Genomic DNA, 139,888 nt, shown 5'->3' on the forward strand with positions numbered 1-139,888 from the left:
ACTAGAAGTAACTTCATTAACATCTCATCGAAAAAAGTAACTTTATTAATCATTAACACCTACGTTAATTTATCATGCATTACCGCTTATTAACTTTAAAGAGTGAACGTATAACCTGTTTCGTTAGAACTAAACACCACAATTAATTCCATCACAGTTACTGGCACCGAATTAACTACACCCTACCTATAAAATTTACCTTTGCCTCCGGTTCCAACACCAAGAAGCCATTTCGACCCATCATTTCTCACATCTAGGCAACTTTGCTCACTAAGTCCTTCGGGAAAGAAAAAAAAAACTTTGCTCACGAAGCACTACCATCGCCAAAAACCGTGAAAAAGGCATATGCTAATGATCAGGTGCTTGTTTTCTTGAATTTTTTTCAGTCGATGTTCTTGGACTGTCGGATTCGAATCCAATGGTGAATCTTCTTTCTTCAACCTTCATCTCTAGTATTCAGCTCCCCCGTGCCGCCTGCCTACATTTGTCCTCAGTGGCACTGTCCCATCTTCACGCCCGGCCAGCTTGTTTCCCTAGACATCCCTCTAAGTCTGAGAAGCACACTAACGACCCTAAAATTCTCCTTCATAAACCCTAAAACTCACCAGCCATTACATACACATGCGGCAAGCGTCGCATGACCGCCTCCTGCGCCGCGTGCGTGAAAAGTGACCAAGCAACCGATTGTGACTACTATAAGGTGTGTGTTGTTAAGTTGTCTCAACTATGTAAACGGTATTCAAATAATGAGTACTTCTACACAAATGTATGAATGTGATACTACTAATTATTTTGTATATAAAAAGAAAAAATTAGAAATTCTCTCATTAATTGAGAGAAGGAAAAGAATCTACACCGCTTATTTTGGCGGGACCAGACTATAACGGTGTGGATAGATTAGCCGTTACTCCCTCAGTTTATGAATGTAAGTTGTATTTGTTTCAAAAAAAGTCAAACTTTATCAATTTTGATCGATAATTAGTTAAATTGTATGCATGATTAGTATAAAAAATTGTTTTAATAAATTTATATTTCAAAGTAGTTTTAATATGATGTTGATTTTATAGCAATAGACAATATATTATAAAGTGCAAGAATTCAACAGTGAAAGTTTAGTTTTGATGACTTTTTCAAAACAAAATATGTATTACATTCTTGAACAGATGGAGTACATGATAATGGAAGTAGTGTTATTAAACCTGCCATGCATGCAAGATTCTTTCTCCAACGAAGTTATTTCCTCATGTTGCTATGTTCCTCCCGCCAATCCAACGGTGAGAAAAATAGGCTTTGAGTTTACAAAAATTCAGTCGCGTGTTGATTTAGCAAAGGAAAATGCTTCACGCACAGCCAAGTGATCTCAACCATTCAATCCTGAATTGTACTCAAGTTGTAAGAAAATGGTTGTGTCGCGGATGACTATGCTGTAGGGGGCCAGGGGCCATGCATTTACGCGGTACCAAATCCATCAGATGTAAACATGAACGAAAGGTGTGCTCTGTTTGATCGATGCTCCATCAATCACTGATCCTCCCATATCTACCGTACTGGCAAGAGAACTTCATCTCAGTCCGTACTCCGTATGCTTTCGGCCTTGCATGTACCAGGACTCTCGGTTATTGTGATTCATTGCACACTGACATAATCACATAAACTTCCTTGCTATCTTAACCGGTGACGCTCTCGTCTACGCATCTTTCTTCTTCTCACTCCTGCACACACACACGTACGTACGGTTCATTAGCCACCAAAATTCTAAGTATACATCTACGACGTGACAACATGAAGTCAAACCCCAAAGGCAACAACTCATCACATTCGCTTTCCTTTTTCTCTCATCTAGCGGTACCGTTGGACTAGACACCGGCTGGCAATTCAGCGTGTTCTTGTACGCTATGCTCGTACAGGTAGCTTAATTACAAGAACGCTTGGCGCATGCATGTGTGCAGCTCCGGACTCCAAGCGGCCAACAAACAAGCTGATCGACCGGCGCCGTGTTCCTTTGCGATTAACTTTTGGCATCGACATCTGCGACGCCGGATGCCTGCTCACTACGCGTACGGAGCATCTGCGTAAGATTCAGTTTCCCTGGCTGTGAAAGCGACGTCTGATCGGCGATGGACATGGACTTGTTCTCGGCCCTTGGAGAGGGATTTCATGCAGGCAGGCATGCAGCTGGGTCCTGAACTCTCTTGTCACCTGTCATCAACAGCCACCTTGGCTGCGCAGTGTAGCATGATAGCGTCCTCTCGGTTCATGCTGAAGACCTTGTTCAGAGTGGCTCAGCAGCCAGTGATAGTGTGTGAGTAACACTGCGGCAAAGCATGATCGCAGGGGTGTCAGCATGCGGGCATGTTGTGGTATTATCTCGCTTATCAGATTCAGAGCAACTTGCTGTCCAGCAACATGTAGAACAGCAGGGTAGAAACAGCAGGAACAATAGTTTTAAGTCGTACGCATTCATATTTTTGTATCAGATGGATCAGGACAGCCGAATTTCTCGCCAATCTAATGCTTGCATAAATTATGGTGATACAAAGCTATATGTACATCTGTCATAAGAAGGGCAGCCACTTCCGAATGTACAAACTTACAATGCATCATCTGCAAACAAAATCCAAAAGCTTGCAAACTGCATCCACGATAAATAGGGGGATCATTAATCCTAAAACGAGGCCAAAACCGCAGACAGCCCTAGAAAACTATAACTTTCTCTGGAAACAAACTGAGAATATCATCAAGACATACTTGGAGCTGTGCCAACTGGCTGCAGAGCAGCAGGGCAGCACCAAGGCACAAGCTGCTGCAGAACGCAAGACTTGACTGCCTACATGATTTATCTACTTGTGCCCTCTAACAAAACAAGGATCTCTTCATCATCTATTGTTCCACTGTCAATTGCATACTGCAATGCTGTTCTACCATCTTGGTCCGTGGCTTGAGAATCAGCCCCCCTGCACAGAAAGTTGAGCTGGTAACTTAGAATCTCCACAAATTTGTAGTTTCTTAAACTTTCCAATTTTCTGATAATCTACAGCCAACATGATAACATCTGTATACCTGGAAAGTAGCAGCTTGGCGTACAAATGTCTTCCTTTCATGATGCTGTGATGAAGTGGTGTCCGCCCTCTTGAATTTGTAGAATTTATATTGGCGCCATACTGCAAGAGTAGCTCAACCATGCCCAGGTCTGCAACGCGGCATGCTAGATGAAGCAAAGACAATCCCTCAACACAGTCATCCAGTTCGTCTATACGAGCACTTGTGCTGGCAGGAGAAATAGAGTCGTCGGGAGAATCCTTCACAAGCGGATTGCGATCAAAATATCTAGAACTTCCATTTGATGGCGAAGCTGGTTGCTCTTGTAGAAGGAGAGCTTTTCCAAGAGTCAAAGCCGAATTAAATGATGTCTGTCCGTAAGTAAAATTTACATCGGCATTTGACCCCACAATCAGACTGTACATCCCCTTCTTGTTGTTTGAACTTACATTATCCCACATCTGTTGTGCTAGCTGAATCTCATCCAAATTATGCTTCCGCACAAAATCTTTTTCAGCATACTGGAATATTTAAGAAAACAATAATCAACAGTTAATAGCAAAGAAAAAATATCTATCAGCTTTCTTCTTTTTTCAGCAAAGACAGTTGATGAGGCATTATACATCATGGCCAATACAATGCACTTCAGGTTTCATGGCCATTTCCTACGAACATATATAATCAACTGATGTTGTTTATACCACATCATTTGCTATTCATGAATTCGCAATCTCATTGCTGATCAGTGATTGATAATTGTTTGTTGAAAAAATAGAATAGACAGAAGCAACAGACAAACTATGAAGTACCTTGGCATGAATAAATTTCTCTTTCACTGCAATAGGATCAGATTGTTTAGGCTTGCTGACTGCAAAGGTATGTGATTTATTTTCTAATTCATCAGCCCTGCATACCAGTGGAATTTGCAAGTTAAATGCATGATAATAAAAGGATAGTAATTCTACAACTTTTGTACCCCTAGCTGTTACAAACAGCACCAATGCTACCTTGAAATATCACCATGGTCAGTACAGCTTGACGAAGATAACAATTCTTCCCAGACAGTGTTGGCGAATGTGTTGCCTAATGACTGAAAGAGATTTATTACAGATGGCTCCCAAACCCTGACATCAAGTGTCAGGGATCTTACCTGCCAATACAAGGTAAAGTTCAGTCCACTAGTCATATTAATGATGACATCAATCACAACATACCAAATCCACAGTAGAGAGCTAGAAATGTAACTATTGCCACCTACAGTGTCTGGTTTGCACAAAGCACAAGGGTCATGCACAGATACACAAGGGTCATGCACAGATACACAAGTATCATCCAAGACCCCAACAAATTATGAATGAAGAACCAGCAATATATCTGAATTCTACAGTTGTGCGGTGGAACTTCTGCACATGTAAATTGCAGAGAAAATTTCTTGTTTACCTTAGATATATGCACACCAAGATTTCTGTGTACCCCAGAACACTCTATGCATAAAAGGACTCCAAGGTTCAGGGATGCCCAATCAGGCTCTGCAGCACCACAATCAGCACAGTTATTATTGCCAACCACTTTCCTAAGCAAGTCGATTGGCTTATCAGATTTCATCATGCTGGTTCGGTGATGCTGCGTAACTCTAGCAGAATGCTCGTAATAACCACTTCCTGAGTTCTTTTCCAGCATGCAATCTTCACTAATTGAGTGTTCAAGTTCTGTTGAGCTGCTGAAAGAACTGCTTTCACTGGCAGTTCGATGATGGCCGCTGACCTTAGGGCTCGGCAGAAGACGCTGTAAACAAAGTATAGGTGCCATATAAATCAAATTCGGATATGTAAATAAATCAATGTGCGTCATTCATCACTAACCCGTTCAGGGGATTGGGAGCTCAGCAAAGAAGCAATGACACCAGTAATTTTTTCTATCCAATCCATCTGATCCATTGCACTCTCTGCCTGCCCAATTATAGGTGCATGTCACTAGATAGAAAGCAATATGGCAACTATGTCTATTAAACAGCTACATAGAACATCATTCTGCCTAAAGAAAAACATAAATAAAAATGGCTGCTTAAGCTTCATACCTGCAATGTGTAGTTCTTTGTGGGAGAAATTATTCTGAAGCAGAACCGTAGATCTGATTGGTCTGCGTCAACTTTAATGGTCGATGTTAACAAGTTTACTGTATGGCGTGCAACAGATTTCTCGTCATGTACGCCTCCATGATAATGAGAAGAGAACCATCTGCTGAGCAGCCCAGAACCATGTTCGGTGGGAGTGGTACTTCTTTGGTTAGGATAACCACTCTACAAAATCAAAATAGAAAAAAATGATGAAATAGTATTAACTAAAACACGCCTTAAGTATGAAAAATATAATGTCAGATCAGTATTATTATAAAGTGTTGGGGGTGGGGGACCTACAGATGATCTACAGTTCTGCTTGCGATAATAATACAACATTCCTCGACTGTCAAGGACAAAGAACCTCCTTTTCCAGTCACCTCTCAAGTTTGAAGATCTCTTAGAAAGATAGCCTTGCCGAATAGTCTGAACCTGAAAATAGGTACTTACTTTTCAGTATAACATGCTTTTCCTAGTTGAAAGTTGAAACTACACCATCGTGCATGCATGAATATCAGCATCAGATTCAACCAGTATGTGTTACCTTGCCCTTTGAAGCTGATTGCATCACTGCCTCAATCATCTTATGTGAACTTCTACCAATTGCTTGTATTCCATCCCCGTTAGGGGAGTCATGCATGCCATTTGGTGACCATCGACTTTCCCGATCAATTTGCTGTTTGAACTCTTGCATTCTCTCAATAAGAGCAACTTGCTCATAGTTAGACCTTTCTCTTGATTGCTGTGCATAAGCAAGAACCTGCAAAAAAAAGGTGATGCGTTAACAGAAACAGCCTTTGTCAGCCTCAGAATGAAGGAGGGTTTTTTTTTTCTTTGGAGGGGGGGTTACAGCTACATGAACAATTAGAGATTTCAGTAACCAAGGGTGCCGCTTTGTACTTCATGGAGTCATAAACAAACAAAAAGTTCTGAAGGTGATTCCCAAAAGGATCAGCAATGTAGCAAATGGACCAGAACCCCCTAACAGCTAAATTACAGGGATTAAAAGGTCTAAAGAAGTCAATATCTTGAAGCTGAACACCAACAGAAGTTATGTGTGATATAAAGGTAAGGCTAATTGATGGTGCATCATTGGCAGGACGTGTTGGAGCATCAATTAAGCGGGACATTTGTGATATCAACAAAGCAAATCACTATAAGAAACATTCAACTAGAACACTAGAAACAATATGAAAAGAATTGTCATGGGTAAAAGAGTTACTTGATTGATATATGGTTCCATCTGATGTAGTAGTTCGTATCCCTGAAGAAATAGCAACAGAGGAAGCTTGAATCACTTCTGTACATAACCTAGAAATGTCAATATGAAAACAATGACAAGACTGTACTTGTTTGAAATAACGAAGATGCGCATCCATTGTCCCACTAACAGACTCCAAAAATTCAAATCTTTTCTTTGCCTCGATATTTGAAAGTGCGGTCACCTGAGTATAAACACAGATAAGACAAACAAAGGAATGGCAACCGTGTAAATAAGAATCCTGAACAGTGACAAGGATCAGTGCATGTACCAGATTGAAACGAGCTTGCTCAAATGAAGATCTGGCGCTGTGGAGCTCCTGATTATGTTGCAAACAAGTTAGTGGCAGGAAGTAACCCTACCTTTGGGAAGATGCTCAATAAGGTCAAGGTAAACTTACATCCTCTACTGCAGTTGCTACATCAGTCCGTGTACCTTTCTTCAAGGATAAGTACTTCTCACGAGCCTGGGTGAGAAGAAAAACAAATAAAAGTCCGTAACAGACTTGCTAAAAACCAACTTGATTTTTGTTAAAAATGCACCATCAAGTGAAATGCTAAGCATAATGGCACATAGCAGAAAGAAAATAAAGAAGCTACAAATTAGCCCCATGAAACAAATAGCAGAGTCTGCTCACCCTAGATTACTTCACTTATCGGTTAGAAGTCAGAAGCTGGAGGGCAATAAAAATAACACATATACATAATTGGCCAACAGATCCTTCCGGTGCAAGTGGGATATTATGTTGGCCGGTAAAGCAAATGGAACAATCGATCATTTCTACCACAATAAGCCATTAAACAGGTTTTGGAATCTGTTTGTATGGCCATTTTGAAATAGCATCAAAACAGTATTACCTGGTCATAAAGAAGGCTAGCCTTGTCAAAACGCTTCCGAGCATCCTGCACAAGTGTAATCAAATTAGCACCATATTCCAAGTATGCATTTTGCATATTCAATGTTAATAAAAAAATATACCAATACCTTCATTTCATGCAAATCAATGTCTACAAACTGGAGCAACTTGTCATTTAGCATATGCTCAACCTATCAGAACAGTCAGAACAGTGTATAATCAGTTATACCACCTAAAGTGGAAGTGTAAGCGCAAGTTTGTAACACCTAATAAAATAGGATTAGTTCCATTCTCGGTGATGAATGCACAGAGCTATGATCAGAGTATCACCGATACGTCAAGGAGGCCACCGTACCTGTATCTGATACGGCGGGATACAGCGATACGGCGCGATACAGGTATTGGAAAGTATCAGCAAATTGCTATTTAAAAACAAATTCAATAATTCGTGATACGTTTGTGATACGGCGCGATACTTCCAGCCGATACGTTTGGCCAGACAGCTCATTTCAAAGCCCAATACATCGGCACATTGCTCTTCCAACCCTAAAACACCTCACCACAGTTCTGTTTCTCTCTCTCCTGCAGTGCTGGGAGCACGCACGCCGCCGGGAGCGAGCGTGGCGGCCTGGAGCCGAAGCCGCCACATCACGAATCCGTCAACACGTGAGATCCAAATCGCTGGCCATGGTGAGTTCCTTGCCTTCTCATTCCTCTAGATCCTCTCCTTCTTGGTGGAAGGAAACAGGTCAGAAGTCACCGTTCGTCAATCTCCAGTGGACAAGACCCTAAGTCTTTTTCATGTTTTGCTTTTCGTTGTAGATGGCAAGAGAAAGCTCAGCATCCTCTAGTGCGCAAGCTGCTGCTAGTGACAGTAATGTTGTTGATGAAGAAAGATTGCGCAAAACTCCTTTGTGGAGGCATGTTAAAGTGCTTCAGAAGAATGGTGCTTCCGGTGGTAATGCAAGATCTGAATGCCTATATTGTGGTCACATTATCCCTGGGAGTTATTCTAGAGTGAGAGTACATCTGTTCAAGGTGCCGAACCAAGGCACATCAATATGTTCTGTTGCGACACCAGAGATGGTTGAGCAATTTCGTAGGGAAGAAGGTGCAGCTAAAGCAACGACTGAAGCGAGCACACAGAGGAGTGCTCCCATGCCGGTGCAGCTCCCATTGTCGACGAAGGCATCCAAGAAGAAGAAGCAAACATGTATTCTGGAAAGTTTCCACCTTGAACTTCGACAAATGGCTGATGCTATTATTGCAAGAATGTTCTACACTGGAGGTTCGCCGCTCTACTGTTTTTTCTCACTCTCAAGTCTCAAGTTCCAATTCTAATTACAATTTGATTATTAGCTGCTAACATGATTCGTCTCTTTGGATTTGTAGGTATTCCTTTCAACATGGCGAGAAACCCAAACTATCGAGCTGCATTCAATTTTGTTGCAACCCACGACATGGGTGGGTATGTGCCTCCAGGAATCAACAAGCTGAGGACAACTCTTCTGCAGCAAGAGAAGGCCAATGTGGATAGGCTGCTTGAACCCATCAAGAGCACATGGTCCTCAAAAGGGGTGAGTATTGCAGCTGATGGCTGGACTGATTCACAGAGGCAGCCCCTGATAAACTTCTTAGCTATAACAGAGAGTGGTCCGATGTTCTTGAAATGCGAAAACACTGAAGGAAAGGTGAAGACCAAGGAGTACATTGCTGGTCTATTGATTGAGATCATTGAAAAGGTTGGGTCAAAGAATGTGGTCCAGGTGATTACAGACAATGCTGCAAATTGCAAGGGTGCTGGTTTGATTATTGAAGCGAAGTACAATAACATCTTCTGGACTCCCTGTGTTGTTCACACCCTGAACTTGGCATTGAAGAACATATGTGCTCCAAAGAGCGGTGAAGATCCGGAACTTCAATGGATAAGTGATGTTGCAGCTGATGCTGTCCAGATTAAGAATTTTATCATGAATCATGGCATGAGATTGTCAATGTTCAATTCATTTAGTAAGATTAAGTTCCTTGCTATAGCTGACACAAGATTTGCATCTGTCATTGTCATGTTGAAGAGGTTTCTTCTTCTCAAGGATTCACTAGTGCAAATGGTAATCAGTGACAGGTGGACTGCATATAGGGAAGATGATCAAGATAAGGCTGGTTTTGTGAGAGGGAAGTTACTTGATGAAACTTGGTGGGATAATGTGAAATACATCATTGCTTTCACTGAGCCCATTTACTCAATGCTGCGGGCAGCTGACACTGACAAGCCGTGCCTCCACTTGATATATGAGATGTGGGACAGCATGATAGAGAAGGTGAAAGTTTTTATTTACCGGAAAGAAGGAAAGGGTTTATATGAAGAATCTGCCTTCTATGAGATTGTCAATCGCATATTACAGGATCGGTGGCTCAAAAGCAATACTCCTCTCCATTGTTTGGCACACTCCCTTAATCCAAGGTACAGACTAAATCTGTCTTCTTGGCTTCTATTTCTTGAACTCATCTTTTTACCTTGCTATTTAATTCTTTCTTCTCTTACTGGTTGGTTATTTGTAATTATAGGTACTATACTGATCAGTGGCTTGCTGAAGATCCTAACCGTGAAGCCCCCCATACAGATCCTGAAATTTCAGAAGAGAGGAACAACTGCTTTAGAAAGTTTTTTCCCATTGCAGAGGACTTGAGAAAAATTAAGCAACAATTTGCTGATTATTCTCAAAAAAGAGGCATCTTTGGTGTTCCTGATTCAATCGAGGACAGAGCCCATTTTGATCCACAACAATGGTGGGGCACTTATGGTTCTAGAACTCCAGAGCTGAAAGCATTAGCTTTTAAGCTGCTTGGACAGCCATCCTCTTCTTCTTGCTGTGAAAGAAATTGGAGCACCTACAATTTTATCCATAGCCTGAGAAGAAATAGGCTCACTCCTGAACGTGCTGAGGATTTAGTGTTCGTGCATAACAATTTGCGTCTTCTTTCAAGGAGCTCTGATGAGTATATAACTGGGCCATCCCAAATGTGGGATGTTGGGGGAGATGGCTTCGAGACATTTGATGGTGTCGGTATTCTTCAAGCTGCCAATCTCAGTTTGGATGAGCCTGAATTTGAGGTGATGATAACTGAAGATGAAGGATCTTCAGTGTGAAGAGGTGGTCTTCATGGAACAGCCCCCATATTTAGCTCTTGTGGAGTAATTATATTTGGCTTTTGTACCTTGTATCCTTATGTAATGTGATGCACTAACGTCGTAATGTTTTAGCCTTTGAACTTTGAACTATTTTATTATGTTATGTTGCTGCCTCTCAACACCTGCAGTTTTATATCAATCTTATTCTCGCAGAATTCAATTATTTACATTTTTGCCAAAAAAATATATATATATTTATATATACTCGCCGTATCGGCGTATCCTTATTTTTGGGCGATCGCCGTATCCGTATCGACGTATCGCGTATCGGTGAAACTTAGGCTATGATTTAGATACAAATACATGAATGAATTTAATCATGTAATTGTCAAACAACATTATTAAATGTAGTATTGCAGAGCCAAGTGGATGAGACATAATCTAGCGCCAATATCTGAAAGATCGGTGACTGATAAAAACATTCTTGATGAAAGAATGTTTCCACAGCAATGTACATACGAATGTTCTACCTGGGAGCGCAATACTTCCTTGTATGTTCCGATTTCCCTCAAGGCAATTGTAAATTTGGTCATAACAGGCCCTGAAAAGGAGGTAAATGTCGTAATTTACATGAGAACCAACCAATTTGGAAATCGGAAAGGACAACATTGCTGACAAAGAAATTTAGAAAAGGTGACGCAAGCAAATTATTCAGTTTCAACAAGCATGAAAACTAAAGGAACTTGCCATGCTTATATCACAAAATAAAAGAGAACATAACTAAAACAACGCTCAATACATATATTTGAATGAGAATTACATCACTAACCTCCAAAAGCAACACTGATTGGATCATTATGACCCCCTCCAAACGATTCAAGTGAACTTGCGAAAGCAATATCTCCATCATATGCTTCCCCTAGTCCTTCCCTGAAACAAAAGGACAAAATACGGAGAAGAGAAGGGCTTAGAGAAACACTGTTAATTAGAGCCCAGCCCCTACTGTCCGATGGAATCCACAAATCAGCGGTGGAACTATCAGGTTTAGTAAGTCCAAAAAGGCCACTTAAATAAGACACAAATGGCCACTTACGTGTATTTCCGGCAACCTTTGTGAAACTTGAAGCATCTCTCTCTTAGAGATTCAGCACCTTCTTCAAGTGATTGCATCTATTAATGCAAGGGAAACAAGATAAAGAGTATTCATGAACCAAAGAAAGCAAGTACTGAAATTTTAATCACAAGATCCCCAACAAACTTACAAAGGTTAGGTTGACTCAAAGTTTCACTGCATTGATACTATGTTTCACACAGAAATGGAATAATCTATTTCTATTATAAAAAAGAGATGAGTATAATCAAAGGCACATCCTTTGGCCGAATTGCATACAATTTATAATTTAGGATTATATTCCTCATACCTGTACAAATCATGACAAAACTAAACCTTACATCACACAACCCGCAACCGACAAACGAATCAAACAATCCCAAAAATGTACACCAACTTATCACAATGCATGCCAAATTTACACATTGACAAGCGAGCTGTGCTATCTGATTCGCATCGAAACAAACAATAAACTGAAAAACATGCACATGTGAAAAAGAAAACGGATAAGGGTTAAACCTGCAGGTCCTGCACTATCAATTCAAAATGATTCGAGACGAAATTACACCGAAAAGGATCAGACTCTCCCAGCTCAATCCCATCAGCACAACCCAAAAACAAGGACAGATCCAAGCAAACACCCGCAGCCCAATCCGGGAGCCACCGGAGCCAAGCATTGCACCCGCCGGAACCTTTTTTCGCTCCCACTCGCCTGACACCAGCCTCCCATCCAAGCCACTAAGCAGGATCCCAGAACCGAGGAAACCGAGATCCAGAGTGTCCCCTCACCTGCTTCCTGAACATGGGCGAGTCGTCGAGCCTGCTGAAATACATGTCTGCCTCCGCCAGTCCGCCTCCGCCGCCGCGGCCACTTTTTCACCCCCACGGCCGCACTACCTCCTCATCGACCACCGTGCCACCGCCGGCCCAGAGGAACCTCGCTCGCCGGAGACCCGCTCGGTAGCTACCGTTACCACAACCACCACCACTTCCTCCTCTTCTTCCTCCTCGAGGGGGCACTCCTCCGCCTCCGGCCGCCGTGTACGACGCCGGGCGACGCACCCACCGCCTTACCCCTTCGGCGATGCTCGCCCTGAAACCCTAGGCGGCTGCCGGAATCGGCGAAACGGCGGCGAATCGTGTGGGGGTGGGGGTGGGGGTGGGGTGGAGAGAAATCGAATGGCTCGGCGAGAGGGGAGGGGACACGCAGGGAGGGGGTAAAGAGAAGTGGGAGATGGAAATAACGGGTCCGCTTTATTTTTATTAATTAAGTCTAATTACGGATTAGTGTTCCGATTCGGAGTTAATTAGTCGCTAATTGCGTGGGGTGACGTGGCGGGCCTGGAGTATCGTGGGCTGAGACGTGGGGCCCGGTTCCAGAGAGAGGGTGTTGGAGGAGGCAGTGCGGAGAGAGGGGGCCCGGTTCCAGAGAGGGGTAAAGAGAAGTGGGAGATGGAAATAACGGCTCCGCTTTATTTTTTATTAATTAAGTCTAATTACTAATTAGTATTCCGATTCGGGGTTAATTAGTCGCTAATTGCGTGGGGGTGACGTGGCGGGCCTGGAGTATCGTGGGGCTGAGACGTGGGGCCCGGTTCCAGAGAGAGGGTGTTGGAGGAGGCAGTGCAGGGAGGGGTGGGCCTGGGGTTTGGGTTGGGCCTCGGGAGGAGGCGGGTCACCTGCCGGTGAGTGCACGGGGGACTTACCGGTGATTATCTATGCGTGCACTTTTCCGTTTCTTTTTTTAAAAAAAACTAGGAAGGTCTACATCCGTTAAAAGGAGGAGATGAACAGTCTAGCTATAGAACCAAATGCATGCCATTTATACCAGGGGCTTGTTCAATTATTTCTCTTTTCATACTACTTTTCATGTTGGGTTTGGCTGGATACTTATGTGATATTTGAAAATGATGGTCATTGTTCAAGTTTGGTTTAGTAAGCTAGAGGAAGGAAAGGAGGGATAGCTAGCGGTGGGAGGTGGTGGTATGGCGGTTATGTATCATAGAAGGCTATTTATGATAAAAATGAATTAAATCATATGTAACAAGTTAACGAAAATATGCGTGAGTGATAGCAGGTAAGGGCCTCGGTGTCAGATGAAGTGTTGGTGTTTACAGTGGAATGTGATTCGCCAAGAGGTGGTAGAGGTAGTAGAGCGGAGCGAGATAAAGGAGAAGGTAGAGGTCTCGTCGCCACAAGGGAGAAGAGAGTGCTGGGTATGTATTTTTATCTGATTAAATATTTATATAAAAATTATACGTCTATGATGGGAAGAGATTTGGTGTTTCATTTTATGGGCCTCTTTTGTATGTACACATATAAATGTATAATACCTCTTGCACGGACAAGAGTAGTGTGTGGATTTGTATACACGGGCGTAGGTACGTGAAGGCGTCCATGTACAGATATTCATGCATGCTTCTAGTAGTGGTTTGTATGTCATTTTTTTTTTTGGAAGCTTTGTACGTGGATTTGAAGGCGTGCATGTACACGTCTTCAATTCATGCATGCTTCTACTACTACTGCTTTGTATGGCATCTATTTTTTTTTCGGACGCTTTATATGCATCTGTGTAAGCACTGTTAAAGTTTGACAAGTGCTGACTGACAAAGCCGCGAAGGCCGTAGCGAGGTACGAAAAAGATAATGACCTCACTATACATTTAAAACACTAACAAAGTTAGTAAAAAAAACTATGTGACTACGATTTAACATGGTGAGGTAGGAAAATGATTTAAATTTTAACATAATTGAGTTGATAACCAGTTGTACCTTAGCTATGGACTTTGCACGTCTCTTCGGAGACCTCCGATAAAAGTGTACCGATACAAAGAAGATTAGTATGGCTCCTACGTAAAGATGACATGCACGATTCGAGAAGAAAAGAAAAAAGCTATGGACTTTGTGTTGGAATTGATCTCGGCCTTATCCCTGACGTGACCGAGATAAAAGGAGGACCGTTGCCCTCCATGCGCTCTGATCGGGAGCCCCAACCAACAAATGGTGGTGGTCCCACCTTGTGCTGCGCTTGATAAAAACCAGGGGGGAGTCCCGTAGGGCATGTGACTAGTTTTTCGCATGTTAGGCTGATCTCCCCCCCACAACTCTAATCCGATCCTAAGAGAACGCAGTAAACAAGGTGAAGGCTACTGCCGCCTCTTCATCTAATACGTGCTGGTGATCGACTACATCGGCAGAGCCTCTTCATCACGCCGGCAACCACTTCACCATCATCAGATGGCGTCACCGAACTCAGGTAAACACATCACGCTTCCGCACTTAGGGTGTTTGATCCTAGGACTAGCTATTATGTTGATTAGGTGAAGTTTTAAGATCTAACATTTGGCATCAGAGCCATCCTAGTTCCTAATCAAACCCAATTAGTCTTAATCATGTTGAATTACGATCGGTTGACGCCAATTAGCGGTCAATTGTTTCCAATTTTGATCGGTTTAAGTACATTGATGATAAATTATGCGATTTAAGTTCAATTTTAGGCTCGGATCAATGCACAAGTTCATGTTTATGTCTCGGATTAATGAAATTAGGATGAATTCTTGTATACACTTTCATAAATTAATCAATTCGGCTCGGTTATGATGTTTTGAGCCTTAATTGGACATTAGTTAGCGCTGTTGGTATGAGATTAAGGTCAATTAGTTTATGTTTAACGTGTTTTAGCTCTAATCGACCTCGGGTCAACTCAATCAGGCGACTCTTATGCTTATCTATTCATGTACTAAGCTTCTATATTGTGTTCATGTGTTCATGGGGGTCGGGTTTCGGTCAATTAGGCTCGGATTAAGTGGGATTAAGCAATTAGAAGGAGGGGAATTGGGGAGATTAAGAAAACCCTAAGAAATCCCCAATTCCCCCCCCAAATCCGAACCCTAAACCCCAATTTTTCCCCACAATCCCGAACCCTAAGCCCAATTAACTCAGAACTCAAAGCAATAGAAGGGGGGGGGAGGACTTACGGCTCCGGCTGTTCATGCCCGTCGGAGTTCTCCTCCGGCGGGATCTTCCTCGTGCGCGCGCGGTTCATCCGGCCGTTCTCGCCTCCTCCGTGGGACGAGATCTCCTCTCGCCGCGCGCTCATCTCCCTCTCCTCCCGGGCTCCACCGCAAACCAACCGACGGAGGCGCGCGCGATCTCCGTCGCACGCGCGCTCCGGCGGTTTGGCTAACAGAGGTGCCCTTTGCCCTCTTCTCTCTCGGGCGACCGGCGGCCGCGCTCGGCGCCGTCTCTCTCTCTCTCTCGGCCGGGCCAAGTTTTTCGTCGCCGACGAGCTCCGGGTCGGGCGGATTTTTTCGGGGAGAGAGAGAGGAAAATGAATTAGGGTTAGGGTTTCGGCCGACGGGGTTTTTATACCGGGCGATTTTGTCGGCCTGCCGTCGATCGCGATGAACGGCTGAAAAGCTCCGGGCCGGCGCGCGCGCGAAGGCAGATTGGGCCGTTCGCGGTGGCTGGGCTGCGCCCTCGCTCGGGCCAGCGCACGCGCGGAAGCTGGGCCGTGCCCTCGGCCGGGCCGGCGCGTGCACGCGAAAACCTCTGGGCCAGGCCGTGCTGATGGGCCAAGCTGGGCCGAAAAGCCTTCTTGGGTCGTTTTCTTTAATGTTTTGGGCTTTTTCCATTTATTTGGAATTTCCAGTGATTTCTAACGTTTTTTCATTTATGCACTGGAATATCTAATGAAATTAGCCCAAAATTAATGATGATTAATGCATAAAATATTGTTGTTAATTCTCTGGTTCAATTGGATCCAACGGGAAAATTTTTCCGGAGAATTTTACGATCATTTTATATAGGTTCATAATTACTTTCTGACCAAAGTTGACTGTAATTATGTGCCATCTTTATGTGTTTATTTAAATTCTTTTCCGTTTTCTGCCCAACGGTGATCCGGATTGGAGTTTTATTTTTTTTTATTTTTTTTTTTGCATGATTTTAATCAGACCAACGTAGGGTTATTTTCGTGCAAATTATTATTATTTTTTTTTATGATAAATTCACTAATCAGGCACAATTCTTCTCTTCAGCTCTTAACGCTTCCTCTATTGCCGCCACTATTGACGGCATAGAGCAACTCACGGGCAATAATTTTCCTGCTTGGAAAGCTAAGGTGACTGTTGTCCTTGGTGTTTTAGACCTGGACTATGCACTCAGGGTTGACGCTCCCACAGCTCCTGCCATTGGCGTGGAAAATTATGATGAATTAAAGAAAACTTATGATGCACTTTCTGAGAAGTGGGAGCGGTCCAACCGCATGTCTCTTATGATAATGAGGAACTCAATATCAGATGCTATAAGGGGAGCAATCCCAAACTCAGAAAAAGCTAAAACGTACTTGGCATCTGTGGAGGAGCAATTTAAAGGCACCTCCAAGGTTTATGCCAGCACACTGATTCAGAAGCTCCTCAACACTAAGTATAATTATGGGTCCGGTGGCATAAGAGAACACATCATGATGATGACAGATATGGCTGCCAAACTCAAGGGCATGGATATGGAAATCTCTGAGAGTTTCCTTGTCCACTTCATTATGACCTCTCTCCCTCCTGAGTTTACTCCTTTTAAGATAAATTACAACACTCAGAAAGAGAAGTGGAGCATGAGCGACTTGATTGCAATGTGCGTCCAAGAGGAAGAGAGGGTGAGGGCTGAAAATAAAGATTTTGTGAATCAAGTAAGCAGCCCTAAGAATAAGAGAAAATTCCAAGGGGATTTCAAGTCTAAAAAGAAGTTGCATTTCGTCGCTAAACACGACAAGGCAGCACAGAGGGCGCCCAAGGCATTTGCTCCTTCTGCTCCTGCCTCTCAAGAATCTAAAGATGACGGATGCCACTTCTGCCACAAGAAGGACCACTACCAAAAGGATTGTGTTGGTTTCCTGAAGTGGCTTGCAAAGAAGGGTAATGATTTCATAACATTCATTGATGAATCACTTTATGCTGATTTTTCCCTTAATTCATGGTGAATTGACTCAGGTGCCACTGTGCACGTTACCAACTCCTTACAGGGATTCCTTACCGCGAGAACATTAAGAAAGGGGGAGCGAAGTCTTAGAGTGGCCAATGGGAAGGAAGCTCAAGTTGAAGCTATCGGATCCCTTCCATTAGTTCTTAATAATGGCTTCACTCTTAGATTAAATAATGTAGTTTATGTTCCTTCTATGAGGAGGAATCTCATTTCAGTTTCGATGTTAGATGATGATGGTTTTCATTGTAATTTCGGAGACAATAAATGCATTCTTAAATTTAATTCAGATGTTATTGGTCTTGCCATCCGACAAGACAAACTTTATATGCTTCCTCTTAATGAATCCCCTGTGACGATGAATATCTATGATGTAAGCCATAAGAGAAAGAGAAGTACAATTAATGAGACTTCTTCGAAACTGTGGCATTGTCGTTTATGCCACATTTCGAGGGGGAGAATGGAGCGTCTCATTAGGGAAGAGATTCTCCAACCCTTAGACTTCTCCGACTCTGACCACTGCATAGATTGCATTAAAGGAAAATACGTTAAGCAAATAAAGAAAGGGGCCACTCGAAGCACAGGATTATTAGAATTAATTCACACGGACATATGTGGTCCTTTTCCTGTGATATCAGTTGACGGTTTTGATTCTTTCATTACCTTCACTGATGATTTCTCCCGTTACGGCTATATCTACCCCATTAAAGATCGATCTGAATCTCTCGATAAATTTAAGATATTTAAGGCTGAAGTAGAAAATCAGCACAACCTGAAGATTAAAGTAGTGAGATTGGATCGCGGGGGAGAATATTATGGGAGGCATACCACATATGGGCAAATCCCTGGTCCTTTTGCCAGACTCCTTCAGGAAAATGGTATAGTAGCCCAATATTCTACACCTGGTGAACCTCAGCAAAACGGGGTAGCTGAGCGACGCAACCGCACGCTTATGGACATGGTGCGAAGTATGCTCAACTATTCTAGTTTACCAGTTGGACTGTGGATGGAGGCACTTAAGACAGCCACACACATTCTTAATCGGGTTCCCAGTAAATCAGTTCCAAAAACACCATATGAATTATGGACTGGAAGAAAACCCTCTTTAAAGTATTTACGTGTGTGGGGCTGTGCAGCTGAAGCTAAAGTCTTTAATCCACACATTGGGAAACTAGATCCTAAGACAGTTAGTTGTCACTTTATCGGGTATCCAGAAAGATCAAAGGGATATCGTTTTTACTGTCCAGATAGGATCACTAAGTTCGTAGAAACAAGACACGCTGTGTTTCTTGAAAATGGGGATATGGAGCCAAGGGAAGTTGATCTTGAAGAAAAACGGGTTTATGTTCCTACTCCACTGATACAAGAGTCACACATCCCTGTGCCTCAGGTGGTTGCACCTTCAGTAGAAACTAACGTCAGTACACCCCCTGTTGAGGTCTCTGAAATTCCTAATGATATACCTAACGATGAGCCTCAGCAGTCCCCTGCAGTACCCAGTCCTTGTCCTGCAGTGCATAATGAACCGATCAGAAGATCACAGCGTGACAGGAGACCTGCCATCTCGAACGATTATATCGTTTATATGAATGAGGATGTTAATGACATAGGGAAGACAGAAGATCCCAACTCATATAAAGAAGCCATGATGAGTAAGCATTCGTCTGAGTGGCTTAATGCCATGAATGACGAATTAAAATCTATGAGCGATAATGATGTATGGGACCTAGTAGAAATTCCTGACGGAGCCAAAACAGTAGGCTGTAAATGGGTCTACAAAACAAAACATGACTCTAATGGGAACATCGAAAGGTTCAAAGCAAGGCTCGTAGCTAAAGGCTTCTCGCAAAGAGAAGGAATCGATTATAATGAAACTTTCTCTCCTGTATCAAGTAAAGATTCTTTCAGAATAATTATGGCGCTCACAGCACATTATGATTTAGAGCTGCATCAAATGGATGTAAAAACGGCATTCCTTAATGGTGACTTGGAAGAAAATGTTTACATGGCTCAGCCAGAAGGTTTTGTCATGAAAGACAACGAACATTTGGGATGTCGCCTTAAGAAATCAATTTATGGTCTAAAACAAGCGTCTAGACAGTGGTATCTCAAGTTTGACAAAGTCATCAGAAATTTTGGCTTTAAAGAAAATGAAGTTGATAACTGCATTTATATAAAGTTTAAAAGGGGGAAATTCACCATCTTAGTTCTTTATGTGGATGATATCTTATTGGCCAGCAGTGATAAGAATATGCTGTTTGAGACCAAGAGATTTCTTTCCTCTAATTTTGATATGAAGGATCTCGGTGAGGCCTCTTATGTTCTTGGCATTGAAATTCATCGAGATCGGTCCAAAGGAACATTAGGTTTATCTCAAAAGGCATACATTGACAGAGTACTAAAGAAATACAATATGCATAAGTGCTCTGCCACGCCTGCTCCTATTGTTAAGGGCGATAAGTTTGGGACATATCAATGTCCAAGGAACCAATATGAAATTGATCAAATGAAGACGGTTCCTTATGCTTCAGCTGTCGGAAGCATTATGTATGCTCAAGTTTGTACACGCCCTGACTTAGCTTTCGTGACCGGGATGCTTGGCAGATATCAATCAAATCCAGGACCGGACCACTGGAAAGCCGTTAAGAAAGTCCTTCGTTATTTGCAAGGCACTAAGAACTACATGCTTATATTTAGAAAATCCGATAACCTTGAAGTCATTGGTTATTCGGATGCAGACTTTGCGGGGTGTGTAGACACTAAGAAATCCACATCAGGTTATATCTTCACCCTTGCTGGAGGAGCTATCTCGTGGAAAAGCTCCAAGCAGACACTTACAGCATCTTCAACGATGCAAGCTGAGTTTGTGGCATGTTATGAGGCTACCGGGCAGGCTGTATGGCTAAAGAACTTTATCCCGGGACTAAGAGTGGTCGACAGTATTGTAAAACCACTCACATTATACTGCGATAATCAACCCGCAGTTTTCTATACGAGTAACAACAAGTCGAGTGGTGCTGCCAAACACATCGACATTAAGTATCACGTTGTGAAAGATAGAATCCAGGATCAAACTATAAGTGTCAAGCATATAAGCACTAAGTCAATGCTTGCGGATCCGCTCACTAAAGGCTTACCACCCCATATTTTTCGTGATCATGTTGCCGGCATGGGGTTATTGGAAAGCCTATGATTCTGGATAAGAGGACCATTATGCCAACCACTCCCATTAGGAATAATGAATTTCCATTTCAAGATGAAATAGTGTACTATGGGTTCTGGGTTTCAGTGGCATTTTATTAGCCGCTGTAATCTTTTGCCTTGGTGTGCTATTTCATTAAGAATGGGCTTATGATGTTAGCCTTTCGATCAAGGGGGAGAATGTTGGAATTGATCTCGGCCTTATCCCTGACGTGACCGAGATAAAAGGAGGACCGTTGCCCTCCATGCGCTCTGATCGGGAGCCCCAACCAACAAATGGTGGTGGTCCCACCTTGTGCTGCGCTTGATAAAAACCAGGGGGGAGTCCCGTAGGGCATGTGACTAGTTTTTCGCATGTTAGGCTGATCTCCCCCCCACAACTCTAATCCGATCCTAAGAGAACGCAGTAAACAAGGTGAAGGCTACTGCCGCCTCTTCATCTAATACGTGCTGGTGATCGACTACATCGGTAGAGCCTCTTCATCACGCCGGCAACCACTTCACCATCATCAGATGGCGTCACCGAACTCAGGTAAACACATCACGCTTCCGCACTTAGGGTGTTTGATCCTAGGACTAGCTATTATGTTGATTAGGTGAAGTTTTAAGATCTAACACTTTGCACACGCATGGCACAAAGTTGCCGACACCGGTCATCAAATGGAGAAAAACTCGCACAAAAGTTAGAAAAAAAAAAAGAAAACCTCGAATTATCTGCGTCGATATCAAGGCTACGATTTCATGGTAGGGTCCGTATAGATATGCAGCTGAGAGCCGGCAGGCAGCAGGAAAAGAGTGAGAAGGAAGCAAGAGCAGCAAAATGAACGGAACTGCAGGTGACGGTAACCTCACCGGCGGCGTGGCACCAGCGGACTATCGTGAGCACGACCGTAATCATGGCACGAACAGTGCCGCTTTTTTTAGTTTAAATTATTTTTGGTTCCGGGACTAAACAACACGCAGTTTGTGAGAGAAACTCGACGAAAGAAATGCGTATGTATCCAAAAGAAGAGGAGAAATGGGACAGTTCGGAAACGCTGGCCGCAAATGCTGCCTCTGCGTTTCCGCTTTCTTGGATGCCGTCCCCCTGCGGGCTCACCAAGTCCTTAAAATCGCTACACACTTGCTAAAGAGTGAGTCCTACTCTGGTTATTATTTTCATGGCGAATTTTGTCATCGACAGACACTAAACTACTATCTCCATCTTAAAATATATGATATTTTAGCCTCTTCTATAATTTTTTAATCTTATCTTTCTATTAAATAACTTCCTTCTCCAGGTAAGTTTTATTTCTCACGCAATAAATAGTATTAAAAGATAATAAGATAATTATTTTATCATTCAACTTAATACTTATACATAATTTTAAAACGTCATATATTTTGAGACGGAAGAAGCATTTCACACCGTTGCGTATTTAGCTGTGCAACATTACAAAATCGTTGTTATTTGTCACAGGGCGCCGCAACCATTTGCGGGGAAACGGCGGCCTGCATGCTCCGACGAGCCTCTCTCTTTGCGGATGGAGGATCAGCGGCTGGCGACCTGTGATCACCGTCCATCTCGTGAGAAGAACGGCATAGGAGAAAGAACTCTATGACACATGGACCCATAGGAAACGAGCATCCTCGCTCACTATGACACATGGACCCTACAAGAAAATAAAGGAAAACAAGAAGATATTGTACATTTGATGGTGGCCCCAACTACCTGAGGGCAAGATGGATTTTCATGCACCTTCTCTCATCTACCTTAGTCAGATATTGTATTTTAATGACTTTAATATTCTGTGGCAAAAATTTGCGGTGTCTATCACCCAATTAGGATAAGTTCGATGTAAAATGGCTAATACCACGAAAGTTTAGTGTACTATGATAAAATTTGCATATTTTCATTGTTAAAAAACAACTCTGATTATTTTAGTTGATAAACTTTGTTTCTATAACGACGTATGTATTGATAGTTCCATATGCATTGATGATCGTATTACAGAAGCACTGAACAAAAGAAGAATGGAGGCCACATATGGTTCGAGTATTTGGTATGCATCCTGTTCACCTGCTGTAGTAGTATGTCAATATGTCACTGCATTAAATTTAAAAATAGGATGCGATAAGGATTTAATAATTAACGATTTACTAGAAATATAATATATCATTTGGATAGAGTAACATTGTACGTATATTCATTATTTTGTGCGGTAATTTTAATAATCGCCGTAAGATAAATAAGATATGTACGGATATTCTAAATAGTTTGTTATGTTTTATACGGAAATTATCCCTAGATTAGTAAAGAATTCTTTAAATAACATAATCTGAGACTCCGAATATATTACACTTCCCCAACCCGGCTATATAAGGAGTGGAGGGGGTACATCGAGGTGAAAAAGGCGAAAGGGAAGTCGGGACAAACCAGAAGGAGACAGGGGCGGAGCCAGGGCCCGTGCTGGGGGTGCTACAGCACGGGCCTAGCCCAGTGAACTAAAGATAAATATGTGTGATAGTAGGCCCAAAAGACTAGAATTCAGTTAAATTTTTATTAGCTCAGCACTGCCTATTGGGCCAGCACCTGTCCATGGGCCATCCTGGCTCCGCCACTGGAAGGAGAGGCAAACAGAAACAAGACAGGATCAGACAGAAATAGAAATAACCCATTAAAACTCACAACAGGTTCAATCTGCAGTCAGATTCATTCTATAAAAGTATCATAATTTAAAACACGAGCTAACTTGTCGAGATTCATAGAAGTATATCTAAACAGCCTATTGTAATTATCTTCTCTTGTGATTAATCAAGTCATCATCGAACGTAGGGTTATTATCTAAAGAGAGATCTAGATATGTATAAAATTTTACATGTTTCTCTTTTATATGCATAGTTGATAAACAGATATCGCTAGACTTTATCAATTGTGGACAGGATGGTTAATTTAAGCGGCAAAACACAAAAAGATGATAAGCTGGACAACACATGAGCTCTTTTGGTGATTGTGCCAGCCTAATCATGCTATTGTTTACCGTTTGTCTTGTCTTAATTTATACTTTCTAGAAAAGTTTCATTTTAACTTGCCCTTAATACATCCACACATATAAATATAAAACTTAATAAATCGCACTGCTTTAGACAAGTGTTTTTTTTGACGATTCTTTAGGTAACTGTTCATAATTATTAGCCAACTGGTTATCTTATTTGTGCACGATCAACGCATTTAAGCTTTCACACAATTACTAAGACCATATTTGTTAGGGCTCTGACTCCTAGCATCATCTTAGATCTAGTATTTATAGGTTAATATAAAGTTATTTAAGTATATATTAGTCTAGAATATAAACAAAATAATTCACTAAACATCCTTAATGTATTCCCAGCTTCAACTTTATAAATTTTTAGAGCTAGATATATCTTTCTCTAAAAAATTTTAGAGTTAAAAGCACTGCTAAACAAGCCATAAAAATATATAAAATTTTCCATGATCACCGAACACTCCATTAGAGACACTCACCGAAGATCTCCAAACAATTCATTCGGTCTCTTTTTTTTCACAAATTGTTAGTGCTAGCTTTTTCAGCCCAAAATATATATAAGATTGATATATTTATGAATAAAAAAGAGTGATATACTTCAACACATCCTAAAACCAGTTAAAAGTGCACACCGAAAGAGCAGATGCTCTGAGATAAAGCATGCACCAATTTTGGGTAGGAAATGCTGGTGGACAGAGTGACCGAGAGAGGCCGGGCGACGGTGGCGGATGGATGCGACATCATATTGTGTGCTCAGGCTTCCCTCCCTCCTCGTTTTGAGTGGGGTTGGCGCCCACTTCTGAGAGTCCGGTGTTTCCCTCCGGTCTGCTCACCTCTCTTTGCTCCTCCGTTCAGATTGACGCAAAACCTCTGTCTAAATGCTGTGGTTAAAATTCATAAACAGGAAGTGATACAGGAAGAGATTTTTTTTCGAAAGGGGTTAGCATTGATTAAACTTGGAGGAACAGTATATCCCCTTTTACACTTAGATCCGTACAACATAGAAATTGAAAAGGAGAACATTGAGGTCCTCAGCGTCTTCTTCCTTCTATACGACGTCTTCCGTCATGTATTCTACTGCTGTGCTGACACAGAACAACGTGAAACGATGAAGGCTAAAACCATCCCTCCTACTAATGTGAACGAAGAAGCCCAAATTTTGAGAAGGCGCAAGATCCAACAACATCGAATCTCCTCCATGGTGCATCTTCTGTCGTGAAAGACCATCAATAACTCTATCACCAGAATCAGCAGAGGAAAACCATAACTGGCACCACCATCCCCAACATCAACAAAGATGGAGACCCAGACTCTAACTCAGCCATCGTCGGATCAAAACTCGGTAACCAAACACGCACAAAAAAGAGGAGCGACAAAATCCCCCTTCTTGCTTCACAACGAAACCTGTAAACAAGTACAAACCTCTTAAGGGGTTGTCGGAGATAAAGTCGACAAAGATGTCGTTGTCATAGACCACCTTAAAGAGCAAAAACCAGCGAGGTACCTCCAACATAGACATCACCGAACCTCAAACTTAGCTAATCTACAGCCCTAGAAGCAACTAACTACAATACCAGCTATCCCGTACGTTGATCTACTAATCCCCATCCTCCTTCTCCAGCACCAGAGAAGTCACCAGAGGAGAGGGGATGGTGAGATCAACAACGGATTGAAAGATCGCCTCGCAGGAGCCTCTGCGTCGCCTTTTCTACTATAGAGAGTGGAACTTACTTCTCGTTATCATCTACACAAAAGCGACTTTAAAGAGAATGAAAACCGGTAATTTTAATGTTTTGTTAATTATGTGAGTAGATAGTACTATAATCATGACGCGACGTAATATCACTCGTGATAAACTCTCTGTAATTTTTTCCCATCTTTTGTTGTTTCAGCCTTCAAATGCTAATGCCATGTAAATCTTAGCAGAGAATGTTGAGTTCTACCGTTCCCGTTCAGCCTCAGGGAGCTGTGAAACACGCGAACAGGGGACACCAAAGCATGTCTGAGCTAGGCATGTCAACGGGGAATATTCCTGCGGGGAATGGGTAACCATCCCCGTCCCCGACCGGGGGAAATTTCCCCGTCCCCGAGCGGGGAAAAAAATTCCCCCATCCCCGCCCCCGCGCGGGGAATGGGTACCCGACGGGGTCCCCGTCCCCGCTATCGAGAAGGAATTTTGGGCTGGGCCGATTGTAGTTAGGTAGAAAATTTTGGGCTGGGCCGATTGAAGTTAAATAAATTCAGCTCAATAAAAATAAAACTTAATATTCAAGGCCCCGCGGGGAAACGGGGACGAGGGATGGGGAATCATCCCCGCCCCGCCATACCCGACGGGGGGGATTTTTTCCCATTAAACTCCCCGTGGGGGAAAAAAATGATCCCATCCCCGTCCCCTAATAAGGGAATTCCCCGTCGGGGAACGGGGAACGAGGAACGGGGCCCGTTGACATCCCTAGTCTGAGCAGACATAACTCTAAAGACGCCACCTTTCTTTTTGGACGGCAACAATGATTCCTGCACGGTGCCACTGTACTGCTGGTTTCCGGCATGCTCAGCACTACAGTACCCATCAGCCGCCAGCCCACCACCACTGCTCTCTCTCAGGCACACACCGCTCACCGGCGGTGGCCGAACGGCGGACGTGCGTGAAGGACAAGGCTCCCCTGACGTATTCCCCGGCCCGGCAGGTCTCCGAGCGGCCAGTAACAGAGAGAGCCCGTACCAGAGCCACAGTCACCGGATCCCGTCGTCAGGGACCGCTAATCTGCTACCAGTACCGAGTCGGTGAGGAGCATTGAAGTCTGCGAGTTCACATCTGCCTTTTTCCCGAGGAATCTCTCTGTTTCTCGCTCACTTTCTTGCTGGTCGTCCACCCAGAGAAGCTTGAAGCTAACGTCTCTTTTGCGATCTGCACGGCTTTGTTTGGCAGATCGATGAGGCGTTTCCTGTGTTCGTTGACCCCCCTATCGACCGCCTGTGGGTGAAGAAGATGATGTGCGTGCTTCTGTGGCGCTGCACGTTCCAACAGAACACATGGTTGATTAGCTAGTGTGTTTCCTGCGAAGGAGCCCTTGTTAACCAGTGTTTGCTTGACACTGACAGCGTCACATCACACAATGGCATCTAGTCGAGCGTCCGAACCAAGTTGGTCATTGCTTGGGTTGCCCCTGAGGGCCTCCCATTTCTCAGGGCACAAGGTTGTCTGCCTCCGTGACGCGGGAGATTGGTTGGTAGCGAGAGCACAGCGACCGCGCGGGAGAAAGAACAAAAAGTTGATGGGTGGTGGGCAGAGCGGTTGGCAGATGCCGTTCGCGTCTCACAGAGGCTTGTAGCCTTGCCTTCGCCTTGGCACGGCCGCAGGGCTCCTGCGCCGCCGCGGCCGTGAGCGAGGAAATTTTTTACCTGCACACGTGAGTTTATTTTTTTTAATTAGACATTTCGAATTCGAGTTAGATATATATATCGAATTTTAAATTATATTTTGTATGTCTAAAATTATTTTTACCAAATCAGATAACTGAATCTGAATCAAATTCCAATACCTGTATCTATGTCGACATAACACATGTGATGGCTTGCCTAAAGACGCCCATTTTCGTCGAGCGTTTCCGTGTGCAGTTGATAGTGAACGACAGAGCTCCCTGGTCTTCGCGAGCCATCAACCAACCGTTGGGTAGCATCGGCGCGCGTACGATCTCGGCAAGCATTAAGAACGGACGCCGTGTTACCGGCCCAGACCTTCGCTTACGGGAGCTCTACGCTGCGTCGTCACGTACACGACGCAACGACCTGCCCCTGCCGCTCGGGGACTGAGACTGTCAGGTACATTCGAGGACTCACTAGCTGACGTGCGAAATAAGCTAGGCCATGCTGGCCCCGTGCGCGGTCAGTACCAGAATCAAAGTGCCATGCTAGTGGCGTAAGTGATTTTTTTTTAAACGAGATGGGCAGGAGAGCTGCCAGCTTTGTATTAAACAGGGAGTTGCCCGACTGGCGAAACAGAAGGACAAGGCCAAGCACAAAAACAAGGAAAAACCAAGGCGAAGAAACAACAGCCGCACCCCAAAGAACCTGAGGACAAAAACGAAATGAATCTCGCCGTATGAAGCACGATAAATGGTGCGCTCCTGCGAAGGCTCAAGTCTCTGCTGCATAAAGAATGATACACAACAACCGGCTTTTTTGTCTTCTCGAAAATACATCTATTTCTCTCTTTCTAGATTTTCTACCCAGACTTCCTAAGTTGCAAAGATGACAAGTGATTTGAGAATTTTTTTTGGAAGAGAGAATGATGAAAGCTAGCAATGTCCACCATTCATGAATGGAGTAGCATTGCGGCCACGCCACAGGCCGAATGGCGGCTATTTGAGCTTCGAGCCAATGATACACCATACTCGCTTGGAAAAGGGGCACTCAGCGACAAGGTGGAAGCCCGATTAGTTGATCTGCTTATAGAGGCGCAAATGGGGTTGTAAGGCTAATTTCTGCTCGTCGGGCGTTCGATGGCTAGCTGCCGCACTGGCCCCAGCGTCCGATCGTTCGTGCTTCAGCTCGTGGTGAGGCCCAGGTGCGAGCCGAACCGGCTAGGGTTTATCTTTGATTTCACACCGAGAAAAAAATGAGATCAGATTTTAATGTTTGGTAAACCTTAAATTGTTTCTGGTCTCATAGCCACTTGTGGCCAAGAAATTATCTCTCACTATCTTTTAAAGATGATCCGTAGTTCAGTCTATTTTGGACCGTCAGTTAGACAAAAAAATTTGCATTCTGGCGAAGCTGAGACATTCCAAATTAACTAAGTGTAGTTCATTGGGATGGAGCAATTGAACATCAAGGAATATGCCGAGGAAACCGTATAGGATAACATGAAGAACTCTCATCATGGAATATGCCAAGGGATGTCGAGCTCCCGCTTCAATCACACTACCTGGAGTACTAGTTGGGGATAACATGAAGAACTCTCATCTACGATACTATTTCGTGCGATTTCCTTTGATATTTATGTTATAGAACATCTTGATCGTTTTTGACGTGTGAGAATTTGAAGATGTGCATGTCAGCCATGTGCGTGAATGGACGTTAGGTCTTGGGCCCTTGACACCTGGGCCTTGCTCGACTCGGCCGAAATAGGGCCACCCTACATTTCGGAGGTACTCAGCACCACCAAAGCCCACGGGGTCCAGGATGTTAGGTCATGTTTGGTTTAACTTCTATTAGCTTTTACTACTTACAAGCTGAAAATTAACTAAGGTTATATTTGTTTTCTATTTCTGGTTCTAGTTATATTTTTGTTATTGCTAGAAGTTAGAAGCTAGAATAAATAGAATTTTGTAGAAGTGGTTTCTAGCTTCTCTAGAAACTTACTTCTGAGGAAAATGAACTAAAACTGAGAAGCTCGCTGAGAGACGTTTTTTTAATAAGCTATGTGCTGAGAAGCCAAAAATTTATTGTAAAAATCAATAACCTATTTCCAAAAGTATCTTTTCAGATAAGTTAAAAGCACAACTTTTTAGAAAAGACCAAAAGTAAAAGCCCAAACAAACAGGCCGTAAGAGTTTGTTTGTTTGGGATTTTGTTTTTGGCTTTTTTGGAAAGGTACTTTTGGATTTTAATTATTGGTTTTTACAATAAATTTTTAATATTTCATCACACCACTTCTCAGAAAAACTACTCTCAACTTCTAGTTTATTTCTTTAGAAGCAGACTTCTGGCTTATCCAGAAGCAGACTTCTGGCTTCTCTAGAAATTATTTTTCAGCAATCTCGTTTATTTGGGTTTCTAGCTTCTGTCAGCAGAAAAGCCAGAAACAGAAGCACAAACAAATATGTCTTGTGATAAGTAAAATTTGTTACTATTACTAGAAGTGGTCTGTAGGAATTTTTATAACTTCTAAAGGATGATGTTTTAAAAAGTATTACATATATTATACATATCAACAGTATCAAAATCCAATTCAGAAGCAGTTTTTCAACCATAGCTTTTAAAATTAGCTTTTGAAAAAGTCTCAGGTCCTTAAACTGGCATATCTCTATTATATAAAATATAAGTTTGAAACATGAGTTTATGTTTGATGTTAACATATCTAATATTTATGTTTTCGTTATAACACACGATCACTTAGCTATTCTTTTGGTGGAAGGTTCACAACAGCATCGCATGCTTCACCTGGTCTTCTGGCGCACAACCTCAACAACCCAACATCACGTTGGCACTCATGCAGGATCCTCAACAACCTGTTCTGTTACTCTGTTGTAACCAGCACTGCACGCTCCTGTACGCTATATATACATGTGATGTGTCAATGAACAGATCAACAACTTCATTATACACTTCTATATGGTATCAAAATAAGTTCATATCCTCTTACACCTAGTTTCTGCTGTAACTCAGTATCTCAACCCCCTTCTATTGTCGCTCAACTTGTCAGTACTGCTCTCTTCATCCTTACACCAAGGCATCAAGCACGAAAGCAAAACAAGATCACTAAAAGCTCAGGTTCATCCGGCTGCGGAACCTCTTTATGAACATATCACAAGCCTCGTCAATCTCATCGTCCATGTTGAACTCCAAACCTTCAACCTCACGGTTGCTTCTGATGATCTCGATGACCGATGGCTCGGCGAGCGCGTCAAGAACGTGAAGATCATCACGATCGTCACGACCATCCTCCTCGTCGTCGTTGTAACAATTGTCATCGTCAAAGAGCGAGTGGGTCCAGTCAGGGTGGCCATCGCCATTTTCGCCAAACATCGCCACCTCAAAGAGATCAAGATCGACCTTGCCATCATGATCACCGGCTAGCTCCGTGCTCGCCGCCATCTCCTTGCGCAGCACCTCGAGAGCCCTGTCGTAGTGCTCCGCCCTGATCTTCTCCCGGTCCGACGACAACACGAGCGCGTGGATCCTGCGAGACACCGCGCCGACCATCGCCATCCTGCGGCGCAACGAGGCCAGTATGATGAGCTTGGTGCGGAGAGCATCGGTCTTGCTCTTCAACGCCGTCACCGCCTTCTTCAGGAGCTCAGGGGCCTTGCTGAACTTCATCTTTGATGTGGACAGCCGATGAAGCTGCTTGTCAAGGGCAATCACTAAGGAGTTGTTGTGCCTCAAGCTTGGCATGAGTGAGCAAGTCAGTGTGCTAAGCTAGACAGTAGGTTAATTTGAGAGTGGCATGGACCTTGTCTTGATTCCCCATGAGGGTATTTATAGCCAGGAACTCGGTGACCACTGACCTGTGTGCAAGTTGCAACTTTGCTCATCCCAAGATCAAACTGTCGGTAGCTTTTCGTTTAAATTAGAAAAATCTTTTGGTAGCTCAAAGCATGAAAGAACCATTTGAAGTAAACAAATAGCCATGTGGAGTAAGCACTACACTTAAGAACATAATGTTGAGAGTGGAAGCAAGCCAATTAAAAGCCCATGGCAAGAAAAGGTAGCAAATTAAAGGGGGAGAAAATTATATGGTGAAAGAATTCCAGTTAGCTAAGAAAGGACACACCTGTCCCAGGGTGAAGATTGGCTCCTCCGGATCCCAAAATCTTCGTTAATCATGGGTTAGTGGCCAGTGACGGCTGTTCCCACCATTAACCGAAGAGATCTCTTAACCAAAACGCACAGAGGCGCCTGCTGGGGACGCTTAATTTTTTTGGCCGCTTCCGTCCGATTCATGCGTGCCCAATGGGGCGTTCCAGCACGTACGCCAATCGTGCGTTCCCATGGCTTGCAGTGCCGTTGGCTTTCTCTGTGCGCTCGCGCTTTGCTGCTCGATCGTCAACACGGAAAGCCAATGGCACGATCTCTCCTTTCCATGGCGCGCCGGAGCCCGGAGGTTACGGCGCCGTTGCTTCTTGCCCCTGCGTTCGCGTTGTTGTGGAATGCGAGTTGTCTAGAACCGCACGCGCTCCCCGTGCGTGCACCGTGGCAGCTGACAACAACAGCTGTGGCTTTTAATTTCAGTTGTTGCCGGTGACGGAAAAAAATTCAGTGCAGTGATGCTACCTGTCTGTGAACTCCAAAGTGGTGAATCTCATTTAAACGAAAAACTATCATGCATATTCATTATTTAACATATATAATTAGTATTAATTAGATCTCGTCTACCGTTTTGAGATATGTGTTGGAGACATGTGGTGACTATTTAGACGGTGTGTTAGGAGGAGACTTCTGTAGCACGACTTCAAAGTGGTGAATCTTATTTAAACGAAAAACTATCATATATGACATATATAATTAGTATTGATTGAATCTCGTCTACCGTTTTAAGATCTGCAGGCATGTGGTGACTATTTAGATGGTGTGTTAGGAGGACACTTCTGTAGCACGTAACGTGTAAACGGCTAAACACAAATAGAGTATAACCACCACTGGTGCACGACTCCATTATTGGCAAGAAAGCAGGGTTAAAATAGAGGAGGCGGCCGTCGCAAAATCGATGGAGCGTGAAGCACGCGTCTCGCGTGAAATGCATGCATCAACTCATACTAGCACGTTTAGAGTTTGTGTTTTCACGGCTGTAAAGATGCAGAAGATATTTTGTTGTCCCGGGGGTGCACTGTGTGCACGAACGTTCTTAAATGTGGTATAGCAATTCTTAAAAAAAAAATGTCAATGTGGTAGCATGCAGGCGTATAGCTTTCGGGTAACACAAGTCATCCACCACTTTTTGGGCTCGTCGAACTTTTGTACCTCGCGTTCGAGGACGACCCTCCACCGAGAAATCGACCGGTTGCCACTGTGGAGTTGCCATGGCGAGGATCGTGCGGGAGTGGACACTTGTCGCGCGAAGAGATCGGCTGTTTCCGGCAAGAGCCGGCGACCGAGTATGCGCAGCGCGCCGCTTGACTAAACCCCAAAGCGAGGCCGCCACTCTGCCCATGCATGCGTACGTTAGTACGTGCGTGCGCCAGAACGAGGATTCCCTGATATCACGTGTTGTTTTTGACATGTGAGATCAGATTTATATGTCAGTGATAAAGTTATTGTGATATCGAAGTTAGAGGATTTGGATACTGTGCCGAGGCCAACAGATGTTGGTGGAACAGACGAGAAAAAAGTTTGCGCACGTTGGGGCGTGACGGCGCGGAGAGCGTGGTGTGATGGCCTGATGGGCAGGCGGACCGAGAACGGTTTACTGGCACGGGACATTGGGGGGCAGGGGCAGCGCCGGCATGCAGCGTGGATGGCGCGGGTAAGTCCGGCTGCGCGCGCCGGCGTGGAGCAATGAGCGGCGCCCTGGTGGGGCGGGGCGTGGAGCAACGAGCGGGGTGGGTGAAGCGCACGGCATGCCGCCCTGGGCTGAGCGGGCCGTGGGAACGCCGCCGGTGGGCAAGCTAACGGACCAGTAGCGGCGCAGCTGGGCCCTGGAGGAGTCACCGAGTCAGTGAGGAGCGGCCGAGCCACCGCTCACCACGCGTTCGTCAATGCGTAGGGCGTAGCAGCAGGTCGCGTGAGGCGGCGCAGGCGAAGGCAGGAGACGCTAACCGCGGCAGGCAGCGTAACAGCATATGGGCTTGATAAATTCTGTGATTTCAAAAAATAAGAAAAATTTGTTGAGAGTGGGATTTGAACCCACGCCCTTTCGGACCAGAACCTTAATCTGGCGCCTTAGACCAACTCGGCCATCTCAACGTTATGGATACTGCACGTGTAGATTACTTATCTCCTTGTCATCTCAAGTTCCTAGCGTGAAGAAAACAAACTGGAATGTGCTTGATTGGCTTTGGTCCTGTTAGATTGGCGCATGTAAATACAATGCATCGTCTCGTATCCAAAATATCTATACGATGTCAAGCTACCAGTGTGTCTATCCATAGGGTCCTTTTTATTATTTTTTACTCAAACAATAGCATTCTAAATATACCACATACTAGTATACTACAAAGTACAGGCACACACTCGCCGTGTAAACACAAGTTATGCCCCAGGTACGATGCTAACCAGATCTTGGTCCTTGGAAGAGAGTGCCACGAGAGCAACCACGACGGATCTCATCGTAGGCCTCATCCTGGCCTCCTCGTGCGTGCATGACTTTGCAAGGCATGCAATCTGGTGCAGAGGCCAGCAAAAATTTAAATGCGTCATGCTAAACATAGCGAACAGGTGAAAAAAAAAAGCTAATCGTGGATCTGGTTTGCCTGCAAGGCTGCAATGCTAACCTTGAGAACCGAGTCAATCGGATAGTCCCCTCCAAGATTTGGATCGATCAGTCAGGCATGTTCAGAGTCTCCTGAAGAGCTTCGTTGGGGTCTGGTATGTTCAGAGTCTCCTGAAACCGCAAAAATCAGCAATTGGATTGGAGACAACACACACACCGGCATGCGCACACAGATTGTCCTGCTTTACATCGTGTGTATTTCTCCTTTCCTTTACATGCACATACAAACATTTAGCATAACTCTGGTTTTACTTTTTCAGCATTTCGTTGCATTTACTGGCAAGCTCTATGTTAGTAGGAATCCACAGTGCAAGTGTTACAAAATCGTAAATACAGTGACATCAACCGTCCCAGCTTCGCAAGGTGAGTGCGAAGTGGCTGGGTCGAACCCGTTCGGTCGGGTTGGATATGCAGCACGCGCTTGAGCCAGGGGCAGGAGGGTCATTTCGCGTCGAGCGCCACATCACAATGGCCAGGTGGCGCTGAAAAGAGAGCAAAATATCACACGAGTAAAAAATTCTCAGTGGACTGACAAATACATAAGGACACAGAAGTGGACGTTTTTGAACAGCGGCCAACGAAGAGTGGCAAAAAGGTGAATTTCTCACTCATGTGATCTTTTACACTTTTATTTTCTTTCAACATTAAGCTATGAAATCATAAGATGTAATAATAAATAAGAACTGTATGTATCATAGATACAAAAGCCAGAACTTTTTCCATTGTAAAAAAAGGTGATTTTCCCGTTCCCAGCTGCTCGCCATGGAAAGACGGAAGCTCCCATGCATCTCGCACGCGTTTCGATTAGCTTTTCGTGTTGACGAGCAGCAAAGGGCGCACACGGAGCAGCAACCACAAACCACAGTAGTATACTGCAGGAAAGCAACACAAAGCTCAGGAAGCGGCCAAGAAAAGCCTGCCTCTAATTTGGGCATGAATCATGGAAGCGGCAAAGAAAAGCGGCCCCGGGCTCGCCGCCTTTGGAGTCTGGAGTGTCTGTTGGTTAATGGTGGGAATGGCCATCACCGGTTACTAGCGCATAATCAACTAAGGATTTGGAACTTGGGAAGCGATTAAAATTAAATTTTGTTGAAATTTCGTTAATTTCAAAAATTTTACGAATTTTAGGAATTTCGGAGAGGAACGGAATATCTAATTCCGAAATTTTCTTTTACTGACATGTGAAACCCACGTATCAGATGATAAAAAATAACTAAAACTTAGACGAAATTTTGTGAATTTCGGCCTTTTCACCGGTGAAAAAAAAATTATAAAACGAAATAGATGGGATCCGGGGGAGCTAATCTTCACCCGCAGGTGTCCTTTATTGCGTGCCTGACTGGAAATTTCTTCAGAGAAATTAGCTAACTGGAATACTTTCTCCATTTCCTTTCCCAGTTTTTCTTGCCATGCATGGGCCTTTTAGTTTGCTTCCACTCTCAACATTCTCTTCTTAATTCTAGTGCCTGCTCCACATGCCAATTGTTTTCTTCAAATGTTTCTTTCATGCTTTGAGGTGTCAAAAGCATGATTTTGACATGAGCAAAGCTGCACAGTTCAGTGTCCAGTCCTCACCTAGCTCCTGGCTATAAATACCCTCATGGAGCTTCAGGACGTGGCCCAGGCCTCTGAAATTAACCTGCTGTCTAGCTCATCTCTGCAGTTCACTGACATCTACCAACTCATGCCAATCTTTGAGGCACTGCAACTCCTTGTTAGTGATTGTCGTCCTTGGCAAGCACCAGCTTCACCAACCCTCCACCATCTCTAAGATGAGGGTTTGCAAGGCCCCCGAGCTGCTGAAGAAGGCGGTGACGGCGTTCAAGAGCAAGACTGACGCTATGAGGACAAAGCTCCCGATCCTGGCCTCGCTCCGCCGAAGGATGGCGATGGTCGGCGCGATGTCTCGCAGGATCCACGCGCTCATGTCGTCGGACCGGGAGAAGCAGGACAGGTTGGAGTACGGAGACAAGGCTCTCGTGCTGCGCAAGGCGATGGCGGCGAGCCAGGAGCCAGCTGCTGCTGATCATGAACGTGATGGCATGATCGATCTCTCCGAGGTGGCTATATTCGACGAAGATGACCATGGCTACCCTGACTGGACCCACTCACTCTTTGACGATGACAATTGTTACAACGACGACGACGAGGATGGTCGTGACGATCGTGATGATCTTGACTCGCTCGTCGAGCCATCAGTCATCGAGATCATCAGAAGCAACCGTGAGGTTGAAGGTTTGGAGTTCAACATGGACGATGAGATCGACCAGGCTTGTGATATGTTCATAAAGAGGTTTCGCAAGCGGATGAACCGGAGCTTTTAGTGATCCTGTTTTGTTTTCTTGCTTGATGCCAGGATGAAGATAATGTACTTCTGACAAATTGAGTGACAATATATAGAAGGTGGGTCAGATACCGAGATGTAGTAAGCTGGGGTAAGAAGACATGAACTTGTTTTGATGAGCACCACCTTTTGTGGTGTCACAAAGTGTTTTCTCTAATGACAATATAAAATATATTCTTCTTCCAATGAAATTTAGGAATGCTTTGCTAGCACCCTTGTTCTAGTGTATCCAGGCCATATGTTTTCTTTCTGATGTACTAGCTGAAAGCGACGGATAAACTGGATTAGTTGAGCATCTGACGTTTGGTTCCAGGTTTACTACCTGACTTGACTTTCTTTCTAAAGTACTACCTGGAATCATGAAGAGGCTTGTTGAATTTATTTCTAATGTACTACCTGGAATTAGTTGCTGCGATCGTTTCGTGATTATAGCTATCTTCTTCATGCAAGGACTAAGGTTGAATTTCGTGCTCATAACCTGATGTATCGACCCATTCTGCTTCTTTGTTTTCAGTCAGTATTGCCCTACGATTTTACCATGTCATGAATAAGAGACGTGCTCTTTTTAGAAGAAAAGAATGTGTTTTCTGCAGAGATGGGTTTTCTGCGGTTCTTTGGTGTTCCATGTTTGTCAATTGTTCGCGTAGGCTCTTTGTGCATGAGTCTCATACTCTCGTGTACGAAAAACATTCAGGCTTCAGAGTAGATCAGCTAAGGCAAAAAATAAAAATAAACACTCGTATGGGGATAATTTTAATTTCAGCCATTCAACAAAACATGCACGTCCTTTTGCTCTGCTGAAGTGCTCAAATACATGTTTTTTTACTGATTTTTTAAAAGCTAAATTGACTACCTCACTGGCTTTAAACTTCTTCAGTGACCCATGATGCTACTGCAGAGTTGCTGCAGAGTGCAGATCAGGCCCAAGTAGGAAGTGCTCCACACACTACTTATAGTGATAGGTAAGTTGCTCCAATCATTCAATTATTAAGTGCAAAAGGCTTATAAAGTCTGATAATGAAGCAGTGCAGCATTACACCGACTATTAGTACTAAATGACAACCGAAAGCTACTCAACTAAGAGTGGAGTAATTCAGGGGACCATAATGCAACATCCCTCAAGTGCCCGTTCAAATCACAAACAAACCAAACATTTATCATCTGTCAAAAAAATGTTCTCAGTGCTTCAATTATGGCTGTAACAACAAAATCTCACAAGAACCGGTGAATATTTTTCTACTTGCCAGATCTTATTTCTAGAGTTGTAGGGACAAACTACTTGCCAGATTCCACAACGCATCGCTACACAACGGCCCTAAATACCCTATATTTCTCGAGAAATTTAAGTTGCCAGTGTCAAAGAAACTCTCTGGTTGCCAGCACCCAGCAGCATTTTCCTCTCTGCTTACCAGGCACACAAAGAAAAGAACAGTGTCCCATCAGAAACTGCCACGAGAGGAATCAAAGAGTGATGATAAAGCAAGCAGCTTAGGAGCAGAGCACCGACGCCAGATCACCGACGAGAAGCTGCGAATATGAGTTTCGTCCGGCCGCCCTGGGACGCGTACGTGCCCCGGCCGCGCGGCATGCAGGGCTGCAGCTGCAGGGCGCGCGCGGCGAGCGGCGCCTTGTGCGTGGCTGCAGCTTATCGCACGTTCGTGCCTCGCAGCACCACCGCAACGTATACAAGCACCTATAAATAAATATGGTTTATAGGTGGTATACACGCACTTTGTTCGCTCGCACCTCTCAAAAGGACTAAGATTTTTTTTTAAAAAAATCAACTCCAAAATCAGCAGATCACATTACATTCCCACAGTGAACAAACAAAAGGCAACTCTACGAGTATCATAACCGAATACAACTCAAAAAACACATATAACTGTGGTTTACCCTTATACTTGTAATTTAAGCCATAACAATAAAGATTTGTCTCCCGTAATTTTACCTCCGTATTGGAGGGTTTTTTTTTCCACTTAAATAAGTATCTCCATGTCAAATTCTCTAACAAGTGGTATCAAAATTTGTTTCGTCATCGTTGCCACCAAAATTTGCACCACTACGGTTTTCGTGTCATCCGCCCTACATGATTCTTTGTCATCGTACTGCCCCCAGAATTTTTGGCCATCCAACGCCCCTTCAGGATTCTTCGCCACCCCGCCTCTCCCAGGATTCTTCGTTGTCACCCCCTCCCCATAATTCTTCGTCGCTGATGGACATGTCAAAAGATAAATGGGAGAAATTGGATAAAAAATACTCACTATTTAGGATTTTAGAGACAATTTCTTTATGGGCTTTTTTTTTTGGATTTTAGGTTAAGGAGATGTTTGTTTAAAAATGACTCAAACTCTAGGAGTATCATAGTCAAATACGACTCTAAAAGAAGTCTATAAATATGAGTCACCATTATACTTGTAACCTTAAGTCATAATAATAAATATTTATCTCCTGTATTTTTTACCCCCGTATTAGAGGGTTTTTCACATAAATCTGGCCATCGTGTCAAATTCCCTAACAAATTTTTGTTGGATAATGACTCAAACTCTAGAATTATCCTAAATTCCAAAAAGCACCTATAAATATGAGCCACATTTGCACTTGTAATCTTGAGCCATAATAATAAAGATTTGTCTTCTATGGTTTTTCTAACTCTGCATTGGAGGGGTTTTCATGTAAATCCGTACCTCCCGTGTTCAATTTTGCTAACAAGTGATAACAGAGCCGCCGCCCGACCGTTAGTTGCGCTGTCACCTGAGATTCACGATTTGTCGTCTCGTCTATCGGGATTTGCATGTTCGATCCGTATGACATATATTCGTGCCATCACCCAGGGGTTCATCACGCAGCTTCATGACTTCGTCCGCGCTGATAAGTTTACGCTTGATTCATCGGGATTCGTTACACCCGTCACATCTGCATCGCATGCCCCAAATTTTATGCCGCTCAGGACCGTTGCTGCCGATATGATACCCGAGATTCCTCCGAGCGACTCGTGTGCTTACACGTAGTTATTCTTCGTCATCGTGCTGTCCCCAAGATTTAGGGCATGTTTGGTTGAGTTGAGATTTTTGGCTTTTGGTTTTTCTGGCTTCTGGATTCTAGCTATTGGTTTTGCAATAATTTTTTAGCTTCTCAGCACACCAAAAATTAGAAAAACTTATCTTAGCTAGCTTCTCAATTTTTAGTTTATTTCATTAAAAATAAATTTTTAGCTTTTCAAAAACTACCGCGTAACTGAACTACTGTATTTGGTTATCCGAACCAAACAGGTTCTTATTATCGTTGAACGCCCCTCCGGGATTCTTCGTTTTCGAGCGCCCTCCGAGATTCTTCGCCGTCGCGCGCCCTCGGGATTCATCGCCATCGAGCGCCCTCCTGATTCTTCACCGTCCCGCTGTCCCTGATATTTTTCGCCGTCGAGCGTCCCTCCAGGATTTTTCACCGTCGAGTGCCCCGTCCGTGCTCCCGTCTCCAATTTTCCTAACAGCACACACTGTTTTAAACATCCCAAAAGTAATGCCACTGGTAACTGAAACTACGTACACATAATCTGCTTCCATTCATGGATCCACTCCAGATTGATCAGCAGTACTACAGAGAAAAAGAAACCGTAGCTCAACAAGGTATAGTAGGCTGAACGTCTCAGTCGTCTGGTTCGCAGTCGTAGCCAGCAAGATCCTCAAGGCGAGTAGCTCCTGCAAGCTCCTGATCTGGAGTAAATCGCGTGCGAAACATTTGATATCCACCCAAGCTGAGAGTACCGGACCTCGAAGGTGTTGCAGCAGAGGAGCTGAACGATTTTGAAAGGAGAGGAAGAAGCACAGCAAAGAGTGAAGTGGCTCAAGGAATCTATGGCTTCACCGATCCTCACTTCTTTCTCGTTCTTGAGGATGTAGACGCAGATGTCGTAGGACGTAGGGATCCTCGACATAGTAGATGCAGTTGGTGTCAACGGATGCGAACTTATCGGCATCGACAGGCAGGCACCTGCATGCAGTCGCCGGCGAAGAGGGCACGGCTGCCAATGTTCTTCACCGGTTCAAGCGCATTGCTCCCGGCGTCGATCTTGAAAACCTCCATGCCGTTCCTCCCGGCTGCTGACACGCGGGGCCGGGCCCGCATGCAGCGAGCGTGCCGTTACGGCAGAGGATCCGCGCCCGTCGCAAAAAGGGACCTTGTTCTGATCTCCTCCTCTCCCTGCCCTCCCGACCCCACAACCACCGCGCGCGCGCGGGGAGCCCGGCGATGAGTCGCCGGGCTATGGACCTGAACACGGCACCGCCGCCGCCGGAGGCGTGCTCGATCTGCCTGGACCCCGTGGTGACCCGCGCCGGGGCGAGGTCCGTCGTGACGCTGCAGTGCGGCCACGAGTTCCATCTAGGTTAGTCAGGCACCCCAACTCTATCTCTCGCTCCTCTCTTTGCCGCTATTGATTCGGTCCTTGCAGCGTAGGCGGGTCTGAAATGCGAGCAGAATTGCGCCCTTTTTTAGGTCGGATTAGCCCGGGCTTCTGCTGGGGAGTTGAGTTCGTTTGGAGAACCTGTGTGTGGTGGATCGCCGGTGGATTCGGGGGACTGTGGCTAGCTTCTGAGTGTTATCTCGATGCCCCTAGTTCAGATTAGTTTCGGTTGGATTGCTCATCAGTCTTCGACAAAATTCTTCTTTTCCCCTGAATGGTCGACAAATTTCTTTTCAGTACCCAAGTCAAAGGTTTGATGGTTACTCTCTGAATGTATCTTGGCTATTTTCATTTGGGTGGTTTTGCGTTCTTTAATGTGATTGGTCAGGTATGCGCTTGGTTGGCACATACTTAGACTCTAGAAACATCCATAAATAACTGTGTTGAAAATGTCTATCAGCGCCAAGCCTCTCACGGTGCTAACGGTCAGTCGAACACGGGAACACGGTTTTACTAAGCAGGCTCGGGTTCGAGACTCGGTATCCTCTTAATGAAATCCAGGGGACGTCCTCCCCCTCGGTGCTCTTTTTTTTTTTTGAAAATGTCTATCAGCTGTACTGAACATATTTTTGCTTAAAGGAACAGGTATCTATAAATCTTAAAAAAAAACTTTTTTAAGTTGCGGGAATAATGCTTCATGCATAGCAAGTAAAGCTTCAAGTCCTAGAGAGAGCTACTTTGCTGATTCAATGTTTACTGTTATACGACATTGTTAATTATTTAATTTGCATGGAGGTGTTTAAAGGAAAGGTGAAAGCTGCAGAATGAGTCTATGATAGCAAGTCTCTTCAAAGCTCTGCGCTATGCAAATTTACTAGGGCATACATTTTGCTTGTGCACAGGGACAGACTTCCCGCACACAGACAAACTTTAGTTGCATCTGTGTATTCTTAGATTTCTAATCTAAATATATACATTCATTTGTCTGTTGACTAGACTGCATTGGATCGGCATTTAATGCAAAAGGAGCAATGCAATGCCCGAATTGTCGGAAGATTGAGAAAGGCCACTGGCTCTATGCAAATGGACGCCAGCCATCTAGTGATTCTGATTTGGGTAGCTGGGTGACTAGTGAAATATATGACATTATCTCTGACCTTGTAAGTGTTGCCTGATATTTAATTCATGTCTACATCACAGCCATATTATATCTGTTCAATTTACTTTTTTCCTCAGATTGGTCCATTAATATGACGAAGAATAAAATAAATGAAAATACACAAGGGCACACCTTTGTTTTTTATGGAGGAGTGGAGCTTCGAACCTACAACCTCAACCAGAAGGCTATGTAGAGTAACAAAGTGTCTTAGTCTATCATTCACATAATCAGAAGTGAAAAGTACATTTTCCCTGCAAAACTGGTCCCTTGTGATATAGTCTTACAGAATCCTTTCAAGGAGTAGTTGGCTTCACGAAATATAAGAGTAACTTTGCATATCTGCCCCTGCAAAACTTGACTTCTACGCTGCAGCATTGCCATGACCTAAATGGGTATGCGTAGGTCTACTATAGGAATTTAGACTGCTGCTATTCAAAGTTTCAGAACAAAGTTCACAATTATTGTGTAAAACAATTTACTTGGGCCCTTTTGTAGAGCAGGGTTAAAATTGAAAACTGATATGGGTGTTTCTATGGAAATGGGTTCTTGTTTGGAGGTGTAAATATGCTTATTAAGAAAGGGCAAATATGTTTTTTCCTCATGTTCTTATGAAACTCATACCCACTATTTGAGATGTCATATGTATCCCAATTTTATGTATTGGAAAAAAACTTGCATTTAGTACATGGACACATTTTCACAATTTTGGATTTGTTAAAACCAGGATCTGGCCTCATTTCAGCTGTTTCCTGATTCTAAGGTTCTAACATATTTTTCCTCAATGGATGTAGCTTCGGCGATCTCCCTTTGATGGGTCTACACTGCTGGCATTTCAGTATGTATTCCTTCTGTACCTTTATACACATAGTTTTCAGAAAAAAATCTTTCCTTAATATTGCATTCAAGCATCTCATTTAAGCACATATACAACTTTAAAAAGTTCTATGTTTGAATTTGTCAAATGCTGAATTTAGTAGCTATTCTTTGCTGCAGGGACCACGAGCCAGAGCCAACTTCTTGTAAGTGTGTTGACCTACCCCTTGACTGATCAAATCCTATCTTCTTTATTGTAACATTTTGTTCTCTTTTATGAAAACCACACAGTTGAAGATCGTTCAAATTCTGAACACATGCCATTTTATCTGCTGCGTCCAACTGGCATGGAAAGTCATGCAACTGCTGATTTGAACAATGTTCAAGTTTTTGATAGAACTGAGCCAAGAAACTATGAGATAGAGCACCAGTATTTAGATAATCTTCCAATGTTGGGCATTCCCAATCATCCCACAGCCCCATTTGGCATAGGGGTACCAAGATATGATGGCAGAAATCAGCAAAGTTCGAGACAATATATGCACTCTCATCCCTTACTCGACTGGTAAGTCATTACTTGTATTCAAAATTTTAGTTCTGTAGTGTGTGTTTTTATATGTTTACTATGTTGAAGGCAGAACTTGTCACCAGCTCACTGTATCTATACATTTCCTGGAGTTCTTATGATTCATGATATTTTTTGCACCATGGTCTTAACCAGTCTTGATCAACATTGCCAAGCATTGTATAGCTTAATTTTTCTTCTAGTTGGTTATCAGTCCCAGCTCTCACTAGCTGCCCATAATCCTAGTTTTTTATGGTGACTTGTGCTGAAATTTATTGTTTACTTCCTTCTGTGTCGAATCAATTGTCGCTAGTTGTTAAAGTTTATGACCGATGCAGGCCCACGCCTCAAAGTGGAAGCAGTTTTATTGCACCAATAGGGTCATCGCCACCTGTTACACCTGAAGCTAGAAGCCATGGTCATGGTATGAGGAGTCATGTTTTTCAGCAGACAGTCCCGTCCAACACACCAATCAGTCCATACTTTCCTACAGCCAGGAGGGTTCGGCCGAGTGCTTTGTCAATCGCATCTTTCATTGCAGCGTCATACGAAGCTGAGGCTAGACGACCCCATGACATCTCTCTTACTGGAGCTGCCAACACACAAAACAGTAACCTTCCAAATGATAACGAAGCCTTCGATCGGGAGGCCATCTAGAGACCAGGAGCGTGGGGTATTCCTACTAGTTTCCTTCGCAGATCAGCCACAGAGCTGCCCTCAGTGTTCCGTTCAGAGAATGGTTATCGGCCTCCTGGCCCTGATAGGAGACCTCCTTTACTTTGGAAACTATTCTTTCTCCATTGCGGATATCCCATGCGAAGAGTTGAGATTTGAGAAACAACTATGGCTTCAGCATCATGCCATCATCATGTTATATCTATGTTGCCGGTAGTTAGGGTTATTATAGTTTTCAGGCACCCTTGTTGCCAGTTGAAAATTATCTGGAATTCCTGTACTGGTTTATAGTCATGACTGTACCTGCTGCTGCCGATGTTGCCATTGAACCAGAATGCTGACTCCTTGAATCAGTGGTGCTGTTTGTTGATGCAAAATCATGTATGGCTGGAATGTGATCCTACTGCTACTCGTCTTATGTAAACATCAGAGTTGCGCTGCTGTGCTCATAGTTCAGTTCTATAAGTCCGTAGAGAAGCACTGCAACTTCAAATCTTTGTTGCTGCCATTTGAATTTCCCTTTCGAAAAAGATTTGGAGCATTCAATTCTATACGCAAACAAGCGGGTAAGTTTGTAATCTCATATAGCAACACATTACATCGTCACTTCCTTGTAAACTGCTGACTCTGCCTTCCTAATAAACCAAAAGAAACAGGTGCCTATACCCTACTAAAAAATCTACTTATTCAACGCATGCCACATTTACCCAAACAAAAACATGTTTAATTTCCACTATACCACCCAACTATCAATGCTTATTCGTGCTCTGTTCTTGTCGACCTGAAGCGAGCTAATCACTGGGAATGAGCTGGAGCGTGCTGATCACTGGGAGTACGCCCTGTCAGGCAGAGCCACCGGTCTGAGCTCGCCGCCCCGGAGGAAGCTGGAGTACCACTGCGCCGAGTGCCTCTGGTACCTCGTCCTTGCCGTCGAGCTGAAGTCGACACCGTAGACGCCGAACCGGAGGCGGTAGCCGAACAGGTACTCGAACACGTCCAGAAACGACCACACGAAATAGCCCTGCACGTTTGATCCATTCCTGCTTGCAAATAAGAGAGATCAGAATTCAGAGCACACACGGCATCAGTTTCAGATAGCTTCATGCTCTTCAGGCAAAGGAGAGATTTTCAGATCATATACGGCATCAGTGTCAGAAGCTTTCAGTCTCTTTCAGCATCATCACCATCAGTTGCAGAGTTGAATGATATATTTTTATTACATGGATTGAAGTTGCAAAGTTGAGTGAAATTGCTGTATTAATGAGCCGCTCTCCCTCCCGACCGCCGGTGCTCACCCCGAGCCCGGCGTCCACTGCTCCCCAGTCACCTTCCCCACTGTCCCCAGGCCCACGCCCTTCGTCCTGTCCTCCTTAGCCCCGGCCGGCGTCCTCCTCGCTCCTTTCCCCGCTCGCTCTCCCCTTCTACCCTGGCGGACCGGTCGGACCTCGCCACCCTCCGGGTTGTTGCATGGTGTGAACTACCCCAGTGCATCATGGAGGTGGCGGAACCTTGCGACAGTTTTGTGTATGAAGATCCTCTTTTGCAGCAGCTTTGTGGAAACCTTCCACCGTACGTCATGGAGAAGAGGACTCTCCGATACAACATCACCGTTCAGATTGCCTCCTTGGCGCAGTTCCGACCTCCTTCCTCCTCCCTCCTCCAGTAGTGAGGGCTCCTTTCCGTATGTTGATGGTGATGGCAACGCCCCCCTCCCCCCCGGCAAGCGGCATGGGTCGTTCCGGTCTTCCTCGAGGGAGGAGAATGTCCTTTTTGCCTTTGCCTGGCACGATGGCCGGTTCTGCTGTCTCGCCGGCTGGCGGCCATGGTCGTGGCGTAGGTTGGGCCGCCAGGGCTCTCCATCCTGCCTCAGCCTCCGCGCGTATCTCCTTTGTTCCTTCCTCGGTGCCGCTTCCAAGGAGCGATCCCTTCAAGTGCCTACGCCAGCAGCTGCAGGTGGCGCGCAGGTAGCTTTCTGCACGTCGTGGACAGGGGCTTTTGACCCTGTTGTCGTCTCACTCCCCACCCGTGACAAGCCTTCGATCAGGGATCCTGACCCCATGTCCGAGGAGGCTATGTCACATGATCGGAGCCCTTTCTGCGCTAAGGTCCTGTTTGTTTCAGCTTCGGATTCTGGCTTTCAGCTTTTATAATCCGAAGCTGAAATAAACAGGCAGCTTTTGGTTATAGCTTTTTAAAATCTGCTGGTTGGATTGTGAAAATCTGAGAAGCTGTTTTTTCTCAGCTTTTGATAGATTGTGAAAGTCCATTTTACTAAACTGTTCATTAAATTTTTTTAGAATCTACAGTCTAAAAGCTTTTCATAATCCAGCTTTTCACAATCCAGCTTTTATAAGCTGCTTTTCAGAATCTCTAGCTGAAACAAACAGACCCTAAGTTCCAAGCCCCGGTGCCCCATAAAGTCAAGTTCGTTTACTTGCGTCGCCGTTTTCGCGTGCCTGCGGTTGGCGGGATTCTGGGGCGTGAGGTAATAGTCCCTGGCTTCACGGAACCGGCACCCATTGGGGGCCGTCACTCGTGGAGCCCAGCCCCTAGTAGCCCCTCGTCTGGGGGTCGCTCACAGGCCAGCCCACCTTCCGTGGGCCGCGGTTGCCATTCTATCGGGGCCTCATCTGGCCGTCGCTCTTCCTAGAGGCCAGGCGTCCGAGACGCACATGCCGAATATGGCAGTCCCCTATTGCTGACTCTGAGCCGGGTAATGAGAGTGGGGCCGCGGCCCTCCTTGTGGATCCTCCAGCACCTGCTGAACCTTCTGTTGTGGTCCCAGGAGAAGCAAAAGGATCGCTGCATAGCGAGGAGAGATTCTTCTCATGCGTCGCCTCGGCCTGGTGATGGAGGGTGAAGCCTTCTCTCCACAGCTCTACCAGCGTACATTCAGCTGTTCGAGCGCCCTCTGTCCGATCTTCACATCCGCGCGATCTGGGATCTTTTCCCTTGCTAGGCGGTTGCGGCAGCTGTATCTGCTGCCCAAGGGTCGGCTTGCTAAAGCGCTTGCTTCGCGCTGTTGTTGTCTCTCATGGATAATCATAACATATTATGCTGGAATGTTTGTGGGTTTAATTGTAAGGCTCGTCGGGTCGTTGTTCGCACGATAATCTCCGATTAGAATATTTCAATTGTATGCTTGATGGAAACAAAACTGGATATTCTCAATCCTTTTCTAATCAATGAAATTTGTGGCCCACTTTCTCTGCCTATTCCTACTTGTTAGCTTCCAAAACTAGGGATGGGGTTCTCGTGGTCTGTCGATAGCCGCTGTCTCTAGCTGCTGTACAAGTTCTTCAATTCTCCGTCAGTGTGCAGGTGTCCTTTGCGTCGAATGAGTTGTTCTTCAATTCTCCGTTAGTGTGCAGGTGTCCTAACGACGAAGCCCTCATGGATGCTTTCCTCACTGAGCTCTCTGGTGTTCGGGCAGTATTGCCCAACCCTTGGCTAATCCTGGGTGATTTCAAAATGATCTCCTCGGCGGCGGACAAGAATAATGCCTGCCTCAACAAAAGGTCCATCGCCAGGTTCCGCAATTTCATCAATGCATAGGAGCTCAAAGACCTCTATCTCTTCGGCCGTCGGTTCACTTGGTCCAATGAGAGGGCTTCCCCTACCCTTGTGAGGTTGTATAGAGCTCTTGATTCTCCGGAATGGGACTCGGCTTTCCCTAACTGCTTCTTGCAAGCGCTCTCCTCCGACTGCTCTGACCACTGCCCGTTACTGCTCTCAACTTCCCTGTGCTCGGTGCGCAGAAGGTGTTTCCACTTTGAATCATTTTGGATCAAGCTATCGAGTTTCCTCCCTGTTTTGGAGTGCGCTTGGAAGCTAAAGCCCGCGGAATTCTCATTGCCCCTCTATGTCGGTTGGACATTCTGCTCATACGCACGACCAAGGAGCATCAATGTTTAAGTAGTAAACATTTGGGCAATTTCAAGGAGCAGCTTCTTTTAGCGCATGAGGTTATCTCGCATCTCGACAAGGCGCAAGAGGACCGGGCACTGTTGACAGTTGAGTCCGATCTACGCGCTCACCTCAAGATAATGTGTCCCGGCCTGGCCTCCCTCTAGAGGACGATCGCCCGATGTCGTTCGAGGTCAGCTTGGCTTTGTGACGGTGACACAAACACTAGACTCTTTCTGTCCTTTGCTAATTTCCGCGCTTGAAAGAACTCCATCTTAGCCCTCTCCACACCTCAGGGACCAGTTTCTTCCCACCTGGCTATGGAAAAAACGTTGTTTCAACATTTCAACTCCTTCCTGGGTGTCGCTCCACGACGTGATTTTTTCATTGATCTATCTGGGATTAGGATTGAGCCGTTGGATCTACAGGAGCTGGACATTCCTTTCATGGCAGCAGAGCTGTTGGGTGCTATTACACGGATGCCTCTCAATAAGGCTCCGGGGCCGGATGGCTTCACAGTGGAGTTTTACTGTGCCGTCTGGCCGATCATCGGCAATGATGTTACACTTGCCACTTGTGCTTTTGCTGCGGGCGACCGAAGGGGTCTAAATCACCTCAATAACGCTTTCGTCACCCTGCTTCGGAAAAGAGAGAACGCAGTAGCGCCATTGGGTTTTCGTCCTATTAGCCTTATTCATAGTATCGATAAAATCATCACCAAGGCTTTGGAAATTCGGCTAGCTCTAAGGCTTAGTTCGCTCATCACGAATTATCAAAGCTCATCCATTTCTAGTCGTTCGATTCACGAAAACTTCAAATTGGTGCATTCAACTGCGCAGTTGCTTAAGAAATCAAAGTGTCCGAAGATCCTTTTCAAGCTGGACATTACCAAGGCGTTTGATACGGTGAGCTGGCCTTTCTTATTGGAGGTTCTTCGGGCGTGGGAATTCGGTCATAGATGGTGTAGTTGGATTGAGGATATCCTCGGGTCATCCTCAACTCGGATCTTGCTAAATGGTGTTCTTGGCCCTCCTTTGCTTCATGCCAGAGGCTTTCGGCAAGGCGATTTGCTCTCCCCTTTCCTTTTTGTGCTTTGTCATGGATACCCTTGCCCGTATCTTTTCCAAGTCCAAGGAGACGGGGATCATCGACTCCATGGGCCACGACTCTATTCGGCACCGATGCCACTCTACGCGGATGATGTTGTTCTTTTAATGTCACCAACCTCTCAGGATATCCAAGCTCATTTGGCCATTGTTCACTTCTTCGGAGCTGCTTCCGACCTCTCAACCAACTTGGACAAATGCCTGGCCGCTCCGATCTGTTGCAATGAGAATGACATGTCGATTGCCCGAGACAATCTGCTCTGCGGCCTTTCATCATTTTCCATCTAGAATTTGGGGGTTCCACTGTCGATCGGCCGTCTGCGCAAGAACCATTTGCAACCGGTGGTGGACAGGGTCGCTTCTAAACTTCCCATTTGGCAAGCCAAACTTATTCCCAAGACTGGGCGTGCCACTCTGGTGAAGTCAGTATTATCCACGGTTCCAATCCATATTCTGATCTCCATCACCGTCCCCCCTTGGGTGATTAAAGAGATTGACGCGATAAGAAAAGCTTTTCTCTGGGCTAGCGACAAAACGACTTCGGGTGGTCCATGGTTGGCCTAAGATTTGTCGTCCTTTGGAGTTCGGTGGACTTGGTATTCAAGATATCGGGTTGGCCAGTTTGGCTTTGCGTCTTCAATGGCTATTGTGGCTATGGTGCGATCAATCCAAGCCATGGACCTCCCTGCCATTACACCATGAAAGCCAAGTCATTGCTCTTTTTGAGGCCTCCACCAGTTTCGTGGCTGGTGATGACAAATCAACACTTTTCTGGTCCGATGCCTAGCTTGATGGCCGCTCGTTTCCTTGCTCTGGAGCTCTTTGCCTGCGTCACGCCTTCAATCTCTAGGCGCAGAACAGTGCATGAAGCCTTACTTCATCGACATTGGATCCGGGACATCTTCGGCCCCATTACCTTGACTGCGCTTAGCCAGTACATGCATCTTTGGAACCGGCTGGCTTCCGTCACTTTGCGCGGCGTGGATGACAAGGTGGTTTGGAAATGATGCACATCTGGACAATACTCGACACGCTCGGCCTATTAGCTCATGTTTCGTGGTTGCGTCTGTTTTGGAGGCGCCAAGATCGTGTGGAGAGCTTGGGTGCCGGTGAAGGATAAATTCTTTGGATGGTTGGTGCTTCATGGTAGGTTGTGGATGGCTGCTCGCAGCCGGCGTCACAACCTGCAGGATGATGACTTTTGCGCTCATTGCTCGCAGCTCCCGGAAACCACGGACCGCCTCATTGTACATTGCAACTCGGCAAGGGAGCTTTGGTGGAGAGTGTTGGGGGTGCACACTCATCCCGATGGCACTACGCTGCTCGATTGGTGGACGGAGCTCCGGGGCCGCGTCGACAAGGCCTATCGGAGAGGCTTTGATTCCCTAGCACTTCTAATTTGTTGGAAGATTTGGTTGTTCTACAACGACGAGGTATTCAACAACCATCGCATCTCCTCCGACACCATGGTGGTTCTCATTTGGGACGAAGCAGGACGGTGGTGCGGGGCTGGGGCAAATCAATTGGCGTTTCTCATAGAGTGGTTGTGTGTGCTAGGATCTGTAATTTAGTTTGTTTCAACGTTTCTCATTCCGAGTTGCTTTTGCTCTTGTAAGATCCTTCTGTGGTTACCGAGACTTTGGCCCGATGCGGGTTGTTGTGTAACTTAACTACTTTTCTCTCTTAATATAAAAATACGTAGCTCTCCTGCGTATTGTAGAAAATAAAATTGCCGTATTGGTACCTGATGGACTGAAGTGTGGCTTCGATGTAATCCTGCAAGAACTGCGACCTGAACTCGTCGTCGTAGGTGTTCCCGCCGGACGGATCAGGCTGGCCAGCAGCTCCTAATGTGAACACGATGAATATGACAAATGAGTATACTGCAGAAGGGCATACATTTGCAGTAAAACGCTGCCCATTCTTGGATAGTATTTCAGGGTAGCATTGTGGCCAAGTTACCGTTTTCATGAATCATCACTGCAGGGTTCTTGTATTTCTCTCGGAGATGCTTCAACATTTTCTTCAGAGCCCAGGGGGTCGACGACATAAAATCGTCCGTCAACCTGAACGGGAACTGGTTACTTGACTTCAGGAATGGCACTGCAAAAATGAATTAGATTATGCATTCTTCCCACTGCATTCTGGAGCATGATAAAAGTCGAGGTCCTAAGATTCTTACAGTCGTATTTCACAGCTGCATCACCCATGTAATCTCTCAGTTTCTGATCCAGCCGGCTAAGATCAGCTTTCACATAGACGGCAATGTAGTGGTTAAATCCGACAAAATCAAATGACCCATTTACTCTTTTCCTCTCTTCATCAGTGAACGATGGTAGCCTGGACCCGACATTCTTCCGCATCACTGGAGGGTAGTCTCCATACACCATGGGATGCATAAACCTGTATCATGAACACATGTTTTACATGTACTTGCAGAAGATAGTTGTTTGTATAGGACTTGAGATTTTGAGCGGAACAAACCATCCAATGTGGAAGTCATTCATCCTTGCAGCAGCTGCTATATCTTCAGGAGTCTGCGTCCCAGGCTCGTACCACCAGCCGAGCAACGTGAGCCCAATTCGTCCTCCTTGCTCAGCCTGACCAGTGAGAAACAAAATAAAATATCATATCTGCGAAAATGCTTCATCCTGAAATGGCAGTTCTGCTCTAGAAAGAGATGACAATAGCTCAAACCTGATACTTTTCTCTATAGAGGGACACTGCTGAGGCATGTGCAAGCAGAAGGTGGTGTGCTACTATGTATGGCTCTGTGGTTGAGTTGCCTCCATCGCAAGCGAAGCCGAAGGGGAATGAGCATCGCCGTGGCGGTAGAATTCCTTGGTCGTATCCGCCAATTGGTTCGACGTTAGGCTCATTCACGGTGCTCCAGTACTTCACTCTGTCGCCAAAGTTCTTGAAGCACACATCTGCGTACGCGGTGAAGTCCTCTCTGCAAAAAGGCACATATCACTTCATCTCTTATGGATGAACTTGCAGTAAGGATAAGGGTTAGGAGGCAATGAGAAAGTACATGAATCTAGGACTAAGCAGTCCGTTGTATTCATCTTGAAGAGCCTGAGGGAAATCGAAATGATAGATCGTTACGTGAGGTTGTATTCCTACATGAACACAGAAAATTGCATCATATATATTTGCACACCTGGAAGCTTTAGAACCAGATAAGATTCCCAAATAATTCAAAGAAAAGATTGGATACCGTAGCTGAGGAGTTCATCTATTAGATTGTTGTAGTACTCCAGTCCCTTCGGATTGACAGCTCCCCGGCCATCTAAACAAAGTAACAATGGTACAACCAACCAATCAAACCATAGGCCAATTTGAACTTGCAAAAAAGAGAAGAGACAATAGGCCAAATTTTATGAACCACGCTTTCTAACATGTGTAAGGCCATACGCCCTTACCAGGAATAAGTCGAGGCCAGGCAATCGACATTCTATATGCATCGACACCCAACTCATGCAAAAGCTTTACATCTTCCTGTTATTAAACACAACATAATCTATCTCTGTTAGTTTGAGGCTATGGTCTTGATCTGAGAAGTCTTTTAGCAGCACTTTTGCTCAAAAACCTACCTTGTAATTATGATACTGATCTGCAGTTACATCACCTGTCGCTTTATCAATAGAATAGCCTGTGAAGGTTCAGCAAATTCCTGTTAGAACTAAGAAGCTGAATTGCTGAAATGCATTGTAGATTTACAATTACTGACCACCAAGGGACCATGGACCAAACTAACCTTCATGTGTGAACGTGTCCCAGATGCTTGGCTTTCTTCCATCCTCTGCAACTGCACCTTCAACCTGCTCAAGTCAGCAGATGCTCAGCTCAGGAAACAACTAAAACTAGTTTTTCGCAGGTAAAGTAAAATAGGTTATTAGAAATTTTATATGAGGTGACAATTGATCTTATGTGTCCTGACCATACTACTCTTACAACACCCTTGACATATCCATGCACTCTAATAACCAAAGTTCCATCATAGAAAGTAGAAGCACACGTCTCAAGAACAATACAATTATACAGAAGCTATGAACTATTCCAAACACCTTGTTCAACTGCAAAATGGTGACTGGTGAGAAGTGAGAAGCGTAACCCAGTGCAACTTTTCCAGCATCAGAATTTCAGGCCACCCGTGCTGAAGTCTTTTCAAAAGGCATGACTTTATCGCAAAGTACACAGATTAAGGCAGTTTAACGAAACTGTCAGGCAGAACTAGCCGCAAGACTAACCAGTAACCCAGTGTCATCTAGCTGAGAAGGGGAACGAGAAAACAAGGGGAGAAAATGACATATCGTTCACAAAGTCCATGGACAAACATGTCTTTGTTTTTCGGTACACTCCAAAAACGTTTGTGTCGATGGAAAAGAAGATTTCCGAGTGCAAGATGACCGATCACCAAGAGCCGTATGCATTGTTTCTTGTGGAAGCACTGCCCTAGTGGTTAACTGCTAGGTGACACAGGATTTCTGGTACCACCAACGGAGAGCAGTACAAAATATCTGCAGACCTTGACCATGCATTGGCATCAACGATTCAGTGCTAAACTGCTGAATTAAACCCACAAAGGCCCTTCAACAATGAGGATTTGTTTTGTTTTCGGTGGTTCTTTTCTTTATCTTTCGGACCGTGTGCATTTTAGTCGTATAAAAATCGAGAGCGAACTCTTATACGGTTGTGTCTTCTTGTTAGGACAATAAGAGTTAATAAAACTTCTTTTACCGGAAAAAACGAAGACCCCTCAGCAATGAACACATTCCGTTGATGATCGAACACGCGAGTTCTAGTATGACAAGCGATCAATCTTAGCCTTGTTCCATCCGCAAAGGAATAGCTTTCTATAGTTTTCTGACGGAGAATCATGGCCAATTGGTAGAAGAACAGAGCAGATATATATCAGGTATATTTTCTTCAGAATTTCGGTTCTCGCGCTCCGATCAATCGACTACGGTTACCGTGTCCTCCTAACTCGATAAAACCTTATCCCGGAATCCTATTTTGAGTGACGCACAATTCAAGCCGAACACTAACACACAGATCATTTTTTTTCTGATCATTTTAGTTGGTTGTTTTTCTTCTCTCTTTTTTAGCCACGTGCATCCGAGCTATGCAAAAATTAGAAGTGAATCTTATATGTTTATAAGACTTTGGTATAACGATAAGAGTTAATAAAATTTCTTTTATCGAAAAGACGAACACTAACACAGCTGCCCGCCATGGAGCACGTACGAGTCCCCCGGCCACGGGAGTCACACGCCATACGCACCTGGTAGGCGGAGGAGCCGACGCCGAAGACAAACCCCGAGGGGAAGTCACCCCGGGTGACCGCCGCCGCCGCGAGCGCGGCTGGCACGACGACCAGGAGGAGGAGGAGGAGGAGAGCAGCAGCAGCACGGGAACGCGTCCTCGCCATCATGTCCAGTGGTCCAGCCGCGCAAGTGCTCTTTGGCTGGCCGGCCGCCCGCGCGGAGGGTTTTTTATACGCGCGGGCGGGGGCCGGCCGTTCTTGGTGGCAAATTGGCCGGTTCGCCCCGTGCCCGCGCGGTGCGGACGTCGTCGCTGACGTTCGGTGGGGAAGCTTCTGACGCGCACGGCGCGCTGCTCGGCTCGGCTTGCGTGCGCCGAGCGAGCTGCCATGCGCGGGTTGGCCCCGGGCGCGGCACGTGGCGGCACCGGGCGTCGGCGTCCTCTCGTACTCTTTCCCGTGTGCGACCGATGCTTCGGCCGCTTGTGCTGCTCAGTCCTGCGTGCGGTGCGGCACGCCGTCGGATTCATAGTTCATGTGGGCCTGTAGAATCCGAGCAGTTGCTGTCCCCGCCGCGGGAATAGAAAAGAGAGAGAGAGAGAGAGAGAGAGAGAGAATTTGAATAGCCAAAATGAGGAATAGTCTTCATAAGAAGAGTGGGAAAACGTTCGTAGTTCATTCCTGTAAGCCACGCCTATTTTTCTCCTGGTGAGAATCAATTTTTATTTTATGGTTCAGTGACCAGATGTAGAGCAATCGGGTAGGGGACTTCTTCACCTTTTCTCTCATCTATGGCTCTAAAGAAATGGGAGGGGAAGGGGGGCTCTACGGCCCGCACGGCGGTAAGGGGGCTCAAGGTTTTTCACATATGCTGGAAAGGCACTGAAAAATTCTACTTTCTAACGAGGTACCCATATTTATTATTTCATGAAGAGCTATCTGAATCTCCAAGAGTTTTACTAAAACTTACTCGTTATATTTTATATGGGGGAGTCATCTTAAAAAAATCCCTCCTTAGATTGCTACATTCTCCAACAAACTCTCTATACGCTAATTCCTATATTCCAACGGCTCTCTCTCTCCTATCTCACCGACGGATGAACCCTAGCCGTCAATTCCATCTCTCTCCCGAACTCCACACACGCAACAAAGCAACCACGAGATCTACCGTTTCCTCTCATCTCTCCACCCGAAACCACCACCTCGCTGGACTTGGAGCTGATGGCCACTTTTGTCTTTGTCGCTCCTAAGACAGGAGCAGGAGCCACCTCGTCTCAGTGACGGGGAAGAAGTTCCCGAACGCGAGTTGCACGGCCGGATCGACGACGTGGATGGCGTGGTCATAAGAAAGGATGGTTGGGCTAGTGCGGGATGGAGGGCACGAGATGGTGTGCCGATCGTACGGGAAGAGGGGCGCGGGATGAAGGCCGGGCACAGGATGGCCGAAAAGGGCGGATAGGGAGCTGATGCCCACTTGCCACAAGTAGCGAGCAATAGGAGTTGGATAGGAGGCTGATAAGTTTAGAGAGACAAATACAGAATCTGTTGAAGCTTGTTTTTTCCCTTGAATCTCTAATTTTAATTATAAAAAGTAATATAAAGAGGTTCTTAGAGGTGCTCTCGGACTATAAACAAGCTCTTCGCCTCGAGTTGCATCGACAGACAGCCTGGGTAGTGTACACAAGTGCATGTGTGGCGAAACTGCATCCGGTGCTTGTTCTGTAGCTCCCGGATCTCAGATGGATGCTGCATGGCGCGTTGTACTCTCCTTTCCGTAGTCACATTTGTAGACACCTTTCGCATCTGATGTGTTGTGAATGGAAACAACTAGGATGCCTGCTTCTCAAGTTGAAACCTGGAATAAAGTGCCCTATATGCTATGCTTTGTGCAGTAGCTCGGTTGGTAACGATGGAGGGAGCGCGTAGCTCTCGTCTCGAGCCAGCTGCGTTCGTGCGATATGTACAGAATTTTTCCGATTTTTTGGATTTGCACAGAGCAGTCTACTTGAACCTATCTCTAATGAAAACCGTGAAAATGAATTCCACCGTTAAAATAAAATACTATGCTTTGCCACCACAACATTCATCTGAAGCACCAGCGCGTGTACTGGTCGGCCTAACTGATCGCGATCGAGTTCACTGAATATTATTTGCAGCCTGCGCGCCCTGTCCATGTACGTACAAGGTGCCTGTCTCTTCCAGAGAGCAGAGGCAAAAATCTAAAATTAGACAATATATATAAGTATATTTATCAAAATAGATAATATGTAATCGTATTTATTAATTTAGTATCTGTATTCAGTGTATGTTATATCTAAAATATTTATTAATTTAGCATCTATATTTGATACAAGGTATGTCGAATACAGCACTGTTATACGTATTCGGTACACCATATGTCAAAAATAGACTGTATTCGGCACAGTGTCGTATTCGGCACACTATGTGTTAAAAAACACTTTATTCGGTACCGATATGACCTTGTACCGAAAAAGCAGATATGACATGACCGTGTACCCAAAAAGTATTTTTCGACACACCGTGTGTTGAATACGAATGCTAATTTAATAAATACAACTACATATTATCTATTTCGATAAATATATTAAGTATATTGTTTAATTTTAGATTTTGATCAAGAGCAGAGAGTGAACCTAATTCAGCTTGCATCTAGAAGACGGAGCACAAATTTTCCTCCTTTTCTACGAGAGTAGTGTACTGCCACTTGGGCTGCAAAGATTTCAACTAGATCTAAAGTAATCGAAGGCAAACGTCTTCGCCAAAAGAGAGCGAAAAAACCCGATGGCAAACGTCACTGCACATGTTAGCAGAACAATTGCAACGTCATCATCATGTGACGCTTCATCTGCGGAAATGTGAAAACACTAGTACTCCTATAAGACTGCTACGAGAGACCGCGTGTTCCCATTGAAATGGCTTTGACATTTGTGGAAACGTTTCCCGAGATCCGCTTTGTTTGCAACAAAATGATGATCGCAGATCCCTTCTCCATCTTCGACGAGGTTTGGGTTAAACTTCGGGAGGAGATTTCTCCTATAAAATTAGAGTTGAGTTCACCAAAATGCTCTTTGAATTTAGAGAGATGCTCAAGATAGCAGGGTTCGACGGTGGTTGTAGACACGAGAGTAGAGTAGCGAGGTTGCGGGGACGCTATTAGTTGTGGGAGGAGAAAGACCGTCGGTTAGATGGTGCTAGAACGAGGGCATCACAACAATACCCTAATGAAGCTAGATTAGCGCGGTTGCAGATTCGATGGGGGCGAAAGCGTCATGCGGTGGAGATGCCCGTCGGCGGGGACGAGAGATCCAGACGAGACAAATCGAGAGAAAGACGATCCACACACTTTCGCCGACTCCTCCACGGAATAAGCGTGGCAGGTGACCACCCACGCTGCTCCTCATCACCGGAGGGTACTCTCCGTACACCAAAGGATGCATGAACCTGATTCAGAAGAGGAATCACTGTAAGCTGCCTGATGCAAACAGGAGCAGATAATAGCAGTTCAGTACTACTGAGTACTGACCGTCCGATATGGAAGTCGTTCATCCTCATTGCAGCAGTTGCATCCTGTGACGTGTTGGTGGCAGGCTCATGCCACCAGCCCAAGAGGGTGATCCCAATCTGGCCTCCTTGAGTTGCCTGCAGCGTGACCGAGTCTATGTTCAAGTATGAGCACTGCAGAGTAAGAGTGTTCGATTCTTGATATCTTAGTATGTGTCGGAATTCAGAGAGTGAAGAGTGTGTCAAGAGAAACCTTATACTTGTCTCTGTACAAGGACACTGCAGAGGGGTGTACGAGCAGGGGGTGGTGTGCTGCGACGTACGGCTCCGGCCAGTGCAGTTTTCGACGAAGGGATAGGAGCAGCGCCGCGGCGGTTCACTGCCCATGTTGTAGCCGCCGATGGTCTCTATGTTGGGCTCGTTGACGGTGACCCAGTGCCTCACCCTGTCCCCGGAGTTCTTGAAGCAGAGGCGTCGGCGTATACAGTGTAATCTTCTCTGCAGCACATACTAGAACTATCAGCTTAATTCTTCAGAGTGAATTACCCTGAAATTTTGTTTTCATGATCAGGATTGATTTACAGATGCCGATGTTAGATTTGTAATTTGTCTATGCTATAATGATATTGTCTTTATAAGAAAACAATAACTTCTTTTATGCAAGCACTTTTCAAAATACTGACTGATATTTTGAAGATTGATGTAGCTGAAAAACAAAAAGTGAGAGAGAAAACTTAATCATGGTGTGCCAAATATTAAAGGTGATGACCATATAATTCTTCACCAAGAATGAATAGCAGTTTAGTACTAGACTATGTGATCAATAATTTATATTTATATGGTCTTCTACGATTTTATTTATTTTAAACTTTCAACTATAAGTTGAGATGATGTAATAGTGTACAATGCTTGTATGCAACATACGATGCAAATGGCCGGATTTTTTCATTATCTAAAAAAACATGAATCTGGAGCTGAGGAGAGGACTCCACCGTATTCATGACCTGGGGAAGATCAAAATGTAGGTGGTTGCATGAGGGCTGTTGCCTACACCAAGCATGACCGGAAATGGAGCCGGATTAGTCAAGACTGAGATGTTGCATCACCATGTCAATTTCTCAGTGAAAAAAGAGAGAGACTATACCATGCAAGATCAGTTCGTCGATCAGATTATTGAAGTATTCCAAGCCCTTTGGATTGATCTCTCCTCTTCCATCTACGCGATTCGGCATCAGATTTTTTTTTTCAGGAATATATTAATGATTTCTGTATTTCAGGAAGATATACACTACTTGAATTAACCTACCTGGAATTAGCCAGGGCCAAGCAATGGAGAATGTGTACGCGTCTAAGCCCATCTCATGCATAAGCTTTACATCTTCCTGACATGAAAGGAAATTGGAGCTTGCTTTCCCAGAGCTCTCACTATATCTGAATCTTTTACTGTACATGCACAATACAGACCTTGTAATGGTGGTACTGATCTGCTGAAACATCTGCAGTTGATCCATCATACGAGTAACCTATCATCATGGACATATTTCAGAACCTTTCAACCACTGTACATGTGCAACGTAGACCTCGTAATTGTTTAGAGTGAATTATCTGAATAAATTGTCACGTCCCAATTCCTTAATTATGATATTAAGCATTAACACATCATTAACATCATAATCATCATGTTTAGTTGTTAAGCATATTAGATTTTTGTTTGTTATTCAATTGGTGTTTTGATATTGTTAAGCGTTTTGAAAATAACCAACGTTAGAATTTTCTTTTAATTTAAAAAGTCTCACATAGACTTCAGTCACGGGTGAAACCTTTTAAAATGGACTCATCTTGCTTTGTAATTGTGATACAAATTTTTTCAGAATTTTTGGAGCCAAAGAGCATCTATTTTGGGCTAATAAAATAGGGGAGAGAAGAAATAGATTTCAGCTACACTTTCCTTATCTCTCTAACACGTGTGACCCACTTGACCGGCCCCACGCTTCACCTCTCTCTCTTGGGCAGCAACAGCCCCACCCCTCCACCTCTCTCTCACACTCTCACACTCCCTCTCACCCTCTCCAACCGGCCAAGCAAAGTAGCAGAGCTGCAGCTCCCTCACTTTCTCCTCAAATCTTCCTCTCAAGAACTCGGATTCAAGGTATGCATGTCACACCCCTGTGTTGCCCTCCTCCTTAGCTTCCAATCCATCCCATTCATTCTCACACGCATGAAGATTTGAAGGAGCTGTAATCAAATTCATCACAACCCTTTTTCTGAATTTTCAGCAGTTTGTGCACCTCTCCTCCAAGCCATTCCTTTGTCTTCCCCCAAATGGATGGACACAAACCTTGATGAGGATCTTAGGTAAGTTCTCTAGGTTTCCCTTGGTAGAAATGCACGTTTGGTTTGGTTGAATTCAATGTTTAGGAGCTGCAAATTGAGTAGGGCAAAACACTTTGCGTTCTTGATGAAATAGAGCAAATGTGAGATGTTTGGATAAGTTTAAACTAGGGTTTCAAGTTTGTAGAGTGAGTAAATTAGGTTTAGAACCAATGTGTTAGTACCAATGTATGTTTATGTGGTAAAGATTTTAACATGCAAATCAAATACACCGAAAATTTTGCTTTGCAAAGTGCTCTCTAGAGGGCCCAGAGTATCCAGACTAACCCAGATAGTTCGGGTGGCACAGCGAACATCCTGTTGATTTCTATTAAAAAATTGTTACAATATAGAGTGTGTTTTGAGTTTAGAACTCTTGTACTAGCCCTTATGCATGTTTGGGTGGAAGGGATTTAATGTGTACTTTTGAATCAATCGTGAGAATCGCCGCGAGTTTTGGGATTGCCAGAATCTGGAGTGTTCGGATCCACCCAGAGACTATGGGTAATTTAGTTTAAATTTAACCGAGAGCCTCTCTCAGAGTATAACCCGGACAGTCCGGCTAACCCGGAGTATCCAGCCTAGCCCGGATAGTCCAGACTATTTTGAGTTAGGAGTTAACTGAGAAACAAATCCGGAGGTTGACCCGGAGGGTACGGCCTCACCCGGAGGGTCCGAATCCGGATACTCCGGCCTGACTTGGACTATCCGGGCAGCTGTTATTTTTCAATGTTGTTTAGTTCGCAAATCTTCTTTGGTCCTTTGTATGTCTTTTGCCTGTAGCTTGTGTTTATGATGCATTTTGTACAGTTATACATCATGTAGCATATATCATCGCATCTCTTTCATGCTCATTATTATATGTGTTTTTCTTAGTGAACGAATAATCGGAGGGTAACACAAGCTTGATCGAGGGCAATCAGGAATTCTTTGCGGTGAATTGTGATCAAGTTGAACCACAAGGCAAGCATCTAAGTATTTTCACCCATTATTTTGAATCCTATATTGTGTCAAGTGATAAATTATGCTTTATGTATGTTGCATTGTCAATAAGTCGTACATCGGTTTTAGGAGTAGATCATATTTGTTGCATTACCTTTCCTTGGTATCATTATCTCTTGATCCTTTGTAATCCTGGGTATAGCTTTGAATGGTCTAACCTAAAAGGAACATATTATGCTTAGCAAGGCTTAGGTCACCGGTAGAAGTCGAACGGTGGTTCGATCCATCATTCGCGAGCTTAGGGCTTACTTCTATTGCACAAAGATGATGATGGGATGTGTGAGTCAGTGAGGATGAGACGAGATTTGAGTGGGCGATAGGGATGGCTCGAGAAGAGAGTCTCAGATGCTTTAGTCCCACTTGAATCGATTAAGCATCGTCTGTTGTTGCCGTTGGCTTTAGCACTTTTCGTACTAACCACATGTCGATGTAATGGTAGATAAGCTGAATACCTTTTACAGCTGTGATCTTTTGGCTTGTGGGCCTATGGTGGCGTGGGCATAATAGGCTTATAGAGGTAACGCCGTAAATGTGGTGTGGGCATAATAAGCTTGTAGAGGTATCTAGTTTGCTCAGAGAGTAGTTCTAGTTACCTCCACACCTTTAGGTGTAACTGAGGTGCTCTGAGAGTAGCTCTAGTGGACCTCCAAACCTATAGGTGTATGTTCAAATGGTCGGAGCTCAATTAGGAAAGGTTGTCATGAGTACTCTCTTGTGCGCACTTTAGCAGGTGGTGCAAGCTGAATGATCCTCGTATCGTGTGGGTAAAGAGTTACTGCAGGGTGTAAGATCAATTTGAATTGCCGCACTCTCGGTCATGAGCAAGCTATTGTCCATCCGCATCAATCATAGAGATTCGATATTGGGATGTTGTTGTGGTATGATGGCTAGTGGATGGTGATGTTGATGATGAGTTGCTATGATTCAAGTACAACTATATTATGTTGATGATCTTGCGGTACAAGGATGTTAAGTTAGGTGTATGTGCTTACACTTAAGTCTAAATCGCTTTGGCATGGTAAATGTCATTTAACCCTTTATGACCGAGTCCTTGCTACTTTACCCAAAAATTTATTCTCTTTGGAGTCGGGCTATTTATAAGTGCCCACTATGGATTAAGTCTTGCGAATATTTTCGTACTCATGTGCTTATTTTGTTTTCCAGGTGAGCAAGAACTTGTATTTGGCTACTTTACGCCCGCTAATGTTGGCGACGAGTATGAGTAGTGTCGTTGGTTGATGTTATTTTGGAGTAGCGTCTTAGGGCAAAGGACGCTACTCATTTTTTGTTGTTTTGTATTTTATTCCGTTGCGTAGATACTCTACGGTATTTGGATTATGTATTTTGTTTTAAAGTTTAATTTGCTTAATGTCTTGTAACTTATTTTTAATTACTCGCTCTTTATTATATCTTGTGATGATGTGCTTGTTGTAAAGGAGATCATGATTCTTTTGGCAGAGTGATGAGGATAACAAGCAGTATCACCTGGCTAAGTGGGGGATCTTATGTAGACCCAAAGAACAAGGTGGCCTTGGAATCCAAAATCTGGATGTACAAAATAAATGTTTACTAAGTAAGTGACTCTTTAAGTTAATTAATGAAGACGGAGTATGACAACTGTTACATAGAAAAAAGTATCTCAAGAATAAAACACTTGGTGAGGTAAAGTGGAAACCTAGCAACTCCCAATTTTAGTTAGGCCTTATGAAGGTAAATGACCAATTCTTGGGTTTGGGAATTTTTAATTTGAATAGTGGCACTGAAACCGTCCAAATAATATTCAAATTAATCATCAGGAGGATCATTATTCATAATCACAACCTTGATGATTAACCAGAATATCATCCCGGTAGTCCCGGCATGTATTTTGTGCCGAAGGATCGGAACACATGCCTTCCAATGTATACATCACAACATAGCTTAATAAAGAGCGAGTAATAAATATTTATATTACAAGTATTAAGCATGCAACTGGTTTCAACAATTTATAACAAAAGCGAGTTAGGAGGAGACAGAACCCTTCAACTCTTAACAAAAAAAAATTACGCAGCGGAAAGTTAAACTTATAAACAACAAGAGAACGGCGCCACATGCCCTTAGGCACCGTCTCAACACGCCACCTTCAGAGTAGGATGCACTACTCTTGCCCGCCACCCTGATCGGCAGGCACGAAGTAGCCAAAGACAGCCTCTTCCTCGGCAGCAGTAATACCTGCAACAACTTAAGGATAGTACCCTGAGTACGAAGGTACTCGTAAGACTTACACAATATGGATATATAATATTCCAACTCTAAGGATTATGTATTGAGCTGTTAGCAAGGACAGGCCATAAGGTTAAGTAAAACATATGCGATAAGCAACCTAGACATAAATGTGTGAGCACCTATACTTAACCAAACATGTCATTCTACCCTGCAATAACCAACTGAACATAAATAAAACTGTAACATAAATATAACATAAATATTTGAACATATAAGAAAACCGAATTAACTCATCCATGACCATAATAACAGAACCAACAATCACATATCCGAACCATCATCCACAAACGAGAACTCTACGACCGGGTGCAAATGAAACAATAGTATGTTCATGACTGAGAGCGCGGCAGTTCGAACTGTTTATACACCCTGCAGGGATACTTCTGGACCCACACGACACGAGGACCATACGGCTTGTGCTACCCGCTAAAGTGCACACAAGGGGGTACTCGTGACAACCTTTCCCAACTAGCCCCAACCGTGTGGATCGTGCATCGCTCAGCGCGGTGGTACTCGAACTACTCCCGGAGCAAACTAGTACCACTTACAAGCCCGCCCGCTCACACCATCGATGTTCAGACCCACAAAGCCGCAACTGCGAAGGTATTCGGCTCGCCTTACTATTAGATCGGCATGTGGTGAGTAAGGTAAGTGCTAAAGCTAACTACCCCGACGATCGACCTTAAACGATGCAAGCGGTCTATGGTGCCTGGGTTCCTTTCTCGGACTGCCCCCAGGACTTTTCTTCGAGGCAGACGTCACTCCTAACACCGTCCACATCTCGTCTCATACTCACCACTCATCCAACAAACATCCACATAACCATATACGTGAACAAGTAGTAAGCCCTAAGCTCGCGAACAACGGTTGTCGGTGATATGGGATCCGGGGGTTCCCGAGTCCCGAGGCCAGGACAGCGCAGTGCCACATGGCGCCTTCCCTCGGGGATCACCTCCCCGAGGGCCCGAGGGAAGCTAGGTCCGAGAGTGGGCGCTCGGGGCCAAGAACAGTTGGTCCCCGAGTACCCAGAGTGCCCAGAGGACCCGAGGGAAGTTAGGTCCGGGAGTGGGCGCTCGGGGCCAAGAACAGTTGGTCCCCGAGTACCCAGAGTGTCCCGAGGACCCGAGGGAAGTTAGGTCCGGGAGTGGACGCTCGGGGCCAAGAACAGTTGGTCCCCCGGTACCCAGAGTGCCCCGAGGACCCGAGGGAAGCTAGGTCCTAGAGTGGGCGCTCGGGGCCAAGAACAGTTGGTCCCCGAGTACCCGGAGTACCCCGAGGACCCGAGAAGAGCCAGGTCTGGGAGTGGGCGCTCGGGGTCAAACCCAGAGAGCCCCGAGCACCCGGCAAGCCCCATGCCGGTGGACCCCACAGGGACTCCACGATGAGGTGTTGGTCAGTGGGAGGCCCGATGCTGCATTTAATGGGGAGCGTGGACGGTCATATCAAACCACTCTCCCCCACGCCTGCCGCACTGAATACGCTAGTCCTTGCCGCCGCCTGGCAGGAAGGCGTGGGCACAATTAATGCGGCGGGTCCCATCGCATGTCCCCTCGCGGGGCCTATGAAGAAAGACGGCTTGAAGATATCTTCGATGGGCTTGAGGTTTATCGCCTATCGCCCTGCTGCATTAGACCGTATCAGACCTACTCTGATTAACCCCACGTACGAAGTAGTTCCAGGACCAGCCCCCTGGCCAAATCTCAAAGGGGTCCCTCAGGATCCCTACTTGCGGTGTTCATCCACCGACAACGGTCGAACCATTGCTCATCTTCTACCGAGGATCTATGCATTGCTAAGTATTTCGATCGACTCTTAGATATTTACCACGTTACCAAGGCTACAAGGATATAGATGAACAGTTCAAGGTAGGGATTATGCAATCAACATAGGTTCTACCCATAAAAATCCGACATCGACTCCCTATACATGCAAACCTATACATAAGCAAAGTTTATCAATATTTAGATTTCATTCAATTCGACAAAGGTGCAATATGATAGATGCCTTGCTACTCAGTTAGCTGCCTATAGTTACCTACGCAATACTTGCAGAAATCCGGAAGATCGGAGTTGTCTTCGACCACGGTCGCCTCCCGCTCTGGCTCCTTGTTTGCTAAACAAGAACGCGTGGAATGATGAGCATGAATGAATGCAACAAGGCATGCCACGATGCTTAACAACATGCTAGAAGTATAAGATATGCGAATCAATGCAATACTAAATGATCTAAACGAAAACCAAAAAATAGCAGCCATCCGGAGTATCCGGATTGGTTCGGAGTATCCGGGGTCGGACCCTCCGGGTGAACCTTTGGAATAGGCGCTCAGTTGCTGCCTTTTTATTTAACTGGCCCAGAGTATCTGGGTAAATTCGAAATTTAAGAGTTCCGGAATATCCGGGCCATTCTCCGGTGAAGGCTCTCAGTTAGCCACTACTCTAAATAACCCGGAACCTCCGGGTTGGTCCAGACTGTCTGGGATGTGCCAGACACTCCGAGTGAGACTCCGAACGAAGCTCTCAGTTACTCGATAGCGCAACTACCCGGAGCCTCCGGGTTTGACCGGATTATCCGGGTGACACAGACTTGGGTTCTTCACAACCTTTCCCCTCGGGTGATTCGACTCACTTTACAAATATGTGCTACACAAATGTGCATATGCCCCATCCAAAGGATTCTTGATTAATCTCGTACCCTAAACCCTAACCAATTTTGAACATAATTCAACGGACCATTTCTGCTGAACCCGGAGTCTCTGGGTAAGTCCGGAATATTTGGGTCAGCCCAGAAAAGATGTTCTCGAGTGGATTTTTGGTTGATTCGAGTTGTGATCTTTTATAAGCCTAAAGGGAACATGTTAGGGATAGTCCAAGGGTCCTGAAACTTACTCATCAACTAGCAACACGACTCTAGAGCTCATTTTCGACCAAAACTCTATTTTTGCTCCAAAAAACTCAATAATGCCAAGAACTTCAAGAACTACTCGATTCTTCCACGAAAACGAAAATGGATTAGATAGATGAGTAGCTCATGAGCTAGAGAATGCAATGGTACCACATGCATACCTTGAATCCCCCACTTGAGCTTGGATTTTTGGGAGAAATGAGAGAGTGAGCTTGAGTGGGAGAGTGAGAGAGGAGCTACAGCTACAGTTGAGATGCTGAGTGAGGGCGTGGGGAGTGAGGGGAGGAGAGAGAGAGGGCAAGTGGGGCTGCCCCATTTGGTGGTTGGGATGGTGGACCACTTGTGGGGCCCACATGTTAGAGTAAAGGGGGATTTCCAATGCAATTTCTATTCTTTTCTCTTCCAATTTTCTTTCTCTTATCTAAATGATATCAAACGAATTGCCCTAATACGCCAAATAATTCTCCTCAAATTTAATTATGATGCTAATGACACATGATTAAACTTAATTACGCGATTACGGAATTTGGGACGTGACAGGCACCCAAACTCGTTTATGGGAGGATAGATGGCTAGGTAAGTTTACTTTAAAAGACCAATATCCTTTGTTGTATAATATAGTAAGAAAAAGAAATGTAACAGTGGCAGAAGTTTTAAAGTCAGATCCTCTTAATTTTTCCTTTTGTAGGGAGTTGATAGGATGAAAATTGACTGAATGGAATCACCTAGTAGCTAGAGTGGAGTTTGTGCAACTCAATGACCAGAATGATGTCTTTAGATGGTCTTTAAACTCTACTAGCATGTTCTCAGTAAAGTCAATGTATAGGACTTTAATGAATTAAGGTACTTCTTATCCACCCGTTACATTTGGAAGTTAAAGCTCCCTTTGAAGATAAAATTTTTCATGTGGTATATAAGTAGGGGGGTTATTTTAATGAAAGATAATTTGGCTAAACGAAATTGGCATGGTAGTACACAATGTTGTTTCTGTAGCAATGGTGAAACTATATAATATTTGTTTTTTGATTGTCAATTTGCTAAGTTCATTTGGAGGACAGTTCAGATTGCTTTTAACATTGAACCCCCTAGGAATGTGGCACACATAACTGGTGACTGGTTGCGCCATATTGACCCAAAAATAAGACCCCAAATTTGGGTTGGGGCAAGCATGTTATGTTGGGCCATTTGGCTAACTAGGAACAAAATAGTTTTTGATAAAGCAAGACCTAATTCTTACATGTAGGTGATCTTCAGGGGAACTTATTGGATCCAATTTTGATCCCTGTTGCAAAAGGAGGAGGATCGGGAACATATGAAGATGGTGTGCCATATCCTAGAAACTACAATAATAGAGATCTTTGCCAACCATGGGTGGATGTCTACTAATAGAATTTGTGCTTAAAATTAGCATTCTTTCTTTTATGGTTGGTGAACTTTTTCCAACTACCGTTTGTTGTTATTTTGCTTACAGCCTTGGGCTGAAACTTTGTAATAATGAATAGTTGCGCACATGCCTTGTGCGAAGGCCAGAATAAAAACATTCCCTTATCTAAAAAATGAACACCAAAGTTCGTATAGTACTCTGATCCAACATGCAGATGATAAGTATTTGGGAATATTAGGGTTTGTTGCCCCACTTTGAGAATTAGGTGACTTCAATCGAGTTTGCAGCCCGTTTGGATCATAGTTGCACCTATCACACGATAACTCTTCTCAACCTGGTCCCGCATGTTAGTGACTAGAAAAAAGCGTTGCATTCTCAACCGAGTTTGCAGTCCCGCATGTCAATGACTAGAAAAAAGTGTTGCATTCTATTTTGCTACTCAAAAGTGTGGTGCCGATATTTATGACCTGATCTAGGGTGAGTTTGCCTAGCAATAATATGGTAAAGTATAGCAAGCTTAATGGGAAATGCAAAACTGTATGGGTTTGTGCAAATACAACTTATCTCAGTCGTTCATTCATCTCACCTGATACTCATCCATCCATTGACTCTCTTACTTACCCTATGATTTTTTTTCACCTACTTCTTTAGCACAGTTCTCAACACAAATGAATGGTTCTTATAAGCCATATGTACGCATATTGAAAATTTCCCTTACCAAGCTTAATATATAGGACCTGGCTAATGCATGCACGTGCATGCTAATGCCCATCCGCCCGCACACCCCTAATTAGGAAAGTGATTAATTAGTTGCTTTCCTAATTAGGTCAACTAGCGATTAGGTGGATCATAAAAGCATTCACAGTTGTCCAAATGTGCATGCCTTGTGGCAATTCGGAGTTACCATAACTCAGGAAAAGCTAAAATCAATTACACATGATGTGCATATTCAAAACGAAAAGCACATCAATACAAATTTTGAAGCATAATGCTGCACCAAGAAAAGCAAATTAGTACAATCTTACAGACAAGTTGCAGTGTTGCTCCCCCAATACCCAAATCGACATCCTCCTAGGGGATTGAGTTTCTCACAGTCTGAATCGATGGGACCGAGCCCCTCAATTCGACATCGAGCTTCTTACCATCGAAATTAGACTCCACACCCCCAAATCGAGCAGATCGAGCTCCTCATTGCCGGGCATGAGCTCATCCGCAACTGGTCAAGCTCCTCCTCATTGGGGATGAGCCCCGCCAGCATCAAACGCCCAATCCTCAACCCCAGGGAGAGAGAGAACTCCACCAGCAACATGAATAACCACATGCTATGCATATTCAAAATGAAAAGCACATCAATACACATTTTGAAGAAAATTGTTGCAACCGAGAAGCAAATCAATACATCCTTATAGGCAAGCTATAGAATTGCTCCCACTAATACCCAAATCGATGCTCTCCTGCCGGGAATGAGTTCCTTGCCGCACAAATTGACACCCTCCCAAGGGGATCAAGCTTCTCACTGCCTGAATCGATAGGACCAAGCTCCTCAATCAAAGATCCAGCTTTTGGCCATCGAAATTAGACTCCATGTTGCCTAAATCAAGCAGATTGAGCTCTTGTGTCATTAGCCTCCACAACTGTCGCGCTGTGGCGCCACCAGACACAGAGTGGCTAGTGGGCGGATCGACGCTGAAGCGGGCGTGGTAGCGACTTGTTCCGAATAAAGAATGGATGCATCTGGCTGCAGGGTACGAGAGAGAGAGAGAGAGAGAGAGAGAGAGAGAGAGAGAGAGAGAGAGAGGAATTAATATCGAGCAGTAGTAGCACGTGGGGGTGATTAGAGCGAAGTGGCTTTCGTGATCAAGGTTAATTAATGCTTGCGCCTTCGGCCTTGGCCTTAGCTTAGAGTTGCTAGATTAGGATCGTGTGGTGTTAGATTGGGTGCAGGCGGAATCGCACCAGCATGCACGTTCTTAAAGTAGTCTTTGCCTAATATATAAACTCTAACAACACCCATTACAAACTAATGCCTAAAGCTGGGACTCGGGCCGTGCCGTGCCGTGCTGGCACGAATCAACTCCAGGAAGGCCTAAGCACGACCCTGTTCCATGTCGCATGACAATATTTACATATTTATCTCTTAACATCTCACACTTGTGTCTCTCATGCTCACACATCTCTCTTATGCTCCATATCGCCTGACAATACTTACATATTTATCTCTTACCATCTCACACTTGTTTATCTCATATTTACATATTTATCTCTCACCATATCTCACCAAACAAACAATGGCTTAGTGTCTCACGGTTTATATCAGAGAGATTGGAGGATAAACATGAGAAAATGATCATATAGATTGTGCCGTATCCTTTTTTGCCGTACTGATATAGGCACGACCCAAACCATCGTGTCGTGCCAGCATGCCCACCATGCCAAAGTCCTAGACACAACACGACCCGTGTTCGTGCCGTGTCGACCTGACCTAAAATATTTCGTATCGTACCCTACTTTGAGCCGTACTAAAACATCATACCATGAGCGGCCCAGAAATGACACTACCTAAATCTCAGCTCTACTAATGCCCAGTTTAGCGAAATAGTATAGCGCGCACTTGAAGAGGTCCGGAGATATTGTAGTACCACAGGACGAGCAACCAAAACCGAAGAAATTGCTACGTTTCTACTTGGGCCGTCCAGGCTATAGCAAGTAGAGGCGGTACCTGAACGCCGAGGACCCTGCGCCGATCGGCGATGAAAAAGAGCACGGCGAAGCTGCTGATCGGCGTCGCCATGCCTCTGCGTTGCTACCTTCGACGGAGCGGCGAGGTACAGCGGTGGTGACCGATGAGTGGGTGGGTGAGGACTCGACTAGTCATCTGCTTCCGTGAATCCTTTGGGTAGGCGAGGACTTGGCCGATCTGCTTCGTTGAATCATCCATGGTCACTGTTAGTTCTCGCGCTAGTCGCTGTCATCTCGCTAACGCCGGCCACGCCACGCGCGAGCAGAGCGGTCGGGAGGCTCCCGCAAACGAACAAAGCCGCCGCTGCCTCGCCGCGGCCACGCACGACGTCGACGACGGAAGCTGGCGCGTTGGGCTGGAAACGGATGGGCCGCACGGCTCGACATGGATGGACTCTGTGGTGGGCTGAGCTGTCTTGCCGGGTCGGGCTCTAGCCGAAACGTCTGGGCCGTGAGGATTCACGTGCTTCAGTTTTGTGTTAGGGCTGGATCACATCAGGCCCATCCATCAAATTAAAAAATTATAAATATATACGCTTATTTTGAAAAGTTACAAATCTAATTTGTATTTTTTGTCTGAAATTTTTTAAGGGTCAAAATGATGCATCCTCTACGTTGCAGAATTTTTTATTATTGTCTCAATAGTATTTTGAATTTTAAGTATTGGAACGTAATATTTTTTGACTTTTAAATTTGTGACATATCACCCTTCCGACAGATAATAGTAGTTTAGATTTATAATTTTTTAAAATAGTTATTTATATTTATTTTTTGTATTTTAAAAATACAATAAGAAAAATCTCCTTGATTACCTTATCGGAGGAGAGACTGAGAGACCCAGAGACCGAGGTGATGTCACCCGACCAATGGGAGGCGCCCGAACACCGAACTGCCGGGCCCACTCGACGGTACTTATTCTAATTTCTCGCTATAAATATTAAATTTGCATAAAAGTATCTCTTTACGTAGCAGTCAGAGCTCGATTCAAATACTCCGAACTCCACGTACTTAAGCGGAAAATTCGATCCGGGCACCCGGCATCATATAAATTCAGAGAGCACCCCCGAGATTTCGAAATTTACGTCTCCAATTCCCTTTCCCTCCCCACTTCACTGCTGCTCTCTCGTAGCCATGGCGAAGGCAAGGGCGCACTCGAAGCGACCCGACCACCACATCCTCCTAGGAGTTGTCCTCTCCGCCGCTGTTCTTCTCCCGCTTCTCATGCCGGCGGTGGCCGCGGAGGGGGACGGGGAGAACAGGTCGGCGCTGGGGGCGGCGAGGCAGTGGGCGACCGGGAAGGACGAGGGGGAGCTGGTCGCGGAGAGGGAAGCGGGTGGCGGTGGGTCGGTGGTGCAGGACGAGTTCGCGGGCGGCTTCGGCTCCCTCGACAGCATGCTGCAGTGGGCGATCGGTACGGGTAGTCAAAATTCTATAAATAGTCTTGAATCCAAATTTGCTTTGGAATTTTCGAATGTTGAGTTGCGGGAGTTAGTGGAGTCTGCAATTAGCCGCGTAGTACTAGGCTTGCACGAAATTTTCCAAGTGATTTTAGTTTAGCTTTGGATGTTGGAAGTAGAGAGTAGTTAGTATTTTACTGATTGATAGTATGTACTCCGGTTTATGGGAACGCGAGGGCAACAACTTGTAATTTAAGTTTCAGTTACTTGTAATTTCTGGTTGCAGTTGCATTGTAAAGTTTTGGTTGGCTTTGCGCATTTGAAGATATGTCTGCATTTTGCTTAATTCTATCCGGTATTGGTGAGGCAGGTAATTCTCATCCGGAGAAGCTGAAAGAGGAGGCGGCTGATGTGCAGAAGTTATCTGCGGATGAGCTGCTCAAGCGGCGTCATGAGATCAAGGTGAGAAATGCTGCTTCAGTGTTCATCTTCTGGTAATTTATTGTCAGCTTTGTGGTGTGTCAGTGCATTATCTTATTTCTTCTGCTAGTCACTTGTATAATTTGTACTACATACATAAGACTTTGGCATGTCTGCTTCTATTCAGCTGAGAAATTACTAGTGCTTTTCTGGAGTGCTCTGCTGTATTGTATAGTGCATACCTCTAGTGGGCAAACTGGTCCTTTCATGGATGCAGCTGGGGACATTCTTTTGTGCTTGCTCTGTTATATTTGGACTACCGCCGCATTTTATCTGATGCCAATTGAGCAAACTTTATCTCTTACTGATTTTTATATTGCTCATTCTTGGAGTACCCCTAAGTCACTAACATATTCTTGTTAGACTTTGTAAGGTTTGCGTTTTGTTCCATGCCTTTCATTGTAATTGTTATTGATGAAATTAGGGATAAAGCAATTGTTACTAGTTCTTATGTTGATCGGATAAGTTGGGCATGCAATCTATGGAGGTGTGAGTTCTATCAGTAGTCAGGCAGCTGGTCCTTCTCTATAAAGATGAAAGGAAAAGCTTAAACATCTTTGCATATTGTGCTTAACTTTATCAATTTTCTTGCAGGAGTTGATGGAGAAGTTAAAGATGCCATCAGATGCTGACTTAATGAAAATTGCAATTGCTGACTTAAATAATTCTTCCATTTCACTGGAGGATCGCCAGCGTGCATTGCAGGAACTTTTAGTTCTTGTTGAGCCCATTGACAATGCTAATGGTAAGTCTGCTTTTTTGTCTCAGTCCATCCTTATGCTAGTTGCTCACTGCTCTTGCTCTGCATATCAATCAAAACATCCGCATATATCTACAGAAAACTGTGACATCTTACTTCTGTCCTTTAGAGTCTAGGCCGCTGAAATAATGTAGCCAATGTTTTAGACTTGTATTGATTTTAATATTTTATTATTAGTTTTCCTAAATATCAAAGCCATTCTTTGAAGTGGCTCACTTGTGTTTCTGAAAACCTGGCAGCATATCACTGTATAACCATGCAATTATGACTTGCGAACATGTCTTCCCAAAAAGAAAAAAGGGCATGTCAGTTTGTGAATTCTTGTGTGCTATTGGATCCAACATTGGCTTATATTTGTGCGCGTAACATTTTGTATGATTTTTTGAAACTCTATGTTCTTGCATATGCTTAGACCTTGACAAACTTGGGGGCCTCCTTCCTGTGATTCGAGAGCTTAATAATGCAAATGAAGAAATACGGACCACCTCTGTGTGGGTCCTTGGTACAGCCAGTCAGAACAACGCACTTGTCCAAAACCAGGTAATGCCATTAACCATACATGAATAAACATTCTGATTCCCCTACTGTACCTTTTTTCTTCAGAGAATGTGCATCATTATTCATTATCCTCTGCAAGTCTTGTGAGCACATTCTTTCCTAGTTAGCCAAAATTTCAAATCTTGTTTTGTTTAAATGCAGAACCAATGTTACTGTAATTTAGCCTTTTAACTTAATTACATGTGATTGAAAATGATGTTTATTGTGTGTGACATTTTGCCTTTGCTGTTGTGAATGCTTTATCTTTTGCATATTTTTATTGTTATGTAATCAATGTATACCTTTTTATTAACAATTGTTTCCCTCTTGTGTTTTGCTCAGAGCACAATGGTGCCTTTCTATTGAAAATACTTTCGAATTTTGATCATTATGTTCTGCTCTAGTTATGCAGTATGCCCTGAGTCTATATTTAGCAGTGCTGCTATTGACTGATTCATCCTTGGACCTTGGCTAGATCCTTGGTTATGGAGCTTTGGAAAGATTAGTGAAGATGGGTTATTCCACGACTACAGAAGAAGCTGCAAAGGCATTATATGCTATAGCGGCGCGGCTTTGATCAGAAACAATGTAAATGGTCAGGAGGCGTTCCATTCAGAAAATGGGAGTGCAATGTTGCAGGTAGTGAAAATCCTGTCTTAGGAATATAGGCACAAAATTGGTTCAGTTCTGATAATTTTGCCTGTTTTCCAGCACATATAGGTGAGCAACAATATTGATGTCCGGCTTCAGAAGAAGGCAGTGTTTTTAGTAACAGATCTGGCAGACTTTCAGCTAAATTCTGGAAACTCAGGACTTCCTTTATTAAGTGACTGCCTTTTTCTGAAATCAATAGTTGATATGTTATCAAGGTTTGACCTTGATCTTCAGGAAAAGGTATGATTAGAACCTCTTTTAGTTCCTATTATTCTGTACATCCTTGTGGTTACTATTGTTAAGCAGTCATAGTCAGCATTTTTCATGACAGTTTTTTGCTTTTATTTAATAATATTACCATTTTCCTAAAAAATATCATCATTTTTTTAAAGACAATAATCTTGTCATTCAATGCTTCGATATGCATTTTTCAAGATGGGTATGCATTTTTAGAGTTATTGCCAAAGATGCATATGGTAGTACCAGCAACATTTTCTTCATGGAATTTGTTTTATCGGCTCATGTACACTAGTTATTTTCTTAGTTTATCATGCCATTTTCCTTCATAAATTTTGTATAATGTATATCTGAAGTTCTGAACCGAAAGGTCTAGACTCTAGAAATGTTTTTTACATTGAAATGTAATATTTTTTATTATCCAGAGAAGGGAGTATTGACTAATGCACTTAAATATCTTGTGACCAGTAAAAGCTAGCCCATTGCGCCTACCTAGTGAATTGATCTGAACCTTGTTTCATTTCTATTCAGGTTTTGTTGGCCATTAAGAGTCTACTTAAGCTTTCATCAACTGATGTGGCGGATTTTGAGTTAGATGATCTCGAGAATGTGCTGCACAGACTGGGGATACAGCTGGAGGACTTGACATCAGAGGATCAAAAGGAGTACGCAGGGGAGGTCGATGCCCTTGGGAGGGGAGTCCAAATGCTCTTCCAAAAGAAGCTCAAGCAGGTGAATAAGTGACCTTATGCCTTAAACTGAGGTGAAGCAATTTGCTGAGCTAACTTGTATTTCTTCTACTTATGACCAGGGTACAGTGACAACGGCATGATATTCGGATGAACACCAGAAAAGTTACATTTATGGGTGCAGTATAATCCATTATTTTTGTCGGATGTTATAGCTAGATGGCTTGCTTGGGCTGTTCTTGCAGTAATCAGAATCATGACTTGGAGCATTATATGGGTGTTCTAGAGGAAGGTGTCCAGTGGCAATGTGGCATAGTGTTGTAGGATTTGATGGCATGACAGGTTAAGCACTTGATTATGACTTCATTTTGCAAACTAATTATGATTCTTACAATGTTCTGTAACATAAGGGCTTCAATGAAGCAATTTTTCCCTGTGCTGTTGCTGCTGCAGCTTCCTTTTGAGAACATAATGTGATTTGAATTGGATGTTAACAATATCAGTTAGGACTGAACTTAACCGAGATCTTTGTAAATGCCTTGGAAAGGGAGGAGGATTGATTCTGAATTTCTGACTCGTTTTATAGCATTGTCGCCAGACGAGCTCGAACAAAACAGCGATGGGTTCACTTGTGAAGAAAGTTCAGACTGGATGCCAATTCGATTTGGCCGTGTCTTGTTTGACATGAAATTGGGCACTCGCCTGTAATGTTCACATGTGCGAGTAGAATAGTGCATGCGGAATGCATGTACTGTGTATTCACACCGGATGGGAGCCATTTTCTCATGCATGCGTAGGGATGGCAATAGATCGGTCGGGCTGGATGGAGTAAAATCATGCCCTACCCAAAACCTATCGATCTCAACCTGATCTGAACTCGAAATGACAAACGGATGAGAAATAACACCTGAACCTGCATCCGTTGGGTGCCTGTCAGGTTTGAGATTCACGGCGAATCTGCGGATGATGAATCACCGGGGGAGGCCGGGCGACGGGGAGGTCTCGGTCGTACGGCACGGTTGCAGTGGGCCGTGGGTGCCGTGACTTGAGTTGGATTGGACCTCTATGTGTGAGAATAGATTTCAGATCACCCGTGAGTATCCGCGGGTAAAACTGAAAACCTAAGTTTGGTCCGATTCATTTCAGTACCTAACCGCCAAACCTATGAACAAAAATTTAGATCCTAACCTAGATCTAGTATCCAAACCCATGGATACAATTGTCACCCCGTGCATTACCAAACTATACGACACCATCAACCTATATGACAAAAGCTGAACGATGAAGAGCCTATACGACAAATTAAAGTTAAGGGGTTAGGGCATTACCAAACTAAGATCAACTTAGATTTGCTTAGTTTACTAACCTTGACTAACATAACGAAATGAATTTGGGCATCAGCAAGAAACTTCATAATTTTCATAGTGCCAACCACGAAAATTCCATCTTAGACTTCTCTAGATTCGGTCTAAGGCCCCCCTTTGGAACAAAGAAAAAACATAAGAGTTTTATAGGATTCCAATTCTGTAGAATTTTTTTCTATATGTCCCTTTGGAACAAAAGACTGTGTCCTATGAAATTCCTATGGATTCATATGGGATGCATGAATTCATAGGAATTTTGGAGGAAATATAACATGAAGTTTGACCTCATGAAAACTTTTATTTGTGTTTATCTCTCTTCAATTTCCTATGTTTTTTCTATGTTGTATCTAAGCGCACAATTGAAAATTTTGTTGCGTTCTAAGGTCCTGTTTGATCACAATATACAAGCTGAAACAAACAGCCAGATTATACAATCCAGTTTTTAACAATTCAGCCCCCAAATTGTAACAATCTAGCAATCTGTCTTACACCAGCTTATGCAGATTGTGCAATCCAGCTTTTACAATTTAGCTTCTTATAATCCACAATCTATCTTTTTTCAATCTCCAGTTAAAACAAATAGACCATAAATTTCAATATAATTACAAGTGCTAGGTAGCTCTAATCACGTGTTTTTACTATTCCTATGTTTTGAAACCTGTTGAAAATGTTCCACCTTCCAACCTATAGAAGGGACTTAAGGTTCAAAGATTTTGATTCAATCGAATGGCCCAGGGCTGTCGATTAGCAAGTGTAAAAAGTGTAAGTTGGGCGACCGCATAGGGTCTCCATCCTGTAAAGGGCCTATGTGGTCATTAATCCTACCTTATCAAATTAATTTCTGTAATTTTAAGTTATTAATTAGGTCAGCAGTTCATTAACTTGATCATTCATCTCACTGTGAACAACTATATCTGATGGATTTTTATGCGAAGAATTAGATAGAGCTATACTACTAGTACTAAGCATGTTTTAGCCTTTATGTGTAACTGGATTTTCATCACCTTTTCAAATTGAACAATATGATATAGCATATAGAATATAAAAAGACTATTCACAAACCACAACTCACTAGATTTGTTTTCTCTAGTTGCAATATTAAGCATCAAAATACGACTCTAGCTACCAAAGTTCAAATCCTAGTGCGCGTGAATTACACACACGAGTGTTTTCAATAGTATTATTTTTAGACGTGAGTGTGTGAGAGTATGGCGTGTGCGTGCGTGCGCTTTATCCTCGTAGCCATAGAAAAAGAAAAAATACGATATTCCACAAATATCATTCTATTGTGTTTAATAAGTGGTAATTAGTGCTTGTCAAGCAGAGGTTTAGACATTATTATTTTTTATAAATTTCTCAAATATTTCTCTTTTATTTATAAATATTAACTACATATAACATTAATTCTATTTTTAATGGTACACATACAATTGTATTAAAAAAAATATAATTTTAATTTTACACAAGATTCCTACGTACTGCGGTACGGCCCTGGAATGGCCTAAGCTTACCAACCGATGGTCAGTCCAAAGGTATATCAACAATATCTTGCGGCTAGCATCACGGTTCGAGTCCCATTAACTCAGTTCCTTGTGAACCCTTTAGAATTTGATCTCGTGATTGCTACTCGAATAACCAACTTGGCGATAATAATATGATTTGGCCTGACGTCAACTCGCTCGATCTGAAATACTCCTGCTGCTCAATCCGCATGTTTCCTTTCTGCCCGAGGAAACAAGGCACCATCACCTTGCTATAGCTTTAGCATCTTCCTCTGCTCCTCTCCGTAACAGCCAGCCAGGCTGCCGCGCACATGCGGCTCCCGCGGCCAACCCAGCTCACCTACGCCATCAAAACCATGGGCAGATCAGACGGTCTTATCGCCTTCCCGTACCCGTCCGCCGGCGCCACCTTTCGCGGCAGCTCGTGCACCATACCGAGGGCCGTGCGCCAACTCGCAACCCCTTGCTCACCAACACCGGCGCAGCTTCAGACCGCAGCCTCACGCCGCCTCACGCCCACGCCGGCACCGCCCGACGTGGGTAGTTGGTTGTGTTAAGTAATCCCTAATCGAGGGATTCGTAGACTAAATTATTTGTGGTGAGGTTTTTCTCTATATATACAATACCATTATATTCATCTAATATTTCTTTATAAGCATTAAAATGCATGAAACCAAATTAAACATGTAGTTTATTCTATACTCCGGTATGCTATAAACGTAGAGTTTTTGCTAGAAAATCGTTTGAATTGTTGAGGAGCAACCATATTGTTTTTTACATAAAGTAAAAGTTTCTGCTTGAAGTAGATGTGGATATACCTAGGATTAACATTATATCCACATTTGACTTATTGGCATTTGATCTAACTTTGGGGGAAGATCTAGCGGTCTTAGTCATAATATACGCTCACCAAGCGAATTCATCTTGAATGTGATAATACTCCTATCGTGCTCCTAAAGAGAGTCCATACCTCATGAAGAGGTTCATCCTAGCAACTAATTCCGCGCATATCATAGTGCTAGGAATGCGGAATAATAATGGATCTATCGTTTTGGAAAACGATGAAGATCTAATTAAATGTTTAAGTGGAAAATAAGTGTGTCGACACTTACTTGTCTATGCAATTGCTAATGATTCTATGAGTGAGAACTGGATCCGGAACAAAGTCCATAGCACGAGTGCTTGAAGCTCTCATATCGGGTCAAACAGCGGTGAAGCTTGAGCCAAAATGACGATGATGCCACTTCACTATACATCTAACTGTTGGGATTTGAGGGGATTTTCCCTTTAAAATTCGAATTTGAAAATGAAGTCAGATTTGGATTTGAGCAAATTCCATAAAAAGGAGGAGGAGGAGGCCGCCGACCAGTGAGCCACTTCCAGGCCCATGAGGCCGAGCAGCCCATGAGGCCTGGCCATCCTCTATGCCCTCACGGGAGGGTTCTAGAGGGGGAGGGAGTCGCCGCGCTTGGGACGCTCGACGTCTCCGCCCTAGACGGGGTCCGTTCGTGCTCCCAGCGGATTTGGATGGAGGTGACGTGCGTTCTCCCTTGGCCCCGGTGGTTAAAAACCGGGGCGGTTCCTCTCCCCTAGATCCATCTTCTACGAGCTCTCTACCTTCTCCTCATGCCCACTCCTCTCCACCCTCCACTTCGGTGTTCTTCTTCGCCTGTTCCGTGGCTACACCTCATCGGCTCCGGTGAAGGTGCTCGCGACGCGTTGGCGCACCTCCCCTGGTCGTGTGCTCCGTCGTCTTGCGCCCACTGGTCCTTGTGGGCTCGGTCGCGGTGCGGTCTGGTGCTTTATGTGCGGTGGAGCTCAGTGTCGAGTGCGCGGGGTGCGCATGCTTGGCCGTGATGGTGGTGATGCTACTGTGGTGGTGATCTGTGTCACGTCTTCATGCGCATTTATGTGGGTGGAGATCTTGTCGTGTGCATTCTATGCTCGCGGTGGTTGAGCCGTGCGTGCGGCCTTCCTATGGTGCTTGCTTCGTGTGCGTGCTCTGCTCCTGGTGACCGTGCTCTGGCGTTGGTTGTCTTGGGCTAGTGTTCGACAACATCCTTCCTGGCCCGAAGTTGGGCCTCTCTCTGTTGCGGTGTTCCCTGCTCCTCAGGTGCTAACTGCAGTATGCCTTGTAGTTGGTACAATGGTATTGTATCTCTGAGAACACATACCCTATCAACCTCGGTATAGAGGGGGTATCTCTATTTTCTGAGACAGCGCTGTCGTGTGCCTTGCCTTCGGCTTCTTCGTTGGACAATAAGCTCGTTCCTCTTGCTTTACTTGATTTCTATCTAGCTTGCAATTGCTTGATCTCTGTCGGTGGTGATAAAAAAATTGCATGCTAGTTGAGGTGAGTGTGATGCTCTATGATGATAGCGGGCTAAGTGTAATTAGTGTGATAATTTTGCACAAATTCTAGGCTACAGTCACAAGTATATATGTTTATTGTCTATCTTTGTGAGCAATTGTTCCTATTCATTTCTATGTTCAGCTGCTTTGATCTGTTCTGTTGAGTTCGGTGTTAGGTTGTTTGCATAGTAGACTAAACAGTGACTTGGGTAGCTCAGTTTGGCAATTTGTGATCGAAGTTGTCACACTAATTAGTAAACTTAGTAAGCATTAGATGGTTGCTAAGTCGGTAACCCGTACTGAGAGCAAATCTATTCTTTTAACACTTATTGAGTTTATTCATGTGTTAATCCACCTCTTTGTGTCAATTGCCTTATATGATATCCTTGTGAGCATGAGTAGAACATGTATTATCATATCTGCTATTGAAATGCTAATGTTAATCTTTGTGATATTGGTTGTTGGCAGTCATATTTTTATCCAAATTTTTAAATTCAAAATCAATTTAATCGGAACGTTGCTAAAATATACTTTGAAACAACACTAACAACATATACAAATTCATATGGTCGATAAGAGCATGTTGCTAGTAAAGTTTTTTCTTCACCTGATACAATGCACCACTCTAGATCAACATAGCTTCGCCCCTAGGGTAAAATGAAAAATGTAATTGAGGCTGAACCTAAACCGCTAAGTGAAAGTCGTGAACTTATTGTTCAGACATTTATGGGTCATTGAATAATGAGATGGTAAAAAGGGATGTCCAAAAAGGTCCTACAAGATACCAATTCCCACATGATTTGAATAAATAATATTTTGTTGTATAATACATCTAGCAAATAGCATCAAATGAAATACACAGTTAAGGGATTTTGAAAAATCCATGAAGAGATCCTTGGAGGACTCAAAATCAAATAATCAGAAATCACAGCGTGTAAATCTCATACCAATATATCTTTTAGGAGAAAAACTATCTTCTGGAGAGACAATATTCCCTGAAGGAATACAATATTTAAAAAGTCTGAATAAACCATAATCGAATAATCCCCAGAAAAAGACAAAGACTCATTTAAGATCCAAGAAAGAATGAAATGAGGAACCTAAAGAAAAAAAAAACCCAGAAGTACTCCATATAAGCATCTACGTGTTTCACGAGTTTTTACTGGGAGTATATATATATATTTGTGAAATGATATGTTTGCTGAAGTGGATATTCCACCGAAAGGTTTGGAATGATAGTATCATCTAATACCTAGTAGGTATAATTGGTGTCGTTGGCAATTCTATCCCATAATACCAGAATTCTAGACTATTAATATTTTTCTCTGTAGTGTCACGACCAATTCTGGAGATCCTCGATGGACTCATGGTTGATCCTCGAAAGATTGTTATTTGATCCTCGAAGGACTCATGTATGTCGTGAAACACTTAGAAGGATTTAACTTTTTATCACTATTAAGAAGTGACAATTCACGCTCTCACTGATACGTAGAGTCAACTGAGTCATTTATAATAGAGTATGATGACAAATCTGTTGCCATTTAGCTTATAAGAGTGACAAATAGTTATATATCTCCTTAGAGAAAGTTGCATAATATGAAAGCATGATGCTTGATAATTCACATCTTGAAGATATGTGACATTACAACTTTATTACCCTAAAATCTTCTAAAATGACAAATTACTCGTTGCACAATCATAAACATACTGTGGTGTATGATATAGATAAAACACACTGCTCCCAATATTCCCCATTCTCACCACTCCAGAAGAATAATGAGATAAATGTCTTGTTTAAATGTTGCGAGGATCTAGTCGATTCACTCGTACTATCTTTGCCTTTGTACATTTCTGAAGATGTTTTGGGAACAAAAGATAACAACACAGGGGGAGCATATGCTAAATAATGAGTCTGATAATATGCCTAGAAGTTATTAATTTGACGATCACCACCTAAACATGCCTTGAAGTTAGCCTTTGTTCAAGATTTTTAGAGAAACTAGAATGATATGATCCAAAAGATTATAGTTTGTTTTGAAGACACCTGTTATACTGTTTCTTTTAATAGGTTTACTTAAAGTTCCTCACATAAGATTTTGAAGAGACAACAATATACCAATACAATTTGCGGTAACATTGTACTCTTTTCTCCTTTTCTCTTTTTCCTACTGATTTTTTTAAAAAGTTTTTTTTTTACCGAGATAAGCGCACGTGGTATACACTCATAGAAGAGTTTTTACCAAGATTTGCGGGTTTAATACCGAAACTAGCCCTGGTGAGATTTTACTCTCTATACACGTAGCATCATCATATTCATCTAATAACTAATAAAAAATATATATCATATCTCTGTGTTCTTTGTCTTGTATTGTATCAGGTTTGGAAAGAGAACGGGTGACCTTCTATCATGTTCTCGTGATGAGGTTGATGGTTGTGTAGCGCCTGGCCGTCCGTTTCCGACGCCCCCCGCACCCCCCCCCCCCCTCCCCCCAAAAAAAAAACTCGGTCGTTTTCCACTCCGCGCACGGCGAACTCACGCCCCCGCGACACGCCGCGCGCCGAGCCGAGCGGTAGTAGGTGGGTGGCTCGCGCGGCCGCTCGGTTGGCCCGTTCCCACACCCCAAAACCAGGTCCTTTTCTACGGCTCCGTCCTCCGCTCCTCGCCCCACCCACCTCCCGAAACCAAACTCCCCTTCCCCTCCCTCCCATACCAACGCATTCCCAAGTCAAACCGATCGAGGCACCGAGCGCATGGAGGCCGCGGCGACCGCGCTCCCGTTCGCGGCGGCAGCGCCCGTGAGGAGTGCAGCGCGGGTGGCGGTGGGGTGCGCCGCTCGCCCTCGGCCACGGCGGGGGCGGGGGCGGGGGGCGTCCGTGGTGGCGAAGCTGGAGGGCGGGCTCGGGAAGGGGGTGCCCACCACCAACTACGTGGTGCCGCTCGACAAGGCCACCGGGATGACGCGGCCGCTCGTGGAGATCCTGCGGGACCTCAACAAGCGCGTCCCCGACAAGATCATCGACCCCGACACCAACACCGTCCCCTGGTGAGTGCTGGTGCCCCCCCCCCCCCCCCGCTAGCCCGCTCCATCTCGTCTGCTGATTGCCCGCTTTGATCCGTTTCGCGTTGATTTAGATTTCGGTTGTCCTCCTGGTTACTAGTTGTTGATTTAGAGGAGAGTGCGTGATCTGTTGATCTCTGGGAGGATTTGGACGTAGCAAACTTACTGATTTTTATACACAGAATTCGTCGCTGCGAATCGTAGGGGTGGGTGAAAGGTGAATTTGAGTACATTAATCTTTGCAGCTTGGAAACTCGAGGAGGTATCTTTCTGTGTGTTTTTTGGTGATTTAGGACCTACCCTCTCAACTTCTCTGTACTGTTTAGCCTGTAGGTTGAATAGGTGAGATCGGGCCTCGATAAATGCCGCCGAGCCAACACATTTGATGGGATGGAATAGCTTTGTTTTGAATAGATAAGGTGATATGTCACGGGGTTCCAACTGTGGCATTAATTCGATTGGCTAACCTCCTTAGCAATTACAAGGGGCTGTTATTTGTTGTACCTTCATAATAAGAGCACAATTGATCTGGTTGATGGTTGAATGCCTGCAACTATGATGGCTGATGTTTTGTGGTTAGGTTTGGGACATCCGTTACATTGGATGATCAGAAAGTTGCTTGGCTAACTTGTTCTCCCGATAAGTTTTCTTTAGAAAGCATATGCAAAGTCAGTGGTCAATCATTTCGTATGTTGATTGAGTTCTGCATGTATATCAGACAAGGTCAATGGGCGACTGCTCTTTTCGTTTAAAAGGGAGATAGTTCTGACCGTGGAATGTGTAAAATGGATAGAGCTATATGGTTCCATGTTGGCATGTATGCCCTGTCACATCACCTTTCGGAACCAATGTATTTCAAATAAAGCTGGAGCTTTTGGTTTAGTCTTAAAAAAATCATATCTTCATGGGATCCAACTTTATACATACATATTAAGTTAACTGATTTTGTGGCGTATTTAAATTGGAGTTCACTTGCAATCTCAACCAGTAAAAAAAATTCTTTTTCATTGAAGAAAGAATAATGTGGTGTCATATAAGCCTAATAATTATGCCAAAAATAATTTAGCTTGATATAAACTATCCTACTCGGTGCAAAAATAATCTGAGGTTAATAATAGGTGGGCAGATTGCAGAGTGCCACTAAACTAGGTGTTAGTCATGCAGTTCTATTCTACCTCTTCATCTTGGGAGTGAGTGACTATGTCTAGTCATCTGAGATCTCTTGAGTGAAAAAATGTGACTTTATTTTCTTTCATTTGATAACTTAGGGATAAAAAGTTGTTCCTATGTAGTTCCCTCATTCTTCATGCTGGCCCGGTAATCCTGTTTACTCATGCACAGGATTACATTATAGCATCTTCTTCTGTCATGGGTGTGGATTTGCTGGATGAACAATTACTTTGGTCATCAAACCGAAGCAATAGTGGAGCTAATTAACACTGCTTCTAGTCTCTTGATAAGCAACTGTAGGTATATATCCTGGGTTAAGATGGCGATGGAATATTCAATCATAAATTATCGCACAATGCCAATCATTCACACTTCAGACTAATTGTACTAAGTATTAACATTGCCACGACTCAATGAACAGAATTATTATAAGGGTTTGATAGAGAAATATACGGCGATGCTTCTCTCTTAACATAATCTTTGTTGTAAACTGCTGGGCAGGAATGTACCAAACTCAAGGATATTGATAACTATTGTATCTTTGATTGTGCAGGTATCATGCCAACAGAATGCTTAGCTTTTACGCACCAGGTGAGTTCCCTTTAGGATTAGAAACTGTTTTGTGATTCTTCTCAATGATTGAGAACTTTGAATTTTCTTTTCTGCTGGACACTAAATTGAGTTTACAGTAGTTTTCTGGTGCCCCTATGTGTTTATCATACAACCTTAGTTCCTTCAAGCTTGTATTTTGTATGCATGTTCTTGTTAGTGTGCTCATAAATTTCGTGTTCAGCTATATCAAGAGCAAGTAACCAGCTTATACCATGCTGCACCTGCTATAGAGAACCTAAAGATAGCTTGACTCACTTCGCTGACATTGTAAATGTTTATAAAGAGATGCTTTACCTCATGAAGTCATTGTTTGTCAGAACTACTCTAAAAGGAAGATGCTAAGATGTTTTAGCCGTCATTTTTGTTGGATATCTGAGCTGTTATGACTGGAGATACTCAAATAAAAACATATGTGATGTGCAATGTCAAAAAATTCTGCAGGTGTACAACTAGGTGGTAGTGTACTTACAAAAAGTACCAGTCTGTGTGAAGAGAAGTCACTGATGATTCCTATTTTCAGGTTGGTGCGGAGAAGTTCGTGATGTTATTTATTCTGAAAATGGAACTGTAACTGTGGTCTACCGAGTCATACTGAAAGGAACTGATGGAGAGGTATTATTTCTCCCTTTTCTGTGTGGAAGTACTTGTCTATTCTGCACTAATCATCCTACATTGTGGTTCTGGTGTACTGATGCAAATTGAAGTTGGCACTTTTTTAAAGTTATACATGGGGAACATTCAAACAAACTGTATCATCTTTTTTTTTATGGCAACTGTATCATTTTTTATTTTGATTGATCATAACACTAGCATACATTGAAACAACCATCTCTCCTATCTTTTTTCCCTTTTATTGTCTGGCTGCCTTTTCTTGAAGGTCAGGTTAATTAACTAGTAAACTTGTATCTCTGTGGGTGTAGGCATACAGAGATGCCACGGGCACAGCACAAGTGCATGAGGGCCGCAGGGAAGACCCCGTTGCAGCTGCAGAGGAAGTAGCATTCTGTAAAGCCTGTGCACGGTTTGGTTTTGGCCTGTACCTGTACCACCAGGACGAGACCCATAGAGACGACGACAGCTTCCACTGAGGCTCATTCCGCACCAGAGATCCGGAGCTGGTTTCAAGTCATAACGTGAGTTCGAAATGCCCGGGAGAACTTGATGTCTCGAGAATTTTTTGCTCTTTGCGTAGTATAATACAACAGGCCGGCGTGCTTCCACCTGAATGTGAATGTAGATACATAGAAGCCTGTAACTTCATATGTTTGCTGCCTTTGCTGTTGAGTGAGTCGATGGCTCGATGCCATCCTGCAAGAACTCGTCAAGCTAGGAAACCCATATTGAAATTCTGTTGTTATCTGATTATTGTATACTTGTATTCCCCCATCTCGTGCAGTGCAATGTAGGTGTATTTGTTCTTCCTAGGTATCAGATTGTCTTTGTTTGTATCGTGGTGTACTTATGCGATCATCAATGTTTAGTTAGTTGTTGCGCCTTTCTCTTGGGCAAGATTGGATATAATCTATTGAATACATTATCAACGCTACAAAGCTTGCTCCTTGTGTCGTTTGGGTCATGTACAGTCAATTATTTGATCATTAGCCATTGATACCATTTTGAGTACGGAGTCTGAATATTTAAAAATGATGTGAGGATATTAATTAGTTTTGAAAAGTAGTTTTTATAATAGTATGGTTTTGCTATTTTATAAATATATTACTAAAATTTAATGGTAAATGTTGTGTTTTGGAGATCATGTTTTATCCGAGAGGACACTTTTTTAAGACTAGAGAGTATTAGATTGTGTTGAGAGTCGAGACAACAGAAGAAGGCTTCAAGAGAATGATGTCTGTTTATTTGTGCTTTTGCTTTTGGTTTATTTGAAAAGTATGTTTTTGATTTGTCTGAAAAGTTATTGAATTTTACAATAATTTTTTACCTTCTCAGCACACCAGTTCTTAGAAAAACTACTCTTAGCTCGTTTCTCAGTTTCTAGTTCATTTCTTCAGAAGCAGATTTCTGACTTCTCTATAAATTAATTTTCAGTAAATTCGTTTGTTTGGGTTTCAGACTTCTAGATTTCTGACAAAAATAGAAACAAAAAATAATCTGAAAAAAGCAGACCCTTAGACACACATAAAAATATATCACACTCACGCTATCCACATAGCATACACATGAATTAATCGGAGGCACCTACGGCCTACGAGCATGGTATATACTTTTCCGCTGAAAAAGCACACTACTCTGGACACATACTTCTAACCATGGAAAAGTAATGGACACATATTCAGCAAATGCCAGCTTTAAAAAACTAAAAAGAGAAAAGGCTGCTTCCAAGATCTAACTAATCAAGGCAAAATGATTCTGAATTGAATCAGTCAGTCCTCGTTTAAAATAGAAAAGTTATAAAGCCCATAATTGGGCTTGAAGCCATCTAGGACCGGAACACTCTGGACTCTACAGGAACCGAACCCTCCACAGAAACCCACGCGCACGAGTACAGAAGGGGTAAGCCCGACGCGCACGCGTCCAACTAACCCACCCCAAATTGGATTTTTTTTTAAAAAAATAAAAAATTGTAAATATATACCTCCGTTTTGACTGTAGCCTGTTGGAAATGTTTAAAATAAAAAAATTGTTCTAATACTCTAAAATTCAAAACAATATCAAAATAGTTAAAAAAAATTCTGTAAAGTTTATGTAATGTAGAATATGCTACCATCTAGCTCTTTAAAAAATTTCAAACAAAATATAACTTGTTCAATAAGAAAAAAAGATAAATTCTAGTAATTATTTGAGTTGAAATTTTTTAAGAGCTACTCCCTCCGTATTTTTTTATATGACACCGTAGTGTTGACGAGAAGGAGTTTTTTTATATGACGTCGTAGTGGTGACGAAATGTCTTCTTCCATCTTTGCCCCTTTTCAGCTCTCCAGCGCTCTCCAGCTCTCCCTGGCCGTAGTGCGACCCAGCGCTCTCCAGCTCTCCCCAGCGACGGCGTTCTCCCCGGGCGAGCGACAGCTCTCCCCCGACGACGGCGCTCTCCCCGGGCGGCGGCAGCTCTCCCCTGACGGCTACAGCTCTCCCCGGGCGGCGGCAGCTCTCCCCTGACGGCTACAGCTCTCCCCGGGCGGCGGCGCTCTCCCCCGACGGTGACAGCTCTCCCCGGACGGCGGCGCTCTCCCCCGACGGTGACAACTCTCCCCCGACGGCGATGTCGCTGAGCAGGGTGGCCGCACTCGCCACCAGATGGCAGAGGTCACAAGTCGTTGAGTTTTCGAAGCTTGCAGCAAATGCCTTGTAATCTCTGCTCTGTGTGAGGCCACTGGTGCCAATTTGGCAGAGGTGCAATGGATTGCCTTCACGCAGTATGAGGCCGGGCAGCAAATGCCTTGCAATCAACTGCTCTGTGTGAGGCCACTGGTTCCAATTTTGCTGTTGGCAAGGACTCAAGGATTGGACCAGATTCTTGAATGCTTATATTCTTGTGTGAACGTTACAAGATCTGTATGTATAAATCATAGATTCTTGAATGCTTATGCCTGCAATGCTTATATTCAGATTGGACCCGGATTCTTGAATGCTTATATTACTGATTTTTGTGTGTATGAGACTGGGCAGCAACTGCCTTGCAATCAACTGCTCTGTGTGTGGCCACTAGTTCCAATTTTGCTGTGTTGGTTTCGGAGGCTCCTGTTTCCAATTTTGTGATCAAGAAAATAAAATTGCTCTTCAACATGTTAAAATTGTTGAAAACTTTTGTACCAGGCCTGTTGAAAATTGTTCTTCAACATGTACTCCAAGAATCTACTCACTTTTGTCCATCTACAATGGTCAGTTCACTTTTGCAATACCAATAGGAGTATTTGCTCACGGAGTCGGATGCAAGTCATATAATCCAAAAATAATGCAGTTACATGTGAGTGGAAATACTCCTATCACTGCAATAAATCCAAATTTATCAGTAAAGAACAGCAATAAATCCAGATTAAGTGTGTGTAAACTAACAACAATAAAGAACAGATTCAGAAATACATCCAGATTTAGCCACAATACCTATCACTGCAAACAGCCTTCAAGGAACAAACATGCCGAGCAAATAAGCCAACAAGATACCAATGGTTATAGACAAATGTACAATGAACAATTTGTCTTCTCAATTAACAGCGATACCAATGGTTATAGACAAATAAGGATTTACAATTCATCATGATGGAATTTACTAGGCTGAAACAGGTCATGGAGGAATTAGTCATTGATTTGTGCCATAGCTTCATGTACCAACAAGTCATCGCAGCTGAGCTGTAAAGGAAGACACCATTGTCTTTCTAGCATTTTTTTCTTTATGTGAGGAATATCATATCCATTGCCGCCTCTAATTTTCATAGCTTCCTTCGTACATCCATGGAGGGTCAAGAAAATTCGATTTGACTTGCACACCAAATAATCTCGGAAAGCCTGATCCATAATATCAATATGCCAGCTCATTTTCCACCACATCCAACAAAAAGCATATTGCTTATGGCAAAATGAAAGTGCCTAGAGGGGGGTGAATAGGCTTTTCTGAAAATTAAAACTAAAAATAGCGGATTAAAACTGCCGGATATTCCGGTGAAGACCGGATACTCCGGTATGGTCCGGAGTATCCGGTCTAGTCTGGAGTCTTCGGCCTAAATGGGAATTTCAGAATAAATGTGAATTAAAAATAACAACTAGAGTCTAAGGTTTACACTAGGTCTACTAGATATCACAGAGCTAAAATAACACTTAACACTAGCAAGATTGTCACTAGAACAATTTATATGATAAGTCACAAAATTCACACGATAAAGTAAATTGCACAAATAAGAACACGTGAATTTATCCCGGAGTTCGGCCACCTCACAAAGAAGTGCCTACGTCTCCGTTGAGGAGCTCGCAAAGAGCCGGATCTTTTCCAACCCTATCCTCTTCTAGCGACCACCAAGATCAAGCTAGAAATTCTTACTCAATTCAAAGATGTTTACAAACTTCCCGAGGCACACCACAAGTTTTGGGTGCTCTTCGGGCGACTCCTTTCCTTCTAGAAGCCCAAAGCTTCAAGAGAGATGATTGCAGTAGATGCTCGATGAAGAACTCAATGCTCAAGTGGCTTGAACCCTCTCCAAACACAAACTCTCAAATTTTTGCAAACTTTGCACTAGAGGTGGTTGGAGGGTCTTTGAATGCTCTTAAAGTGCTCAAGAGGTCTAAGGTTTACCAGCCACAGCAAGCTCTAAATGCCATGGGGTGAGGGGGCATTTATAGCACTCTTTCACAAACTAGCCGTTACTATTTTTGTCAGAGCTTACCGGAGTATCCGGTGTACACTGGAGTGTCCGGTCCTAAATCCAAAAACAGCGTCAGAACGGTCACCGAACGTGTCAGAACTAGCCGTTACAGTTCTGTTGAATTATTGGAGTCTTCGGTGAACACCGGAGTCTCCGATCCTGACAGTCCTTCCAAAAAGGTTAAGACCGGAGACCAGCCAGACCCTCCGCCCTCTCCAGGTACCGGAGTATCCGGTGAACACCGGAGACTCCGGTCTCTCTTTTCTTTTAACAAAAAGATTAAACGCTAAGACTCCGGTTAACTCTAAAACATTTACCGGAGTATCCGGTGAACACCGGAGACTTCGGTCCCCTTTTAATTAAAAAAATAAACACTTAACCGAGACTCTCTGGCGGAGTCTCCCTCGGAGACTCCGGTCTGTTACCCCTTAAAGTACCGGAGTATCCGGTGAACACCGGAGACTCCGGCCTTTTTCCAAAAAGAATAAACCGTAACCGAGAATCTCTGCCGGAGTCTACCTCAGAGACTCTGGCTGAACACTGAGTACCGGAGTATCCGGTGAACACCGGAGACTCCGGACGGACTCAGTGAAGATTTTCAGAAAGAATTCTGTGTCCGTGAGTGAATGTGTCTCTCAACTAGGTAGTTCTAAAGGATATCTTGAGCATTGAGACACTAACCAAGCAATCAAATCCAACCTTCTAAATAGAGCGTCTATCCTAGACTCAAATTCAAAAAATAAAAGAATGTAAACCCTATTTAGTACTCTTCGTTGATTCTCTATTTGTTTCGACGGGCGTCAACCGTCATTTATCTTCACAACTAATGCTTAAACCTGTTCATAACTCGAAAAGCATGTTAGTTCTTTAATCGTTTTGTCATCAATAAGCCAAAACCTACTTAGGGGGCCTAGATGCACTTTCAAAAATCCAATGCACATCCAAAGTTTTAGTGTTTCTGGAGTACAATGCTTAGAAGAGTAATGTAGCCATTCCCAGCAGGGTTGTTAAATTTGCCTTGCAGAGGCTTGCTATAGGTATCAAAAACATGCTTACATATATTCTGTTATTCAGTAACTAAATTGGCTGGGCTTCCACCTATGCATGGATTAACGAGGTTCGGCTTATCTTCTGAAAAAACTCAAGGCCACATCTGTACAGTAATGGCTCAAATTATAATTCAATTCAGTAAGCACAAGCTATTTAACTAAAGATACAACAGATACAGATATTGCAATTTAATTCGTTTCCATGGCAGCAAAACTAAAAATAACATCTGCTCAATTTTGGTTTTGGTATAGTGCTAGCTCAGGTTGTACTGTATAATATTAACAGCCAGAGAAATGGGTCATCTCAGATATAGCTAGCTGTATAGTAAGATGGGGCCTTAAATGAAGTGGCTGCAGGCAATGCTCTACTAAAAGAAGTCAAACATTACCTTATCAACGACAATTACAAGTTCAGCTGTTGTTTTGTACTGGATTGACTGAATGAAATTAAAAAAACCCTAGATCTAAGATGTTAAAATCAGGCGAATTTGTTGCTAACATATGAGTCGAATGTCGAACCTATCTTGCTTGGCAACATCACAAAACAGTTTATCATTAGGCGCAATATAAGGTCGGACATTGCCTTGCTGTATGTTTATGGGCTTATTAGCGTCTTCATGGGGCCATTTAGCATGAATCGCTTGCAAGACTTTTTCAATCAGAAAACTTCGAATGACCTCCTTTGTAATTGACTCAATAGGCTTCATTTCTATTGTCCCTGCAGGCCGGTTAGCACTCGATCTCTTAGCTGGTTTGTATGTCACGAAAGGGAAGCAACCAATTTTGCCATCAAAGGTGCAGTTGCCATCGGAATCAAATCTTGGTCGAGCAAGAGCAGTCAGAAGCATGATTTTTGGAATGTGGTTCTTGTTTTTGCATGTCCGTGTGGGCTCATCTTCACTTTGAACTGTATAATACCTCTCTGTCTTCCTTGTAATATTGAACCATTTCTCATCAATGAAAACAAAATCAAACAATCCTTTAAACACCGGATCATTAGGTATGCTCATTGGGTCAAGCATAGATAGACACCACTTCAAACGATCCTTCTTGTTCTTATCTGTCAAGTACGGCTTTATGCTGTTTGAGACACGCTTTATGATACCTTCTCGTTTCATTGATTGCAACTTGCTTTTACTGGCATGTAAGTGGGTGGATAAGTCATCTAGTGTTGTACGACTTGACAAAGGAAGACCACGAAGCAAGAACTGTATATCAGTTTGAAAGCAAAACTTATCACATACAGAATCAATCAACCTAAGAGTATAAAGGTACAACCTTCAAACTTGATAATTCATATCTTACCTTGGCCAAGATCATGAGAGGTCACTGTTCTTGCCACCACTGGAGATCTCATAGAAGGAGACCTCACCACTGGAGATAGATGCATCCTCGATGACAGCAACATCCTGCTCAGTGGGGATCTAAAAATTGGCATGTTCGCACAAGGGGACTTCCTTTTCGCTGCTGGGGTTTTTAACACATTTGCACCTGAGGACTTCCGTTTCAGCAATGCCGACTTCATCACAGACGAGCTAGTTGAAGGATCTAGTTCTTGAACATCTAGCCCTCCTTGCACAGCCTCAGATTGTGGGGTTGCCATGAACTTTAGTGCGAACTACAATAAGATAGAGAACTATCTACCCCTGCCCTCCTCGTTTCATATATAGACTACAATAAGAATTTTACTAGTATAGAGAGTATTTTGCTGCTACAATAAGATAGAGAGCTCTAGTGCGGACTATGTGTGGAAGAAGAAGAAGAAATGAGGCCCCAGCATATGACCAATCGCAATGCCCAACAAAGCATTGCTTGTCCCTCAATAATTCAGAAAGATCCAATCTAAAGATAAAAAAGAATTGCACCTTGACTCATTCACCTTGATGGTCTGGAGAGGGAAGGGGAAGATGCGTGCGATGATCTGGTGGCACTGCTTGGTGACGAACAGCTGCACCAAGACGCCACGGGCTCGTGCGGGAGCGAGGCGTCACATCACCGGCGTGGGAGGGAGGCGTCACACAGATGAAGCCGGTGCGCGTCACGTCGCCGGCGCGGAGGGAGCTGTGTGTGGATGGAACCGACGCGTAGCCCGCCCGCGCGGCGATGGCGGATGGAGGCTGTGGCGCGCGGAGGAGCGTGATGGGGAGGAGCGACGAACGAGAGAGGAACAACAACGTCATGGGCCGGTCCACATGAAGAGAGGAAGGAGGGGCCGGCTGGGCCTGACCCGAGTGAAGAGAGGAAGAGAGCAGTTGATGTCACTCAAGAGGGAAATGGAGAAGGTCACGTGCACCACCGGAAATCCCCATGGAAACGGAAGGCAAATGAGTCAATTCACGCAATCCTTAAATTTGTCAAACTTGTCGGAAACGTCATATAAAAAAATCCGGAGGGAGTAGATGATAGCATCCTCTACATCATAATTTTTTTAGGCTACTTTATATAATATTTTAAATTTTGAGAGGATTAAAATATAATATTTTTTATTTTTAAATTTATCTTCTTTTAACAGAGCGACATGTACTTAGAGTTTAAACTTGCAATGTTTTAAGAACGGAAGCATATATTTACATTTTTATTTAAAATATAAAAAATAAAAAATCCCCCAAATTGGAGGAGGACAGCGCGAGTCTCGCGACTTTACCGACCCGACCGCTCAAGCATCGCCGCGGAAGCGAAACAGCGTGCCATCCCATTCGCCGATTCGCCAGTCGTTGTCGTCGTCTTTGTTCGGCGATCGGCGACGCGGGGGAAGGAGGAACCGAATCAAGGAGGAGCTTGCGCGGGGAGAGTAGAGGAGGGACAGATGGCGGAGAACCCGCAGCTGTTCGGGAACGGGATGCCGGTGCCGTTCTACGCCGAGCTGTTCGTCCTCGCCCGAGACGGCGTCGAGTTCCACGTCGACAAGATCCCATCGTACGTATCCTCCCGCTTTCCCCCTGCGTCTTCGTCCTGCTAATTTTGCGATCTAGCGAGGGATTGTGTTTTCTGGATGGGGATTTTGGGATCGCCAGATTAGGTTAGGTTTGATGGGTAGAAAGTTTAAGGGATTGAAGGGGATATGGAGTCCCGCTCGGAATCCCGGGTGGTGCGGAACGGGCACGCCATACGTGGTGGAGCGGCCAGCAGGAATTGAGCTCTTGGCTGGGATTTTCGCCGGCTAGTCCATACCGGGGACCGCCATTGGTTCGGCAGCAACCCCTTGTCTCACGACGAATCTGGTTGGTTGGTACATTTCATCGATACGTTTTGCAGGGATGGCATCGATACTACGTTGGTTGCCCCAAATTTAGAGAATTTGGAGCGCTAGCTGGGAAGAACTGTTAGATGATAAGGGAAACTGTGTTTGATCTTGGATGGTCGATATTAAAGTTATCCCTGCAAAACGTAACTACAAGAATTTGGTGGAAAATAGGAATTTCTTGTCACTTGCAAGATTGAGCGTCATTTGCCACCTCAGTGCCTAATAAACTTGATGGGTGGATTTATTCTTTGGATAAGGCTTAAGCTTATGCTTGTCTTGGAAGCTTATATTTTTAACTGCTCTGGGCAAATATAGCTGACCATATTTGCTTATTCTTGCTGCTCTTATCAATCAGAGCTCCTGGCGGTCATGTGAAAACAAAAGGTACAATTTACCTGTCTAATATAAGGATGGTGTTCGTTGCCAACAAGCCTGTTGGTAACTTCTTTGCTTTTGATATGCCCCTGGTAAGTAAAATGCCATTCTGAAAGTCGGCTCTTTCTATCTCCTCTTACAGAGTCCCAACAAAATGTAAGGGTGAAAGCACAAAAAATGGGGAGAAAAAAAACTGCAATGGCACCTAATGAAAGCTGTTGTCAAACCATGATACGACAACCACCAACAATCAGCATACAAACTCTACTCCTTGCGCTGTTTTTTACTTGTAGTTTTGGACATAGACTTGATCTCCACTTGAAATCTACCAATGTCTGACAAATAGCAATACTAGTGAATAAAGTTTTGTAAGTTTGACTGCACGTATCTTTAAACAACATATATTTGAGAACAGAGGAGGTACTTCACTATGGCAGTACAAAGAAAATGTTCTCTCCAATCTGCCCCATAATTACCGGAGGGCAGCAAAAACTGTAACACTGATGAATATGCAAGCCCACAAGCTCAAAAGAAACTAGGTAAACGCAGGAGCTCACTGGCTAAGCCAAACAAAGAAATGAAAAGGGCTAAAAGACGAAAAATCTATTAACTTCAGTCCAAAGTGTCGTTTTTAGCCTGAGTTGGTTGAAATTTTCTTAAAAAAAAGCTTTTGCTAATACCACATGGTGTATTTCTTCATAAACAATGAACCTCATCCAGTAAGATCTAACAAACATTTGAGGACGGAGCAACGATCAAGTAGGATGATATTCCTCAAATGCTTGATGGATTTTTACTGTATGAGCATTGTTTATCTAGCAGTGCAATGTGTGAATGCCTCATTTCATTTCAATATCGCCAGACCTTGACCTTCCTTGTCATTTTCAATGGTTGGGTGCAAACACGCATTCTCGTGTAATTTCTTGTAGAGAAGTTGGCCTTCTTAGCATAGGCTTTTTTAAAGGAAATTTCAGCCAGTGCAGGCAGCACTTTTGACTGAAGTTAATAGAGTCTTCTTCTTTTGGCTCGTTTGTTCTTTTTTGCTTAGCTTGCATGCTCGTGCTTTTGTACTGATGTACTTCCCGTTTTTCGTTGAGGTTGTGGGCTGTTACTGTTTTTCTGCCCTCTAGGTAATTATCGAGCAGCTTGGAGAACATTTTGTCTACTGACATAGTGAAGTAGAGTTTGTATGGTGGTTGGTGGTGGTTGTGGTGTCGTCCCCATGTATCATGGTTGCCAACAGTTTTTGTTAGGTGCTTAAGTGCCATTGCTGTTTTTTTTTTTTTTTGCCTTTCTTTTTTGGCAAGGTGCTTTCGCCTGATGTAGTGATCTAGGCTTACATGTTGGGACTCTGTAAGAGCTGCTTTCTTCACAATCTCAATCTAAATACTCTTGCCTGGTTGACTCTCTGCAGTTGTTTGTGCACGGTGAGAAGTTCAATCAGCCCATATTTCACTGCAACAACATCTCTGGATTCGTTGAACCAGTAAGTATCACAGAATGTTGGCATAAAATACTCTACATCTGACACTGCTCGGTCACTAACATTGAATGTTCCAATGCAGGTTGTTCCAGACAACCAGAACAGGGCCCTGTACTCAACTCACACCTTCAAGATCTTGTTCAAGGAAGGCGGCTGCGGTACGTTTGTTCCTCTCTTCTTGAACCTGATTGCATCTGTGCGGCGCTACAATCAGTTTGAAGCCCAGACCGCTGCTAATGTGGCACCACGTGTGGATCCTCTGCAAGCTGCACAGACTCCTGTTGATGATATGATGCGCCATGCGTGAGTGCTCAAACCGACAATTTGATTTCTGCTACTCTTGGTTGAGATTTGCTCTGCTATAAACTCACGTTGCTGGATATGTACAGGTACGTTGATCCAAATGATCCTTCCAAGATTTTCCTTCAGCAGCCTGCACCGGAATCCCACCTGAGGAGGAGAAATTACCATGGCCCAGCTGATAACGCGTACTAGTGTTTGCCCGGAATTGTCATACTTAACGTGGGATATATATTGTGTGCATTTGAGCATATCGCTTATCCAGCATTCCAGAGTTAGTCACAACTGATTTATGTTCTGGTGTGCTGTCTTCTGACTTCATATCGTACATAACGTGCGAGTTGTTGTCTCAATAAATGATGTACATACGCGGTGTCCTGTGGAAATCTAATGCAGAATATAGTTGCTTTGTTTATGGGGCGACCATGCTCCATACCATTATCCTGCGAGATACAGAAGCTAGAAACATATCCATGCTGCTTCATGTTTCCGTTGCGATGCGACTACTCTGTAGGATCATCTTCAATTATATTCTATTCATTTTGTTTTTTTTTATTTCCTTCTCTGTTTTCATTTTTTTTTATTTTCTTTCAGTTTTTTTTCGAGTGGAATCATGAAGGGAAAGAACAGATAATCTTGTTCTGAAGTGAATGAATTTGTAAATCTCTTTATAACAAAAACTATGAAGAAAAACCGTTAGAACGCTGAAGAAAAAAAAAATTCTTTCATGATAGAAATTTGGGCTCTGAAGGAAAGTCCTTGGCCATGCAGTGGCTGGTTGAACTCGTCCGTTGATATTTCATAAAGTTCAGGCCGTGGTTCATGCATGGCTAAACTATTTAGAAACAGGCGAATTTGGAAAGCATCATCGTAGGTAATTTTTAATATATATATATATATATATATATATATATATATTTGCAATAGTATTCACCTTTAATTGGTGGTTATTGGTGTCGAGGATTCGAAGTGCGGGACGATCTCTGGCACCACATGTGGCCATGACCACCACTGTCGGCTGTATGTTCAATGACTGTTTCTTTCTTTTTAAGGAAATAGTCAGCGACCAGTTTTTTCTTCTTTTGTTAGATTAGTCAATGACCAGTTGACCATCGGAACAGAACAAGCAAACATGGGCCTTCCATGATCACCTGTATCCGGGAGCCTTTACCAAAGAGGGTTCGACCTTGGTCGCGATTAGTCTCCGCGATCCGTTACCGGGACGGGGCTGGGCCTCGAAGTTTCGAATCCGTCACCTTAACTTATCATCTAGCCCGTCCATCGAGGAACGAACGGCCAGGATCTGTCACAGCCCAACTAATTACGTAGTTACCGGGGCCCAGTTGGTAATTAGATTTTTTCTAAAATAATAACCACCTCCGTCTAATTTTTTTTTGTCCTAATCAGTCATCGCCTTGTCGCCGAGCTCACGAGGGTTCCCTCTCCGAGCCGTCCCTCACCGCTGCTCGCCTCATCTAATCTCGCCAATCCGCCCGATTCCGCCATGGCTTCCGGTAACTGTCTCTGAGCGCCACTCGTCCGGCCTTCCCCGCCGATCTACGCAGTTTTTTTGGGTGTTTTTTTTTGGCCGCGTTGTTTGGTGATCCGTGTGATCCCTTGGCTCGCTTGCCTGCCGCTAGATCTGCACGGGGGGTTGCGATTTTGGGATTTTCGCTGGGTTTGGCGTGTTTAGTTGGGATGGTTGGGCATAGATCAATGCGATTGTGGGCAGAATTGTAGGGGATGCCGCCTTTGGGTCGGGGAATTAATTAGTCTGCGTTGTAGCTGTAGGGAGTCAGGTTGGAGTCAGGATTTATTGTTTCACCGAGTAGCTGCTAATTTCGTGGGTTTTCAATTTGTTGTGTTAGATAGATTGCAATTGTTCTATTTTTATTTGTTTGCTCCATGAATCATATTGTTTTACCGAGTAGCTGCTAATTTCGTGATTGCAATTGTTCCATTCTTATTTGTTTTCTCCATGAATCACTGGTCATTTGATTGGTGAAGCATAAACGTAAAGCACAATTAGATTTTTGTCGATTATAATCGCACCTGGATCTCGGTAGTGTCTGTCTAGTGACATGGGAGCTTCCTTCCGTAGCTTGTGTCCTGGTGCGCAGTACAGGCCTAGGCTGCCACAAATTTTGAACCTTGCTAGCTGCTATTACTCAATGCAGCTTGTAGTTTTCTGTTTTGAGGCAACTAGTAATTTGTGTACATTAAATCACTATTAGCTACAGGATGGAATTTTTAAGTGTCATATGTGACTTTTCCTATGTGATTAGGCTAGAATAAGCTATGATTGTTTTTTTATTGATTTCTGATGGTATAATTCTGTAGTATCTGACATGCTCCTTTTTGTTCAAACCAATTACCTTTCAGACCAGAGCAAAAATTCAAAACCAGAGAAGTCATCTTCAGCAGCTGATGCAGGCCTTCCCAATCCCTTTGATTTTTCTTCTATGAGCAGCTTGTTGAATGTACGTTTTCCCCTTATGGCCTTAATTTGTTTTTTTATAAAGATGCTGTCCCCTGCTGAAACATATTATCTATATGTTTTCCCCCTATGGCCTTAATTTGTTTTTTATAAAGATGTTGTCCCCTGCTGAAACATATTATCTTTCTTCCATTCAATTAGTTTTATTGTATTATTCTTGTATACATAAAAATCTGTTTGTCATATACAGGATCCATCTATAAAAGAGATGGCAGAGCAAATTGCTAGTGACCCTGTGTTCAACCAGATGGCTGAACAGCTTCAGAAAAGTGCTCAGGGTGCCGGAGAACAGGGTATTCCTGCATTGGATCCTCAACAGTACATGGAAACAATGCAACAAGTCATGCAGAATCCTCAGTTTGTGTCAATGGCAGAGCGTCTTGGGAATGCTCTTATGCAGGTATTATTTTTTGGATTTCTCACTTGTTGCCAAAGTTTTGCCCCTAATGCTATTTTTCCTAATGTTTTCTTGTATGTGTGATAGGATCCTGCTATGTCCAGTATGCTTGAGAATTTGGCTAGTCCAGCTCATAAGGAGCAGCTTGAAGAGCGAATGACTCGTATCAAGGAAGATCCATCCTTGAAGCCGATTCTTGATGAGATAGAGAATGGTGGTCCATCTGCAATGGTGAAGTAGGTATTGTATACTAGTCATGAGATCTGATTATGGCTTGAAAATTGCTGAGATAGTTTTCTTTACTAAATATAGGTACTGGAATGACCCTGAGGTTCTTCAAAAGATTGGCCAGGCAATGGGAGTTAGTATTCCAGGAGATTCTATTGCTTCCACTGAACTCTCTGGGCCTGAAGAAGCTGAGGAAGACGGGTACGACGATGAGTCCATTGTTCATCACACTGCAAGTGTTGGTGATGCGGAGGTAAAGGAGTTAACAAAATGACTATGGAACCTGACTTCTATTAGAGTTACAACAACGTCGATGCATGTGAGTTAGGGCATGTTTTCTCTAGATAGTTTTACGTTTTACATCCTAATCCGGTTTATTGGGCTTAAGCTCTGGAGACATGTGCTTCGAAAATGACCCATCAAAGCTGCTTCGGTGAAGGCAGCTTGCAAAACAGTTTCCATTCCTTCTGTTATTGTGGATCCTGCAAATGCTTTTATCATCAGATCAATATTTTTCGTTCTTTTTGTATTATAAAACCTGTAGTTAAATTGTGAGCAAATCTCATTTGGTTACCAGTGTTTGGCTCCATGTGGAACTTAGAAATTCTATAGGGACTTTTGAGGGATTCTACCAATTCCTACAAGTTTCCTTATTGCTGTTTTTGTTCAAAATGGGCATTTTCGTTGATCATTGCATTATATTTGGTTGCTACCATTGTCAATCTTTTATCTGCGCCTGAGGAATCTGTGTTAAATGGTTGCAATTATTTACCGCTAGTGCTTAATTTAAAAATTTAGTAACACAACAGGGTCTGAAGAAAGCTTTGGACGGTGGGGCTGACAAGGATGAAGAGGATGCTGAGGGAAGAAGGGCCTTACATTTTGCATGTGGTTATGGTGAGGTAAGTGAATCTGTTGAACTTGTTAGACTGGAATAAATTATGCAACATGCTGGCTAATGGGAATATGGACTTCCATGTTTTGTATTTCCTATTTGTCACTATTAATTTGCACATTCTGTGAGTTGATCACACTTCTGGTTTGGTTGACTTTATCCCTACCATGGTTTTTGTTATTGCTGCCAAATTGTTTTGTGCTCTTTGTGTTATGTAATTTGTTCATTTCTGCAAATGCTTTGTCTCAAGGAATTTCCTGCAATTTGTTAGTCCTTAGTTGTGACATTTCTCTGCTGACGACTACTGCACAGTTTTTGATATATAGTCTTCTGATTTTTTTTTTTGTGGCCACATGTGTTGTTGTATCATATAGCGTCAATAGAATTAGGCCTCAGCTCCAGATCGACAATACAGGCTGAAGCCTGGAAAGCTGCATTTCCTTCTTGTTTACTTGCATCTGTCAGATATCCTGACCAGCGGCAACTAGTTGAATGGTCTTCTGTGTGTTTAGCTGAAGTGTGCAGAAGTCCTTCTGGAGGTGGGGGCTGCAGTCGACGCACTGGATAAGAACAAGAACACTCCATTGCATTATGCTGCTGGATATGGGCGGAAGGAATGTGTGGATCTTCTATTAAAGCACGGCGCTGCTGTGTAAGTTCAGTCGGCTGTTTTATCTTAAGTCTTAATTTAGGTGATACTTAACCACTGTTTGCATTTGACATGTTAAAATGGTCGCAGCACGCTCCAAAATCTGGATGGGAAGACCCCCATCGAGGTCGCCAGGCTCAACAATCAAGATGAGGTCGTCAAGCTGCTGGAGAAGGACGCTTTCCTATAAAAACCAGTGGTCAGGTCCCGTGCGCATTTTCATGGTCATGCTGCGACTCAGTATTTAATCTATCATGTGTAAGAAGTGCCGTTTCTGAACATGTGGCCGGGTCATCTTGTTCTCCATATGGAGCTCACAATTATCACAGGTGTTGCCATGAATCAGTATTGCAAACTCCTCTTGTGGATTTTTCAGTGATTTCTTGACAAGTGAACTGGTTTGGAATAGCCCTCGTTGCTCCCGGAATGCCTGTGCATGAACGGCGCACGGATCGCCCGGCCTTATGCCGTCGTGCATATGCGCGCGGCGCCTGTGAAGAAGCAGCCATGGCATCTCATTTCGCCCGAAAAAGGTCAGAACCTTTATTGATTACAGATGGGTGTACAAAATAAAGAACAAGGTTGATGGAGGCGGAGCCACGATCTGGACAAGGGGAGGGCAAGACGCCAAGTAGACAACATCTCAAGAAAAATATATCGGAAACTATATATAGATTCAAATACAGGCATGGATACACACACAAAACAAAAATATGTTTGCAAATCGGTTGGATTGGTTTCACCAGTTTCTTGCATGTTGGTTAGATTGTAAGTTTCAGATTTTGTTCTCTTCATGGCTGACCAAGAACAATAGCACACTGGAACTGGAAGGAAGGGCCTTAAAAAAAGAAAGGAAGGTGGAATCAGTATCACCATAGCACCAAGAACAACTGGTTCTGTGAAGAAAAAAAGGCTGAACTGGATTGGGCTTTGCAATTTGCATCCTTGAGAGCGGAAACGGAGAAATTTTTTATTTATATATCTTATTTTTTTTTAATATTTACAAAATATATAGTTATTTTAAAATATTTTATATCTAGCTATTGTCATCCGTTAAAATAAAATATCATTCATCCAACGAGTAACACCTTATATATCAAAAATTAAATACTCTGAAATCTCCCCGGTTTGTAACTTCTTTGTCTGAACTCATCTCCCCGGTTTGTTACTTTTTTTTGTGAACTCTGAACCTTTCGTCTGACGTCCCAACCAACAGGTGACATGATTCTGCCGGACATATTGAAAAAAGGTGTCTCCTTTCAACGAATAATTTTTTATTACGGGCTGACGTCATGCATATTCATCTATGAACAATCAGTAAAATGCATTAGATTCTCTCAACCGGCGGATAAAAACTAACAAATCAGATGCTACGTTAATAGATGAACAGTAAAAACGTCGCTATAGTATAACGAAATACTGTTGCTTTGATATTCATAGCATTTAGAATTAGGATAAAATAAGGTAGTTTAATATCTATTTTTATGCTAACTAGTTGAATGTACATGTGTTGTAACGGAAGTTAAAAATTTACACACAATAACATTGCTGACTGGGCATAGCAAACAGTTACAGGAGATCTAATAGTAGCCGTTGATAGACGATCAGACGGCGGAGATCACGTTTACCTAAGTCTCAATCTAATCGCGACCGAACTTCGTGGAGCACAGAACTTCCTGGAGCCCTCAGCTGCACACCCTGCTTCCTCCAGACTAGCTTTATAATCTGCCAACCATCACCACAATCATAAATAAACCACAACAAGCATCAACATTTGCAGGCACAAACAGAGGAAAGACACTTTCATATAGGCACACAAAAGGCAATCTGCAAACGAAATATGCTCAGACACAAGCAGAGGGAAGACACTACCTCACCTTGAGGGAATCCGTGAGCGACCGGACCGGCCGTGCGGCGGCATTCCTGACCTTCCTAACCCGCTCGGCCTCTACACCGCCCTTGCCCCCATCTTATGCACGATCAGCTTGAATGCGACCTCCTTCCGCTCCAGCACCTCAACATCCGCCTTGAACCTTCACACCACCTCCCTGACCCCCTCTGTTCTCCTTGCTCGCCGTGTCCTCCCCTTCCCCTTCGCCCTGGTCAGCGCCTCCTCGGAGCTCGGGAACTCGAGGAGCAGCTGCACAGCGATGGGTGCAGCATCCACGGGGAGAAGAGGAAGGGGCGCCACCGCCACTACGGCGACAGAGAGGAACGTGCAAGGTGAGCTGTGCGGAGGCCGGTTCGACGACGTCAAACGTGGCGAGGAGCGCGGATGACAGGGTAGGGAGGTGGGGGCCGCGACGAAGAGAGGGAGGAGCCTGGAGAGTAACGATGCTGCGGCGAAGGACTAGGGCCAAAAGGCCGGGGAGAGGAACATGTGAGACGCGAGGAACGCAGAGCGGGGGCACTGGCATCCTTAACCCTAGAATCGTAGGTCGGATGGAGAGAAGGGCGATGCCCGGGTCGAGAGAGGCCGAACAGGTGAAGAGTAAAGGAAATCGAGTATTTATTGAGTGATATGAGGTGGATAATTTTTGCGAAGTTTAGAGGTAATCTGCAGAACATGGATGCATTTTTTAAATAGTAGAGAAATAAATACAAGATATATAAATTAAAAACTCTTAATCTATTCACAGCTCTCGTTTAAGAAGTTCTGAAACTACTATGACCGGCTCTAAGAATTAGAGCTTCCAAACTTGCCCTTGCTCTACCTCACTTACACTGTACGCGAGGAAGAGAGGGGAAACAAAAACAGTCTTTCTCTGCTCCACCGCTTCGATTCTCTCCTCGCCTGCTCAAATGTAGCTGCTTGCCTGGCTGCTCGGTTCCCTTCTTAGCACTGAGTCCAGTTCCTGACCGGGCTAATTGATGTCGAATTTTGTTTTCTTCAATTGGCATCGTTCAACCTCTAAATCCGCTCAGTTCAGACTTCAGAGGTGCCCGTTGCATCTTATGGAAAAGCGGGACCTGCTGTGCAGGTTCCAGTTCGCGCCGCACTGTGTAGTCTCGCTCGCATCTCCCCGGTTTGTTACTTTGTCTGAACTCTGAACCTTTCGTCTTCGTCATAGTTCTCCTTCCCCAGTTACCAAGATCATTAGCCGTTTCCGATTATTCGACCATAAGCTAGATGCGGGGTGAGAAATATAATGCGCGCATGCATGCTGCATACCCCTTGTGCACTTGCAACTTTGCTAGCATGCATGCTGCATACCCCTTGTGCTTTGGCCTTTGGGTGTCAATACTGTTAGGAAAGTCTGAAACTCATTTGTTGCAAAACCTTTTTCAGCGTAGCTATGTTTTTTACATTTGTTTCTTATCCGTATTTTTCATGGCAGGAGAAGAACGCTGCATTGCCTACATGAAGCACATATTCAAGACCATGGCAGTGCTGGTAGCAGTCTCAGCCGTCTGGGTTGCCCTCCTTGGAACCTCAACTGTTCCTCGAAGTTATACTTGGCTGGTCAGTGTCATTGATTTATTCAGTTGCCAATTTCTTCAACAAATATATGCTTGGCTGTTTGTTGTTGTCGTTGTAGCTCCCTGTCTACTTTGTAGTGGCACTTGGATGCTATGGTCTTTTATGGTTGGATTTGGGCTGATGTTCTTCCCTACTTCCTCCATAAAGCCATAGGCAGATTCAGTGGTTAGTTCAGGTGAGTCTGGGACTATTCGGAGATCTGATCTATTTTTGTGCAAGTATGTGTTGGGGTCAGGGAGCGTGGACGAGGATCCCCTGACTTCACGAGGAGTGAAGTCAACTCCGCAGTGAGCCGTTGGATCGTAAGTGTTCCCATGACTGTATTCGGACTGTAAATCACTGTATCACCTCTCGTGAAATACTGTTCCCCTCTGGCTTCACCCATATGAAATCAGGGTGAAGTCAAAGGATTTGGATCCAGGGAGCGTGATGCCGTGAGCATAGTCACTCAGCCAGAATAGATGTTTAAGGTTCAATGTTGCAATGCCATAAGCTTCAATTGATCTTGTAATCTTGTATATCACTCAGCCAGTGCAGATGTTTGAAGTTCAATGTTGCAATGCCATGAGCTTCAATTAATCTTGTAATCTTGTATGTTCAGTGTTGATTGCAATTTCCAAATTTGCGTGATCTTTAATTTATCCAGTACAAACAATTGATAATCATTATAGAAGAGAATATATCTTAATGTCATTGATAAAATTTAGCAAGAGCTTAACAAGTAAGTTACTAATTATTTTATCCTTGCCTAGAAAATCAAGTACTAGCTTTGATCCTTATCTAGAAAAAGGGAAAAGAGAGAGGAAAGCGGCACTAGCTAACCGCTGGAGCAGATGCATTGCACGATAGAGTACTAGTTGTTGTTGTTAGTTGTTTCAATATTTGTTTGACAGATATCGATGTTATTATTTTTCTTTATTATTCAGATTACTCACATGATACTTAACTAGCAAAATTTTAGAAATTAGATTGTGTGGTTTGTGCCAAACTTTGAACCATTATATGGTTTAATCATATTTATTGAGCTGGATATTTTCTTCAAAGTAATCGAGAATGACATAATCGAGACTTTCATGGCTATGAGAAAGAGCAAAGTGAAGAATCTAGAGTAGTATTGTTATCTCCTATTTATGTAAGACCTTATTTTATATTTGAACAATTTATATTGTATTTTTTTTACAAAATTTGAACTTATTTGTTGAATTTACGATATTATGAATTTTTTTAATAAATTTGTATTGTGCTTTTAGGAATTTTCTACTTATATATTGATTTCATGGTCTTATGAAAAGTTGGAATGCCTACCCAACGCAAAAATCCTAACTCCGTCTCTGCACGAAGCTGTGCTACTGCAGCAGGTTAGCTGTTCTAGTCGTAGTAGCCTGAGATTTTGATCAATGATATTGTATTGTCATTTTGGAAATCAATTATAGCCAGGACCTGGGACTTCTTCCGCTAGTTCTCTTTTATTTTCTTGGTTTTCAACTGGCATATAAAGGAGATAAAACTTTGTAACGTCTTTAAGCCCTATTTACAGTACGTAGTATCAAACTTCATAATGACCATTACCAGCCAAGCCAACTGATATCAAATTTCTATTTTCTGTCAAACTATATGCTTTGTTTATGCTCACAGTTTCACTCGTAACGTTCTTGAGCCTGACTTACTATGCAGGATATTGTGGAGGCAAAGGAATTCTTAGCAAAGAAGGGTGTTGATGTGGTCTCTGAGTGAGGCCAATGTCAACCGTCATTGTTTTATAACCAGTTAGAAGGATCATCCTTCCTTAGATTAAGTTGCTTCTTTGATACCATAACTAGCAACATGATCTCACTGTGTTCAGATACATTTGCCAACTAACACAGTTTTGGTGAAGAAACTTGTTATTCTACTTTTGTCAAAGGCCTTCTTTTTTCTTCAGGAAAAAAAAAACATATACTATTGTGAATGATGATTTGTTAACAAGCATATTACTGTTCAGTGGATATTTGTTTCCTTAATTTTTCTGGATTGAAATATCTTCAAGGCCATTGTGCATTAAATTCACACTCTCTAACCTGAGTCTCAATCGCGCTGTGCAATATCACCTTTCTGATTGTGTTTGGACTTAAAAGCTCCTTTCATGGTTCATTTTTCAAATTCCGTGCCGTAGTTTCTATGCAATTACAAAGTAAACCCACTTACCACATGAAGAAATTTTTCTTCAATTTGCACTGACTCCAAAATGATTTCTCAACATTGAAAATTCCAAACTCTTAAACCATCCAGAGTTCCAAACACTATGCATAATAGCACGAGGAAAAAAATAATATAACCCTAAACAATACATTTTCTATGAAAAGAAAATAATATAATGGACCATAAAACACGTATACTTCATGCTATGCAGTGCACTTGTTCTACCTATAAACCTTCTTTCACACATCAGAAAGCAAAAGAAAGGAATATTACTTCACACCAAAGGTTTGTCTAGCCATCTGTACCAACAAATATTGTACTGTGTACACATGTCCCCTTACAGGTCTAGTTTGCAGCAGACAGTTTCCTGCTACCCTGAGGCAGTAGCAGCTGATGAAGACTCCTTGTTGGAGGCGGGTCCATCTTCTCCGACACCGGGGGCTCGCTCCGTGCGGTTCGCAGTTGCAGCCTCCTCGTCCATGGCCCCTGTAACTTGCGCCGTCTCCTCGGCAACCTCCTTCGAGCCCCTGCTTGCAGCAGTTCTAAGTGGTGAGTAAAGACTGGAGCAGTATATACCTGTGTTATTCATGTTCAGAGACAACAGAAGCTGAAACGGGACAGTACTTGTATGAATATATGACAAGGCCAGCTGCTGTGCCAGCAAAAGCAACGAAGTACATCCAGTCAACCTGCAGAAGTGCAAAGTTTGCTTCCATCAGATCAATTTATAAATGATTACTGCGATAAGCGAATGGAGAAAGGAATTCATGTGCTCATACCTTCTCATGGTAAGCAAAGATGCGGATTAGAACAGCCCACATGTCCGAGGTCAGGAGTGAGATATTCAGCATGGTTGCGCCACATATCTGAAAGAGAAAACAGAGACAGACTTAGTGTTGTAGAATAAATATCTCAGTCATGAATTTCCCCACAAGAGGGTAATGGTCTCTACCTTGAGTATAATAGGTACTGTCGAGTAGAACAAGAACATTGCCAGCGCAAATCCAATGAAAGGAAGAATCTGAAGATACAGAGGGACATAATTAAAAAAAATCACGACTGACAATGTAAATATCTAATAAAACCTGCATTATGGTTCCCTCATTTTTTTTAGAGTTTAGAAAAATGACCATATATTATTGTCTGAACTGCAGGGAGGGAACGAGACTCACCGCACCAGCATTCCAGTGGGTTGATCTGAGCTCCTGTCGCTCAAGTATGCTTCTGAAGCATTGTCAAGGAAATAGAATGCGGGAGTGTATTTTCTTGGTATTCCAAATATAAATGAGGTAATATGAGACTCAAAGTGACTTAATTCGGTCTATGATTGAAAGAAATCCTGTTTCACAAATTCCTTGTTTTGATCTAATCACTAATCTTGAATGTTTATAAATTCTGGGCTTGTTTTGAAAAGGGAGGCTCACTCTTAGAGTATTGTTAGTTCTATCAAGATCATCGTATACTACAAATTGAGCCTTCATTTCATGCAGAATAAGTTATGAGTAAGTGTTCATTGATATTGCTCAATCGTAATGTGGCAAGCAAGAATATTAAAATCATCAAGCACGACGGGATGATGTAGTTGAATCTATCAAGCGCTAACAAAATCTGGTTGCTTTTGTTGTTTGTCAAGTGGAAGTGCTGCTGAAAAAATTGCTGAAAATAAAGAAACTACTGAAATAAACTGCATCGGAATCAATTGCTATTGTATCAAGCCATCTGTTTGGAAGCTATAGGATACATCTGTATACCACTTATAATTGCTCCAAAAACACCTAGCATTGCCATAACCTCAACTCTGTTGCTTTTCTTGACAAAATACTCCTGAAATGTTGTAGACAGAAATTTTAGTTTCCCATATATAACTCTATTTTATGGTCAAAGCAATGTGACATTCAAGGCTAAACATTGCATCAATCATTAACTCAGTGAACAATTGAACACACATATTCATCTCACGAACATGGAGAAACAGTAGCAACGAGCAAATCACGCATATGTTAACAAGGATCAAGTCCAGATGATAAGTATGCTAAAGGAGAATGGTAATGTTCATTGATGAGAGCGAAGTTTACAAGTCTGACGTGCAGTTCGAGGCAAAGAAGTGAGAGCGAAGTGTAATTGCTTCTTACCTCAGTAACATTACTGACGGCATAAAGCGTGGACCCTCCAATGACAAGCAAATCACCTTTCAAGGGGTTGGGTCCTTCTGCAAGACATTCCAAAATGTGAGTAAAAATGAATATTTCTGTTTTGTGATAAATTCAGAAGCTTTTATCTATTTGCCATTTTCTAGCAGAGCTCAGTTTGGGGAGATTGGAGGATCAGGTATGCGCTGCTAAGACCACAAAAGGCTGAGCAACGAAGAACCAAATTGAAACCCAGATATTGAGTAGAAAATCTCTTGCTGTTCTAAGGCTATATGAGAAGTGTAACTTTGCAAGAACTTGAATACGTAATTAAACATATTCTTACTTGCTCGACCCGAGGCATGCACATCAGAAAATACTGCCAATATAACGCCAGCCACACAAACTCCAACACCAATGAACTTCCTCAACCCATACTTTGTCTTCAAGAAGATCCAAGTGAGAACAATGACACATGGAATCGCCCAGATATCCAGGAGCATCACGCTCGTCAAGGACGTGTACTGAAAAGCCTTCACAACTGCGTGAACAAAAGAAGTCAAGTTAGCATATACCCAAGAAAAGAGAAAGAAACTCCAGTTCCAACAAGATTGCCCTTTTTACATTCACTAATGGTAGGTGCATACCGATGTAGTTGGCCTCCACATCAATGATGCCAAGGATCAAGTAGTAGTACCATTTAATCTGCAGAAATGGAATGTGAAAAACATTTCAGGCTTCCTTTTGATAGAAACTTTCACATTACTACATCGTCGCATAAACATCGTGGCGACGATGAAACTTCCTGAGCAACTTGTGAAGAACAGAATCACAATATATCTTTGCTAACATAAAGACACGTTAAACATGCAGCGTACACGCATCAATCATACAAGAAGAGGAACAGTAAAACACAAACTACTGGTCCAAAGGAATAATCTAAAGGCTGGGCATGTGCTCCTCAAAACCCAAAATAGCATCTCAACGTTTGATCTTCAACTAAAATATTATTTTCGTGTCCTGAAACCTATAAAATAAACAGGAAATCCACAGCTTTTAAGATCTCCGTGCAAAGAGCAGTATCCAAACATTACCGTCAGATGTCGCCTTTTGTATATCAGTGTCCCCCCATAAACAAGTGCAAGAAGGATGTAATTCAGCAGTGACTGCGATGTTGGTGCGTTGACACCTGAAAAAAAATCCCAGCGTTCAATCTTATCATCACACCCAATTTACTCGCTTTTATATACAAATCATCTGTCATCTGCACGTGGTGTCCATTTGCAATATATTTTTTCCAGAATTTTTTTAATATTACATTTTTGTACAGATATTACAGAAATAATACCGAAAATGAGGAAATTGCAAAAATAATACATATTCGCCCAACGGTATGACGAAAACATATTTTCGCCCTATCGTATGGCGAAAATAGATGACGTGGCACCGGCGGCAGGTTAGGGGTGCCCGGCTGAAGTATTGAGGCAATTTTCGCCAATCCATTTGACAAAAATTAATTGTCGCCAAACCATAGGGTGAAAATTAAATTTTGCCAAACCGTTGAACGAAAAAAACGTGTGAGGTCAGTGGGCCATATCTCCTGGCCTATGAGCTTAGTGTGAACCATATCTCCCGCGTCGGAATGCCAAAAATTATTTCTTCCGTCGAGAAAATATTATATCACATTTTTATTTTGCAATTGACTTATTTCTGATACGGAATGGGGAACACCTGATTTCAGACTGATTGGAGAACACTTGATTTAGGTGAACCATACTGAACTATATTATCAAGGGGGGTTATGGTTCTTCATAACTTGCATCCTTGCTTTGTCAGACAAGTTCCATTCTTCTAGGATGATAGTATTAGAGTAGTCATCGTCTACATCATCCTCATCATCATCATCATCTACATCTACATTTACAGATTTTAATAAAGCTTCTTCATCATGAATTGCATTACGGTCTACGTTCTCAAGCTCAACACTGATTTCTTCAATGTTCTCCCCTATATCAACATGATCCTCCTCAACCCCTACCGCCCGCCTATGCATAACAACCTCTGTCTCTGTCATCTGTCTTTGTTCAACTTCCCCCGTCGACATTTCTTGCCCGCGTATATCCTCTTCTTCTACTGGTGTTGTTGCACTGCTACTATCATCCGCTTCTCTTGGATATGGTTACACAAGGATATTGAACTTAGCCCTACACCGCCTGCACCACTCCAACGATTTCAACCACTTGTCCGTTCGATACACCGGCTTTAACTCCTAACAAACTGGATTTAACGTACGAGTCCACATGCATTGCATCGTAACAGAATAAATATGAGGGTCAAGCTGAAAGTATTGGGTGAACCACATTTTCATCTCCTTCATCCTTGTATCCTCAGAGTTCGGGTGCACAATGATGATAAATGAAAAATTGTTTAAATTAACACCTGATGAACTATTACGGATTTGACCATTTCTATAGAATACTCTAAGATTTATAGAGTTTGACATAACTGTCACCTAAAAAAATATATCAATTAAAAATAAAATAAAATTACATTTATACAATACGACTAACTTAAAATTGACTAACGCAATGACCATACCAACCCACCGTTTCTGTTCCTACAACAAAAAGTACTATAGTCTTCGTTCCCTAAAATCTAATCAATATTATTGTCCTAAATCTACATCAGGATATCATTATTAAATAAACATATTACTAGCACCAATAAATTGAATATATTTAATTCTCAAGAACTTATTAATTAATACCATTTGATATTAAAATTTTAACATAATATTTCGGTGTTATATTGCTTTTTGGATCCTCTCTTTGTTTTATTATTTTCTGTTGCAAACCACTAGTCCTAAGTTCAAAATAACTAGAGTACCGAGATCTAATATTTACATGCAAATATATTTTATTTTCTTAACATAATACTAAAAATAATCTAATACAAAGATTTTTACCTAAAATCAACATTTACAAAGGAAAATTTATTTTTCTAATCCCTAATTTAATCTAAATACACATAGAGCGATAAACATGTATCTAAAATATAAATATAAAGACAAAATTACCTTAATATTCTTATTCTCCTCCCATTCCCTTCCACTTCCTCTTCCCCTTCTCCTTCCTCCTCTCTCCTCATCCTCCTTTTCCCTCCTCCCTTTTTCCTCCTCCCTTCCTCTTTTCTCTTTTCTCTTCTCTCTTCTACTGGCGCGCTCCCTCTCTACTAATGACTCACAGCAGCGAAATGCGATGGGCACAGCCGTGCGAGCGTAGGGGTGAGGGGATACAGGGGGCTGGATTTTTCGGTCTCCCGTTTGGCGAAAATTGTATTTTCGTTGTACGGTTTGGTGACAACTAATTTTCGCCAAATCGTTTGTCGAAAATTGCCTCGAAACTATCGCCGGACACCCCAAACCTTCCACCGGTGCCACGTCTTTGGCGAAAATAATATTTCACCAAACCGTTGGACGAACATGTATTAATTTGGGAATTTCTTTATTTTCGATATTATTTCCGCAATATCTGTAAAAAAATATTCTATTTTTTTCCAAACAAAAAAGAGGCAAACTTGGCAGTTAAAGCTGCAAGTGCAAGGGTCGAATGCCAGCGTCTGAGGTCTCAGCCACGCATGAGGAACTTGTGAACTAAAATCACGGCAAAACCGAAGCCACAGCTCATATAAAAAAAAACCCGCCTTTTTATGTTCAGACTGATACCAAAATCCAGTATTTCTGCACTAGTACTGTGCTCACTGCCGTCGTTACATGGGAACAGCAGAGACGGCGGCGGGCGTGCCGCGTGCGTACCTCGGCGGGCGAGCTCGGAGGAGGAGAAGCTGGTGGAGGTGATGAGCAGCGAGACAAACTGCCCCAGCGCGAGCCCCACGAACACCTCCCGCCGCAGCCACCTCTCCGGCGGCGCCATTGCTCGCTTCTTCTCCCCTCTCTCTTTTCTCTCTCTCGTTGGCCCCTTTCCTAGACGCCAACGTCGCCGTCCGAGTGTGCGAGATTGCGAACGAGAACGAACCAACGATGGCTGCTTTAGTACGCATTCCATTGCTATTTTACTCGTTTTTATATAGAAACCATCTGGTCAGCGCCGCTGCTGGTGGGCCCCCGGCGCCGCTTGCGAATTTGAATCATGCAAGTTGAACGCTGTTTGAATAAACAGGGTCCTGACCAAATCTTGGATTGTTGAGGGAATTTTAGTTCGTTTTTCTTTGCACGAATCACTCTCGAACTCTAAAAAAACCAATCACTCTCGATCGTTGATCGAAGAAACATGCAACTAGTTTTTAGCACCGTGTTAGTCTTATCTCTAGTGTTTTGTATAATTATCTATTGTCTTGTGATCCATATTCTCAAATACTGACGGGACGATAGCAAGGCAGTAGAACCAATCATCTCTGTAAAATGGGACCGAATGATAGATGCAAAATGAACTGCTAGAGCATATCTTCTTTCTCCCTAACTCCTCTTCTTCTTCCTCTCCCTCTTTTCTCACTCCTAACTCTCATTCTTCTCCATAGAGCACCGGAGAGTAGGAGGCTTGAGCCTCCGCGCCCCTGAAGATACGTCCTTAGATGTTACATCCCATCCTACGGTTAGTTTGTATTCTATTTTTTATATTTATACTTCCTATAAAATATACGAGTTATGATAAAATAGAACGATCTTCACGGTATGTTGTATACGATCAAACGGTCCACAACCAAAGTAGTCAAAGATTCTCTCACATCCCCTACCCTCACTTATCTTCCCCGCATCTTACAGTAATTTGGGAACCTCGCGCTCGCTTCTTACGCTAATTTGAAAACCTCACGGTAGCTGTCGGTATAATAGGGTGTCCCACCCGACGGGCTCCACGCTGCCACATATCAACAAGCGGGCGAATACCCCTTGCGAGGACAAAACCCTTAATGGTCGCAGGATATGTACTCATCTAAGCAGTTAAATCATATTTAATGTTATACACTCAAGTGTTTTTTCCTTCCACAGGCAATCCCTTTCAGCGAGCAAGGTCATGGGCAGGCGTGGTAGCACAGTAACCTGTCCCGTAGCATTTAATGTTATGGAATGGTCTCGCTGACGAGCATGACGACGTTCGGTGATGGGATGAGACATGCGTATAATATCTAACTATAGGATATATACGCATAAGGAGTACATCATATATGGATAGGATACCTTGTTTGCATCTTTAACGACTCCGGATATTGTAAATCCGAATCTGCAGGACTCGGTATACTAGGAGATCACAGAAGCCTATACTATAAAAGTCTCGGTCGGGTTAACCGACTTGAGTACGACTAGTATCCAACCTAGATTCGGCTACATTGCCTTGATCGACAAGACGAAGGACTCTTCATCGATTATGGTAGGATTCAGGGATCGATTATAGTAGGATTCAGGGCAGTGCTAGAGCCTATATAAAGCAGAGACCCAGACCCTTGAAAGGACAACTTCGACAAAACCCCACAACTTCGACGACCTAGAGCAGTTCAACACAACTCAACTCGACGCAAGCACCAAGACCACATGAGATACTCAGTGACTTTAACTCTATTTTAGTTTAGATCCGGTCTACTCCTTATAATAGGTCTAGCCACCTTACTTGTACTCGAGAGAATACATATGCATCAACCTCCATGCAGGACGTATGGCACAATGATAATTGTGAGGGGCTTTGTGCACGTCTTGCCGGAGAGGTAAAGTGCAACTCTAGTGGAATCAAGGTAGTGAGTGGTTCATTGGATTAATCGGCTCAAGATCAAGTTGCTTGTGGAGAGTCTCTTCTCGTGGTGAGGATTGCATACTTGATAGAGGAGCGGTTAAAGGCTTGAACCCACCTCAACGTGGATTATGGGTGATCGGCAAATCACCGATACCACAGGATAAACTTTGGGTGCCATCTCTCATGCTATTTACTTCTCTGTTGTGATATTTACTTTCATGTAATTTACCTTGTGCAATTTATATTTCTAGAATCATAATTGCTTATATGTCACCCTAGGCAAACCTTGACATAGACATAGAATTTGTCACTTTGTTGAGACATAGAGTTTGGGGGTTTTATATGTGTTGTAATCGATCCTTTTAATTCCGTATATTTATCGGTTAAATTGATAGATAGTTTTTAGAACTACCTATTCACCCCTTCTAGTCGGCCTCCTCGATCCTACAATGTCGAGACTACCAGAATAATATTCTGATTAATTATTATAGTTGTGATTAAGAAAATGACTGACTTAATAATTAATTAAAATACTATTTGGATAGTTCCTCACATGGTGGAAACTTTCTTGAAGGACCTCAGCACTCCAATTTAAAGGGTCACTGTGATATCTCAACCGCCGCAGGGCCCGGTCCTTTCAAATTTCAAAAAGCCGTGCTTGGGGAATCAAAATTCCCTCAAGTCCGACGTCGTTTCATTTTCTCCCTCCCGCGTTCTCTCTCTCTATCTCTCCAGAAATTTAACCTACCCTCGGGATATGATTTCCTGAGTCGACCACTAAGGCAGACTGCGTCGATGACCACTCTTAAAGGCGGACATGTGCTCACTTAGGTCCCAAGTGGCACGACCAGATTTGACCACGACCACACGTCGCACAACAACCACGACCACTCAGTCCACCACATCTACGATGCAGCTTAGGGGCTACTGTCTGTATAATAGGTAATGGGTGCCCCACCTAGCAGGCCTCATGCTATCACGTGTTAACAGGCGGGAAAATACCCTCAAGACCATGGCCTCACCCTACAACCAGGACATGGCTCATATGACTAGTCCCCTAGTAGAGGATAAAACCCTATGACTAGCCCCTAATGGTCATAGGGTAGGTACTCACCTAACCGGTTAAATCACATTTAATACCACCCACTCAAGTATTTTTTTTCCTTCCCTAGATAATCTCTTTCGACAAGTAAGGTCGTGAATAGGCATGGTAGAGCAGTGACCCATCCCGTATCATTTAATGCTACGGGATGGCCTCGCAGATGAGCGTGACGGTATTTAATGATGAGGCAGGGAATGCAGGATGACCAGAGTAGGGCATGCGTGCCTATCCTTCATCATGATGAGCTAGAAGTAGTTGGTTTCATCAAGTGTATGTCTACCATAAAGTTTGGTACGGTCTGTTTGTATGTACATATTTTCTTATATTATATAAAGGGAGAGGATCTATCTTGTAGAATATCAAAAAACATATTATGTAACAAGCTCATCCAATCCATAAGAAAATACACGAGATATTTGGTTATTATCCCATGAGAGGACTGAACTTGGATAAAATCCTCGTTCTTGAATCCATTAGATCCAACCCTAAGAAACGTTGATCAATACGTTCATCGATCAGTATACCACAGATTCATTATCATCCCCCAATAATAGCCCATCTCTGTTCCTCTCCCCGACTTCCCTGCACTCCTCCTGTAATTCCTGATTCCATCCAAACCACATGACTCACTCACTCCACCACCGTGACCGCACCATTCTCTACCACCGCCATGACCGCGCCCTTCTCCGTTCATCACACCCTCTCCAACGGCGCCCCCTCACTCACCATACCCTCAAGCAGGAGGTGCGGTCGGGGTTCGAGCTATAGGTGGTCGTGCTGCTCGCCAACATCGCTGCAGCCAGCGCTGCAAGCCATGCGGCCATCGTCTCCGCAGGCGGCAGCGTCGTCATTGACTGGCTGCTCGATAGCATCGTGTGTGGTGCCACGCAAGTGGAGGCCACTAGGGCGCTTGCACACCTTGTGGCTGACTCGTGGGTCACACCTGCCATTCTCGGGTGCCCATGCGCCGTGCCCTACCTCCTCTAGTTCATCTTCTCTTACCAACCCACGCGCAGCAATAAGGTGATAATAGGTGTTACTTTTAGATTGTTCTTTGATTGATGACTGTAATGTGGTTAGATAGAAGCTTGTGGTGGTGTGATCTAAACCGTTTGAAGCACGAAAACCGAGACCCGGTGGTTATCGCGATAACCGCTCGAAATTTGGCGAGAATTCACTCAAAATTCACTCGGTCAAATTTGAAATTCTGCGAGAATTTGGACCGAATCGACCGAACGGTAACCGCTCGGTTTGCACCGGTTATCGAGCAGTTTCACCGATTTATCAAGCACATTTACCGCTCGGTTTTATCGGTAACAGTTCGGTTTTAGCGATTTATCGAGCGGTTTTCTCGAATTTCAGTGATGTTAAAAAAAACAAAAAATAGCTCAACCTTGTAAAATCAATAACTAATTCATCTGAGCTTCAAATCAAGTGAAACAATTTTTTTGGTTTCCTTGTAACATGATCACATAATAAAAGTATTTATACTCATAAAAAAGTTGAATATTTTCTGTGAGAAAATATATTTGCTAAACCAAAATAAATGCATAGTTTAATCTTTGCTAATCCAAAAATTATGAAACCAATTTTGTTAGTCTTCTTACATGATATTATGTCTTCTAAAAATACATTAACTCATGAAATAGTTATTGTAACATGCAGGATTGTATAAATGTGTTGCAACTAGATTAATTCATAACTAACCTATCACACCTCCAAAATTAGTGAAGCCACTTTTATTAGTTTACTTATACTATGCTTTAAGTAGGAAAAATAATGGTAGACATGAAAAAAGTTAATTACGGTGTTGTTTTCTTAACATATTCACTTTATGCTTCTGAATTTTGTAAAAATCATGGAGAAATTAATAAAACTCTAACTGAAGTGAAACTAATTTTAAACATCCTCTTAAGATACATCCTACACAAGAAAAATATGTGTTTGCATGTTAAGCTTTTCCTTAATATGAGTTACTAAATGAGCTACGCGCTTCAAGTTTTTTCTTTTTTTTCAAACTTCCTTCCTATAGAATATGATGCAAACTACATTATTTTTAAAAATATTTTTCACAGAAGTTCTTATAATTGTCTCTAGCTTTTTTTAGGATTTTTCTGATTTTTTATTTTTTTGAATTTTTTAATTCAAATTCAGCAACTGATCGGTTTACATTATCGGAGCGGAGCGGTAAGGTCGGTGTCGGTGTATTTAGAACCAGGGGTCCCTAAGTCCCGAGGCCAGACCGGCCGTCCACCACATATCACCACCCTGCAAGATAGGTAGAAACAGAGTGCTCGGGAGAGAGTGCTCGGGGCTGCACGTGGCAGCCCCCGAGGACTCGGTCCCCCGAAGGTTCGCGCAAGCTCGTTCAAAGACTCGAAGGGCCCCGTCGTCAGGGTGTCATCCAGTCAAGGGCCCGATGCCGCATTTAATAGGCGCGCGTGGCCTGACATTCTGACATCCTGACATTCTCGGCTGCCCACGCCCCAGTGTCAGACCCTGCCATGCAATGGCAGGGGGGCGTGGGTCCATTAAATGCACGGGTCCCGTCCCGTTTTCGCCTGCGCGCCTCGGGATAACGTCGCCAGAATCGAAGCGCTCGACCTGCCACCCTGCCCTGGCAGGAGAACAAGACAGGGTGGGCGCACCGGGCACCTCTGAGGCTGTCCGGTGGGCCCTTTTCAGAGCACCCCGAAGTTTCCGCAGCGGCTGGTGGTCGAATGCACGCCGCCTTCCTCCACCGCCCCTGTCACTTCGCCAAAATGAAATGATTACGCCTTTCTCCGTGGCACCTGGGCATTCGCGTCCCCTCTTTCCCATTCAGGATATGTCGAGGTCGGCGCATCTATAAAAGGAAAGGATGGAGGACACCGAACAAAAAAAGAAGAAGAGAGTCAGTCGAAGAACAAGAAAACAACAGCCCCCGATCGCAAGACGATCAAGAGACCAGCTAGCTAGAACATAAGAGCCTCCAGCTCTTTGTAAACAGCTCTCCTTGGAGAACCAGATATATCCTTGAAGGATCCCCTTCAAGGATAGATATAACACTCATACAGGAGTAGGGTGTTACGCCCCCGCGCGGCCCGAACCTGTTCAAAAACCCGGTGTACCCGCAAGCCAGCGCATTTACTTCCGTTCCCGCTTTTTTCCCGTACAAGCTTTTCTAGGATCATCCCCCCGGCCGAATCTCTAAAGAGGGGTCTCTCGGGATCCCTGCGACAGGAGTTCACTCTCCGACAGCTGGCGCGCCAGGTAGGGGGGAATATCCCTAGATTGTTTGTTTCCCTTTTTTCTCCACAGGAAAAGATGGCCGGTGGGCACCGTCTCCAGCGTTCCGGCTCCACTTCCAGTAACGGAACGCCGCCCCACGACCAAGAGGTTTTTCCCGCCCAAGGGGATCAGGGCGCTGGGCCCATCAGCGCCGCCGCTGCCGGCGTACTCTCCGACCCCCAGCAGATGGTCGGGGCCCCGGCCGCTAGGTCCGCCTCTGGATCACGTCGAGCGCCGCCCCGGCGCAGGCTAGCTTTTAGTGAGGCCAGCCCAGGGAGCGCCTTGCTTGCAGCGCAAGCCCTCCTCAGGCACCCTCCCATTCGGGCCACGCCAAACACTCCGGAAGGCCGGTGGATGCAAGATATCGCCGCTTTGGTCGGCACCGCTCGTCGCCAGGTGCAGGTCGAGAGCCCTCGCGCCACTTTTCAGCGCGGTGCCGCCAGAGTCGGCTCCTCAGCGGGCAACACCCGCACGGGCCGAGGGGCCTCCAGGCGGAGCGCCATCCCCCAGGACGTATCCGAGGCCCGGGACCTCCGTTTGCGTCTCGACGAGCGAAGGGGCCACGAGGATGCCCGGGTCACTCTCGAGCGCCAGCGGGAGACCCGGCAGGGGGTTGGGGCAGAGGACCAAGCTTCCTCTCTCCCGGTCCACGACCACCGGGGATCCCCGGCTCGCCGTTCCTCTCCACCAAGAACCCCCGCTCGTGCTGCGGGGTACGGCACCGGTTGCCGTGCCTTCACCACCGAGCTCCGTCGGGTGAGGTGGCCTTCCAAGTTCCGCCCCGAGCTGCCGGAGAAGTACGACGGGTCCATCGACCCCGTCGAGTTCCTCCAGATCTACACGACGGCCGTCCAAGCGGCCGGAGGCAGCGAAAAGGTGATGGTAAATTATTTTCATGTTGCCTTGAGGGGTTCCGCCCGCTCCTGGCTTATGAACTTACCCCCGGGATCTATCAGCTCCTGGGACGACTTGTGCCACCAATTTGTGGCCAACTTTCAGGGTACGTTCGCACGTCCCGGGCTGGAGTGCGACCTCCACGCCGTCCAACAGCAGGAAGGGGAGACGCTGCGTCGATTCATACAGCGTTTCAGCCAGGTTCGCAACACTATTCCGCGAGTGGCCCCCCATGCTGTTATTGTTGCTTTTCGGCAGGGCGTACGTGATGAGCGGATGCTCGAGAAGCTAGGTACGCACGAGATCGAGACCCCTGCGGAACTTTTCGCACTGGCCGATAAGTGCGCCAAAGCTGCGGAGGCCAGGGCATGGCATGCTCCTCGCCCCGCTTCCGATCGACCAAGTTCTTCCCGCTCTGATAAGCGGGAAAAGAAAAAGAGGAGGAAGCGCGAGGCTGCTCCCGTTGAGCTAGCCCAAATCCCCGCTCACGGGGAGCCACAAGAGCCCGATCGCCGGCAAGAGCGTCGGCCGGATGCCGATCGGCACCCCGTCAGGGCCCCTGCTCGGGCTCCTTCTCGGGCCTCTGCGCCCGCGAGGGCCCCAGCGCCGGCTAGGGCGTCAGCTCCGGCAAGAGCCCCGGCCCCTGGCCGGGCTCCTATTCCAGCGAGGGTCCCCGCTCCCGCGGGGCCCGAGCCAGGTAAATGGTGTCCCATACACCTGACCAGATGGCACGACCTCACAGAGTGTCGTACGGTCAAGGGACTCGTGGAGCAGCGCCAGAGGGAGCGCGACGAGTCTCGCGGGGGAGGCAATACCGAGGTCATTCCCAACAATGCCGAGCTCGGCTTCCAGGAGCCCGAGCATGCGGTTGCCTTCATCGACGGAGGCGCCTACACACCCTGCTCGCGCCGTGGCATCAAGGTCATGCGGCGCGAAGTATGCTCGGCAACCCCGAGCGAGGAGGCCGCAAGACCCCTGAGGTGGTCGGATGCTCCGATCACGTTCAGCATGGCCGACCACCCCGTCAGTACTGCAGCTGTGGGGCGGCTACCTCTGGTCGTATCTCCCACTGTCTGCAATGTCAAAGTCGGCAGAGTGCTGATCGACGGTGGTGCCGGCCTCAACCTCCTTTCCAAAGAGGCTTTTGAGAAGCTGCAAGTACCCTCCCGACGCCTAAAGCCGTCGCTCCCCTTCTGTGGAGTAACGCCCGGACACTCCCTGCCCCTCGGGCAGGTTGAGTTGCCTGTCACGTTCGGGAGCCGGGACAACTTTCGTACGGAGTGCGTCCTCTTCGATGTCGCGGAGCTCCCTCTCCCCTACAACGCCATCCTCGGGCGTCCGGCGCTCGCCAAGTTCATGATGGCCGTGCATTATGCATACCTTACGGTTAAGATGCCCGGCCCCGCAGGCTCTATCTCCGTGATCGCTGACTCCGGTGGCGCTGTCTCCTGCGCCGAACAAACCTACATGGCCCTAGTCTCAGCGCAAGCCGAGGCTGATGGCTCTTCAGGGGGCCCGGGACCCTCTTCATCCAGACCCCGACTCGCCGCCGACACGACTGTTCCAACGAAGGAGGTCAAGGTGGGCGAAGACGCTACCCAGGTTGTCCGTATCGGCAGCGACCTGGGCAGCAAATAGGAAAGCGCGCTCGTCGCCTTCCTCCGGGCTAACGTAGACGTGTTTGCCTGGCAACCGTCCGATATGCCCGGGATCCCTAGGGAGGTGATCGAGCATCACTTGGCCGTGCGTCCGGACGCCCGCCCAGTGAAGCAGAAGGTCCGGCGGCAGGCGCCAGAACGACAGAAGTTTATCCGCGAACAAGTCCGCAAGCTCCTCGACGCCGGATTTATCCGAGAAGTTCTCCACCCCGACTGGCTAGCAAATCCAGTCATCGTCCCGAAGGCCAACGGCAAGCTTCGCATGTGCGTGGACTACACCGACCTTAACAAGGCTTGTCCTAAAGATCCTTTCCCCTTACCTCGCATTGATCAAATCATAGATTCAACTGCGGGATGTGATCTTTTATGCTTCCTAGATGCAAATTCTGGGTATCACCAGATTCGCATGGCCGTAGGGGACGAGGAAAAAACTGCTTTTACTACCCCGGTGGGGACTTATTGCTACATGTCAATGCCTTTCGGCCTGCGCAACGCTGGATCATCCTTCCAGCGCGCCATTCGCATCACACTTAACTCGCAGGTTGGCCGCAACGTTGAGGCCTACATCGACGATCTCGTGGTCAAAACCCGAGACCGCGCCACCCTGCTCGAGGACCTTGCCGAGACTTTCAACAGTCTCCGCTCTACCCGCCTCAAGCTCAACCCGGAGAAATGTGTCTTCGGGGTCCCGGCGGGCAAGCTCCTTGGTTTCTTGGTCTCTGGCCGAGGAATCGAGGTCAATCCGGAGAAGATCCGGGCCATCGAGCAAATGCGACCCCCGGTTCGACTCAAGGAGGTCCAGCGCCTCGCCGGCTGCATGGCCGCCCTCGGGCGCTTCATCTCTAAGCTCGGGGAGCGGGGGCTCCCCCTCTTCAAGCTTCTGAAGAAATCCGGTCGTTTCGACTGGACGCCGGAGGCCGAGCAGGCCTTCCGCGACTTAAAGAAATACCTTACCTCGCCACCCGTTTTGGTGGCTCCTTCTCAAGGTGAGCCCCTGCTGCTTTACGTTTCGGCCACTCCTCAGGTTGTGAGCGTAGTATTGGTGGTGGAGCGAGACGAGTGTTCAGGGCCGGGTGCTGGGTCCCAGCTCCCAGAGGCCCCCGATCACTCACCTGTCCTCGTGGCTCCCCCGGAGCGAGGGGTCGAGCCCGAGCACACTGCTCTTCCTAGCCAAGGAATCGAGCTCGAATGCCCGGCCAACCCCGACCATACCGCCGACCCTGGGAGCTGTAGCAGCCCCCCGGGTGGGGCCACCGTCCGGACCCGCCGGGCACAGCGACCGGTGTACTTCGTCAGCGAGGTCCTCCGGGAAGCCAAGACAAGGTATCCTCAGGCTCAGAAGCTGCTCTATGCCGTGCTCGTCGCCTCCCGGAAGCTGCGCCACTACTTTCAGGCGCACAAAATCTCAGTGGTTACCACTTATCCACTGGGACCCATTCTCCGGAACCGGGAGGGCACCGGGCGCGTTGTCAAATGGGCAGTAGAGCTGGCGGAGTTCGATCTACACTTCGTTAGTCGCCAGGCAATTAAAAGCCAGGCGCTCTCTGACTTCTTGGCAGAGTGGACGCCCGTCCCCTGCGTCGACCCAGAAGAGTTTTCTGCCTATCCCGGGCGCGACGCGCCCGGGTACTGGGTCATGCACTTCGACGGCTCCCTCTCGCTGAAAGGCGCAGGGGCCGGAGTGGTTCTCACCTCCCCAACGGGTGAAGAGCTCCGGTACGTCGTACAGTTGCATTTCCGCGCATCCAACAACATGGCGGAGTATGAAGGTCTCATCGCCGGCCTCCGGGCTGCGGTGGGGCTCGGGATTCGTCGCCTCCTGGTCAAGGGGGACTCCCAGCTGGTCGTCAACCAGGTCTCCAAGGAGTACCAGTGCACGGATCCTCAAATGGCGGCGTACGTGGCCGCAGTCAGGAAGCTCGAGAAGCGCTTCGATGGCCTCGAATTACGGCATATCCCTCGCCGCGACAACGCTCCGGCCGACGAGCTCTCTCGCCTGGCCTCATCACGTGCGCACGTCCCTGCCGGAGTCTTTGAAGAAAGACTCGCACGGCCTTCCGTCCTGCCTGCCGAACAGGATGAAGGGGAAACCTCGAACTCAATTCAGGGGACCCCGGCGGTGCCCTCAGTGGGAAACCCCGTCAGGGCGCCGCCGTCCGGCGAGTGCGCTGTGCTCACCGAATGTTCTCAAGATGCCTCGTGGATGTCTGACATCCGAGGGTACTTGAAAGAAAGGTTCCTACCCGAGGATGAGGCGACTGCCGAAAGGGTTGCTCGGCAGTCCAAACGCTATGCCATAGTAGACGGGGATCTCTCCCGACGTAGCGCAGGAGGTGTCCTCCTAAAATGCATCTCTCGGGCAGAAGGCGGCGATCTTCTCGCTGAGATCCACGAGGGCGAGTGCGGTGGCCATTCATCGTTCCGCGCGCTGGTCGGGAAGGCCTTCCGGCAAGGTTTCTACTGGCCCACAGCTCTCCAGGATGCTTCCGAGCTGGTTCGGCGCTGCAGGGCATGCCAGTTCCATGCAAAGCAGATTCACCAGCCCGCTCAGGCTCTCCATACCATTCCCCTGTCATGGCCTTTTGCGGTCTGGGGTTTGGACATTTTGGGTCCATTCCCCCGAGCAGTCGGGGGCTATGCATACCTATATGTCGCTATCGACAAATTCACCAAGTGGCCGGAGGCAGTCCCAGTCATCAAGATAACCAAAAGCACGGCGCTCCAGTTTGTCCGCGGTATCACTAGCCGTTTTGGTGTCCCCAATCGGATCATCACCGACAACGGCACCCAGTTCACTAGTGCCTTGTTCGGGGACTATTGCGAGGATCTTGGCATCAAACTTTGCTTCGCTTCCGTCGCTCATCCTCGGAGTAACGGGCAGGTCGAGCGTGCCAACGCAGAGATACTAAAGGGCCTCAAGACCCGGACCTATGACGTGCTCGCTAAGCACGGGAAGGGATGGGTGGATGAGCTGCCAGCCGTGCTATGGGCCAACCGGACTACGCCAAGCCGCGCTACCGGGGAAACTCCTTTCTTCCTCGTCTACGGCGCCGAGGCGGTCCTCCCCTCCGAGCTTACTCTAGGCTCCCCTCGAGTGCACGCATACTCTGAGGGCGAGCAGGAGCATCAAAGGCGCGACGACGTAGACTACCTGGAAGAGCGCCGGCGGCGTTCTGCTGTCCGGGCGGCTCGGTACCAGCAGAGTCTGCGTCGTTATCATCTGCGTCACGTCCGGGCCCGGTCTCTCGAGGTGGGGGACCTAGTTCTCCGGCGCATCCAGTCGCGCGAAGGAATGAATAAGTTGTCCCCTGTGTGGGAAGGTCCTTTCACCGTAATTGCAGTCCCCCGGGCAGGTTCTTTCAGGTTGGCGACGGAGGAAGGGCAGCCACTCCCGAATCCGTGGAACATCGAGCATCTTCGACGCTTCTACCCGTAGACGGTCAAGCTCGCGGTTCAGGTTGATAAGGCCGGGGGCTTCTCCCCGCCCGAGCAGTCTGGAGGCTTCGCCCCGTGTGGTAAATTGCTGTCACCCAACCTTGTAAATATCGTACATTCAGTATTTTAATAAGCAATCACTATGTCAAATTATATCTCTGGATTCCCTATGTTTAATCTGTCTGGTGAGGTGCTCGGTTGTGCGAGAAAAAGTTCGCTCTCTCATTTTTTCCCGTTGACAAAAGAATCCCAATCGGTATACATGCGAGCAGTCGCCGCTGACTTACGTCCGACATGGTAGGCTGTGGTGTTCGGTGTCGTGACGGGCTCCCGGGCACTAACCGAGTTTCGGGGCGCTCTGAGTAATCCCATCACTCGAGCTGCTCGAGTAGGCCGGAGCTCAGGCCCTCGGAGCGGGCTGTCGGTGCTCGGTCTGGCCTGTCATACCCGGGCGCCACCGAACCATAGGACCTCTAGGTTATGCCTCTGTCCGCCTTTGTCTGCCGGTTCGGGTATTCGAGAGGTCTCGGGTCGAAAAAACGAGAGCAGTCTATGGCAAGTACCGCACTAACAGAGCGCACCAGACAAAGAAATTCTATATTCTCTCTCTTAAGTCACAGGTCGGCAATCACAAGCAGTTCGGCCGCGAGGGCTTCAATGCCCCGGTCTCTGGTCGGCCCCAAGGGTCTTCGGGTGGTCCTACCGCCTAGGCTTGGGTGGTCGAGATCACCCGACCCTAGGAGCCTCGTATGACTCTGGGCGCTCGGGCGCTCCGTTGAAAGGATCAAGTCCCCGGGCCCCCGAGCTCGGAATCAACCCCTTCTGGGTCGGCTGGCCGGAAGGCCGACGGCTGTCCGGTGAGTGGTTATGTTCAGACAAGTCTGCTTTCAGTAAATTTATGTTCCCGAGTCATTCTCGGGGGCTCTTGCGCTTTAATCTGCTCGGTGAGGTGGTCTCTTGGCACGCAAAAACCCTGCCGCGTGTCGGCTTTTTTCCAGAACGACAGAGCGGTTCGTAGAAAGGAGTACCGTGCGTGCGGTAACGTCTGACCGAAGCCCTTCGTGGTGGTCGTGGTGTTCGGTCCGCTCTTAAGGACCCCGAGCACTACCGGGTCCTCAGGTGCCCTGGGTAATCCTATCACTCGAGCTGCTCGAGTAGTCCGGAGCTCAGGCCTTGGGGGCAGGCTGTCAGTGCTCGGTCCGGCCCTTTTTGAGCCCGGGCACCACCGGACCGCGAGGACTCTTGGTCACATTCTCGCTCACACGCGTCTCCCTTCTACCGGCTGAGTGGTCGCAAAGTGAAAAGGTGTCCGCTGGGCACGGCGTGTTCCGGGCAGGGCCGTTCCATCTCCCGAGCAAGGGAGTCTGTGTCTTTGTTTCTTAAACTAGGCAGTACGGACTCGCGAGAGCTTGAAGGCTGGCTGCGCCAACGCCAGCAACCAGAACAACTTCATTTCTCGGGGATGGGAAGGTCGGGAGCGGCCCGACTGAGTACTCCTCGGGACTTCCAGGCGGAGCGCCAGAGGAAACATCAAGCATACAGAGAAATTGGAGTTGCGAGCCCAAGGAAAAGCTGCCATTATATTCACAAGACATAGACAAAGCATTTTTCTAAGGGTTCACTCCTAATATTCACTCCTGCATCTACAACAAAAGAAAAAAGGGCGCCGAAGGCCTAGTCAGCGGCAGAGGCGTCGGCTGAGTCCTCTGAGTCGTCCCCGGGGGCTGGCGGTGGCGGCACCTCTCGCCTGAAGCCGGCCACCACCGCAGAGGCGGTACTCCTAACCGCTGCTCGGGCGACCTCCTCCTCAGCCTCGACCACTCCCTCCCGCGCCGGCTCCAATGGGAAGTCCGGGTCCCTGCTTCGGTAGCAGGCCAGGACATGCTCGGCCACGGCTTGGGCCAAGCCACGTCCCTCCCGGGCGGCAAGTTCCTGAACTGCCCAGGGCAGGGTCTCGAGGCGCTCGCAGACCTGCTGCAGCTCCAACACTTGTCGTGCGGGGCCGTCGCCCTTCGTGTCGCCGACAAGCCGCCCAAGACCACCTTTCTCCATGGCCCGTCGCATCCGCCGGAGTATATCCTCCAGCATCTGCACGAGGTTGACCCGCGAAACAAAGGCTGCCTCGAGCTTCTCCCTGGCGGCCCGCAGCTGTGCCTCGAGTCCCTGGTCCTCGGCCGGACCGGAAGAACCGCCAGCTGCGGCGGGGACGGCATCCTGCTTCGCCTTAGCCACCACCTCGGACAGGGCTTGTTCACGGGCGGTCAGTTCCGCCTCGTGTTTCGCATTTTCTTCCGCCCTGGTAGCCGCGGTGGCCGCCGCGGCAGCGGCTTCGCCTTCCCGGCGACTCAGCTCGCCCTCTCGGCGATTCAGTTCGCCTTCCCGGCGACTCAGCTCATTCTCCCGTCGGGCCAGCACCTCCTCCTGCTGGACCACCGAATCCTCCCGGGCTCCGAGATCAGACGCTAATAGCTCGTTATCCACTTCCCGGATGGAGACGTCCTCTTCCCAGCGCTTGACTTCTCCTCTGATCTTCTGGAGGTCGTCTTCCCAGCGCTGGAGGTCGGCGCGCGTCGTCTCGACCGCGCCCTCTCGGCGGGCCAGCTCGGCCTGCCGCTCCTCTGCAAGCCGTTCCCGGGCCGTGACTGCCGCCTCCCTCACCTGCGCCTGCCCCATCCTGGCAAGGGCCTCGGCAGCCTGCTGCCTCGACGCCTCAGCCAGGCGGGCGGCGTCTTCTCGTTCCCGCGCGGCCTCTGCCCGCGCGGTCCTCAGGCCTTCTCGTTCCCGCGCGGCTTCCGCACGGATGTCCTCCAGGAGCTTCTGCTCCCGCGCGGCTGCCGCACGGGCCTCCTCTCGGGCGCCCGCCAGCTGCGCCTTCTCCAGTACCAGGCGGGCGTGCTCGGCCTCGAGCTCCCCCTCCTTGGCCTCCACCGCCGCGCCCAACTGCCCGACTGCGGCTCGGACGCCTTCAATGGCGGCCAAGAGGGGATCGGCAGGCCGGCCAGGCACTGCGAGCGCCGGTGGGTCCCAGGCTTCTCCGCCGGATGCCTCCAGGGGGGCCGAGCTCTCCACAGGGCCCTGTGCCGCCATCCGCCCCGGGCTCTGCCTGCCCGGGGTAGGCTCCTCCGGAGCCAAGGCCTCGGACGGCAGCTGCGTTCCCGCATCAGCCGCCTTGCCCACCGGCCCCGGCGAGGCATCCGCCTCCACCGTTCTCCGCCCCGGGCTCTCCGCGCCCGGGGTAGGCTCCGCCGGCGCCCTTCCGGTAGTCGCCGCCACCGCCTCTCTCCCTATGGCCGCCACGTCGATTGGCGCCTCCACGTCGATTGGCGCCTCCGCCGTTCCTACACTGGCCTCCGCTGGCGCAGCGGGCAGGTTCGGCTCTGGCCTTGGCGCCTGCTCCCTCTCCGTCGCCGCAACGCCTGCGGCCGGCCTACGGGAGACAAGTAAAAGTTGTCAAAACTTAGTTCGGGCCGAAAGGACCCATGGAAAAGCAAGAAAAATGACTCACCGATACCGCCATTTGGCCGCTGGGAGCCTAATGTCCGGGTCCGGTGCCGTCGGTCCGGACCCCTCCCGCCGCCTCTTCCGCTGAGGGCTCGGCTGGGCCACTGCGCGGGCCTCGGGTGCCGCCGCACGAGTCTCGGTCTCCGCCGCGCAGGTCGCAGGCGTCGGCGCGGGCCCCATCCGCACCAGGCGCGGCTCCAGCACCGGAAACGCCGCCGCTGCCGTCGGCGACGGCGGAGACTCCGGCAGCAGGATCAAGGCCCGGGGTCGTTTTCCCCGGTCTCCCGACGTCAACTCTTCAGCAGCTTCAGGGGCGCCCTCTTCTCTGGCGCGGCGGCTACTGCTTGTGGCGGCCCCGTCGCCAGCCTGCGCCGAGCTGCCAACAACCTCCTCACCCAGGAGTTCTTCCAGCCCGGGGAGTTCAGAGGCCTCGGGACTCCGGCTTCTTGGCCGGTCCACGGGCCCTTGGGCGTCAAACTCCGGCAGCCGCCTCATGATAGCCACCCGGTCGGGATGGGCGCAGAGCGCCATCTCCGGCCACGGGAGCTCCGCCCGGCTCATGTCCTCCGACCCGGTGATCACTCGGGTCATCCCTCGCAGCTCCGCCTGCCCCAGATCCCAACTCGCGCCGATCTGGGTCCTAGTGATGTCCTCCGGCCCGGTATAGAACCAGCTTGGTCGGGCCCGCTCCCGCAAGGGCGCCAGTCGTCGACGCAGGAAGTCCACGACCACCATAACAGAGGTCAGCCCGGACTCGCGCAGCTCCAAGATGCGCTCCAGCACCGGCTTTAGCCTCGCATCTTCTGGCGGCGGCGCCTCCCACGTCGATCGCCGAGGTTCCGCCGCCTTCTCTGGCAACTCGAGCCGCTCGTGGGGGTCGATGTCGACGAAGAACCAGTCCCGTCGCCATTCCTCCCACTTGCTGCGCACCACCTGGGGAATATAATGGTCCCCCAGGCCTTCCCGGAGCCGAAGGTTGCAGCACCCCGCGACGTCCGCCGTGGAGTGCCCCCTCTTCTTCCCCACCGGCCGAAGGACGAAGAAGTGGCGAAGCAGCGTCGCCGACGGCATCACCCCCACGAACATTTCGCAGAGATGTGCGAAGACCGCCAACGCCACGACGGAATTGGGGCTTAGGTGCGCCATTTGGATGCCGTACGTCTCCAGCACTTGCAGGAAGAAGGCGGAGAACGGCGGCACTAGCCCCGCCGCCACGAAGGAGGTGAAGAGGACGGTTCGTCCAGGAACGGTCGTCGTCGGCGTCAGAGTCGCCGGCCTCACCACCACAGCACCCTCCTGACCTTCCGGCACCAGCAGCTTCTTGATTTTATCCGCCGCCTCCTCATTCCTCAGGCGAGATTCCGGCAAGATGCTGTCCGGAGTCCTATCCCGGCGTCCTCCTCCAACCCTCGTCATCTCAGCGGAGTGGAAGGCGTTTTTTGGTGGTGAAGAGAGAGAGAAGGAAGAACGCTCCGGTCGCCTGGGAATTTCCTAGGGGCTTCGAAGCGCAAAGGAAGCAGGAGCACGGGTGCGAGAGAGCGTGAAAAAGGGGAACGGACCGATCCATTCCCCCTTTTATATCTCAAAATTCAAAAACTGCCGCCCCGGACGGTTCGCTCGGCGAAGCGTCGCCTCGGTCGACGCAACTGTCAGGCGAATCTCCCGCCGATCGCGCGATGTCAGCGGTTGCCAGGCGTATTTTCCTCGATCTGCGCGGCGACCGCGCGGGCCGCCCGTATGATTATCGTGCCCCTCGGAAGTTGTATGGACACGCGACCACTCATTTTCCCGTTGGGGCATACTTGATGTCTAAAATCCGCAGGGGCCACCTCTCGAAAGCTTGCCACATGGCATCCGGCCAGCCTTGGCCTCGGTCGCGATGAAGGGCCCATTCGCAGTCTCCGTCCCATCGACTGCCAGCGGGCCCGGGGGCTACTGTCGGTGTATTTAGAACCAGGGGTCCCTAAGTCCCGAGGCCAGACCGGCCGTCCACCACATATCACCACCCTGCAAGATAGGTAGAAACAGAGTGCTCGGGAGAGAGTGCTCGGGGCTGCACGTGGCAGCCCCCGAGGACTCGGTGCCCCGAAGGTCCCGCTGAAGTGCTCGGGAGAGAGTGCTCGGGGCTGCACGTGGCAGCCCCCGAGGACTCGGTGCCCCGAAGGTCCCGCTGAAGTGCTCGGGAGAGAGTGCTCGGGGCTGCACGTGGCAGCCCCCGAGGACTCGGTGCCCCGAAGGTCCCGCTGAAGTGCTCGGGAGAGAGTGCTCGGGGCTGCACGTGGCAGCCCCCGAGGACTCGGTGCCCCGAAGGTCCCGCTGAAGTGCTCGGGAGAGAGTGCTCGGGGCTGCACGTGGCAGCCCCCGAGGACTCGGTGCCCCGAAGGTCCCGCTGAAGTGCTCGGGAGAGAGTGCTCGGGGCTGCACGTGGCAGCCCCCGAGGACTCGGTGCCCCGAAGGTCCCGCTGAAGTGCTCGGGAGAGAGTGCTCGGGGCTGCACGTGGCAGCCCCCGAGGACTCGGTGCCCCGAAGGTCCCGCTGAAGTGCTCGGGAGAGAGTGCTCGGGGCTGCACGTGGCAGCCCCCGAGGACTCGGTGCCCCGAAGGTCCCGCTGAAGTGCTCGGGAGAGAGTGCTCGGGGCTGCACGTGGCAGCCCCCGAGGACTCGGTGCCCCGAAGGTCCCGCTGAAGTGCTCGGGAGAGAGTGCTCGGGGCTGCACGTGGCAGCCCCCGAGGACTCGATCCCCCGAAGGTTCGCGCAAGCTCGTTCAAAGACTCGAAGGGCCCCGTCGTCAGGGTGTCATCCAGTCAAGGGCCCGATGCCGCATTTAATAGGCGCGCGTGGCCTGACATTCTGACATCCTGACATTCTCGGCTGCCCACGCCCCAGTGTCAGACCCTGCCATGCAATGGCAGGGGGGCGTGGGTCCATTAAATGCACGGGTCCCGTCCCGTTTTCGCCTGCGCGCCTCGGGATAACGTCGCCAGAATCGAAGCGCTCGGCCTGCCACCCTGCCCTGGCAGGAGAACAAGACAGGGTGGGCGCACCGGGCACCTCTGAGGCTGTCCGGTGGGCCCTTTTCAGAGCACCCCGAAGCTTCCGCAGCGGCTGGTGGTCGAATGCACGCCGCCTTCCTCCACCGCCCCTGTCACTTCGCCAAAATGAAATGATTACGCCTTTCTCCGTGGCACCTGGGCATTCGCGTCCCCTCTTTCCCATTCAGGATATGTCGAGGTCGGCGCATCTATAAAAGGAAAGGATGGAGGACACCGAACAAAAAAAGAAGAAGAGAGTCAGTCGAAGAACAAGAAAACAACAGCCCCCGATCGCAAGACGATCAAGAGACCAGCTAGCTAGAACATAAGAGCCTCCAGCTCTTTGTAAACAGCTCTCCTTGGAGAACCAGATATATCCTTGAAGGATCCCCTTCAAGGATAGATATAACACTCATACAGGAGTAGGGTGTTACGCCCCCGCGCGGCCCGAACCTGTTCAAAAACCCGGTGTACCCGCAAGCCAGCGCATTTACTTCCGTTCCCGCTTTTTTCCCGTACAAGCTTTTCTAGGATCATCCCCCCGGCCGAATCTCTAAAGAGGGGTCTCTCGGGATCCCTGCGACAGGAGTTCACTCTCCGACAGTCGGTTACCGCGAATTTCAAGCAGTAACCGACGAATTTGTTAACTCTGGGTGTGATTACACGGGATTGGTGAATATGAGTTGTAGTTGTCTCTTTGTGATTATTTACTGTTAACCACCACGTGGAATTAGTATAAGAAAACCCCACTTTTTCTTATACGTCCTGAGCATCAACTAATATTTGAGTTGTTAATTTTTTAGCTAGGTAAATTGATTTTATGTTGCATGTTTTCTAGCAACAAATTAGGGTATTCATATGCTATGTTGTACGATTCAGATGTTGAGATGTAGGTCGCCGTGCTTCACGCCCAAGCAGCGAAGACAACGTCTCCCTACATCATCACCGAGTAAAGAAAATGGAGGTGAGGTCATATATTCTTGCAAATATTGATTTTGCTTCGATAGTTGGAATAAAATGTGTTGAAGCATCTTCAGTGGGAGCTTTTATATGAGATAAATTATTTTAGCTACGAGGCTCGTCGCACACATGACTGCAGATCAAGGTACACTGATCTAGATACGATGTCAGAAGCAAGCAAAATGATATGTCATAATATAAGTGTGTGCCACGGCAATACATCTTTTTTTTTGTGATCAATAGTACCTTGACCTTGTATGTTGCGGTATGGTGCACGAGCAAAAGAATATTGATGTATATCTTTTATACACAGAATATATTGTTTAAGATTTTCATATGCTAATGTGAAGCTAAATGTTTAGACTGTGAAGAAGAAAATCATGAAACATTAGGCTGTGGAGTTGCAAGGAGAGATTCAGATTGCACGAAACTTGATTAACATTCTGTAATTTTGTAGCAGAGGTATGTCAAGAACTAAACCTTGAAATAATCCTAGGCTCACTTCTTTCAAATTAGTCAGATTTGAAGATCCTTTTGTGGCTCCCCTCGACGTCCATGCTGTGAAGGTAGAGTTTTATATCTTGGCAAAGCGGTAAGGTAGTAAGGTACTGACTACTGAGATTGAATATCTTTCTACAAAATATTGAGGAACTACAAGATATCTGATAATCTTGCAACAGTAATTTTTTCTAAGCGTGCAGGATTAACCTTACTGTAAGTATTTCATTTTATGAAATAGTACCATTTTTTTGTTACTATTGGTTTTATTTTAAAAAGTTCAGTGTCATTCTGCTCAAGTAATATTTCTGTCTTATGACACTAAATGAATAAGCAGTTCTTTTATAGAATAATGATTAGTTGACCGTTGAGCTACATTTTCTGTTGTTTAGTTCAACATCATTGTTCGGATATTTCGTTCTTTCAAGTCAACGAAATATAAAAACAAGTGATGGACATTTTGTTACAGATTGGTTCCTTGTACCCTTGGATAGAAATGCATGATAAGCACTCTTCAACGACGTCACTTAGTGCAAATGGTTGGCAACTTGCTTTTCTTAAAATTGGCCAAAGCATTCCTCAAAAAATGGTTAAGACCTCTGGTATTGACTAAAGAATGAGATGGATACCCGAGCCGATCCTTATACCCTAACGTACGTCAACGTCATCGGGTCATCGGGCCATATGTGATTATAATATCTTCTACCGACAAAGAGAAATGAATGGGTGAAGGGAGTTTTTCTTGTATGCAACATGTCATCACACCATTTTGCATTACAAACTCTACGAGGATCGATGTTGTATCACTAATATAAGTTGAGATATGTAAGTTTCTGAACATACCTCACGCACCCGTAAATAGGAGAGACGAAAAACAGGAAGGGATGGATTTACAACACTACGTAAGAAACTAGTAAAAGAGACACCACATTAATGACGGTTACTCAACACGCGTCACTAATGTCATATTAGTGACGGATCTAATAAGGACACATCACTAATGTCCTTTATAATCGAAACCAGATATAGATCTGTCACTAATAAGTGATCATTAGTGATGAGTCGTAACATAATTCGTCACTGATGATAATAGTAACGGGTCGTTCTAGGCCAGTCATTAATAACAGGTCAATTTGTGACTCATTACTAATGATAAGATCATCAGTGACGAGTTGTCCTAGACCAGTCATCAGTGACGGGTCAACTTATAACCCGTCACTAATGACAAACTCCAGTCACTAATGACGGTATTCACAAATATTTTTTATTTTATTTTTCTCTTATTTTTTTCTCACCTCAGCAGCACTAGAATAGGAACTATTGTACATTTATACTCAAGTTTGATGTAAGGTGTGGCAGCTATGGACACAAGCGCGCGTTCTGAAAACGGTGTTGAAACTTCTAAAGATGAGGACTCAATCTTCCAAGCCGTTTTTAGCTATGAAAAATTCTCCGAACCGGACAAAATCGGGAGAAAACAGATTTAACTTTTTTTAAATATTCATAGAATAAAAAAAAGTCGAAATTGGAGTCCATATGCAAAATTTATACCCGTTTTACCGAATGCACTCCAGGTCACCTATCAAATTATAACTCTCGACGGATTTTGGCAAAATTAGTCATTAGTGATGGGTCATGGTTATGACGCGTCACTAATGACCTTTGGAAAAAAAGTTAAAAGGATAAAATATTCGATTTCTATCACAACTACGTGATAGCAGATGTGATAAGGTGGCTACAGACGGGAGTATGAGGTCATGGATTCGATTCTCATAGAACGCAAATTTGAAAATAATGTGAAAAAATTGTGGCTTGTGAGGCATATGGGATGAGTCTGCGTTGGGATGGCTCGGATGAAAAAATATTTTCTTTTTGACTTTTTTTGTCAAAAAATACGAAAAATGTTCATTGGTCATTAGTGACGGGTCATCATCCGTCACTAATGACCTATCATTAGTGACGCGATAAGAGTGGCGGGTACAAGACCCCTCACTAATACCGGTTATCACCCGTCACTAATGACTTTTTTCACGTAGTGCAAGAAGATACGAGGTTTAGGGTGGGAATCATCCGGTCCGTCTACACGGGTTGAAGCTGAGCGCCAACCACCCCCTCTTCACTCACTGCCAGCCCCCCCCCCCCCCCTCGTAGGTGCTTCCTCAACCTTGTGTCATGCTCGCTAGCGACTAGCGAGCGCAAGCAGCGGCACAGCGGGCGGGAGAGGTGATGGTCGGCAACGTGGCTGTTAGGCAGGAGCAGTGGCATGGGCTACGAGGCGTCAGGGCTAGGGTTATGTGGGGGTGGTTGGGGTGTCGTTATCGGGCGCCTGCCTACACACCCGCGTGCAAAAAATTGCCTCGCGCTCGACCCGAACACTAATCGAGTCCTCGACCTGTGCCCCCCACGGTGCAAATTTTGCATCCACCCCCGCCGGGTCTAAAACCCATGGGGACCCAACCCGTTTATAGCCCTAGTGTCCAGGGTTGTCGGGGTTCGGGATTAGGTGGTTTCCAAACATAGAGGGATGGTCGGCGGTTAATGTGATGATGAGCAGTGGCGGTGGGGAGCCTCCAGAGATAGAGGAGGAGTGCAGCGCTGGGGTGAGGGTGTGATGAATAGCTCGTCGAAGATGAAGGAGGACAGTGTGAGCATGCAGGGGTTGCCAGAGAGAAAGAAGGGGAGAGGGAAGGAAAAGAGAAAGAAGAAGAAGGGCGGTGGTGGGCTACGCATAGTTTGTGTCTGCCTATGCGAACTCCAACAACCCCCACAGCTTAGGGTGAGCAAGATTGCTCTTGAAATTTTTATAATCTAGTCCAAAGAGGCCTCCTAGAGAAAAAACAAGACAACGCTTCTATAAAAACCCAACGATTTGAATTTCTAGTAGGACCACAACCCATGTTCACAGGTCCGTTAATGGCCTATCTATGTTACGGAGGGTAAGCCTGGCCCACACTCTTCCCCTTCACAGTTTCCACCGCTCCACTCCGCTCAATCATGACTCACAAGTAGGGATAGCAATTGGATACGATGGGTATGAGTAGTGCTTACTCATACTTGTATCTGTCGGATTTTTACCTGCCCATGAGTATACCGCGAACACCCGTGGGCGAAGGGCTAGCGCCGAACCCATCACTCGTAGGTACTGTCACTCACGGTATACCCGTTTACTCGCGGGACGATGAGCGGCACGACAGGGCAGTCAGGGCGGTGGGGCGGCACGGAGGGACAAGGCAGGACGGGGCAGCAGGGCAGGGCGGCGAGCGGCGCATGCAGCGTTGGCGTACGAATTCAGCAGCATGTGATTAGGTGATGAGTGACACATGCAGTATAGCAGCACACATTAGCGGCTAGCATCACAGCATCACCACCCCAGTGGCCCAACGATCTTTTGCGGGGATTACAGCTGGCGGAGCTTGATCCGGCTTGATTTAGGGCCGTTCAAATTGATTTTAGCTTAAGATAAAAGGGGATTATGTTTGGAACTCGATACCGATCCCATTTTATAGCATCTAGATGAAACCCCTCTCCTATTTGATCCAGATTTGTCGGAGGGTGAACTCCTCAAGCAGGGATCCGGAGGGACCCTCTTTGAGATTCGGCCGGGGGGATGATTCTGAACCCGCCTCGTATGTGGAATAAATGGGAGTAAATGAGATGCAAGTGGAGTAGAATGATCGGATACAAGAGGAAGTAAATACTAAGGGGATTTTTAGACAGGTTCGGGCCGCACTGAGCGTAACACCCTACTCCTGTGTGTATACCATAAATGCTCTGAGAATGTCTCTCTGAGGATCTGCTGTGTTACAAGAATGTTTGTCTAAGTCTAGAGCTCAGTGCTTCTTCCGTTGTCGTCCAGAGCTCGTCGGATGTGCCCCGGTGTTCTTAGAGCTTAGTCTCAGTGTTCTAAAAAACCCGTCAAAGACTCCCTCTGTTCTCCGGGGAGCCCGCCCCTCTTTTATACCCGTCGGGACGGGTAGTGTGCCTAGAAAGGATTGGCGTAAGTTCCAAGGCGCCATAAATGGAAAGAAACCATCATGGGCTGCTGTTTGAGATGACGGGGAGGGTTGAAAACGCGCCCCTGTCCGGTCTTCGTCGTCATCATTCCGCTTTTCAGCGAATGCAGTGGGGAGGGCCCGCCGAGCAGCCACCGAGCAGCCCTGCATGCCCGCACGGTCAGAGCGTGCCTGACACAGCAGGGCGGTAGACGTTGCACCTCGAGCCCTGCGACGTTATCCCGAGGCGCGCCGGATGACGCGCGATAGGACCCGCGTATTAAATGTCCCCATGCCCCCCTACGAGATCGTGGCAGGGACTGATAGCAAGTGTGGGGGGAGTGGTTGGAAGTGACAGGCCACGCGCCCTCTTAAATGCAACATCGGGCCTCTCACCAATTAACATCTCACCGCTGAGCCCTTGTGGGGACCATCGGCGAAGGACTTCTCAGGCCCTCGGGGAACTGTGAGTGCTCGGGGACAACTGTTCGCAGCCTCGAGCACTCTTTCCTGGATATGCCCTCTCTTGGTTCTCGGGGAACTCAGGTGCTCGGGAACCACTGTTCACGGCCCCGAGCACTCTCTCCCGGAACTTGACTGCTCGGGTCCTCGGGGAACTTGGGTGCTCGGGGGCCACTGTTCACGACCCCGAGCACTCTCTCCCAGAACTGACTTCTCTTGTCATCGGGGAACTCGAGTGCTCGGGGACCACTGTTCATGACCCCGAGCACCCTCTCCCGGAACTCGGCCTTCTCGGGTCATCTGGGAACTCGGGTACTCGGGGACCACTGTGCATGGCCCCGAGCACCTTCTTCCCGGGACTTGGTCTTCTCGGATCTCGGGGAGATAACCCCCGAGGGAGGACGCTGTCGGAGGATTAACTCCAGTCGCAAGGATCCCGAGAGACCCCTTTTTAGAGATTCGGCCGGGGGGATGATCCTGAATAAGTTCGTCGGAGGAATAAATGGGAATGAATGCAACGGCCGGTGGTGGGGGTGTTGACCTAGTGCAAGAAGAAGTAAATGCACCGGAATTTAGACAGGTTCGGGCCGCACGGGGGCGTAATACCCTACTCCTGTATGGATGCTATAACTGTCCTGAGGAAGTCCCTCAAGGATGTTACTGGTTACAAGAATATTGATCTATCTAAGAGCTTGAGGCTCCTTGTTCTTCGGCTGGGACTAGGCTCAGCCTTCCTCACGGTGCTCTCTTGCGCTGTGTTCTTCATGTCTGCTCTTGGTCTCTGTCTTTTCGTCTCTCTTTTTTCGCTCGTTGTTCGTGGTTGCTGGTTCTGTGCCGCCGGCTATTTTAAGTACTCGCCGGCCGTGACATACCCCGAACGGAAGGAGGGGGGCTCGAGGTCCGAGATGCCATAAATGGAAAGGGCATCATCATTTCCTCTGGGCGAAGTGACTGGGGGTGGAAAATGCGTCGCACGCCCGGTCGGCTGTCACCATAAATACCATGGCAATGGGCGCCGTGGAGAGGGCCCACCGGGCAGCCGCAGATCAACCCGGCGTGCTCGCCCTGTCTTGCTCCCCTGCCACAGCAGCGAGGTAGACGAAACACCTTGATCCTTACGACGTTATCCCGAGACAAGCTGGATGGCACGGGACAGGACCCGTGCAATTAATGACCCCACGCCTCTCTGCCAAAACATGGCAGAGACTGACGCTGAGCGCGGCAGGAGCAGTTGGAGGCGTCAGGCCACGCACGCTCATTAAATGCGGCCTCGGGCCTTTGACTGGTCGACACCTCACCGGTAGGCCCCTCGGGGGTCTTTCTGGGTCGTCGGGGTACCAAGTGCTCGGGGGTACTGTTCACCTCCCCGAGCACTCTCTCCCGAGAATGCCTTTCCTTGTCCTCGGGGGACTGAGTGCTCGGGGGCACTGTTCACCTCCCCGAGCACTCTTGCATGGACCTTCGGGGAACCGAGTGCTCGGGGGCTGCCGCACGCAGCCTCGAGCACTCTCTCCCGAGCACTCTTGCACGGACCTTCGGGGAACCGAGTGCTCGGGGGCTGCCGCTCGTAGCCCTGAGCATTCTCTCCCGGAACTTATCTCTTCTGGGCGTCGGGGTACTAAGGTGCTCGGGGGTGACCGTACACCTCCCCGAGCACTTCCTTCCCGGTACTTGGATTCCGTGGATCATCGGGGAACTGGGGTGCTCGGGGACCACCGACTGTGGCCCCGAGCGCCTTCTCCCGGGACTTAATCTTTTCTTATCTTGCAGGAGAGTTCCCGCGGATGGCGCCATGTGGCGGATGGCTGGCTCGGCCTCGGGATTCGGGGACCCCCGGTTCCTGATACACCGACAGTAGCCCCCGGACCCATCGGCAGGCAATGTTCCAAAGACTGCGGATGGGCCCTTCGTCGCGAACGAGGCCGAAGTCGGCACGGACGCCACGTGGCGAGTCTTCAGAAGGTGGTCCTTTTGGTCCGGGCCTTCGGTACGGCCCAACAGGGAGATGAATGGACACGCGTCCACACAA

The 139,888-nt window shown here is 45.7% G+C and overlaps 11 protein-coding genes, 2 non-coding genes and 2 pseudogenes across 15 annotated transcripts; 9 read left to right on the forward strand and 6 right to left on the reverse strand.

The window, feature by feature from the left end:
* Nucleotides 1-2,496: 2,496 nt before the first annotated feature.
* LOC133896793 (ADP-ribosylation factor GTPase-activating protein AGD3-like) lies at nt 2,497-12,699 on the reverse strand. The gene is made up of 19 exons (XM_062337428.1): nt 12,303-12,699; nt 11,496-11,572; nt 11,232-11,332; nt 10,933-11,003; nt 7,401-7,463; nt 7,274-7,318; nt 6,817-6,882; nt 6,688-6,735; nt 6,505-6,600; nt 6,378-6,419; nt 5,700-5,915; nt 5,456-5,587; nt 5,117-5,338; nt 4,902-4,988; nt 4,480-4,824; nt 4,047-4,189; nt 3,849-3,945; nt 3,061-3,560; nt 2,497-2,954 (listed from the first exon to the last, which is right to left on the reverse strand). The coding sequence occupies exons 1-19, from the start codon at nt 12,345-12,347 to the stop codon at nt 2,837-2,839; spliced, it is 2,514 nt and encodes an 837-aa protein (XP_062193412.1). The 5' UTR covers nt 12,348-12,699; the 3' UTR covers nt 2,497-2,836.
* A 1,605-nt stretch (nt 12,700-14,304) lies between these two features.
* LOC133898011 (U6 spliceosomal RNA) lies at nt 14,305-14,407 on the forward strand. Its single transcript, XR_009906031.1, has one exon. It is a non-coding gene; the product is annotated as a U6 spliceosomal RNA (small nuclear RNA).
* A 16-nt stretch (nt 14,408-14,423) lies between these two features.
* Nucleotides 14,424-17,777, forward strand: LOC133897587 (uncharacterized). The gene is made up of 3 exons (XM_062338375.1): nt 14,424-14,768; nt 16,552-17,424; nt 17,532-17,777. Exons 1-3 carry the CDS (start codon nt 14,750-14,752, stop codon nt 17,576-17,578), a joined length of 939 nt encoding a protein of 312 aa, XP_062194359.1. The 5' UTR covers nt 14,424-14,749; the 3' UTR covers nt 17,579-17,777.
* Nucleotides 17,778-30,011: 12,234 nt separating this feature from the next.
* Nucleotides 30,012-30,874, reverse strand: LOC133897697 (uncharacterized). The gene has a single exon (XM_062338500.1). The coding sequence runs from the start codon at nt 30,832-30,834 to the stop codon at nt 30,199-30,201; it is 636 nt and encodes a 211-aa protein (XP_062194484.1). The 5' UTR covers nt 30,835-30,874; the 3' UTR covers nt 30,012-30,198.
* Nucleotides 30,875-33,261: 2,387 nt separating this feature from the next.
* Nucleotides 33,262-33,342, reverse strand: TRNAL-AAG (transfer RNA leucine (anticodon AAG)). The gene has a single exon. It is a non-coding gene; the product is annotated as a tRNA-Leu (tRNA).
* Nucleotides 33,343-34,630: 1,288 nt separating this feature from the next.
* On the forward strand, nt 34,631-36,511 carry LOC133897031 (uncharacterized). Its single transcript, XM_062337622.1, has 2 exons — nt 34,631-34,896; nt 35,481-36,511. The coding sequence occupies exons 1-2, from the start codon at nt 34,631-34,633 to the stop codon at nt 36,190-36,192; spliced, it is 978 nt and encodes a 325-aa protein (XP_062193606.1). The 3' UTR covers nt 36,193-36,511.
* A 3,196-nt stretch (nt 36,512-39,707) lies between these two features.
* LOC133897575 (E3 ubiquitin-protein ligase RFI2-like) lies at nt 39,708-44,188 on the forward strand. Of its 3 annotated transcripts, none has more exons than XM_062338348.1 (6): nt 39,708-40,593; nt 41,608-41,771; nt 42,562-42,605; nt 42,748-42,789; nt 42,981-43,148; nt 43,487-44,188. In XM_062338348.1, exons 1-6 carry the CDS (start codon nt 40,458-40,460, stop codon nt 43,803-43,805), a joined length of 873 nt encoding a protein of 290 aa, XP_062194332.1. In that variant the 5' UTR covers nt 39,708-40,457; the 3' UTR covers nt 43,806-44,188. The 3 variants fall into 3 exon arrangements, with proteins under 3 accessions (XP_062194332.1, XP_062194331.1, XP_062194333.1); XM_062338347.1 differs by having other exon boundaries at nt 42,764-42,789; nt 42,875-43,148; XM_062338349.1 differs by having other exon boundaries at nt 42,764-42,789; nt 42,971-43,148.
* Nucleotides 44,189-44,337: 149 nt separating this feature from the next.
* Nucleotides 44,338-54,318, reverse strand: LOC133897574 (beta-glucosidase 31-like). The gene is made up of 12 exons (XM_062338345.1): nt 54,123-54,318; nt 52,596-52,659; nt 52,432-52,490; nt 52,261-52,336; nt 52,056-52,127; nt 51,870-51,957; nt 51,533-51,788; nt 51,320-51,435; nt 51,018-51,238; nt 50,798-50,938; nt 50,580-50,682; nt 44,338-44,863 (listed from the first exon to the last, which is right to left on the reverse strand). Exons 1-12 carry the CDS (start codon nt 54,270-54,272, stop codon nt 44,647-44,649), a joined length of 1,563 nt encoding a protein of 520 aa, XP_062194329.1. The 5' UTR covers nt 54,273-54,318; the 3' UTR covers nt 44,338-44,646.
* Nucleotides 54,319-55,347: 1,029 nt separating this feature from the next.
* On the reverse strand, nt 55,348-70,336 carry LOC133897032 (beta-glucosidase 32-like). Its single transcript, XM_062337623.1, has 5 exons — nt 70,265-70,336; nt 57,884-58,121; nt 57,646-57,778; nt 57,466-57,563; nt 55,348-55,613 (listed from the first exon to the last, which is right to left on the reverse strand). The coding sequence occupies exons 1-5, from the start codon at nt 70,334-70,336 to the stop codon at nt 55,348-55,350; spliced, it is 807 nt and encodes a 268-aa protein (XP_062193607.1).
* A 1,042-nt stretch (nt 70,337-71,378) lies between these two features.
* On the forward strand, nt 71,379-75,544 carry LOC133897446 (hsp70 nucleotide exchange factor FES1-like; annotated as a pseudogene).
* Nucleotides 75,545-82,788: 7,244 nt separating this feature from the next.
* LOC133897235 (DNA repair RAD52-like protein 2, chloroplastic) lies at nt 82,789-86,525 on the forward strand. Its single transcript, XM_062337882.1, has 4 exons — nt 82,789-83,300; nt 85,039-85,076; nt 85,618-85,709; nt 86,018-86,525. Exons 1-4 carry the CDS (start codon nt 83,008-83,010, stop codon nt 86,183-86,185), a joined length of 591 nt encoding a protein of 196 aa, XP_062193866.1. The 5' UTR covers nt 82,789-83,007; the 3' UTR covers nt 86,186-86,525.
* A 7,590-nt stretch (nt 86,526-94,115) lies between these two features.
* On the forward strand, nt 94,116-97,301 carry LOC133897477 (UPF0664 stress-induced protein C29B12.11c-like). The gene is made up of 5 exons (XM_062338208.1): nt 94,116-94,374; nt 95,058-95,169; nt 96,492-96,563; nt 96,643-96,863; nt 96,950-97,301. Exons 1-5 carry the CDS (start codon nt 94,265-94,267, stop codon nt 97,053-97,055), a joined length of 621 nt encoding a protein of 206 aa, XP_062194192.1. The 5' UTR covers nt 94,116-94,264; the 3' UTR covers nt 97,056-97,301.
* Nucleotides 97,302-98,233: 932 nt separating this feature from the next.
* LOC133897432 (ankyrin repeat domain-containing protein 2A-like) lies at nt 98,234-101,901 on the forward strand. The gene is made up of 8 exons (XM_062338166.1): nt 98,234-98,374; nt 99,243-99,340; nt 99,548-99,757; nt 99,842-99,990; nt 100,067-100,235; nt 100,792-100,884; nt 101,390-101,529; nt 101,617-101,901. The coding sequence occupies exons 1-8, from the start codon at nt 98,365-98,367 to the stop codon at nt 101,714-101,716; spliced, it is 969 nt and encodes a 322-aa protein (XP_062194150.1). The 5' UTR covers nt 98,234-98,364; the 3' UTR covers nt 101,717-101,901.
* Nucleotides 101,902-104,887: 2,986 nt separating this feature from the next.
* LOC133896714 (dolichol-phosphate mannose synthase subunit 3-like) lies at nt 104,888-106,741 on the forward strand (annotated as a pseudogene).
* Nucleotides 106,742-107,221: 480 nt separating this feature from the next.
* LOC133897362 (uncharacterized) lies at nt 107,222-113,349 on the reverse strand. Its single transcript, XM_062338075.1, has 11 exons — nt 113,129-113,349; nt 110,409-110,503; nt 109,962-110,019; nt 109,661-109,855; nt 109,318-109,394; nt 108,927-109,009; nt 108,358-108,409; nt 108,138-108,206; nt 107,965-108,051; nt 107,810-107,874; nt 107,222-107,712 (listed from the first exon to the last, which is right to left on the reverse strand). Exons 1-11 carry the CDS (start codon nt 113,244-113,246, stop codon nt 107,556-107,558), a joined length of 1,056 nt encoding a protein of 351 aa, XP_062194059.1. The 5' UTR covers nt 113,247-113,349; the 3' UTR covers nt 107,222-107,555.
* Between the last annotated feature and the right edge of the window lie 26,539 nt (nt 113,350-139,888).

This window comes from Phragmites australis, chromosome 17, assembly GCF_958298935.1.
Source record: "Phragmites australis chromosome 17, lpPhrAust1.1, whole genome shotgun sequence".
Taxonomy (NCBI): Eukaryota; Viridiplantae; Streptophyta; class Magnoliopsida; order Poales; family Poaceae; genus Phragmites; species Phragmites australis.

What these genes read in the sequence shown, in the direction of transcription:
- LOC133896793 (XM_062337428.1), bottom strand. Translation starts at nt 12,347, where the DNA reads ATGTATTTCAGCAGGCTCGACGACTCGCCCATGTTCAGGAAGCAG. An exon ending in AATCAGTGTTGCTTTTGGAG is followed by an intron (nt 11,004 to 11,231) that starts GTTAGTGATGTA and finishes CCTCCTTTTCAG; the next exon opens with GGCCTGTTATGACCAAATTT. An exon ending in AATCAGCTTCAAAGGGCAAG is followed by an intron (nt 5,588 to 5,699) that starts GTAACACATACT and finishes ACCTATTTTCAG; the next exon opens with GTTCAGACTATTCGGCAAGG.
- LOC133897587 (XM_062338375.1), top strand. An exon ending in GAAGTGGCTTGCAAAGAAGG is followed by an intron (nt 17,425 to 17,531) that starts GTAATGATTTCA and finishes AACTCCTTACAG; the next exon opens with GGATTCCTTACCGCGAGAAC.
- LOC133897697 (XM_062338500.1), bottom strand. Translation starts at nt 30,834, where the DNA reads ATGCCAAGCTTGAGGCACAACAACTCCTTAGTGATTGCCCTTGACAAG.
- LOC133897031 (XM_062337622.1), top strand. Translation starts at nt 34,631, where the DNA reads ATGGAAAGACGGAAGCTCCCATGCATCTCGCACGCGTTTCGATTAGCT. An exon ending in GGTGGGAATGGCCATCACCG is followed by an intron (nt 34,897 to 35,480) that starts GTTACTAGCGCA and finishes ATGGAGCTTCAG; the next exon opens with GACGTGGCCCAGGCCTCTGA.
- LOC133897575 (XM_062338347.1), top strand. Translation starts at nt 40,458, where the DNA reads ATGAGTCGCCGGGCTATGGACCTGAACACGGCACCGCCGCCGCCGGAG. An exon ending in CGGCCACGAGTTCCATCTAG is followed by an intron (nt 40,594 to 41,607) that starts GTTAGTCAGGCA and finishes TCTGTTGACTAG; the next exon opens with ACTGCATTGGATCGGCATTT. An exon ending in TCTCATCCCTTACTCGACTG is followed by an intron (nt 43,149 to 43,486) that starts GTAAGTCATTAC and finishes TGACCGATGCAG; the next exon opens with GCCCACGCCTCAAAGTGGAA.
- LOC133897574 (XM_062338345.1), bottom strand. Translation starts at nt 54,272, where the DNA reads ATGATGGCGAGGACGCGTTCCCGTGCTGCTGCTGCTCTCCTCCTCCTC. An exon ending in CTGCTTAGTCCTAGATTCAT is followed by an intron (nt 51,789 to 51,869) that starts GTACTTTCTCAT and finishes GCCTTTTTGCAG; the next exon opens with AGAGGACTTCACCGCGTACG. An exon ending in AATGACTTCCACATTGGATG is followed by an intron (nt 51,239 to 51,319) that starts GTTTGTTCCGCT and finishes TTCATGATACAG; the next exon opens with GTTTATGCATCCCATGGTGT.
- LOC133897032 (XM_062337623.1), bottom strand. Translation starts at nt 70,336, where the DNA reads ATGGCGACGCCGATCAGCAGCTTCGCCGTGCTCTTTTTCATCGCCGAT. An exon ending in GTGTCCTTGTACAGAGACAA is followed by an intron (nt 57,779 to 57,883) that starts GTATAAGGTTTC and finishes ACTTGAACATAG; the next exon opens with ACTCGGTCACGCTGCAGGCA. An exon ending in AACGACTTCCATATCGGACG is followed by an intron (nt 57,564 to 57,645) that starts GTCAGTACTCAG and finishes CTTCTGAATCAG; the next exon opens with GTTCATGCATCCTTTGGTGT.
- LOC133897235 (XM_062337882.1), top strand. Translation starts at nt 83,008, where the DNA reads ATGGAGGCCGCGGCGACCGCGCTCCCGTTCGCGGCGGCAGCGCCCGTG. An exon ending in GCTTAGCTTTTACGCACCAG is followed by an intron (nt 85,077 to 85,617) that starts GTGAGTTCCCTT and finishes TCCTATTTTCAG; the next exon opens with GTTGGTGCGGAGAAGTTCGT. An exon ending in TGAAAGGAACTGATGGAGAG is followed by an intron (nt 85,710 to 86,017) that starts GTATTATTTCTC and finishes CTGTGGGTGTAG; the next exon opens with GCATACAGAGATGCCACGGG.
- LOC133897477 (XM_062338208.1), top strand. Translation starts at nt 94,265, where the DNA reads ATGGCGGAGAACCCGCAGCTGTTCGGGAACGGGATGCCGGTGCCGTTC. An exon ending in CACGTCGACAAGATCCCATC is followed by an intron (nt 94,375 to 95,057) that starts GTACGTATCCTC and finishes CTTATCAATCAG; the next exon opens with AGCTCCTGGCGGTCATGTGA. An exon ending in GATGATATGATGCGCCATGC is followed by an intron (nt 96,864 to 96,949) that starts GTGAGTGCTCAA and finishes GGATATGTACAG; the next exon opens with GTACGTTGATCCAAATGATC.
- LOC133897432 (XM_062338166.1), top strand. An exon ending in TTGGGAATGCTCTTATGCAG is followed by an intron (nt 99,758 to 99,841) that starts GTATTATTTTTT and finishes TATGTGTGATAG; the next exon opens with GATCCTGCTATGTCCAGTAT. An exon ending in TTGCATGTGGTTATGGTGAG is followed by an intron (nt 100,885 to 101,389) that starts GTAAGTGAATCT and finishes CTGTGTGTTTAG; the next exon opens with CTGAAGTGTGCAGAAGTCCT.
- LOC133897362 (XM_062338075.1), bottom strand. Translation starts at nt 113,246, where the DNA reads ATGGCGCCGCCGGAGAGGTGGCTGCGGCGGGAGGTGTTCGTGGGGCTC. An exon ending in GCATGCCTCGGGTCGAGCAA is followed by an intron (nt 109,395 to 109,660) that starts GTAAGAATATGT and finishes AATGTCTTGCAG; the next exon opens with AAGGACCCAACCCCTTGAAA. An exon ending in CCCACTGGAATGCTGGTGCG is followed by an intron (nt 108,207 to 108,357) that starts GTGAGTCTCGTT and finishes CTGTATCTTCAG; the next exon opens with ATTCTTCCTTTCATTGGATT.